This window comes from Indicator indicator, chromosome 1, assembly GCF_027791375.1.
Source record: "Indicator indicator isolate 239-I01 chromosome 1, UM_Iind_1.1, whole genome shotgun sequence".
NCBI classification, from domain to species: Eukaryota; Metazoa; Chordata; class Aves; order Piciformes; family Indicatoridae; genus Indicator; species Indicator indicator.
In genome coordinates this window covers 17,398,471-17,507,079 of record NC_072010.1, presented here as the reverse complement: position 1 = coordinate 17,507,079, position 108,609 = coordinate 17,398,471, and the positions used below count along the sequence as shown (strand labels likewise).

Here is a 108,609-nt window from a genome sequence, read left to right as displayed (position 1 = left end):
GAGTCAGACGGTTAAGAGGGACATTTGCTCACTTTCTAGCTGTTCAGGGATGCAATATGACAGAAAGGACAGGACTTGAGAGATTCCCTGAAAATGAAGCAGCTTGTAGAGGGGCTCCCAGCAGGGTCTGTTAGCTCAGTGGTCTGAAAGAGACAGAAGGAATTCCCTGCAGGTTTGCAGATTCCTGGAATATTTTAAAGACTGAGCTCACAGCCTAGCTGTCCAAGAGAGATGATCAGGGAAGTGGTGTGGAATTCTTCTTACGGGGTTTTGGGAATGGTAGAATTTACCTTCATATGTGGAAGGAAAATTACTTTTAAAGTAGGAAAGACAGTCCTTGCTCCTGATGGGTCACTTGTCTCCAGTAATTGAGATGCTTTGTTCCTTGGTGTTAAGGGATCATGAACAGCCACTGTCCAACAGCAACTGATCAAGTTTAGCCAAGACAAATTCAGGGTCCAGTTCCTGTGACAGAACAACCATGCACATTGGCCCAGGCAAAGAACTGATTGGCTAGGTTGCATTTCTGCAGACAAGAAGGTGGGCTCCTGGTTAACAGAAAATTGAATATATATCAGCCTTGGGATGCAGCCCAGAGAGTTTGTGAAACCTCTGTCCTTGGAGATTTGGAAAAATCAGGCAAAGACTTGAGCTACTTGGTTGGGCTTTGAAATTTGTTCCACTTTGAGTGTAGTTGGACTGTGTGACCTCCTGAGGTCCCTTCCAACCCAAATTGTTCTGTGTCTCTTGATTCTGTGACCACAGCCAACATCCCAATTTTAAATTTTTTTCCCCCCCTGATCCTTATTATCAAATCACTTACCTGTGTGGTTTCCTCACTGCTCACTCTGAGCCTCTATTTCACAGGATCACAGAATGTTAGGAATTGGAAGGCACCTCTGGAGATCATCGAGTCCAACCCCCCTGCCACAGCAGGACCATATAACCATACAATCTAGTGTAGGTCACACAGGAGTGCATCCAGATCGGTCTTGAAGGTCTCCAGAGAGGGAGATTGCACAACCTGTCTGGGGAACCCATAACCTCTCTGAAGAGCCTCTACTTCCATTGTTTCAGACTGATGCTCTTACAGTGTCTTTGCTGCCAGCATGACCACGCCAGCTGTTGGCTGCAGCAGGGAGGGGACAGTGAAGGGAGCAGCAGAATGGGGCCGCTTCCTGCTGTTCTCGGTCTGATTCCCTGCATAAGCTCTTCCCTGCCACAGAGGACAGGTGCCAGCACTCTGGCACAGGACCAAGGTTTCAAGGGGATTGTTCTGAAGTCAAGGCAGAGAGATACATCATGAAGCAGTGGGAAGGAAGTGGTGACATCTTCCCTGCTTCTCTCCCTGCTAGTCACCTGTTGTCATATCCCAAGCCTCTGCTACAGATGGGTGGCACATATCATGCAAAAGAGCACAATCTACTGCAATTTCATCCTGCCCCTCGTCTTTGCACTTTTCTCATGTGAAAAGATATCCGGACTTAAAAAACATAGAAAGAGATGGCCACTTCTAATATTACTAGATGCATTTTTCTCTGAAATGAGTTCACGTGGACAAAGCCAGCAACTTCTGGTTTTACCAGATCTTTCTAATTTCTTACGGGTGTTAATACCCGTGGGAACCCTTGGTGCAGTGAATGTTACCCATACTTTGTCTAAGTGCTTGGGGTTGGCCAACCCCACAGCTGGACCTGTGTTCCTCCTGGGCCGAGGACACTAATTTGTGGTAGGGTCCTAAGCAAACCCTCCACTGGCCCTAAAATAGCCAAGCCACAAAGCAGCACACAGCCACCATGCACAGGAGGTGGATTAGCTTCCTGGGAGTGCAGGATCTCCTTCAGCCAGGCAGATGCCACAGTAACCCTAGCATGAAATCAGGTAGGTAGGCTTGAGATCCAGTCTGGCACTGCCTCTGCCCAAACTGCCATCCAAAGTGGGCTGCTAGACCCCTTCTGGCTGATACAACTCTTGGAAGGGGAATACAGCTTAAAATCCCAGAGAGAGAGAGGGTGAGAGTGATATGTCCCATGTATCATTACATTAGATGTCTGTCTCCCAAGCACAGTCAATACACCATGTGAATTTTGCCCTTTGATGTCTCTGTAGGAAGTGTGGGCTTTTGCCATAGGCCACCAGGGTCGTGCTGTGTCTGAGGGTAGTGGTTTGGGGGATGTGGTAGTTCAGATAGCAGAGCTATAGACTCGGCAAACATTTCTTGTTCTTCATCTATACATTGAATTATGTGAGAAGCAGGAGGAAGAATGCAGTCCATTTTCTTGGCAACAGATCCTTTCACTGCTATAGCACGTTTTCAGAATTTAGGGCAGAGTGCTCTGAAGTGTCCTCTGGCAAGAAAGGTTTGTGTGGTTTTCTGCTCCATGGAAGCACATGTTACTGTGCAGACAGAACCAGCCTGCTGCAGTGGACAAACATCTTTCTCATTCTCTGTCCTGATCCGAGCCTGAATTGTGTTCAAAGTCAGGTTGGATGAAGCTTTTGAGCAACCTGATCTAGTGAAAGATGTCTGTGCCCATGGCAAGGGATTGGACAAAGATGATTTTTGAAGATCCTTTCCAACCCCAACCTTTCTATGATTACAGAATCTCCCATTATGACTTAATTGCTTCTTTTGCTCCTGGGGGAACTCCAGTATTCCTGTTCCACTGCAGGAAAGCTGGGACAAAGTTGCCTTCTTTCAGTTTCATCCCATTTGTCTGAGTCTGGTCTATGTACTGGCTGATGGCCATCAGTTACTGCCTCCTTTAAACAGGAACAGTGGTGCTGTTTTGTGTAAAGAGTGTAATGGTTTATCACAAGGGCTAAACCCCCTGCTCCCTCCACACAAAAGTGAGGGGAAGAGTGACACACAAATCTCAGGGCTGAGATAAAGTTATAAGAGTTTAATGTAACATAAGGTATCATAAGCACAACGTGTAGTTACCTTAGCTAATAATGTAATTAATCTAATAATACAATGCATGATTACCTTAGCTTAGCCTATTTGCAGAAGAAGCACAGTGAAATACACAGGGAAGAAAACAGCATAAAACAGAACACCAAAACCAGCAGCTACCTGACTCCCACTCTTTCCACCACCATGTCTGTAGAAAAGAGAGCACACCCAAGAAGCTGGAATCCAGAAGCAACAACTGGAACAGGAAGCCTCTCATGTTACAACCTGAACTTCAAGCCCATAATACTTTGCTCCAGTTAGTATTTTCATTTTTGAAGCTGGCATGACTGCATCATGGTATGAGCAATAGCAGCAGGTTCAATTCAATCCATGACAAGTAGTAAAGCCACCAGCACAATGGCTGAGTGTACAACCAGTTTATAAAAAGAAAGAGGACACAGTCTCAAGCTGTGGAGGGGGAAGTTTAGGCTTGGTCTTAGAAGTTCTCCACGGAACTGCCCAGGGAGGTGGTGGGGTCGACATCCATGGAGGTGTTTAAGAAAAGACTGGATGAGGCACTTAGTGCCATGGTCTATTCAGTTAGTTAGGGTTGGGTGATTGGTTGGAGGTCTCTTCCAGCCAGGGTGATTCTGTGAAATTAGAATCTGTATGGCGTCTTGCTCCCCAGACCTCTCCCCACACCTTCCCTGTTATTACCAGAACAAATAAGGAGACAGCAAAGAACTCAGCATTTACCTTGTCTAATACAGACAAATGTTTTGCCAGCTAAGGTAGAAACAAACTTTCAGTGGGTGTTTGTGTGCATATCTTTTTCTTGAATCAGTAGAGGAAAAGCCCCAGCATCTCTTGCCAGCTGTGTTTACAAAATGCTACATCAGAAGTTACTGCCACATCTGGACGCTGTCAAGTGAACTAGATTTAGCACTTTGCATTGCAGCAGTTCCTCAAGTCTCAGGGCAGTGTATTCAAAAAGAAAGTAGAGCTCAGCTATCTGCTTAGGTTTTGACTTAGATGTGTGGCTGTACATCTTTTTCTAAATACTTCAGTATTTTAGAAAGCTGCTTGCTTTCTAAATCCACTAATCACCACTGAGAAGATGTTTAGTTTTTTAAAGATGTCTTTGAATAGAGACTGAAAGGATAAGGAACGAGCAAAGGTTCTACTAGTCTGACTTAGTTTTAGTTTCTGAAATGCAGTAGAGGATTGTGTTGCTGTGACTTGAGGGTGAAGGAGGAAAATGAACATCATTTTATGCCATATTATTCTTCTGCCCTTTGCACACCCCTTTATTTGTTCTTTAAGTGCTATTTTAATCAAACAATGACAAGGTTGCTACAAAGCCACGATCCTCAAATGTCACTCTCTTATGGGCTGGAAAAATGAGTAAGTAGTTTGTTGCAGGCAATACCGTACTTTGCTTTTCCTCCCTGTCCATCCTGACTGCACTGATGATGGGGATTTGTGCCTGCAAAATGGTCTGCATCATCTCGTGGCCAGCCTCTTCTGCCTGTAAAGCCACAGCCGGAGGGAGTTAAATTGTACAGATTAGCAAGAGTTTTGATAATGCAAATGTGCAGCCTACCCCTCTGAACTCTCCCACGTCCTTGCCCTGCAGAAGTTGATAGGACAGCCAAGGATTTTCCTCTTCTGCTGAAACTGGACTATTTATATTGGTAGGTTTTCTGTCAATATCAGAATACTTCAGCATAGCTTCAGTGCAGGCCAGAGATCTGTGCCACTTAGCACAAAAAGGCTACATCTCTCTGCCAGTGACATGTCTTGATACTGTTCAGAACATGGACTAAGAGCATGTCCACCACCGGCACTTCTCTGCATTGCCTGGGCAGCTGGGCAAGGAGAAATCATGGTCCTTCTGGTCAGGAAAGAAGGGATTGTTTTTCAGCAGCTGGGCTATGATAGCTGATGTAGCAGTATCCCTTACAGCTGACCCTCCTCTCACAGGCAGGCTTTTTGCTGCTTGACACAGTAAGCTTGTAAAGATCAGATGTTGGTTGATCTGCTATCTACAGGGAGCAGAATCACAGAATGGTAGGAGTCAGAAGGGACCTCCGGAGATCATGTAGTCTGACCGCCCCTGCTAAAGCAGGTTTACCTCAAACACGTTGCACAGGATCACATCCAGATGGGTTTTGAGTACCTTCAGAGAAGGAGAGTCCACAACCTCCTTGGTCAACCTGCAGGACCATAAAAATGAGGACCAGAGCAGGCAGCAGGCAAGCAGGGCACTGCAGTCAGACACTGTCTGGACAGACTGCAGCCTCAGCTTCTGCTACACTTCAGCAGTGTTGGGATCCTGTCACTGGGGCCTAGGAGGCCACTGAGAATCCATATTGTGGGCCTGTGCTGGTGACTTAGAGCGCCCTGACCACACTAGAGTTGGTGCAGTGGAACACTCCCCCCAGTTCATCTGGGTTGTTCCCATTTTGTGATGATTGTGCTGATGCTCAGCCTGTTCAGCACCATGGTGGAAGCCAGGCAGCCTTGGGCAGGTGAGTACATCACACTGCACTGTAGTGCCATGTGGGTGGTGTAATGTGGCATGGTGTAGTGTGATGTGGCATAGCTGCTAGTGTTTGCTGTCGAGAGAGGCAGGCTGGAGGCGCAGGAGGGGACAGGTGGTCTTGGCCCTCATAGCAAACTGAGACCCTTGTGCCATGCCCAACAGACTGCCCTGGGTGTGCTGGGTGTGCTCCCAGGAGTTGCTGTGAGCCATGAGAGGTCCAGAATCCAGGCTCAAGAGCTCCAGGTCTCTTAGCCTTTCCTGGTAAGAGAGATGCTCCAGTCCCCTAGTATTGATAGCCCTGAAGAAAGGGCTAGACCCTTAAGACCCTAGAGAAAGCATAGAAGGTGGAGAAAAGAGTGGCACTGGTTGATAGATCCTTCAGAAAAAAACATACTTTGGAACAGGAACCAGTGGAGAAATTGTTTGACATTCTGTTTGTAGTAACGTTCCTGTGCTGAGAAAATACTTGAGAGAATCCTCTCTTGAACATGTAAATCACCTAGTGATTTACATTACATCAATTACATCAACCTGATGGTTATATTAAGAACTGAGAAGTGTCTTAACAAAGATAAGGCCATTGTAAGGGATCCACCTGATGTGTCAGCTCTGCCCACACGTGCCTACTTTTCCACAAGATGAACATTCCAGTCCATATAAATGCAAATACAGATGTGCTTCATATGTACAAGGAAGTGTAAAGTGTGCATCATGCTACTGGCTTTTAACTGAGAGAGTTGATGTTTATCACATCCTTGTTGATACTGGATATCAGGAAACTAACACTTCAGTCTTTTAGAAGTACAAGGCAGTGTAGGAAGTCATGAAGTTACATACTAAGAGATGTAAAAGGAGAGAAATAATAAGAACAGGTTTTAGGAAAGAGCTCGGTGAACAGAAACTACAACTTAACACCATCAGAGCATGCCAGCAAAGACTGGAGACTCAGAGTGGTCAGTTAAATGGCATAATACCAGGGAGAACAATTAAAGTAAAAGGACTTTAAAAATAGGCTAGAAAAACAGCCACCAGTCTGAGTGATAGCAAGCTGCTAATATGCATATGGGATGAAGAGAACTTCTGAAATCGGTACAGAAACTCTGCTGTGTAGGTAAGGTCTCTGCCGAGCAAAGCTCAGACAGGCTCCATATACAGTGAATGGTAAAGGGCATGTTTTGGGAACCATGTGCCAGAAATTAATGTCATACAGCTGTCACTGCATACAGCAGAGTATGAGAGTATGTGATATGATTTATGATCAAATTTATAAGCTGGAAATCTGATAAAATATGAATACGATTTATTAAATATAAAAAATTATTTTTCCAAGCTAATTTGATCCAGGTTCGTTTGCCTGGTCCAGTGATAGGTTGGTTACACATGATAGGACATTAATGAACAATGGAATAACAGTCTAGGAAAAACAGAAACTTGGAATACAGAGGAACAAACTGGAAACTCTTATAATGCGAAAACAAATAGCTATGCCGCCTCGGGAGGCAGGACAGACCCTCCCAGCCTCGCTGTGGAGTTAAACCACAGAGAAACAGTCTGTGAACTCCAGAAACAACCAAATAAATTAGCTTTAGTTACTCACAGTATCACAGTATATCAGAGGTTGGAAGGGACCTCAAGAGATCATCAGGTCCAACCCCCCTGCCAGAGCAGGATCACCTAGGATAGTCTGCACAGGAATGCATCCAGGTGTGTTTAGAAAGTCTCTAGAGAAGGAGACTCCACAACCCTCCTGGGCAGCCTGTTCCAGGGCTCACAAATTGCTGAGCTTCTCGTCACCAAAACTTTGCCAAATGAAGAGATGCATGGAGCTGTAACTTGTAGTCCAAAGGGCAGGGATAATCCAAAAACAAATCCCAAATTGGAGGAAGTGAGAGAGAGAGAGAGAGAGCGAGAGAGCATGCTGCTGTGGTGTGGCTCGGAACCCAACACGCTGCTGCTAGGACAATAGCAGATAATCACCCTGAAGACAGGCACGAAGTGGTGCTTGTCGCCGTCTTCAATCCCGCTAACGAACACGGTGTGGGCTTTCGAATCACCCCCTATAAATTCCCCTTTTGAAAATTGAACGGCCCAACAGCAGATTACCTTTTCAAACATCGCCAATCAGTTCAAAGTGCTGTATGGTGGGCAAACTGTACACGCCTTCTCGACTAGCCTCTGACACCTGCAGTTGTCTGTGTGAAACGTGAGGCACGGGGTCCAGCTTCCACCCCCCCCCACCAGAAAGCCTCAATGGCACCTGCCTCCTCGACCTCTAACCTGGACCGCTGCAACAGGGAGGGAGGAGAAAGGCAGTGGCCAAACAGTTTAGCTGGTTCACTAATGCCTCTTCCAGGACAGCATGGAAAATACTGGGTGGATGGGAAGCCATCCCAAACACTTATGAGAGATTTAGAATGATAACGTTTTTCGTACAAGATTTTCAGATTTTCCAGAATTTAGAATTCCAGTTCAGATATGCTATACCTGTAAATGTCACAGAAAGTTTCCATTCACAAAAGGAAAACCCTGAAGATTTGTCTAGAAATACTAAAGATGAATCGTTACTGTCTCCAGTGAGCTTTGTTTTGGGTATTCTTCTTGCTGCTACAATTAAGCATTTCCTGTCATTATCACATTCTGTGTCACTGAGGTTTTCTATAATTTGTTGGGGAAAGAAGAGGGAAAGACATTTCCTTCTTCATTGCAAACCTTTTGTGTGTGTATTAATGTGCTTTATATGAAGTGATTACACTGACAACAGCAGCATTTGGACCCTCATTTATTATGCAAATAACTTGCCCTGCATTAACTAATGTGAGTTCTCCTGGGGCAGAATCAGAATTGCATGGCTTTGTCCAAACTGCTCTGAAAGGCCACTCCTGACATCTCAAATGGCCACAAATAAATAATTTTCCTTTCTCACCTGCGTCCCCACCAGACATTTGCTTCAGAGATGCTCGTTGAATGCAGACAGCTTGTTCCTGTGACTGATGGTGCTCTCATTCACAAGATAGATTACAGATCTCTAGACTGAGCCACCTCCTTTCTGGGCTGAAATTATGAGAAAATAAAAGTCTAGTTTTGAACTGTGAAATAAGGATCTTGCCCCATGTTTACCCCAATTCACCAGATTATCCAGCCTGTTTGTGGGTAGTATTGAATGTATGGTCATAACAGACTAGATGATTACTAAGCTTTAGTAAAAGATTAATATAATTTCTGTACAGGTCTTCTAAGATCCAGTTCTCTTACTTCCATCTAGTTGCATAAATTATAGTAATTGCTGTGCTAAGCAAACATAACAATCTGAGCTAACATAACTAGGGATAAGCATCATAAATAAAGTCATGGGCTACAAAGAAAGTTAAGACCACTCACAAATATAACTTGGCTTTTATTTGTTCAAATAAGAGGAGGGTTAAGGTTGCTGTATTGCTTCCATGCTTCTGCATTTGCAGCAAGCCATTCCTGGGGTATAAATACTTTACAGTGATTTTAAGCTAATTTAAAGGTACCCATGTTTAAATTAGTCTCACCTGTGACTGTCATAATTTTAAATATCTGATATTGTGTGAGGTGACTCTCAAAACCAGATATTTTTCCTGTCAACCATAGCTGTGGCTTTGAAGAGCTGAGGTAACACAAGGAGAAAGCTAGAGACAATCCAGTGGAATTTCTTATCCTGTCTATTTCTTCTTCCATTTGATTCCAGTAAATACAATGGTCTAAGCATTTTTTCAGGACTTTATCTAAACTCTCCTGGGTATTGATGGAGAATTGCCTCTCTGACTTCTGTGAGCTCTGGATCTGGCTCTGAATAAGGTGGCTTAGCCAGCAGGGCTGGACACACCAGTAATGTGAGAGGGGACTGGAGATGCTTGTAGGTCATCCTGACCTCACCATAGGCAGCCCTTCCATACAGGCAGCTTTGTGGAGGCATATGTAGGCACTAGCTGGATCAGGGACACAGAACCATCTCTCTGACATGAGAGTTGACTCTGCCCCTTAAGCATGGTATGCCTATGCTTTGCAATTACAAAACAACAACCCCAACGACAACTGTATTTTTTCCTTTTGATTTTACAAAAGCAAAGGCAAAAAATTCCCAATTCATAGGCAAATAAGATAAAGACATGTGTCATGGCAGTATTAGTAATTTAATACCTCCTTTCAATGCATAAACACTCTGTGTTATCACTCTAACACGATGGCAAACTTACCTTTGTTGTAAACCCACTGCCCTTTATCTAAAAAATAAAATCAAGCATCTGTCACAACAATTGATTACATTGATGCATTTAGGATTTGCTATACCTTTGTCTTCGATTCTTACTGAAATGTAAATAAAAGAAAAAGTACTAAATTGAAGCATACAGTATAATAATTTAGTGTAAAATATGTATTTTTGTAAATGGTTTTGTGCTTCTTCATGTAATACCTTGTTCAGAATCTAGACAAAATTGTGAAAAATAGTAATCAAGAATCAAGAAGGTTGGAAGAGACCTCAAGGATCATCGAGTCCAACCTGTCACCCTACACCTCATGCCTATCTAAACCATGGCACCAAGTGCCACGTCCAATCCCCTCTTGAACACCTCCAGGGATGGTGACTCCACCACCTCCCTGGGCAGCACATTCCAATGGCCAACCACTCTCTCTGTGAAGAACTTTCTCCTCACCTCCAGCTTAAACCTCCCCTGGCGCAGCTTGAGACTGTGTCCTCTTGTTCTGGTGCTGGTTGCCTGGGAGAAGAGACCAAACCCCTCCTGGCTACAACCTCCCTTCAGTTAGTTGTAGACAGCAGTGAGGTCTCCCTAAGACCTAGAAAGAGTTTAGAAATTCTTAGCATTACAAATACCTCTCTCTGTGGCTGAGCCATCCTGTTTCCTCAGCTAGTTCATCTTTGATGCCTTGTGCAGAGCAGAAGCTGGAGAAGCACATTTGTCATCACATTCAACTGCTTAAGCACACGTCAGTACTTAATGTCAGGTTCTCATACCCTTGGATGAGTTCAAAGTATAAACTTTCAACTGAGCAATTGCTAAACTATTCATCTCACGGAGGCAGAGTCCCTTACACTGTGCTGCAGCTCTCTTCAATCATTCAAGTTGCAATCTGACAATAACTAAAGCTCTGTTATGGAACAATTACAGTGGATCTTGCACTCCTGCTATTAGAAGGCAAATCTTGCCTTCAGTTTTCCATTTCCAAAGCTCCCCAGCTTTTCACACAGCTTTATTCTTCTAGTTAAAGATGGGGAGGATGAGAAAAGGCTGGCCTTTTTTTTTTTTTCTTCCCTTGCCTCTTGCTTAGCTTCCAAAAGTGATTTGCACAGTTTGTTCTATCTAAATCCAGCAACACAAATCTGCTGATTTCATTTACCTTTCTCTTCCTTTCTGTGTCATTGTGAGCTGAAATTCCCCCCACACCGATAACAACCAGGCTAGCTCAGTCTGGAAGCGAATGAAAGCTGTATTTACAAGCAAAATCTACAATCTTTGACAAAATGCAATGAATATGTACAAATATACAAAATTCACAACATTTACAAATATATACAATCAATAGAAAAGCACAACCAAGCTCCCTTTGCTTCCCCCCAAAGGGTACCTTTCCCAAGGAGCCTCTCTCCCAGGGGTCTCCTCCCCCTAGACCCTCCTGGCAGAAAGCAGTTAGTTGAAAGCACAGAGGCTGTTAATTTAGCTTGCCAAGGTCAGGGTGTTATCTTCAGCCAGAAGAGAAGAAGCAGCAGCAGCCAGACAGCCCAGCAAGTTGCCCTGACTGTGCCTACTTTGTTTTGAGTAGTAGTTCTTAAACATTTCTCTCTCTCCAATGGAAGTGTTTAGAACAATCATTATTTTCTTTCTTACATCCAATAGTGACTTATTTACACTCTTTAGCTTTCTCTGCTTGAACTTTGCGAAGAAAAATTAAAAAGTTTCAAACCATCACACTTTCCAAATCAATTTTCTGGATGTAACATCCCTTTCTGAAGGCTTATTTATGTGTGCTGTTGATCTTTGAACCTTCATTAATGTACATATTTCCTGTCTCTAGCCTCATGGCCTCTAAACTCTCACCCACATCAGATTTCCTGATATACCAATATTGAAATAATCCCTTGACTCACAAACAATGCCATGACTCAATCCCTTGAAAATCCTAATATATTTCCCATCCAAATTACTCTCCTCAGATTATGTGCTCCTCACTGCAGGACAATCTTTTGCATTTTTACCTTTTTTTTTCACTTTTAGCTATCTCCTCTTACAGCTCTTTTTAAAACACATGCTGGCTATTCTGAGGAGGGATTCCTGTGAAGGAATTATGTGCAATGTGAACCCTTGAGCCTCAAAGAATAGGCTGTCTCATAATCAGGTCTGTACTTCATCAGATGATGGACTACTTACAAGCCTCAACACTGGCCAAACACCACTCTTTTTGGATGAGTCTTTGAACCCGCTTTCTGCTTTAGGTATCCACAGAGGAGCAAGCAATACCAAAGGCCTGAATTTCATGGAGCTAAAAGCAATTACTCTTAGACTTCAATGATTAAGTCTATATGAGAGCAGTTTGTAGTCCCTGAAGCAATTTTTGGTTCTCTGTAGGCATCTCAGGCTGGGAAATTTTGACATAAAGCCCTTTAGGTAAACAGCTTATCTGGTAACCAGCCTGATGATGTTTTTAATTTACTGTAGAAAACAGTTTCTGTTTCTAACGTAACCCTTTCCTTGAAGGGTTATGCCTTTCAAGAAAGCATGGCTTCTTTGAGGAATGCTTCCTATCTCATTTTTTAAATTGCTACTGCAATGATTTCTGCTGTGCGCTCCCTTCACTTCTCACTCTCCTCTTTCTACATCCTGTATTCTGATAAAGAACCAGAGGATGTTTTATTTAGAGTTCATCACTGCCTCTCACCAGGCCACCAGAATGAGTGGATATATTTAATCTGGCCCAACTGTTTGGTTCCTTGTCTGCCTTCAAATTGCTTCCTCTCAAATTGCCTTGAAGTTAAATTACTGCAAGGATACTGGAAACTAGCATCCATATTCAAAGCATAAGAAATATTTTTGAGTCCTCAAACCAGTGTAATTTTTTTTTTTCATTTCTGAGAAATTAATTAGATTCTTCTCCAGTATCAGTGCTTTCTACTCTGGCCTTCATGAACTGGGCTTTGCAGAGAGAACCTCAGAGAGAACATTAAAAGGCATCTAGTTTTGGTAGGTGGTTTGGTTTAAGAACCTTCTACAGCACTGGCAAGGGAAGGCTATCACCTTGCAGCTCTTAACACTCTGTGTGGGCCTAAAAGCAGTGCCTGTTACAAGCCTCCATTGGTGAAGGCCAGAGTAAGCCTGGTTTCCCTGTGAGAGTCCTATCTGCTAAGTGCAGCCAGTACTTCTGGAGATACCTAAGACTGGAGAGGGATGCAGGAATCCTGCCTCTGGGATCTACTATACCAGTTTCCCAGGTATGGAGACCAGAAGAAAACTCTTACAGAACTTTCCCCTTTTCTTCCTCACAATGTAATATCGTCTCCTTATCTAGATTAATTTAAGCCTCCAACAAAGAAATAATGTTTATAAAGAAGTCAGAGCATTGCACTCTATTAAATTAAAATTAAATGGAAGGAGACTGAACTCCGTACTAAGATTTCTGTAGCCCGTATCACCTTATTCTGTACTGCAAACAGGTTTAGTGAAGGTGGTGATTTACTGTGCCATTCCTCACATGGATGGTTCTTGTAACAGTATATAGGAGGAACATATCTGAACATAGGCTTGATTTTTTTTTTTTTATATTTTTTCCAGAAAAAGTTCTCCAACCTTTCTTTCTAGGGTAATTCCATGTACCAGCATAGGTTGGGACTGATCTGTTGGAAAGCAACTTAGGCGAAAGGGACCTGGGAGGTTCTGGTGGATGGAAGAATGACCATGAGTCAACAATGTACCCTTGTGGCCGAGAAGGCCAGTGGCATCCTGGGTGTATTAAAAGGTGTATGGTTAACAGGTTGAGAGAGCTTCTCCTCTCCCTCTACTCAGCCCTGGGGAGGCCACATCTGGAATACTGTGTCCACTTCTGGCCCTTCAGTTCAAGGACAGGGAACTGCTCAAAAGAGACCAGTGCAGAGCCACAAAGATGATGAAGGGAGTGGAACATCTGTCTTATGAGGAAAGGCTGAGGGAGCTGGGTCTCTTTAGCTTAGAGAAGAGAAGACTGAGAGGTGGCCTCATTAATGTTTACAAATATGTGAAGGGCAAGTGTCAGAAGGATGGAGCCAGGCTATTCTAAGTGATGTCCAGTGATAGGACAAGGGGCAATGGGTGCAAGCTAGAGCATAGGAGGTTCCACATGAACATAAGGAAAAAATATTTTACTGTGAGGGTGACAGAACACTGGAACAGGCTGCCCAGTGAGGTTGTGGAGTCTTCTTCCCTGGAGACTTTCAAGACCTGCCTCAATGCATTCCTGTGTGACCTACTCTAGGTGCTCTGGCAGGGGGCTTGGACTGGATGATCTTTCAAGGTCCTTTCCAATCACTAATATTCTGTGATTCTGTGAATGTTATTAAGAATACATTTTTTTAAAAAAGCATCTTGTGTGCTTTTCTTGGGTCTTAGGCTGTATGTGGAGAGATGTAAACCAGAAGGTAATCTGTAGTGAAACACATTCACAACAATTACTTTTTAATGAAACAATTCTGATTATGAAGCATTTTATCTGTGTGCTTTAAATTAGAGGAATTACAGTAATTAATCTGTCTCTTTCTTTTGATACTTCACAGATTAAGTAAAACAAAATTCTGCAATCTATGGCACTGTTCTTGTTCTCTCTTATTTCTGTTGTAAAACCTGAAAGACACAGAGCCAGCTTGCAAGACACAGTCAACACCAGGATCCCTAGTAGGTGTGCTGTCAGATGGCCAGAGTTCTTGCCTCATCTTTGCTCTTCCCAAATAATCCTCTCAAATGAATCAATTCACTCAGGCAGGCCAACATGCCAGATAGTTGCCCGGGGGGAATAGGAAGGAGTAAATACAGGGGCAGAAACCACTTCTCATCCACCTATCCTGTCTAATATGTACTTAATTTTATAAGGCATAAAGGCCTTATTATAAGGCATCATTCCTGTGTAACCAATCCCTTTCTGGATCCACCCATCTGGGCAGGATATCCTGCAGGGTTGTATGTATCGGTGCCTGTGTCAGCAGCATCCTAGGATGCTTCTGACAGGCAGAGTGAGAGCTTGAAACTACATTGTGGAGAAATACTGAGTGGACTCCTAGGACAGTAGAGGCCAAAGAATGCACTTAAAAAAAACATAAATCCAAGCTCCTCTGACTGTATGGTCTCTTTTCTGACTTGGTGCTATCCAACACCATGCCGTATGCTTGAAGTTATCTGTGCTTGAATCTGCCTCTGTATTTGCAGTAATAGCAGCCTGGAGGGCTGTTTGTGCTTGAAAACGAGGTGAGCAGTGAGACAAACTGATGGTGTTACACTCCTCAGAGGATTTGCTGTCAAGAATAGTGAGAATATGGTGGCTTGGGATATCAGGCACATTACTCAGTATTTGCACTATTTCTGGGTCAAGAGCTGAGACAAGAATTGGATGCGAAATTACACTTTCCTCTTTACACGGAGCTATCAAATAAAGAAAAATGAAAAACAATTCCAGAAATTGTGGGGCAAAAATTGGAGAGAAGTAAATTGTTCAAGTTACTGCCAAAAGAGACAATTATGGACACTCTCTGTGGCAGTTAGATTCTCCTTAGAATTATCATTACAGTGCTGTAGTGCCTTGGAGTCCTTTCCATGGAGCAAGACCTCGTGCTCTCAATGATTCTTTTCTGTGAGCACTCCTCCTTTCATTAGAGAAAGACATGCTCTCATCCCTGTGTGGTTTTTGGTTTTCTATTGTGATTCACGTGGAAGAGACTGCTTGGATACTCCCTATCAGGAGTCCAGCTACAAGTGTTGAAGCAGCTTCCTATAGTTTGCTGGGTACTGCCATGCTGCATTGATCTGAGAAACAGCACTGCAGGACGAAAGGGCAAAAAGAGCCCCAGGGCCTCTGGAGCAGCCAAAGCTGGTGATTTCCGTGCACAGAGGGTCTGCAGTATCATCTACAGTATCAGTTTTTTGGTATTGCTGCTCTTGTAACTAATGGACTGATACAACTGTCTGTGGGTCTAGGCTACAAATGGGCTTCTATAATGACTTACTTTTAAAACAGAAAAATATGCCTTAATCTCACTTTAAAACCAAAACCAACCCATTGCACTGCATTGAAGCTCTGTTTGAGTTTTTATTGCATTGGTCTGATGCAAAAGGACTGATAAACTAAAGGCCCAGAATTTCACTTCCTGCCCCAGCCAAGTAATCTGAGTCAGTAATTATGTCTCATTTTGAAAGTAACTGATTTGAAGCTCCATGATGTGTGCACTTCTGGACCTTTCCAAGTTGAGCAGGCACCAGAAAATACTTTCTCTCAAAGAAATGATTTCTGAAAAGGTGGGTTTCCAGACTCAGTAAATCAAGGACAAGGTGATATCACTGATGAGAGCTTCCTGCCTGTTTTCAGCTTCTGAAAGGGGGGAAAGAAAAGGCATGTAGAATTCCCACAAGAAATTAAGTGAACGAGTTATCATTTCACATATGTAACAGATTCTTCACAAAACTTGTAGCAGCAGTAATTGCCTGGAGAATTTCTGAGATGAATGATTCTCTTGATTGCTGTCATGAAGCTGGGCTTTCTAAACGCCATCTTCCTGGTCTAGTCAGCTATAGCTGAAGCGATCACTTGTTTTCAAAGTGGCTGAGCAAATTAAGAAAATAACCATGGCTCAGGGGCAACCAACACACAATTTGCTATTGATTACGGAACAATGGATGAATCATTCTTCTATCTGCCACAGCGTCCTTGTTTGTTTTCATTGCACTTTGAGCTCTCCTTTCCAAGGTGGGCTGTCAGCATTCTCAATGTCACAGGGGCTCTTTTGTTGCTGCCAGGAGCACTCTTTTTGATGGACAGCAGAAAGTTGTCTGTTTTTTCAATTCAGGTGCTCACTGCACAATTCAGGCATGAGCAACTAATAACCCAGGCATTGCTATTGCATTGATTTTTGGGCAACGTGTTCTGTCATTATACGGCACTGAGTTTAGACACAGTTGCTTTAATTTTCTCCTGAGGAAACATAATTAAATTTCTCTGAAGGAAATAAGCTTCCCCTGGAACTGCGTCATTGGTGTGGGAGTTGGGGGGTTTTGTTTGTTTGTTTGTTTTTGGTTCCTTTTTTTCTCTCTGCAATTTCTCCAAGGACTGACATTTTATTTCTGAGACAAGTCATCTCAGTCTAAGTAAGCTCTTGGAGTTGAATGTAAATGATTATTCAGCAGAAACAATGGCAACTGAAAAACAGGTGGTTTAAAAAATGAACAGAATGAGAATTAACTGAAACTAAGTACGTTTTTACTTGAGTGTACCCCCTCTCTGTCCTCTTCTCAGAAATATTGTGCTTCTTTAATACAAAGACTTCAAAACGTGTTATTAGAATTGAAGTAAGAAATTCTCCAGTGGCACTGTGGAAAAAACATTTAATATTCTCAAAGTAAAGAACCTCTTTTCCCTAGTGAAACATTGCCTTTCATGTAAAGAGAACTGCACAGGATCACATTGAGTGGCTAAACTTTCATTTTTGTCTGCTTCCTCTGAGAAAATCCTTTTCTTGGATGAGGAGAGGAAATAAAATTAAATTATGTCACCCTTCCCCTAACTGCTGACTTCAAAATTAAACTCAACTCTCAAAACTCCAATAGCAGAATGATCATATTTATAAAATAGCCTTCCAGTTGTTATTGTTCTTCAGATTTTGAGATTCTAGAGTATATTATATCATGGCTTCTCTCCTAAAAACAGGGGTACTGGAAATGTGGTTTTAAATGAAAATGTAAAGTACCACCTTATTAGTGATGTAGAGAGTTACAGATACCAAGAAGAACATCAAATGCTGCAAAAGCTCATATCCTGCTTTGGGTTCTCTTCTCTGTCTGTAACTTCCTGCTGCAGAAAACACATTCCCTGTTCTCATTCTGGTACTGGCGGAAGAAATTTTCCACCGCTGTTGCTATCCACGCTCTACCACTGTTGCCAGGCTTTCTGCTCTCTCTCTTCCAAATACTTCCTAAAGTGACTTATTCAGAACTAGTAAGTCAGCTCAAAGAATCACAGAATCACAGAATAGTAGGGGTTGGAAGGGACTTCTGGAGACCATCTAGTCCAAGCCCCCAGCTAAAGCAGGTTCTTCTAGATCAGGAATGTGTCCAGGGGGGTTTCAAAATTCTCCAGAGAAGACGACTCCACAGCTTCTCTGAAAAGCCTGCTCCAGTGTTCTGTCACCCTCAAAGTAAAGAAGTTTTCACTTACGTTTAAATGAAACCTCCTGTATTCTAGTTTGTGCCCATTGCCCCTTGTCCTATCACTGGGTGCCACTGAAAAGAGTCCTGCCCCATCCTCATGCTACCCGCACTTTAGGTGTTTACAAATATTGAAAAGACCCTTCTCAGTCTTCTGTTCTCTGGGCTAAGGAGCCCCAGGTCTTTCAGCTTCTTCTCCTAAGACAGATGCACATGGACTATCAATTTGCTGTTTAATAGATTTAATATAAATCTATTAGGCCAATATGCCTGGTTGTGTGCTGAGTGAATTAGGAAGCACAACCTGAGACGTTCTGGCTGCCTGGAGCAAGTGACAACACTGAGTCTAAGAAGCAAGTTTGCTGCTGAGAAGAGCACATCACAATCAGAAAAGAGGCTTTCTTTACTTGGTCAAACACCCTCTTTTCTTGCTTCTATCTCAACCAGTGTACTTTGCTGCAAATAGCTGAGGACTGAGGCAGTCCTGCTGGAAAATCTTTTAGATCCATCTGTTTGCTTTCTAAATGGCTCCCTGAAGGAGGTTCACATGCTGCTTTTGTAAACAGTGCCTAAGAAGCTAGTGGCTATCTACAACAGGTTCGTCTTCATATCTTAAGGGTCATAGCATAAATTGAACAAAAATGCAAATATGATTTATATATTTAATACCACCATGGAGAGGGTGATTAAATTACCATTATCACTTTGAAAACATACTGTCCCATGCAAATAGCTAACAAACTACCCAACCACTTTGCTCAGACCTTTACTTAAGTTGTGTTATTATGTAGCAACTGCGAATGGTTAGCATCAGACACACAAGTAATGCTCTGATCTCATCTCAAAGAAATTGAGACAAAAGTCTGTCTCAAATCTGATTTGAGATAGCCAGCATGGCTTTACTAAAAGTGAGTCCTGTGTGACCAATCTAGTGGCCTTCTACAATTGAGTGACTGCATCAGTGAACAAGGGAAGGGAAGCAACAGATGTCATCTGTCTGGACTTGTGAAAGGCATTTGACACAGTTCCCCACAATATCTTTCTCTTTGGGTTGGAGAGAGAGGGATTCAATAGGTGGACTGTTCAGTGGATAAGGAATTAGACAGATGCTTGCATCCAGAGGGTAGTGGTCAATGGCTCGATGTCCAGATGGAGATAGGTGACAAGTGGTGCCCCTCAGGGGTCTATACTGTAACCAGTGTTATTTAATATCTTCATTGATGATATAGACAGTGAGATCAAATGCACCCTCAGTGAGTTTGCAGATGACACCAAGCTGAGTGGTGCGGTTGATATGCCAGAGACACAGGATGTGACCTAGAGTGACCTGCACAAGTTGGAGAGGTGTACCCAGGTGAACTTCATGAGGTTTAGCAAGGCCAAGTGCAACGTCCTCCACCTGGATCAGAACAATCTGCATTATCAACACAGGATAGGGGATGACGTGATAGAGAGCCATCCTATGGAAAGGGACTTGGAGATGCCAATGGAAAAAAAGCTGGTCATGAGCCAGTGATGTGCACTTGCAGCCCAGGCTGATCACATCCTAGGCTGCATCAAAAGAAGCATGGCCAGCCGATCAAGAGAGGTGATTCTGCCACTCTGCTCTGGAGTATTGTGTCTAGCTCTGGGGCCCTCAGCATGAGAAAGAAATAGACCTGATGGAGTGGGTCTAGAGGAGGGCCACGAAAGTGGTCAGAGGAGTGGACCACCTCTCCTACAAGCACAGGCTGAGAGAGTTGGATCTGTTCAGCCTGGAGAAGTCTCTGGGGAAGCCTTATAATAGCCTTCAAATACCTGAAGGAGACCTATAGAAAAGCTGGGGAAGAACTGTTTACAAGGAGGACATGTAGCGCTAAGACAAGAAGCAACGGTTTTAAACTAGAGAAGAGTAGCTTTAGGGTGGACACGAGGAAGTTCTTTGCTATGAGGGTGGTGGAACACTGGAACACCAGTTGCCCAGGGATGTGGTTGAGGCCCCATCTCTGGAGACATTAAAAATCAGGCTTGATGGGGGCTCTGAGCAACCTGATCGAGTTGGGAATGTCCCTGCTCACTGCGGAGAGCTTCGACTACATGACCTCTAGAGGTCCGTTCCAATAAGTGCATTTTACAAAGCAGTGTCGGAGGCGCCCGCCCCGGCCCCGGCCCCGGCCCCGCCCGTTGTTGCCAGGGACGCCGTTTACGACAGTGCCCCTTCCTCGCCGTACGGCAGAGCTGCTGCGCGCTGTCTGCGCAGTTTTGGTTTCCGGGTGAAAGCGGCGATGGCGTCCGGGTTTGAGAGCGAGCGGAGCTTGGCGGCGCGCAAGGAGCAGCGGCAGCGGGAGCGGGAGGCGCTGCTGGCGCAGGTGGGGCTCGGCTCGGCTCGGCTCGGCCCAGTCCAGTCCAGCCTTTCTCTGGGGACCATTTAGCCCCTTCTCGGCTGGAGGCCAGGTGCCGGAGCAGTCTTGTCTTTGGCAGGATCTGTGCTCTTCTGAGGGCAGCCCTAGCCGCGGCCTCCTGCTCACAGGCCCGACAAGCGGCAGTTAGAGGAGGGGTCGCCTTGGGGAGAGCCCCGAGGGAAGTCGAGCTGCCGTACCAGCAGTGTCAGAAAGCAACCGGGAACTTAGATTTGAGTGACAGCCACCTGAGCTCGTGCGTTTTGCCACTTGTAGCGGTATTGATTCGTTTGATATTTCACTTACTGTGTGTTTCTGTGCTTACACCTTTGGAAAGAGCTAGTCTTCGTTATGCTTCCTCTTCAGATATTTGTGTACATTGATAAGACGACACTACCTTCACTTCCTGGCCTTCTTTAGGCTAAACAGTCCCAGCACTCAGCCTTTTTTAAACGACACATAAAAGGCAACTCCTCTTCCTTGTCACTGGCATCCCCAACACAAGAAGGATGGGGAACTATTGGAGCAGGTCCTGAGGGGAGCTGCAAAGATGATCAGAAGTCTGGAGCATCTCTCGCATGAGGACAGGGTGGGAGGATTGGGGTTGTTCAGACTGGTGAAGTGAAGGATCTGGGTAGACTTTACTGGAGCCTTTCAGTATTTGAAGGGGGCCTGCAAGAAAGCTGGAGAAGGACTTTGTTAAAAACATGTAGTAGTAGGACAATGAGTAATGGCTTCAAACTGGAAGAAGCTAGATTTAGATTGGACATTAGGAAGAAATTTTTCCCCATATGTGTTGTGAGACACTGGAGTGAGTTGCCCAGAGAAGCTGTGGAGGGTCTAACCCTGGAAGTATTCAAAGCCCGATTGGATGGGGCCTTGAGCAATAGCAGAGGGGTTAGAAGTAGATAGTCTTTAAGGTCCCTTCCAACCCAAACCATTCTGTGGTTCTGTGTTTCTATGATCATGCAGGAAGGCAATTCTGATTTTCTGTGTATAACAGTTGGCTCAGAGTTGACTTTTTACCATGCAAGACTAACAGCTGGGGAGTAAATAGCTCTAGAAAGATGCTGCATTATTGCTCAGACAACAACTAATCAAGTGTTTGAAGTTACTGAGAAAGGATCAAAGAACAAATAAGTGGTTACATAGGCATCTTACTGATTTCTGTATAATATCAAATAGGGTGTCCAATCCGGGTCCCTGCATCACAAGGAGAACTGAATAGTCTTGAAGAAAGGTGTTGGAGATGATCTTGGTACCATCTGTCCAAGGGTTTGACATGCAAAAAATGTAGGCTGAAAAAAGTTATTATGAGAGAGATCTATAAAATCATAAGTGATACAGAGCAGGGAATAGAGAATTTCTATCTACTGTTTATTTCGATGCAACAACTAGATCCTATTAAGTGATTTGCAGGTAGCCAGCTTGGAGCAGACAAAAGAAATGAACTCTCAGGAGATGCACAGAGAACTTGTAGGGCCTTTAGTATAGCACGTTGCAAATACTGACACTTCCAGACAAGGATACCCTAAAGGTAAAAATTTACTTTGAAAGTTATTGACTGAAAAACTGCTGAACCTCAAATTGCTGGAGGATACAAGTCTATTTTGAAGATGTCTCACTTTGGGCTTAACCCTATATCTACTTTTGTCAGATTCCCTGGTCTTTATTGTACATTTTTCAGTTGGGATTCTAGATTAGAGTCTTGATTTTGAGACTTACAGGGTGCTGAGAAATTTGATACAGGGAAGCAAGAATGAGTATAATTGGTGAAATACTAGGCACTGTTTTTTACAAGTCTGCTTTTTTGTGGAGTGTAGGAAGAGGTCTTGAGACAATGACATTGTTTTCTAACATATTTAATCATTAGAGGTGCTTGGTCTCTGTGTGGCCATTGAGAAACTTTTGCAGTATGACTGTTGTGTGAAGTGGGGCGTAAATTTAGTAAGAGATTAATCCCTTTGCCTTCTAGCCAAGTCCTCAGAGACCAGAGGGGCTAGGTGTGCTTGGACTTACCTCTTCATAGGGGTGATTGTAATAGGTCTGACACCAGACACACTAACAGTCCAGTTTTGCTGTAGGTTTGGTTCCCTTCACAGGGAGAGGTTGGGTGCACAAATAACCATCACAATTTCCCATGATTATAGGTCCCACACTAGGTGTACAAACAGCCCTGTTTGATGTAGGTCCAGCTGCATTTCAGCAGTCAGATGCACAAATAACATGGTTTATTTACATGTGCAATACAGATTCTTTACAATTGCTGGTGATAGGAACTTAACTGCAGAAATCACTGTACAGCTTTAAGAAAATACATGCAGTAGCACAGAGGTTGCAGCTTACCAAAAGAGAAACCCATCTGGGCAGGACAAGGATAAAGCCTGTCGATGTGTCTCTAGGGCTTTGTTGTTGAATTTTTTCCACATGTTGGGTTCCAAGAAGGGCTATTATTTATACCTGGTTTTCTGCTGTGTAAAGTGTGGGGGTGGGACTGTAGCCATATCACCAAGTGGGCTTTTTGTTGCACAAACGTTTCTTGATGGGCTTTTCAGACTTGATGTCTTCTGCTGGGAAAAATCAACTTTGGAAGGTGGGGGTTGAGGGGGTGGGGGATGGTGGGGGGGTGGTGGTGAGGGGAGAAGTTGTGTCCTGGAATAGGTAACTGCTGTGATGCACAAGACAAAAGGAATGCCAGGGCCACACCTGGCCCCAACCACCATTTCTTTTTTTTGATCCTGTCACAAACGTGGACAGCTGGACCTCCACTACGTTGCAATGTATGTTTTAGACATGGATGCTAATCAGCAGTTATGCTTTCCTATTTCATGGAATCATAAAGGTTGGAAAAAACCTTTGAGTCCAACCGTAACTGAACTGTCATGACCACTAAACCATATCCTGAAGCACAACATCTACACGTTTCTTGAACACCTCCAGGGATGGTGACTCCACTGCCTCTCTGGGCAGCCTCACCACTCTTTCAGTCAAGAAATTTTTCCTAATATCCAATCTAAACCTTCCCTGGCACATCTTAAACCCATTTCCTCTTGTCCTGTTGTTAATTACTTGGGAAAAGTGACCAACACTGGCCTTACTACAGCCTTTGAGGTAGTTGTAGGGAGCAGTAAGATCTCCCCTTAGCCTTCTCTTTCTTCAGACTAAAGAACCCCAGTTCCCTCATTGGCTCCTTATATAACATGCCCTCCAATCCCCTCTCCAGCCTTGCTGTTCTCTGGACATGCTGCAAGACCTCAATATCTTTCTTGTACTGTGGCATGCAGAACTGAATGCAGTGCTCAAGCTGTGGCTTCACCAGGGCCAAGTACAGTGGCATGATCACTTCCCTACTCCTGCTGGAATTTCCAATATTTGTACTTCCAACCATGACTTTTCATCTCCTTACTGAAAGGGCAAAGGGCACATTCTAAAGTCTGTTATTTTTCCAAGGTGTAATCTTTTGACTTCTGAGCAGCCTAAAGCTAAGTCAGACTCATAACTTTCAGGGATTCTCTTGAGTGGATAGGGTAGCACTGAAATGTACAGTAATGATCAGATATTTATCATTGCTGTTGCTTGTGGAATTACTGTCTTCATCATCATGTGTATGTCCTTGGACTATTTGTTTTCCTTGCAGTAAGATCTAAAAGGAGTAGACGTGTTGAAGGTTAGTAGTTCCCCTGCTACCTTTTCTGTACCACAATTTTAGACTATGCTAGCAAAAGAGTATAATAAGCATTTTATCCTAGTTAAGTTGATGTGGGTCAAGGGTAAAGGGAGTTCTTAAGCTCTGATTCTTGATAGTTAGGACAGTGTGAAGAGTCAAGAGAATTTTCTCTATCTCCTTGGAAGTAATCCTCCCCAAATCACTCTTGCAGATTCCATATCCATAATCATCAGGAGATTAAATATATAGTACATTTTGGAACAGTTATAGAAATAGATTTCCTTAGTGCCTTTTAAAGCAAGCAGCAGAATTGCTTCTAGTTGATTTTTGGTAACATTACTTTATTGTTTCCTTTTTGGTGGTTATGAACTTCCACTTCTTTTGAAGAAATATCACCCCACTAGTTGAGATTTCTTTTAAATTTTGGAAATGTATGCTTTTATTTGTGTAGTCTGTTTTCCCAGCTGCATTGGTAAAACCTAGCAGCTGGTAATGTTTATGATAATGCTTGGTAATCAAATAATTAAGTGTTGACAAGCAAATTGATATTATACTCCAGAAATAGCATGGTGTTTTGATAAGTGAGACAGTTCATGACGCTACTGTTTTAGTTCGCAAGTTTAGAAAGAGAAAATAATCTGACAGATGTTTTGTAAGTGCAGGGATGTGTACTTTTTCCAGACATGAGCACATTTTTTTTGTTTGTTAAAAACTAGCAATAATTCAATTTTGAATTATTCTTGTATCCTGTGCTATGACACAATATTTCTGTACTTCATGGTTGCTCTTCTGTTAACTTGGTTGTTTTTTTTCTGTATGTGAAATTGGAGTCTTTCATTCTTTGGTCTCTGAGGGTGATGTGATTTGACCATTCCTTGTGCAGAAAATCGAGTCATTTAATTCTTATGGATTACTGAGAGATGACAAGTTTCTCTTGATTATTATTTTTTAACGTTTTTTATAAGACGAGAGTAGGTAAATAAGACTTCACTCAGACAAACATGCTATATATACAAACAATGTAAATAAAATTGCACCTTTAAATGAGTTCATTGCACAAACAAGAAATTATGTGTTTAGTTTTACTTATTTAGGTTTCTGAAAAAAAATTGAGATGTGCAAGTCGTTATCTTTAGAAACATTGTTTGATGCTTTTGACTTAGACTCTAGCTTTATTTTTGTTTTGGATTTTTTAGATCTAAAATCTAAAAAAAAACCACTATGCAACAGTATAGCTGAAGTCATTCTATCTGAGGTCTAAACAAGCTGGGAAATCAGCAGGTTTTCCTGGTGAAGTTCAATCAGGTATTTCCTCATAAAAGTCTAACCATTAGGTTCTTGCAGTGATTAGTATTTGCCAAGGTCATGAACTGCTTTGACAGTATTTTGCACTTCATTTTTCAGTGGAAAATTACAGAAATTTCTCCTTAGAAATTAATAGCAAAACATTTCCCTTTTGGGGCTATAGAGCTGTTAGTTGTTGGAAGTTGCTTCTGTGCTGTAATACTAAGTATCTTCTTTTTGTTCTTTTCTTTTTAAATCCTTTATGAAGTGTTACATCCCAGACTCTGTGGAAGGAAATAAGCTTGTCAGTAGCTTTTCACAACAGAATTTCAGTCTTTTAACAGAGAGTGACTCTGTTTTTTGTATGTGATGCGTAGAGAGCAGTCCTGATGTGAAGGACTTAGGGGTTCTGGTTGATGAGAACCTCAACATGAGCCAGCAGGTCAAGAGACATGATTCTTCCCCTACACAATAAGGACAAGAAACTGTAGAGCAGGTCCAGAGAAGGGCTACAAAGATGATCAGAGGGCTGGAGCACCTCTCCCAGGAAGACAAGCTGGAAAGGTTGGGGTTGTTCAGACCGATGAAAAGAAGGATCTTATGAGGTCTTATAGCAGCCTTCCAGTATTTGAAGGAGGCCTACAGAATGGCTGGAGAAGGACTTTTTACTAAGACATATAGGATGAGGGGTAGTGGTTTCAAACTGGAAGTAACTAGATTTAGATTAGACATTAGGAAGAAATTCTTCCCCCTAATTGTGCTGAAGCACTGGAAAAGGTTGCCCAGAGAAGTTGTGGAGGATCCAACCCTGGAAGCGTTCAAAGCCAGGTTGGATGGTGCCTTGTGCAGCCTGGTCTAGTAGATGTGCCTACCCATGGCATGGAGGTTGGTATTAGATTATCTTTTAGGTCCTTTCCAACCCAAATCGTTTTATGTTTCTATGATAACACATTTTTGCAAGCAATATATTTGATTTAACAGACAGGTCACTTTAGGAGTGGAGTGATGAAGACAGGTATCTTCTTTGTTCTATTCTGTATGTTATTCCTCTAGATCTTGCTCTCTCACAGGAGTAGAGATGTGCTAACATGAAGTATCTGCCTACAAGCTTCCTAGCAGTAGTAGCTAGCAGCTGTTTATCTGTTGTGTCTGCAGCTGTACCAGCAGAAATAGTTACTGCCTCCCAGATGTTTCTGACGGAAGATTGGCATTTCCTGCAGTCTGCTCTTTAAGTTGTGTGTGTGGCTGTTCCATAATGAGTTTTGAACATAAGAAGCTTAAATGGTGGTCATTTCAGTGACATGTCTTCTATGCATTTTGGCAGGTGAAAATAATGGCATTGACATTTCCAGCTGGCATGGCACTATCTGGAGGAGGTGGAGGTATTCTGACTCTGTTGTGATTTGGCAAGTTGCAGTGGAAGCTTGTGTTTCCACTGCTGTTCTTCTTGGGAAGGCTTTGTGGATGTAACAATAATCATAATGTTGAGGGCAGAAAAGTAGTTTAAGCATTTGCAAAAGTGTGTTATTCAGATAGAGAATTGGGATAAAAGGATCAGGAGAAATGTACAGAGGAGAGGTATGGTGGGAATGTAGTCCTGCCTTTCAGTGGCGGGTAGCCATTGGAGTAGCTTAGTTCTCTGTGCTGGGTAATTTTTCATGCAGTATTGATCTGGTCGTGTGCTGTAGAGTTTCTTCTGATTGCTTGTTGGAGATAAAGGGATTTTTTTCTTCTTTTCGATGGAGAAGTTGACTACTGAGTGGTGGTGATTATCATTTGAAGAGCTAGAGGTTGACCAGAGTTAAAAATGGGAAATTGCATGGCCTCTGTAGTGGTATGCACAGTTGTGGGGTTTTTTTTGTTTTATTTTGTTTTTCTCTTCTTCTGGCCTTGGAATGGAAAATAGAGTTGGCCTCAGGAAAGTGTTAGTCACGGTTTTTGTGAGCTAGGGAGTAAATGTTTTAGGCTGTCTCCCTAGATGACATCCCTCCATCCTTCTGGACATATTTGAGAAACTGTCATCTAATGACCTCCATTTGTTGTGTGACCTAGACCTTGGCCATTGGCAGTTTCTTTGACCTTTTCTGCTTCTTTCCGGGGTGGCATGGTACAGATTTTACAGCTTTTGGTGTTTGTGTCTGCAGTCTTATTACAGGCTGTTTGGAGCAAATTTTAATCCTCATTTAGCTGATGCTGTTGACAGCAACCACACAGGCTGGCCTTAATGACCTGTCTAATGAAAACTAGAAGGCACTTTCTCTGAACTTGATTTCTTTCCTCATTCAGATGGGGCTGTGAAATGCAAAACCCGTTATCCTGCTTGTGCTGAAGAATACAAAGTTTGGCTCTCTTCACCTTAGCAAACATTGCTAACATAGTGCTGGGGAGTAGTTATTGTTTTTTATAGCACCTTACCACCAGGACTTTCAGGGTGCTTTTTCAGCATTATACTTCACCTTGTGCTTGTTGCAAAGGAGACTATGAGCAACTTCACTTAGGGTTTTGCCAACGTATGTAATGTAGCATTAATGCTTGCCCTTCCTGGCAGGTTGTGCTTGCAGTGATCCTCTGTGTTCACGTGTAGTGTGCACAGTCATTTGTATAATTGATGCATTACTTTGAAATTGCTGTTTGAGAAATGTAGCATTCTGTATTTATGAAGAAAAATTTATTTCTTTGGTGGCCTAAAATGTACCTAATGGTAAGTATTTGTAAAGGGGAAGGGATAAATTGTTGGATACTTTTTGTGGTATCATGAAATATTAGTGAATCTTAATGTGAATGAAATGCTTGAACTCCTCTGGGTTGAGATGTGAAACTATTACAGTTGGCCTTCATAGCATTGAACGATAAGTCTGACAGGGGATTTAACTGGTTTTTCTTTCTTTTCTATATTTTATAAGGTAGTAGTAAGTCTTGCATCATTATAAGTAGAAAGGTAATGTTTGAAGCTAATACAGTAGACAGATTTTCTTTTCTCCTTCAACTTATGTATGTGTGCTTCTCTGGAGACTTTCAAAACCAACCTGGATGCGTTCCTGTGTGGACTGCCCTATGTGATCCTGCTCTAGCAGGGGGGTTGGACCTGATGATCTCTTGAGGTCCCTTTCAATCTCTGATATACTGTGATACCTTTCACTAAGACTAAAAATTAATATTGTAATTTGATGGTAGAAGGAGCTAGATAGTTTTTAGGGTTAGAACAGATCTGGGGATAATGCTGCTATAGTCTTAAGTTAAAATGATCATTTAGGAGAAAATACAACTTCTTTCATGTTTTAAATCTCTAGGCAGCTTTCTCTTTATTTTACATACAGATATTGTTAAGAATCTTCTATATTTTATATCTTTGTCTAAGAAGAAACAAACTTCCACCTGATGCTTTTGTGTCTGTCTCTCTCTTTTTAACAGTCTGGTGGTATTGCCACTACAGATTGATCTTGCTCAGTCTTGTTTCATTTAGTATTCAGGAGACAATAGTCTGCAGTTCAGTGATGATTTCCAGTCATTCTGTGTTCTGAATATGTATTTGTATATTTCAGCCAAAATGATGACCACCTCTTTTGTTCAAAACATGTATCTCAATTACCTAAATACTTGCCTGTGTTTTTTATGTTTATTCTTAGATCTAGTAAAAAGTATAAAGGCTAATTTTGCACTCTGCATGAAATGAAATTAACACTATAAATAATGCACATTTGTAATGTTAGTAATGTGAAGAAAATAGTAATTTTATTAAATGCACTGGTTACTATAGAGAAGTGTAAGAGACTAAATCTTTGTAGATAGGCAAAGAGCATATTAAATGAAGATATGTTGACAAACTGATCTTGATTTGCCTTTATTTCAGTTGTTTATAGATTTATATTCCCAAGAACTGCGGAAGGGGTGGGAGGTATTTCTCAACCGAAAGTGAAATGGAGTATGCAGAAAGCCTGTCGTTTTCCTAGTCTAAATATTGGCAACAAGTTTTTTGTTTACTTGTTGAGCAAATAAATTTGGAGTATGTTTTTTATTGTGTTTTTCCCATCTAGGACTCTATTCGAGCTCCCTTTTTCTCCAGTGTTTCATCTGTGTCCAGTTATGAACTTCACTTTTGTGAAAGTGTGGCTTCTAAACAGTTTTGGAATTGTGTAGCTGAGGTTATTACCCTTCACTTGTCCATGAAAGTGGAATACTTAATTACCTTATTTTAGTCAGATTATTTTAATTCTAAGACAGAAGGGCCATCATCATCTATGTGGATCTAAAAATACAATTAGTGATTTTTACATGAACTTTTCAAGGGTGTTGTTCCAGATCGCTAGATGTCTTAGGCTGGCCAGGGTTAGCCAGGGAGCTGTCTGGATCATAGAGAGGTAGCAGGAAACACATCTGCATTTTTTGGAGCCCTGGGTAGTAATTCAAAAGTATTTTTATTGTATTTGTATTGCAGACCTGAAAAAGGATAGGTTCGTAACTGCAGTTCTCAACACTGTGTTTGGTTGTGTCAGTGTGGCTTACAAAGACCTGTCTGTCACTAAATGATACTGAACTCCACCTGGTTATTTTTCTTCTCTGTTCATCTTAGGCCAAAATTAGTTATGAAAAAGAGCAGAAGCACAAGCTGTTGAAGCATCTTCGGGGTGAAGATACATGGATGCTTGCTGACGTGAACGAACGTGTGGAACAACTGGAAAAGGTGACAAAAGTGTAAATTACAGAACTGTGTTATTAGCTTTACAGCGTGTTCATCTGAACAGAAGGGTTTGAGGGCTTTAAGATGATCTTTAAAATCCTCTTGATTTCTGAATTCTTTATGCTTTGGTACTAGCTTTTTAAAAGTGGAAATAATCTTTTACTCACAAGAAGGAAAATTTCTATCATTCAGTTGTAGCTTTACTTTCTGCCAAATGCTGAAGAGGAAATGCTGCCAGAGGAGAGTAGTGCCGTGGGAAGAAATCTGCATAGATACTTCATCAAAGCACAAATGTGTATTGATGCAGTGATTCCCAAGGAAGATTTCACTGAAATAAATGCAGTGTAGAAGATGTTCTATGTATAGCTGTGCCTTCATTCTGGTGAAAAAGATTGAGAGGAGGAGGAAAAGTCAATTATGGATGTGAGGCATGCCCTCCCCATTCCAACCCCAGTAGAATGGTAGAAGTAAAACATAGCTATGTCCAGCTATGTATGTTTTACCTTTTTCATTATGGTTTGGTAACTAGGTTGTGATTGCTTTTCTTGTATGTGGGTGATTTGGTTTATTCATTTAGAAACATTTACTTACAGGAACATTCTGTGCAGAAAAAAAAGAAAAAGGATAAGCATTCAAAAAAAGCTAAGAAAGAAAAGAAGAAGAGTAAGAAACAAAAACCTGAAAAGAGGGATGACTTACTTGATAGTTCTTCAGTAAGTAAGAAACTGTCTTTGGTTACACATCATTAGCAAAATCAAGACTTGTTCTTAACATTTTCTGTTGGGGAAAACTACGACAGTTTGTTTTTTTAATATACCAAGTATTTAATCAATTGAAAAGATGCTGTTATGTGAATGCTTTTGAATTGAATTCACTTATTAGAATCTAAGGCATTTATAGTTTGTTAGTCAGGAAATACAGAGGACAACCAGGAGATCGGGGTCAGTCAGCAAGGGTTGGTGAAGGGCACGTCCTGCCTGACCAACCTGATGTCCTTCTATGACAGGATGACCCAACTATTGGATGAGGGAAAAGCTGTCTACCTAGGGATATTGTCTACCTAGACTTTCAAAAAGCCTTTTACACCATTTCCTACAGAATTCTTGTGGACAAACTGACTGCTTGTGGCTAGGAGGTGCACACACTCTGCTGGATAAAGCACTGGCTGGGCAAGCGGGCCCAGAGAGTGGTGATCAATGGAGTTAAATCCAACTGGGGACCAGTCACAACTGGTGTTCCTCAGGGCTCAGTGTTGGGACCACTTCTGTTTAACATCTCTGTTGAGGACCTTGAAGAAGACATAGAGTGTGTCATCAGTAAGTTTGCAGATGACACCAAGTCAGGTGGGAGTGTTGATCTGCACGAGGAGAGGGAGGCTCTGTAGAGGGACTTGGATAGATTGGATTGATGGGCCAATGTTAATGGGATGAGCTTCAACAAGGCCAAATGCCAGGTCCTGCACTTGGATCACAACAACCCCAAGCAACGCTGCAGGCTTGGGGAAGTGTGGCTGGAAAGTTGTCTTGCAGAAAGGGACCTGGGGGTTCTAATCGACAAGAAACTGAAGACGAGCAAGCAGTGTGCCCAGGTGGTCAAGAAAGCCAATGGCATCCTGGCTTGTATTAGAAATGCTGTTTCCAGCAGGAGTAGGGAGATGATTGTACACTTGTACTCAGCTCTGGTGAAGCCACACCTTGAGTATTGTGTTCAGTTTTGGGACCTCAATACAAGAGAGATACTGAGGTGCTGGAGCCAGTAGAGAGGAGGGCAACAAAGCTGATGAAGGGCCTGGAGAATGAAGAGTGACTGAAGGAGCTGGGGCTGTTTAGTTTGGAAAAGAGGAGGCTGAGGGGAGACCTCATTGCTCTCTACAACGACCTTTCAGGCTGGCGCTGGTCTCTTCTCCCAGGTAATTAGTGATAGGACAAGATCAAATGACCTCAAGCTCCGACTGGATAGGTTGACACTGGACATTAGGAAATTTTTTTCACAGGAAGAGTGGTCAGGCATTGGAATGAACTGCCCGGGAAGGTGGTTGAGTCGCCAGTCATGGAGGTGTTTAAGGGTTGTTTGGATGTGTTGCTTGTGGATATGGTTTAGGGGTAAACCCTGTAGAGTAGGGTTATCAGTTGGCATTGGTGATCCTGAGGGTCTTTTCCAACCTGAATGTTTCTGTGATTTCTGTGGAAAAAAAAAAACAAACCACACCCTTATTCTAGGATTGAATGGAAACATTCCTAGGTTTCCTGTAGTTAGTATATGGTAGAATGATGTGTCTAAAAGTGCAAATACTTGGCTTTCATTTTGAACAGGAGTTACTGCTGCCATTTTCCAGGGATGTTCAATCATGGAAACTCTCAACAACATGAGAGGTGTCTGTGGGTCTGAAGGAAGGCTCAAATCTCTCCATTTGAATCTATAAATGGATGCCTTCACATTGAGGGGCGCTCTGGCAAAACAGTACAGAGACAGAATTAGAAATCTGACTGCTGCTTTCTGGCTGCATTCTGTAGAACATCCTCCCAGCAAGTCAGGTAGATTTTTTTTTTTTTTTTCTCTTCAGCGAGTTTCTTTTATTGAATGAAGGAACCTCACACTGTGAGCGTGGTGACATTTATTTTCCAGGAGCTGGTATCAGAGGTGAACTATGTGAGAAGTAATGTAAGGCACACATCCCACATTTCCCATGAGAGTCATCAAATCACATCCATGAGTCCTAGGATACAGTCCTGGCTGATACTTTTTTACACCTTTGCAAAATAAACCTGACAGATTCATCTAAATACCAAAGAAACTGTTCAATGGAGTCCTATTTGCGTCAAGTGCAAAATCTCAGTACACTGTTTACAAGTGCAAATGTGGCAACATGGGTAACAGGAGGAGAGAGCATGTACAGTGCTTGATACTGTACTGTGGTATTGATTTTATTTTTTTTAATGTAAAACACCCTTAGTTACGAATTTAGATTTTTATTTTGTTTTTTTTTTGTAATTGCATAAAAACAACTGTTAGTTTTATTTTGAAATTTTTAACTTTAGTCTTGTTTACATACAGTGATGTGCTCATGAAGTGTGGTGGAATGTTTTGATCATGAAGGAACAATCTCCTCTGGGAATATCAATATTCCATTTTTATTATCAGTATTTTAAAATAATAGCATTATATTAGAGATGCTAATCAAGATCAACTTTGGTTATCAATATACTTGGTAAGAATAGCAACATATGTATGTTAAAGAGTTATTTACATAAAACTTCATTTTCAGGATTCTTCAGTTGAATGGGTTGAATCAAATGTGTCACAGTCAGATAACACAGAAAAGGCTTGGAAGGTCAGCAAGCAATCAGATGCTGTGGAAGAACCTTCCCTGCAGGTGAGCAGTCTGATAGTCGCTCCAGAAATGGATTCAGCATGACCAAATGTGAAGTGTGCTTAGATTTCTTGACAGCTCTTTTGCAATGTATTGAACAAACCCTATTTTACAGACAAAGAAATATAAATCCTTATATCTGTGTTGATAATTTATACTGCAAAACCATTTTTAAAAGCATTTCTTGTATAATATGTGCTCGTCTGTTTTTGGTCTGAGAGTGTGCTTTTGAAAGGAATGTCATGGTCATTCCTACTTTCTGTATTTTGGCTCACATTGTGAAGAGGTCTTGGAGTATATAAATCTATTGCTTGGTAAATTAAACTACATTAGATGATAGGTTCTCAAAGTGCACCTTAGGTCCTCCATGGGACCAGTCTAAAAAAAACCTGAGTCAAGCCCCCCCAAAATTCCCCAAACCACAGATTCAAAGCCTGTATAGAGAAGTCAGAACTAGGCTCCTTCTGGTGGTCCCCAGTGACAGAACCAGAGGCAGCGAGCACAAACCAAAATACAGGAGCTTGACCATCAGAAAATGGTGTTTTACTGTGGGCATGACCAGGCACTGGCACAGGTTACCCAGAGGATATATTTACAAGCTGTCCAGATGTGGTCCTGAGCAACTTGAGCAGGGTGGTTGGACCAGATGACCTCCAGAGGTCCTATGCACATCCAGTTCTGTTGATCTATGCTGCTTGCTAATGTTGGCATAGATACTATTGAATCACTTGAAGACAGATTATTGTCAATTCCTCCTCTTCCTTAGAGGAGATCCAAGAAGTGGAACGTTGCATTTCATCTGTGAAACTCACTGGTGTGTTGTCTAATACAGTTTTTAAATAACTGGAAGTGTGAGATGTAAGCATCCATCTGGATTGACAAGTCAGGCTCAAGCTCTGCTGAAGATATGAAGACTTTTCTTCCAGGACATGTTTCAGAATGAGAGTAATCTTGTTATTTTGGTTGTGATGCTACCCCTAGGAGTGTTCCAGATGTTTGTTTTGTAGTGTGTACATCTGCCTTTTTTTTAGGCTTCAGGTTGTGTGTGTATAAAGGTAGTAGGTATGTCTAGTTTTTTTCTATGTTACTTTTCTTTAGAGAGTAGTCCTTATTTTTAAAATGTCCTCAATTGGGCTTAGGCTTTGTAAATGCAATTTTCTACCTGCTATTGTGGACACAGTTCACAGAGCCTAGATGTGTAACTGTTAAATTTGAGGGTGCAGTTGGTGCCTAGATATCCAGGATTTGAGCTGTGCTCTGTTATGATTGCAGATGTTCTATACACTGAGAGGTCACAAAGTCAGAATTAGCAAGAGGAAAAGGAAGTAGTCCAGCTGTACAGTGTTCATTTAAGTACCTAATAAGCAGTCTGTAGAGTTTGCATATTTATTTGTCTTAAATGCATTGTGAAGATGTGCCTCAAATTACAGAAAGACATGAAATTGGTTTGTGTAAGTGAATTTTTAAAAATTGAAAGATGGAAGTTCTTAAAATAATATTTACTTTTTATTATAGTATTTAATATGCATTCATAAAGCCTGTACTGTTCATTTTAAGTAACATTTGTCAGCTGTGCTAGTTGGATTTGTACCTAAGCCATGTTTTTGTTGGAAATATGAATGACAGTTCTTTGTCTTTATTTTAAAGAGAGAAGAATGGATGAATTTAGACTTCATGTTATTGAAAACCACATCAGCAGCAGCTGTCAAAGGTGAGAGAAACAAAGAAAAAACACTGGAGCGCCAGAAAGCTCAAGAACTTGAGCAGGTAGGAGAAACTAATGTATTTTTTTTTTCTGCATGTTACTAAATTCTGTGTGATGAATGAACCAATGAATTGGCTCTTATACATCTCTTTGTATAGTTTTAAAATGAATGCCTGATTTATTGTGTGATAGTGATTTTAAATTTAATTGATCAGGTATTTATTCTGCTTGGGATGGGAAAGTCCCATACAATAAGCTTATCTTGTGGAGAAAAGATCTGAAACTATCTTCTAGGTAGGGAGAAAGCCAGTTTTATTAATGCTGTGTTCTGTAGTATTTGAAGGGTTTTGGAAATACTTGCTCAATAACAATGACAGACTGTTGGTGGCCTTCTTTCCAGTGGGTTGTGTATGGAAGGGGCACCATTGGTTTGTATGATAAAAGCTTACCTAAATTATTGTGTTAAAGCCTGGGGTGCTGAGGCTTGTGTGTTTCTGATGAGAGAATTCTGAGATGTTGCTGTGCCTTTCATGCCAGTTTTGCACAGGCACTTACGTGGTCAGAATCTGGCTGGGGAAGGGGTTTCTTCTAATAAGTTAGTTCTGTTTGCACACAGTGGCTGGCTGCTTTGTTTGTTCATTCAGCTCCTTAAATGCAGCATAAGCTGATCTGAAAACATAGTTGTCTTCATGTCTCACAATAGGCCATTCGTTGCTTTTGTTGCTGTTTGGTTTTCCAGGTAGTTGTGTTGTGGCTAGGAAAGAAATCGACCTGGAATGCTGTTCATATGTAGAATGCAGCTTTTTGCTGAATATTTTTTTTTGTGCTGTTGAAGGACTGTGAAGGTCTTAAATCCTTAGTGTCAGAATATATTATATGGTTAATGACAGTTTATATGTATTCTTGACTTTTACAGATTGTCCAACTCAAGCATTTACTTTCCATGCAGGTTTATGCTTTTGTGTTTTCTTCATCAGAATGTCTGTCCTTTTTTTTTTATATCCAAAACAATGCATACAGTAGATACATCCAGCATGCCATTGGTGGCGATGAGTTGATGCTATAACAGAAAAATTAAAAATTCAGTCAGTGCTGGGATGCCTGATCAACCCTTCTCTCCAGTGGACTTCCTTGCCTGCTTCCAGAGAAGTCAGTTGACAGAATCACAATAAGTGATCTAGTTTGAGGGTGAAAAGCAGTAACTGAAGTAGAACTCAGAGCCCCTGTAACAGCAGTGCTTCAGACACAGAAGAGTGTTCCTGTTACACTAGTAATGCAGTCAAACAGTAAAACTCCTCTTGTCTAAGAAGGGTTTGAGACCCTTTGACTGAGGATGGGGAGTCATGCTGTGGTGGTTTAAAACTGTCTTTTTAATTTGTCTTCTCAAAGTTCAAGCAGAGAATGCTTATTTCTACTTGTCTTTAGATAGCGCAAGTTACAGGTAGGCTGTTCTACTGCTTGATAAGTCTCTCAAAATTTATCAGATATTCTGGAAACCACAAGCCCTATGCTATGCACACATTAAAATAATTTCTGTTTTAGGCCATGCTGTCTGAGAGAGAACTCAATCCGTATTGGAAAGATGGTGGTACAGGTTTGCCACCAGAGAAGGATGAAGCAACTTCCATTAAGAAAGGTAAACAGCAACTTTTAATAATAATCTTAGATTTCTGCCTCCAGGCTCTGGTCTCTGTGTTGCTAACAAGTTGCTGGTAATGTTGATGTAAAGAGGGTATCAATAACATGTAATACAGTAATATTTGGATGAAAATTTGATAATGAATATCAGGTTAATATCATAGTCTGTTGGTTTGTAGAACTTATTTTCACTGGTTTTTAATCTTGAGCGGTTTGACCTTCTACAGAAACTCTCCATTTTGAACTAATTAAGGGAAAGCATGATTTAACCAAGACAAGATAAATTATTGTCATCTCATTTGGTTCCTTTCATTCCATTACACAAATTACAGTTTTAAAATATTCAACCACAGAAGTCTGAGTCACATAAAAATGAAGTACATTACAGATGCAGTTTGTGAAAAATATTATTTCTGTAACCTTTTAATTTCTTTCTGTACCCCAGGGTTATCTAACAGCCATCAAGAGCAGTTAGATAAAGTTTTCATAATGTCATGAAGCGTTTATTTTGTCATAAGAAGGGTTGTTGTGTTCTGTCAACAGGGAACAGTAGGGTCCCTGGCTTTTCTGTTTGGGAGCCTTTCCCTGTGGACAGTCTGTCCTGCAAACCATTAGCCTCATGCTTCTCTTCTAGGAGTCACAGAGATCTGTGATCTCTAAGAGGTGACAGGCATCAGTGAGTATGTGTCCTGAATGTTAAGAACTCTGTTAGCTTCTCAAGTGGAAAGCAATGGTCACTCATTAATTTTCTAAGGAGGAGAATGGACTTTTTTGTATGTAAAGGATATGCCAAAGAATAGGCACAGAAAATGGAAACAATACGAAGATTCTTTAATTTCATAAAACCACCCCCACAACTTCTCATATGGCACTCCTGTCTTGGAAACTATTTGTTTCTGTTTTACGATAAAATGAAGGAACTTAAATTAAATCAGTGGTGTTACAGGAACATTAACTTATAAAAACATGTAATTGTGTTACTGTGGTCTTTCAAAAAAATTTTTTGGCACGTCTTCGCTTTTTAAACTAAGTTTGAGTTTAAGTAAAGGTTTAAGGTCACATACAGAATAAAGTTAAATAAGAATAACTACTGACATAAAAAAACTACAACCTCTCATTATATTCTACTTTAGTTACAGTGGTAGAAGATGCTGGATTAAGCTGGTTACGAAAATCATACCAAAGGATGAAGGAGCAGGCTGAGAGAGAGAAACGAGATTTTGAGGAAATTGTGGCTGAGAGATATGGGGTAAAGATTATCAATTACTTTTTTTTTCATACTAATAAATGCTTGGAAATGGTTACTTTCATGGTAAAGACACAAATACTTAATAAGTAGTGTAAGACATAATGAAATCAAGAAGAAACATCCTCTGAAGCATTTCTCAAGTGATCAAGAGTTTAGTTACCTAGCCTTTTATATATTGTTTTTTTCTTTTTTCTCAAATATTTTTTTTTATATGGGATCCTTTAACACATTTAAAACAACTTATCTTCTACATCAGGAGGTTCAAATGATCCCAGTACCTGAGTGCTTCCAAAATTATGCTGTATACCAGAAAATATATTCTGTTCTCTTGCATGTAACAGATAATGATGATTGTTGGGAAGAATAATAACAACGCTAAGGTAATTTGGAGAGCTTCTGGATGCTTGTGATCTACTCAGTCCCAATATATTGAGAAAGCTGCTTGCTTCTGAAGGTTTTAAAAATCTTCAGGATTTATTTTTAATAAAACAGTCTGCCATAACAGTATTAACTCTGTAAGGCCTCGCTCTCTACATATGATGTTGTCTTTAGAAGCATTGATCAAAGGTCTAGGGTGTTAAATCTTTGCCACAATGTTACATTTGGGGTTTCTGTGTTTTTTATTTTATATTTATTTTTTATTTTTATTAAGACTAGTTTGGTTGTGGAAATGCTAAATAAGTTGATATGACTGTTGTCTTTAGATTGAATTATAGTCACTCCTGAGAGATGAAACCAACATGGTCAGCAGTGGTAGAATTATTCAATGATTATAAAGAACATTACTTTAAGTATCTTTCTCAAGAAAGTGGAGCTCAAACAGCATGAACCACACTGGCTGCTGAAGGTACAAGATAGTGATTGAAAGAGATCCCTGCCTGATTTGCTTCAGTGTTTAATATTTTGAGAGAAGTAGGGAAAAAAAATAATTGGTGGCTTTTATTTCAGTTCAAAAGAGAGAAGGGCAGTCCACATTTTCATAATTGCCTAGCGGATGAAGTATTTGTCCAGTAATCCGGAGACAGGGATTCAAAGCCTGTTTCAGGCTAAGGATTTTGAACCCACTCTCCTGTGTTAAGAGGTTAACTAGACTGTAAAATATTATAATGGGAACATCCATTGATTCTGTAGAAGCTGAGCATCTGGTGAGCATAAATGCAAAATTAACGAGTAAGAAAGAGGAAGCCTTTCTCCTTAGCTCATGCCCCTAATCTCCAGGTAGCCAGGAAGAAACAAATTCTGAGGCTTTAGCGTTTTTATCTTCTTGGGATGAAAGTTAGAAATCATTCAAGAGAAAGTATCAGAAAGCCTTCCCAACAGAGCATCTAGCAGACAGGGCTGTAAGGGACGTTTCTAGTACTCGTCTTTCTTTTTGCTCCATGGCTTATGCCTTGCCCTCTGCACAGTGACTCGTTTTCACAGAATAATGCCTTTCTTGTAATACTTTGTAGGGAGCTTTACAATACTGCATGATCTTAAAAGCATCATAACTTTTTGTTGTTGCTGTTAAATTCTTTCCTACAGTCAGTGGAGATATTTCAGTCACGATTAGAAGAGGCTGAAAAAGTTGCATCCAGAAACAAAGATTACGATAGAATGGGAAGATGGAAGAAAAGTGACTATTCCAAAGGCGAGAAAGAGAAGACAGAACAGCATATGAGAAAGGAGACAAGAGATGAAGATGATAGGAAAATGTGTTGGGGCAGTACTGGAGAGAAGTATGGCAAGAAATGGGCACAAGAAGACAAAGGTTATAAAAAAGATATGTCAAGAGAAGACCAAGAACGTGGACACAGTAGCACAGACTCAGTAGCGAGAGACTACATCTCCAAAGCAGAAAAACACTCTGATCTAAAACGAAGCTGGGAAAAAAGTTCATCTCTAAGCAACATGAAACACAAATTTCTGAAACCCTCTGATGATGATTTATCATCTTACAGTGCATCTAGAGACTACAAGTCGCAACAGTCCTCTTCCAAAGAGCCAGCTCACAGTTCTTTGAGCAGTCGTTTCCAAAAACCTAGTGAGGATACTGCACTGTGGACCAAAACACACACAGAGGATGTCCATGAGAAATTAATGTCTGATCAAAAGTCATCAGGTAGTAGGGAACAAACTGATGACAGTAGTTGGGAGAGAACTTCAAGTGATGAAAAAGAGAAGTCACCGCAGGAGTACCTGAGTGGTATACCTGGGAAGAAACAAAAGTTAACTGACAGTGCACCGTCACTTTCTAGGTATTTTGCAAACATCTTTGCTTGTCTTTTATTTCCTGTATTTTTCATGGCAAATTATGTTGGAAACTCTATGTTCTTTGTGACAGTAGTAGATCAGATCTCCTTAATTAGGAGGAGGCTAGCCTCCCAACCTAGGGGTGGCTAAAATGGTCTGCTGTAGAAGTAATGAACAGCCCATACTTGCCCTATCTCCTCAGCATATTCGAGAATTGTTAATGATAGATTATCTTCTGCTTCATTATAAACGTTCATTCACACTGCTGTAAAACTGGCCTCTTGGTAAAAACCCTGCAGAACAGTATCTTAACTGAATTTATAAAAGACAAGCTCGAAATATTCGAAAATGCTGACTAAAAACTCAGCTAATTGATACAGCAGGGATAGGTTTGCCACCAATGAGGTGAACTCATGCTAAAGTAGTAGCATATGAAAAACAGTGGAAGGTATTGATTAGAAAAGTGAATTTTCTTTGAAAAGGAGGCAAAACTAAATAGGAGAGGGAACACAAACATGTTTGGAATTTCAGTTTGCTTGACTTGCTTTAGTAAAAGCCAACACAGAGTAGTAAGGAAAAGTCAGTGAGTTGTAGACAAGTGAGCTTTTGCTCTCCTCAAGGCCACCTGTATTACCAGCATACTGGTTCTTCAAGTGATATGAGTAGTGTGGTTATTACTGTGAATGCTTTCCTTCAGATCTTCCCAATAAGAGGTAGGCATGTGCAGAAGTATTTTTGAGTCAAGATGGTGTTATTTAATTGCTTGGGGAAATTGGACAAGTAAATACTCTTGGCCATAGGATGTAAGAAAGATGATTTTAGTTGGAAACAGCATTTGATGAATATGATGAAGTGTAAGTCCTTCTTTCTTATGTCAGTTATTTGCAGAAAATCTTATAGCAGGGTTGTGAATTTAATGCTTAATTGTTGGATTCTTGCAACAATACATTAAAGTATTTATTTTATTTATAACTATTCCTTCATGTAGTATTTGCAGATACCTCTCTGTGTATTTGTAAAAAGTAGTTGCTCATTAAATGAGTACTGCATGACTAGCCAGAAACGGGGAGCTTAGTTATACAATTCTTTGCATTGTATAGGTTGGGTATGTTTTCCAGGTTTTACATGCTATATTTTCCACTTTATTAGGGGCCTATGAAATTTACATTTCCTTTGATAGCAGGAAGATAGATTGTATGACGTTCACTTAATCTAATTTATTATTTATTTACTTGTTAATTTTTAAAGCATGAGTTTGAATACACATCAAGGCAGGCATAGTTCCCATTCTGGCATGAATAGTTTGTATGCACTATTGGGAAGTCACAGTCGTAAGTGTTTGTCATGTCTTGTTTTATTGTTTATTTTAGTATTTGCCTAGGCATTACTTTTTTGGGAAATGAGAAATATATCTTTATAGCTGTTTTGGTTACTCTGAAAGAAAGGTCTTGTAGCGTTAAGCCTCTGATCTATGAGACATAGTAGACTTTTGAATTTAGTGATCCTCTTTGTTTTTCTATACATTGCCCAAATAGATATTGCTCTGAAGTGCTTGAGGTTCTTACCACTTAAACAGACTCTGTAAACTTAGATGACTTCGCTCAGGTACAAGGTCTGCACAATCCACAGTTGTTTTCTGCCTGCCTTGGGTAGTACATAGGTTTCCGTAAGGAAACACAAGTATTCCTGTAAGGAGGAATGCTGAGTGAGCTGGGAGAGTGGATCTGTGTGCAGTTCAAAGACTCCATGACAGTGAAAATGCACACTCAGAATTACATGTAGAAAAACCCCTCCAGGAAGCTTTTTCATGCACAAAAAGGTGTGATTATGCATAGTTGGGGTCTTTTCCTTCGTTTTAAATACCATATGTTTTAAACCCCCCCACAAATTTCACTGATTAGCACAAATCATCTGTGTAAATGGCATAAAATCCTTTAGTATGTCTACCTTCATTTTCAGTTTTGTTTCCACAGTGTGGTGTCAGGTCATACAAATAGAGCATTTTGTTTAGTTGTCTGCTTTTTGTGTGTATTTTTTTTTTGTGGGTTTGTAGTTTTTTGGTTTGGTTTGGTTTGGGTTTTTTGTTTCTGTGGATGGGGGAAGGTGTGGAGCTGGATGTTGCTTTGCATGTTTACCTCAGCAAGCAGGTAAGCATATATCCAGCTGCTTGCTCATTCTCCCTCCTGCAGAGGGAATCAGAAGAGCAAAAGGGGAAGAAAATCCTGTATCAATAAAGATAGTTTAAGAAGTGAAGAGACAAAAATAGGTGATACAAACACAGTCACTCACCACCTCCTATGAGCAGACTGATGCTCAACCAGTGTTTGAGCAGCAGCTACTTTGGAAGGGCTGCACTGCCCATTTTTTATTGCTGTGATGTTATACTGCATGGAATAGCCTTCTGGCCCATTTGGATCAGCTGTTTTGGCCGTGCCCCTCCCAGCCTTTTGCCCACTGTAGCCATCTTGCTTGGGGTACACAAGGAGAACCAGAGAAACACTTGAAGCTGTGTAAGCAGTGTTGAAAAACAGCCAGAACACTGGTGTGTTATCAGTGCTGTCACCAGTTACGTCCAAAGCATGGCACCATACAGGCTGCTATATGGAGAGCGTGAACTCCATCCCAGACAGACCTAGCAGAGCATGTAACTATTGAGTAGAAGTTTAACAATACCATTGTCTCATTTTTATACAAAAAGAAGCAGCTACTCCCTTACTTTTCTTTTTGTGTTAAATAACGGTGATTCACTTTTTATTGCAAGTACAAAAGCTGCACCTTTAGCTTTTGATTACCACATGAATTAAGTGCAATGCTAATTGTAACTGGACAAAGTTGCAAATTTGGGGAAATTGAATTGTGTACGGAAGCAGTTTGCTTATTCAAGCTCAAAGAATTCAATTATTGTGATAGAAAAGATAATTCTTTTCTTTTCCTCTCAGAAAAGAACTAAGCATAGAAACTATTTACCTGGTGCTTTCTTTTGCATGTGTTTTCTGTTTTAGTGCTGTTAAACCCAATTGTGCATCTTCTTTGATATTTTAATTATATTTCTTAGCCAATATGATTACTGAGATGATTTATTAGTGAAGTGGTGATTATTTAGGCCTGGAAAACCATGTAGCCTCTGCCTATTGACTTATTTCTCAGTTCTTTTAAGCTTCTGTGTATATGATCTGTCTTACTGTTTTCTTCACTAGGGAGTTATAGAATTTTGTAGGAAATTTTGGCTTTTGGAACATTTCAGGTTTGAATATGTGTGGTAGTTATCTGTTGGGAATAATTTATGAGCTGCTGCTTTCTTTTTCTTCCTAAAATTTCAAGTCTTGGAATACATGTACTCCCTCAGTGGTGCTGTCAGTCACAGAAAATAAATCTGCATTGATGTGGAGGCTTGGATTAATAGGTGTTGCTAGTTCAGTTCCTCATCTCTTATGCTGGCAGTGTACCTTTAAAGTTTTATGCCTTATAAAGCACCGAGTTTCTTCAGCCTATAAATCAAAGTGCTCTGAACAGTTATGACATAGGGTAATTAAAAGTGCTGATTGGATGTCCAAGGAATCTCCCGAGGGGACAAGTCCATCCAGCTAGCGTTTGCTGAAAATCACAGTAATGTGGCTGGTTCAGAGTTTAAATCGACACAAGATAAAAAGCAAATCAAAACAATGTCTCTAGTGTCAAAAAGTTCAGACAACGATTCAAGCTCTGGCACTGCTTAAAAAAACATATAATATGAAGAAATAAATATGTCTTCCTCCCTTTACTGGAGTAGTCTGCCTTACTTTGAAAAATACAGGTTAAGGAGAAGTGAGAACTTAATCTTTGAGGGTTCTGTTTCTGGTGAATTTAATGTGAATGTTACTGCTGAGTTTTGGGGCTTTGGACTGGGCATCTCTGTGATGGTTTGAAACTGTCTTTTTAATTTTTCCTTGCAAAGTTCAGAACAGAGAAAGTGAAAGAATGTAAATAAGTCACTATTGGGTGTAAGAAAGCAAAATAACGATTGTTCTAAACACTTCCATTGGATAGATAGAAATGTTTAAGAACTATTACCCAAAACAAAGTAGGCACTCTGCACATTCTGCGTTCGGCAGTGGGGGCAGTTGCTGGGCTGTCTGGCTGCTGTTTCTTCTTCTCTTCTGGCTGAAGATAACACACTGACCTTGGCAGCTAAGTTAACAACTTTCTGCTTAACTAACTGTGCTTCTCTGTCCAGGGGGGTCTGGGGGGGGAAGCTCCTGGGAGAGGGAGGCCCCTTTGGGAGGGTCCCCTTGGGGGGAAGCAAAGGGAGATCGATTGTGCTTTTTTTCTGTTGATTGTATATATTTGTGAATGTTGTGAATTTTGTATATTTGTACATATTCATTGCATTTCATTGTAGATTTTAGACTTTGCTTGTAAATACAGCTTTTCATTTGCTTCCAGACTGAGCTAGCCTGGTTATTGTTGGTGGGGGGGGAATTTCAGCTCACACCAACACACTTTTTATTTTTGGCGCCCAACGTGGGGCTCGATAGTTGTTTGATTTATTTCTGCTCAGATTAGGAAGCAAAATGAAGCTGTTTTGGATTTTGAGTAATTTTATTTCCTCTGTTATCAGTGTGATTGTCTACAGATGGGCTGTTTCCTGCATGATAGACAAGATTGTGAGATATGTGGCATATAAGTCATTTCTTTGGGTTAAGAACAAGTTACTGAATGTTGGTGAATTCTGTTATGGTCTTATTGGGCTAAGAAGCTATGGTAACTCAACTATGGATCTGCTAGCAGACACATATGAGTTTGTTACTCCTCTTACAACTACAGAGGGTCTTTGTAACCAGTGGTACCCTAGATATCTTGTACTAGCCTTAATCTTAATTTTGTTGCTTCTTGGAATAATCATATGGCTACTGATAGCACTGTATCAAGAAAGACATAAGGCTACTTGCTCTTCCAACTCTGCTGTGAATGTGAAAACCAAGCCAGTAAATTTGGTGGCCACTGTAACCAGAAAGCGTAAAGGAGATGCAGATGCTGCAGGAGATGGTGCAGATGGAGATGAGGGTCCTTCTACTCAGGGTCCCTCTGTTAAGAAAGATCCTTCTGATGAGGAAGAGAGGGTTAGCCTTAAAACTCTGGTAGACCTCTTGAGACCCCACATGGATGATGGAGATGTAGGTCAGGATGTAGACCCTGGTAGATTAGCAACTGCTGGTAGTGCCTCTGAACTCAAAGAAATTCAACGGAGGATTAAAATAGGATTATGGGGACAGCGACCTCAGGATGATGATGATGATGATGAGGATGAGGATGACATACAGTCAGCTAATGCACCCAGACAGGAAATTAGACATGTGAGGAAGGATTACATCAGAGGAGATAATGAGCCAGTCCTGTCTTGGCTAGCCAGGTGTTTTGATATGGGTGCCCCAGCATTGGTGGTAGGCGACAAGTCGGCCTCTCAGTTGGGGATGCTCTCAAAGGATACAGGCATAGACAGGCACCTAGGCAAGTGCATTGGTAAAGTTTCTCTGTGGGCACGCCTCTTATTGGCAGTCTCGCTGAGGTACCCCAGCAGAGATGATTTACCATGGAACCCTAAGCCTTGGACCACAATAGCTGAGGGAATCAGGCGTCTGAGAGAGTTTGCTGTGAGAGAAGTAATGTATGGAGATCATAAGACTCTGAATCCTGATGAAATTCCTGTTGGAACAGGCCTTGCCAAAAAGCTCATTAAGCTTGCTCCTCCTAATTATGCCACTATTCTGGCAAGCAGGATTGTGGCAAGAAATTATGGTGGAGCACCTCCTACTGTTGGCCATTTCACTGACCAAATGAGGCAGCTGGAGGATAGTCTTGCACGTACTTCTTTGGTTTCAGCCATTGAAACTCTGTCTGGAAAGATGGAGAATTGCATGAAAGAGCTGAAGGAGGAACTTAAAACCTCCATATCCAACTTGATGAAGGGGGATGATTCTAATTCCTCTTCCTCCAGATGGATACAAGTTTCAGCTGTCAGAAACAGACGTGCTCCAAGAAGGCCATTCCAGAATAGGTCAAACCAAAACAGACAGCAGAGGCAATCACGTGGCAGTATCTGGATAACTCTGCGTGATCAGTTTGGTGAGAACATGAACAGATGGGATGGTCAACCAACTTCTGATCTTTTCAAGAGGTTACGGGAGCTGCAGAGGGGCAGATCCCGAGGTAGCAATACCAAGAGGGTAGCTGTCGCTTCCTCAGTTTCCCAGAACAACTCTGATAGCTCCAACAGTGATCCTAATTCTGGTGCTGGACGTTGTGCCAGCTGTACATGTGGATGTAATCCCCACCATTAGGGGTGCCCTGCCTTCCGCCAGGGGGAGGTAAGGGATAATGGAGATAACAGAATCTATTGGGATGTGTACATCCAGTGGCCTGGCACTTCAAAATTTCAGAAGTACAGGGCCTTGGTTGACACAGGAGCTCAGTGCACCATAATACCATCAAATTATCAAGGGGGAGAATCTATAACTATTCAGGGAGTCACTGGTGGGTCTCAAGAGTTGTTTAAGATAGAGGTTGATATAAGTTTAACTGGGATGCAGTGGAAGAAACATACTATTGTAACAGGTCCTAATGCACCTTGTATTTTGGGAATTGACTTTCTGAGAGAAGGGCGTTTTAAAGACCCTAAGGGTTACAAATGGGCTTTTGGAATAGCAACTGTAGAAATTGATGGAGGAAAATTGAAGTTGTCCATTAGACCTGAGCTTTCAGATGAATCTGCAGTTGTGGGACAACATGAGATAGAGGATGTAAAGCTGCCGGTTGCTTCTCAAACTGTGCATCACAGACAATACAGAACCAACCGTGACTCTTTGGTGCCCATTCAAAACTTGATTCGTCAGTTGGAGAGTCAGAAGGTCATCAGCAAAACTCATTCACCTTTCAACAGTCCAATCTGGCCTGTGAGAAAGCAGAATGGAGAGTGGCGTCTGACAGTTGATTTCCGTGCCTTGAATGAAGTAACTCCACCCATGAGTGCAGCTGTACCAGACATGATGGAACTCCAATATGAGCTGGAATCCAAGCAGGCCAAATGGTATGCTACCATAGACATTGCTAATGCTTTCTTCTCTATTCCCATAGCGGAGGAATGCAGGCCTCAGTTTGCTTTCACCTGGAGAGGCATTCAGTACACATTCAATCGTTTGCCCCAGGGGTGGATTCACAGTTCAACCATCTGCCATGCAGTGATCCATGATGCTTTGGAGAAAGGTGGAGCTCCAGAACACATTCAGTTCATCGATGACATCATCGTCTGGGGTGAGACTGCTGAAGAAGTCTTTGAGAAAGGTAACAAAATCATTGACATTCTCTTGCAAGCTGGTTTCGCTATCAAGCGAGACAAGGTGAAAGGACCTGCCAGAGAAATCCAGTTTCTGGGAGTGCGGTGGCAAGATGGTCGCCGTCACATCCCAATGGATGTGATAAACAGAGTCTCCACCATGGCAAATCCCATCAACAAGAAAGAAACTCTGCGCTTCCTAGGCATAGTGGGATTTTGGAGACTGCACATTCCTGGATACAGTCAGATTGTGAAACCTCTCTATGATGTGACTCGAAAGAGAAACAGTTTCCAATGGGGTCCTGAGCAACAAGCAGCCTTTGACCAGATCAAGCGAGAGGTAGTCCAAGCGATGGGTCTGGGACCTGTCCGAACTGGTCCAGACATTAAGAACATTCTGTACACGGCCGCGAGTGACAATGGTCCAACCTGGTGCTTATGGCAAAGAGCTCCAGGGGAGACACGAGGACGTCCTCTTGGTTTCTGGGGTCGTGGCTACAGAGGCTCAGAGGCAAACTACACTCCAACAGAGAAAGAGATTTTAGCTGCTTATGAAGGAGTGAAAGCTGCTTCTGAAGTGATCGGAACTGAGTCACAACTTCTTCTAGCTCCTAGATTGCCAGTTCTGAATTGGATGTTCAAAGGCAAAGGTTCTTCACCACATCATGCAACAGATGCTACCTGGTCTAAGTGGATGGCTCTGATAACACAGAGAGCTCGAATGGGAAATCTCGAAAGGCCTGGTTTGGTGGAGGTGATCACAAACTGGCCAGAAGGCACAAGCTGTGCTAAACCTCCAGAGGAGAGAGTAGCTTGTGCTGAGGAAGCTCCTCCTTACAGTGATCTGTCTGATGATGAAAAGAGATATGCTTTGTTCACAGACGGTTCCTGTCGTCTTGTTGGGAACAAGCGGAGATGGAAATCTGCAGTGTGGAGTCCAACGCGCAGAGTTGCAGAAGCGAGAGATGGAGAAGGAGAATCCAGTCAATTTGCAGAGGTAAAAGCTGTCCAGCTAGCTCTTAACATAGCTGAACGTGAGAGATGGCCAAAGCTTTATCTCTACACCGACTCGTGGATGGTAGCCAATGCCTTGTGGGGTTGGCTGAAAGACTGGAAGAAGAATGGCTGGCAGAGGAAGGGAAAGCCTATCTGGGCTGCAGATCTGTGGCAAGACATTGCTGCTCGCATTGAGAGAATCCCAGTGAAAGTGAGACACATCGATGCTCACATTCCTAAGAGCAAAGCTACTGAGGAACAACAACACAACCATCAGGCAGATCTAGCTGCAAGAGTTTCCCAGGTGGACACAAACTCTGATCCTGATCCTGATCTTGACTGGAAACACCGAGGTGAGCTGTTCTTAGCTCGGTGGGCCCATGACTCATCAGGACATCAAGGCAGAGATGCAACCTACCGATGGGCTCGTGACAGATCCATTGACATTTCCATGGATGCTATCACACAAGTCATCCATGACTGTGACATTTGTGCTGCTATTAAGCAGGCAAAGCGGATCAAGCCCTTGTGGTACGGTGACCGATGGTCCAAGTACAAGTATGGTGAAGCCTGGCAGATTGACTACATCACTCTACCTCGTTCTCGATCTGGTAAGCAGTATGTGCTGACTATGGTAGAGGCAAGCACTGGATGGCTGGAAACTTATCCAGTTCCTCATGCAACTGCACGTAACACCATTCTTGGCCTGGAGAGACAAATCCTGTGGAGACACGGAACTCCAGAGAGGATTGAGTCGGACAATGGAACTCATTTCAAGAACAATCTTGTAAAAAACTGGGCCAAAGAGCACGGCATCGAGTGGATATTCCACATTCCCTACTATGCACCAGCTGCAGGGAAGATCGAACGCTACAACGGTTTGCTGAAAACCACTCTCAAAGCCATGGGGGGTGGATCTTTGAAAAACTGGGAGAAACATTTAGCACAAGCAACCTGGTTGGTGAATAGTAGAGGTTCAGTGAATCGAGCTGGACCTGCCCAATCAGATTTGTTGCGAAAGGAAGAAGGTGATAGAATTCCTGTTATCAGAGAAAAGAATCTGTTAGGCAAAACTGTTTGGGTATTTTCTCCTTCAGGAGAGGCCAAACCTGTCCGAGGGGTGGTTTCTGCTGAAGGTCCTGGTCACACCTATTGGGTGATGCAAGAAAATGGTGAAATTCAGTGTATTCCACAAAGAAATCTAACTTTGGCTGAAAGAGGTTAAATTCAGAGTGTTGCGCAGATACAGCATCGCGCCCAAGAGGAGAGTTCATGAGATCTACGGTGCACGAACCCTGAGAGCCCTGAGTCACCTGAGAGTCCCTGTTCCTTCCTTCGCTCCATCTGCGAGGAAACAAGCTGTTTGCTGTTTTTCCTGTGATTTGACTCTTTTGAATCATCTACATCTGAGATAGCCGGAATGGACTATGGTCTTTATTCACCTATTGTTGTAGATATTATTTTAGATTAGATAAAGGATAGTAGCAGCCAATGGAATTGTTTAGAAGGGGTGGACTGTGATGGTTTGAAACTGTCTTTTTAATTTTTCCTTGCAAAGTTCAGAACAGAGAAAGTGAAAGAATGTAAATAAGTCACTATTGGGTGTAAGAAAGCAAAATAACGATTGTTCTAAACACTTCCATTGGATAGATAGAAATGTTTAAGAACTATTACCCAAAACAAAGTAGGCACTCTGCACATTCTGCGTTCGGCAGTGGGGGCAGTTGCTGGGCTGTCTGGCTGCTGTTTCTTCTTCTCTTCTGGCTGAAGATAACACACACTGACCTTGGCAGCTAAGTTAACAACTTTCTGCTTAACTAACTGTGCTTCTCTGTCCAGGGGGGTCTGGGGGGGAAGCTCCTGGGAGAGGGAGGCCCCTTTGGGAGGGTCCCCTTGGGGGGAAGCAAAGGGAGATCGGTTGTGCTTTTCTGTTGATTGTATACATTTGTGAATGTTGTGAATTTTGTATATTTGTACATATTCATTGCATTTCATTGTAGATTTTAGACTTTGCTTGTAAATACAGCTTTTCATTTGCTTCCAGACTGAGCTAGCCTGGTTATTGTTGGTGGGGGGGGAATTTCAGCTCACACCGACACAATCTCCAAAGCAGAAAAAAAAAACTTTGGTCATTTCTTCAGGGCTGAGGAGATCTGGCAGTTAAAGGTGACACCATCTTTGCGCAGGTGGCACCTGAGCAAAGCCTTCGACACTGTCCTGTACCACATCCTGGTCTCCAAACTGGTGATACGTGGGTTTGATGGGTGGACCACGAGATGGATAAAGAACTGGCTTGATGGCTGCACCCAAAGAGTGGCTGTCAGTGGCTCCATGTCCCAGTGGAGGCCAGTGACAAGCAGAGTCTGTAAGGGCTCAGTCCTGGGACCAGTCTTGTTCAACATCTTTGTTGGTGACATGGACAGTGGCATTGAGTGCACCCTCAGCAAGTTTGCTGATGACACCAAGCTGTGTGGTGCAGCAGACATGCTGGAGGGAAGGGATGCCATCCAGAGGGACCTGGACAGGCTGGAGAGGTGGGCACAAGCCAACCTCATGAGGTTCAACAAGACCAAGTGCAGGTTGAGGCAATCCTAAGCACAAATCCAGGCTGGGCAGTGACTGGCTGGAAAGCAGCCCTGAGGAGAGGGACTTGGGGGTGCTGGTGGACGAGAAGCTCAACATGAGCTGTCAATGTGTACTTGCAGCCCAGAAAGCCAACCAGATCCTGGGCTGCATCAAGAGCAGTGTGGCCAGCAGGTCAAGGGAGGTGATTCTCCCCCTCTACTCAGTTCTGGTGAGACCCCACCTGGAGTACTGCGTCCAGTTCTGGAGCCCCTATTCCAACAGGAATATGGACATGCTGGAACGTGTCCAGAGAAGGGGCACCAGGATGATCAGAGGGCTGGAGCACCTCTCCTGTGAGGACAGACTGAAAGAGTTGGGATGTTTAGTGTGGAGAAGAGAAGGCTCCGAGGTGACCTTCTTGTGGCCTTCCAGTATCTGAAGGAGGCCTACAAGAAAGCTGGGGAGGGACTTTTTAGGATATCAGGTAGTGACAGGACTAGGGGGAATGGAATCAAGCTGGAAGTGGGGAGATTCAGGCTGGACGTGAGGAAGAAGTTCTTCCCCATGAGAGTGGTGAGAGCCTGGAATGGGTTGTCCAGGGAGGTGGTTGAGGCCCCATGCCTGGAGGTGTTTAAGGCCAGGCTGGATGAGGCTCTGGCCAGCCTGATGTAGTGTGAGGTGTCCCTGGCGATGGCAGGGGGGTTGGAACTAGATGATCCTCGTGGTCCCTTCCAACCCTGACTGATTCTATGATTCTATGATCTTCAAAGTTCTCCCTCAAATCTTACAAACTTTAACCGTATTGAGTATTGAGGGAATTGTCCCTCCCTCTTTTATTCCCTCTGCTCCCCACCCCTACTCCCAAGCCCCCATATTCTTATATCTCTTTAGTGTTAGATATTTTACTTTTAGGGTTAGTTGGTTTTAGTCTTTCCTAAGGTTAGAGAAAAAGACCCTCAAACTTGTCATAATTTTTGGAGACCTTATTATCGTAAGAACTCATACACTGACCTTTTAATACTAAAGTTAAGGTATAATGCTGTTTATTACTAGCTGTAGCTTCTCTAGGAGACTTCATATTTTAAAAATGATGCCAGTTAATTTTCCATGGAAACTTCACCGTATCAGCCATAACATCTTTAGAAGAAGAGAATGTACTGTGCACACACAAAGAATTTTCAAGAGATTGAAAACCATTTGGTATACAGGATCTTTGCTTAAGCTGTGAAGTAAAAACATGGCCAAAGCCTGAAAGGAGAATTACAAAATGGCTTAAATTGCTCTTTCTGCTCCTATTTTCCTTGTGTTTTGTCTGCTTATACCTGCTACTGGCTCTTGACTGGTGTTTCATGCAGAGAAAATGGTCGCAGATAGCACTTTCATTTAATTGTTCTCCAAAGTAGAAGGAGACACACCTTATAAAAAGTTTATTCAGGCTTTTTTGTTTGAGTACTTGGCAGCTGCTGCAAAGGCATTTTCATGTTATGTTGTTACCAATTTTTCGACAGTGTGAGCACATGTACTGGGATAGTAGGCATATAATGCTTAATTATTCAGGTGATTACTACGTTGTGTTTTCTGTGGGTTTAGTGCTGCTGGTGTTTTACAGGTACACATCAAAAGATGAGCCACCTCGGATCCTTAATGAAGAGGAGATGAACAGACTGGGCGCAAGGATTGTGAAAGCAGAACTCATGGGAGATACAGTAATGTCTTTGAAAAATTCTTATGTGTCCTGGTTTCAGATGGGATAGAGTTAATTTTCTTCCTAGTAGATACTTTACAAGTGCTTACTCTGAGTAGCTGCTCTTAAGGAAGCATTGCTGAAATTTTTTGAAGGATATATTAAAAACCTATTTTTTAGAGGTTAATGCTGTCACTATGAGACATTGTATTTTTTTTTTTTTTAAATGATTACCTACCATGACAGGATTTGCCCCAATATTTGCATAATTAAGAAGTAATAGATAAGACATGTTACAACTGTAAGTGCAAAATTAGTATGTTTTGAGAGCCATTGATTCTTTGATTTGTGGGAAGTTTTAGGATGTTTGGTTTATCAATTTATTGCTGGATTAGGACACAGTGTTGGTCTTTGTCAAGCCCACTGTCGCAATGTAAATTTTGTTAGGAGGAAATGTTCATATTGTAAGTACTTTCTTTGCAAACCGTTTTAATATTAATTCTTTTCATACAAACATTAGACAGAGATGTATGTAGCTTTGCAAAATTTCAGCAAATGCCTGTTTTCTAGATATCCTGTCCATTCCAAATCTTACTAGCTTCAAAAGTGAATTAAAAGTAACCTCAAGTAGTATGTTTTCTAACAAGATACCATGAATATTAATGATTTAAATAGATGCTTCCATGTTTTAATCTGTATCTTTTCTTGCTAACATGCAAAAAAATACACTAGTGAGAAAAAAAATATTTAGGAATCCAACTATAGGTTTGTGAGGGAGTGGTGTTAGCGACTTAAGTTAGTATTTTAAGACATTTTCTTACAGGGCAAAATGACTGAAGCTCAATCTGTATACTTGGTGCTATGAAGTTTTCCAAAAATTCTCTTGGAGAGTAGCAAAAATTTTAAACTTTTTTTGTTGTTTCATTTCCCAACTGCTCAGATTCAAAAGGTTTGGACACAAACGTGTTTTTTCTTAATGTGATGGTAACCAAATAAAAGTAATTTGAATGAAAAAATACAGGTATTTCTTTGGGGAGAGTATGATTACTTTATTACTCTGTGTTTTGTTTTGACTAAAACATGTAGCATAAGCCACAATTACAATTTTACTGTTGATTTTATGTGGATGTTTTTCTACATATGCACGCTGAATTAGCCTAGTTAAACAACAAACTCCCACAGTATAAATAATAAAATAATGAGTCTTTGCCTTGCTGCTCTCTAAATATTTTTTCATGGACTTTCTCTGATCAGATTGAAAATGCAGCTTGTTTAAACAAGTTCTTCACATACCAGAACAGATGGTTATGTGACACCATGTCCTGGTGGCTGAAGCTTAAGGTTGACCATGTGGGACAAATGAATTTTGAATCTGTTTTTGTTGCTGACTTGCTGCTTGGTGTTGGCCAGATGACTTAATTTAGGGTGGCAAATATAGGACATGATTGTTGGAGTCCAATCAATGAAACTGATGAAGTATTCAGAGTATTCCTTATAGGTTAATAGGTTGCCACCTGGCAAATCCTAGGAAACAAAGATAAAGCTAGTATTTATTTAACAGACAGATGGATGAGAAAGCAGGATCATCAAAACCAATTTGTGCAAAGCTGTAAGCAATTCTCATTTTCCACCTCTTGTATGTTTTAATACCCAGAGTACAGTCTTAAGTGCCTAGGTTGGATATGTAGCATAGAGATATGTGAAACTGCGTAGCAGAAATGTCTATTTCCCTAGACCCATTGCATATATATGTGTATATATATATAAAATATATAAAATAAATGAAGGGATTCACAACATAAGATGGAAAGGTTGTACACTTGATGTGTTCAGTCTTCCTTAGCTTTCTATACATAAACCAGTGTCTATGCTTAGCTACACAAATAATTTATTAGTATAACTAAGTAATGTGTAAGCATAATTTTTCTGGTGTTTTTATTACAATATATTTTTTTATCCTTTCAGTGCCTCTGTTCTGAATTGTGTGAATTACATTCATGTGTTTTCCTTAGTCTTTTATGTCATTAGAGTTTAAAAAACTTAAAAAAGTTGAAGAAATAGAAAGGTTAATTCTGATGTAAAGGTCTCTAGGAGTTTTAAATGTTTAAACTAATAGAATACTACCACTTTCTTTGAAGGAGTTAGCTTCAAAACTTCAAGAAGAACTTGAGAATGCTCGTAAGTTGAGAGACACTCAAGGGCAGACTGCAGCAAAGCCTGGAAAAGAGGTAAGGGGAAATACTCCTCTTTTCTTTGTGCTAACACAATGGTACAGACAGGTAGCAGCTGAATTACAGAGAACACGAAATGTACTTACGAAAATTATGAGGTGTGACTTTGGTGAGTTACTGTTCAAATTGAATTTTGTGGAAAACAAAACTTTCTTGACTGTACTTTTGCAGCTTCCATAGGATATATATATTTTTTTATTGGTAATATTTTCTCAGCAATTAAATATATCTTCCGTTAAAAATAAGACTGATATGTGTTGTGTTATTGACTGTGCTGTTAGGTAACTCTGATGTCTGAAATAGCTGGCACTTCAAATGTTGCTCTTTTGAAGGGGTGATATTCAGCAAAAGGAGAGTAATCTTCTTCCATACCAACTTTGATATAGCTACAAGGCAACAGGGTCAAAACCTTTGTTAGTGAGCTCTGTCCTCCTGATAATGATGATGAGACTTAGGCAAAAACTAAAGTTCTTTCTCAATTTGACCTCAATTCCACAGTGAAAATCCAGTTGCCAGTCAGCTGAGTTTGGAAAGCTACTAATATTTTTTGAAAAGGCTTCATCTCAGACATCATAGATTGACTTGTGTTTCTTCAGACACACTTGAATTGGAAACTAATGTGTGGCCTCTTGCTGACTACATTGTGACAACAATATTAAAGTTTCAGACCTTGAATTTGCAAGAATTTTGGATTACAGAAGCTCTGTGTAGGTAGACTTCATTGAAGTGTGATTCTTAGGCATGTTTTTAATTTATATGTAAGAAACCAGAATTAAATATATTGCAGTTGTGTGATTAAGTTGTGTAATTGTGGGTAAAGGGACTGGCCACTTTGCAGGAATATATGAATGTTGTCAGAGTATGTAGGGATGCAACAAGGCAGGCTAAGGCCTTCTTGGAATTAAATCTGGCAAGGGATGTCAAGGAAAACAGGAAGGGCTTCTTCAAGTACCTCCGTAGCAAAAGGAAGACTAGAGAAAATGTGGACCCATTGTGGAATGAGGTGTGTGCCCCAGTGATGGAGGATGCAGTGACAGCAGAGTTACTGAATGCCTTCTTTGCTTCAGTCTTCACTGCTCAGACCAGCCCTCAGGAGTTGCAGTCCATGGAGGTAAGAGAGGAAGTCTGGAGGACTATCCCTTGCTCAAGGAGGATTGAGTTTAGAGATCACATAGGCAAAGTGGACACCCACAAATCCATGGGCCCCAATGGGGTGCACCCACAAGTGCTGAGGGAGCTGGGTGGTATTACTGCTAAGCCAGTCCATCAGTTTTGGAAAACAGGAGAGGTGTCTGAGGACTGGGTGAAAGCCATTGTCAATACAGTTTTCAAGAAGGGCAGGAAGGGGGACCACAAAATTACAGGCCCATCAGCCTCACCTTATTCCCTGGAAATGTGATGGAACAGCTCATTCTGGATGTCATCTCTAAGCATGTAGAGGAAAAGAAGGATATCAGGAATAGTGAGCATGGATTCATGAAGGGGAAATCATATGAACAAATCTGATAGCCTTATGATGTTGAGGCTAGCTGAGTAGATGAGGGGAGAGCAGTGGATATTGTCTACTTCAGCAAAGCTTTTTATGCTGTCTCCTGTAACATCCCTTAAGAAAGTTTAGGAAGTGTTGGTTAGATGAGTGGACAGTGAGGTAGACTGAGAACTGGCTGAGTGACAGAGCACAGAGGGTTGTGATCAGTGATGCAGAGTCCAGTTGGAGGCCCGTAGCTAGCAGTGTCCCCAGGGGTCAGTACTTGGTCCAGTCTTGTTCAGTATCTTCATCAATCATTTGGATGAAGGAACAGAGTGTACCCTCAGCAAGTTTGCTGGTGATACAAAGCTGGGAGGACTGGCTGGTACACTGGAAACCTGTGCTGCCATTCAGTGAGAGCTGGACTGGTTAGAGAATTGGGTGGAAGGCAACCTAATGAAGTTTGGCAAGGGCAGGTGTAAAGTCCTGCACCTAGGGAGGAATAACCCCATGTACCAGTACAGGATAGGGGTTGACCTACTGGAAAGCAGCTCTGTGGAGAAGAAACTGGAAGCCCTGATGGATAACAGGTTCACCATGAGCCAGTGGTGTGCTCTTGTGGCCAAGAAGGCCAAAGGTAGCTTGGGGTGCATTAAAAAGCATACGGCCAGCAGGTTGAGGGAGGTTCTCTTCCCTCTCTACTCTGCCTTAGTTGAGGCCACACCTGCAGTATTGTGTCCAGTTCTGGGCTCCTCAGTTCAAGAGAGACAAGGAAATACTGAGAGAGTCCAGAGGAGGACTACAAAGATGATTAGGGGAATGAAGCATCTCATTTACAAGAGGCTGAGAGACCTGGGGTTGTTTAGCCTGGAGAACAGAAGACTTAAGAGGGAATCTTATCAATGCTTGTAAATATCTAAAGGTCAGAAGGATGGGGCCAGTCTCTTTTCAGCGGTGCCCTATGATGAAACAAGGGGCAGTGGGCACAAACTAGAACACAGGAAGTTCCACCTAAAAATAAGGAAAAACTTCTTTACTTTGAGGGTGACAAAACACTGGAGCAGGCTACCCCAGAGAGGTTATGGAGTCTCCTTCTCTGGAGACTTTCAAAAGCTGCCAGACACATTTCTGTGCCACTTGCACCAGGCAGACTTACTTTAGCAGGGGCTTTGAAGTAGATGATCCCCAGAGGTCCCTTCCAACTCCTACCATTCTGTGATTACACAGGAGAAAAATAACTCAGATTTTAAAAATGGAAAGTAGAGAGCATGCTATGGGTGGTCCTTAGAAATATTGGTAATGACCTGTTCATTAAAAACTGAATCACAAATAACAATTTTGGATAGCTTTAATTTTACCATAGTCTGATTTTAACTTTCAGTTGAAAGACTTTTAAAATTAACAGCATGTAGTCATTACAAAAGTATCAACTGTAAATATGTGAATTTTCAGAGAGAAAAAATAATTTAGAAAACCAAGTGAGACATGTTTAGAATGAGGTCTCTTGATCCAGATCCTCACTGATCTTAGAAATGTGATTTTGAAGTACAGTTTTCAAATACTGATGTTTAGTGTTGAAAAACCGTGCATTTCTCAGCTGATGTATTTCACCAAACATACAGATCCTTGTAAGACCATTTTGTTACTAGTTTTTGTTTTGATCAAAGTCATTCACAGTTTTAAGACATGCTGTTTATGATGCATTTAGATATTACAAGTAAGGGATTTCCATCCATACCAAAAAGCATAAATGTATGCATATTTCTGAACTTAGAGTAGCAAGAAAACTATAAAAGATACAGAAGCAGAAGAGAAGTTTATAGCTGTGTCCTGAGTAAGCCCACTTGGATAATTGTATAGCAAAAAATTACTTTGAGGAAGAGCAGGGGTGTTTTAGTTGTTGGGTTTTTTTTTCCCCTTTGTTCTTGGTAATTAGTGTGTTTTCAATTAAATGAAGCGAGCAGCCACAAATAATGTTAAAGGTTTTCTGTATGAAGGTATTCTGGACTAAAATTCAGTACAGGTTAAAGAATGCTTAGATTCTCTTGATACTGAAAAAAACCTTTTTTCAGCAGTATTGAAGTGTTTTTTGTTTGTTTGGTTGGGTTTTTTTGGGTTTTTTTTTGAATGCACTACCAGCCTCCATTCTGCCTAACATTTGATTTGTTTTCAACTGCTAGCCTTATGTGTGTCCAAAGTGCAGAAAAGATTTTTTTTTTCAGTTGAGTTGCTCCTAAATTATTTGTGGCTTTGGAATAGCTTTATAAATGGAATTATTTTGCTTGAATTAGGATGTGAATTTTTCAGTAAAAATTTTGTGTTGTTTTGAAGAAGCTAGTGTTTATCTACATTCCTTTTGAAGAAGCCATATGAGTATCTGTTATCTTCCTTTGTTGGTAGAAAAATACTAGGGAATTTTGTTCAGGGATATTGGTTCACTGTAGTTGTTTATTTTTTTTCTCATTATTTTATTTTTGCCACATAATTTCTGCATCATCTCTTTTTTTTTTTTTTTTTTTTAATTTCTCTCCTGTAGCTGTTTGGGTTTTTTTTCTTTCCTTTTTTCAAAAATAAAGTATCTATAAATAAATAAATATATACTCACACACATATGAAACCTAAATAGAGGATAAGTGTTTTTAGTAGTCTCTGAACTAATGTGCTATTATAAATATTTTTGCTAGTTAGTTGTGGTAGGAGAGCTTAGAAGCAGGGCTATTTTTCAGGCTTAGTGCCTGAATATGCAGTTAAGAAGCTACAAGTTTTCAGCTCTTCAGTAAGCAGAAGGACTGTGAAAGGACACCACCATGTATTTGTATGCCATAAGCTGAGAAAGCTCCTCAGAAACTTCAGCATTTAGAAAATAACTTCAATGTGTTCATGGTTTACCATGGTACAGTTTGCATTTCTGTTACCTGAAAGTGCTGCACAATAATTTGGAGAGGGTTTTTTGATGGTACAGAATTTGGAAGGTAAAATGTAAATGAGCGAGAGGGAAGGGACCTACAGTGATCATCTAGTCCAAATTGAAAAGGCAGATTGAAAACAAGTGGAAGAAGCATGATTCTTCACAGAATGGCTGCTCTAGGATATTGTGGATGCTGAGAGCTTAAGTAGATTCAAGAAGAGACTTGACAAGTTCATGAAAAATAACCTTCTTGAGGACTGTAGATGAATGATGTCTGGCTCTTAATTGCTGAAGCACAAATACTTGAAGGCATTCAGTTTTGGCTGGTGCTGAAGAAGACATGTTGAACTTTAGGTTGACACAGTATAACTGCTTTTATGTTTTACTCTATATGTGGAAAATGCTCTTTATGATCATTCTAAACAATTTATGATGTGCATTATTTGTGTGCTCTGCTTTTTCAGGTTTTCTCAGGGTTTTTTTTTTCAGTTTTTTTTTCCCATGCTTTCTTCTTTATGGTCCCTGCATAAGAATTATAGTCAAATCTGCTAAATGAAAAAACAGCTTCCTTTTGTGTTGCTGCAAACTGACTTAATTGTGTTTATTTTTTAATCTGGAAGTGTACTGATGTGATACAAAATTAGCTGGACTTGCTTAATGGTGGTGGATGAATGAAGTGTAAGGGGATGCATCTTTTAAAAAACTGTTTTCAATTCCAAATAGAATATATGGCCTTTAAGAAAAAATACTTCTCAGCCTTAAACCTGCTGCTATGTTCCATAGCACTTAATCAGTATGCAGGAAGAAACAAGTAGTCTCTGCTGGGCAATTGCTAGAGACAGTTCTTAATAATGATAAATTGTGTTTAAAATACAAAATCAATGCAACATTGATCAAAAGGTGGAAGGAAAATAACATGGTAGAGAATATACTATCATACAGTATTTAAAACATGAGAGTGAAGCTCTGAAAAAGAGAAACAAATACAGGCTTTTATGCCCTACATTTGGGAAACTGTATGGAAAACACAAATGATTTATGCATAGCTTATCTTAATTTGAATGACTGAACTTTCTGTGTTAAGTCCATCAGCTTCAGTCTGCTATGATTCTTTTAATGAATGAAGTGTAAGGAGTAAAGCAGTGATTGAGATGGGTACAGTTTTATGTATACACACATAATGTATGTAAATATACACATATGTTCCACAAGAGATATGTGTAGTCCTCAAAACAGAACAAAAAACTTCAGAAGTTTTTCTAATTAAGGGTGTGAAATGCTTCTGTGGAGCGTTCTGGGCATCTGTAGAGCAATAGTCTTCAATGTTGGGAGACACTGTATTTCACTTTGTAATAGGCATCTGACTGACATGATGCTGCTTTAAAGGAGAATAGTTTTTCTAGGCTACCTGTTGCATCTGTAAAAGTAGCACTCTCCATTCCATTGCTTGTGCTTCTCAGGTGGAGAAAATTTAGATTGCACGGAGAGTTCATTTAGCTAGTTTTAGTTAGGGCTTGTCTTCTCTGCTGAAAACTTCCATAATATTAAGTTTCCTGTATTTTGAATACTTTGGCTTTTTAAAAAAAATATTTAATTATTCTTTCTGAGTGTAAATTATAAGGATGATTTGGTTTCCAAAGCAGCCTCTTAGAAACTACAGTTTGATACGTTGAAAGTCTGATGTTTAATTTGTATCCATGAGATGCATTAGAGCCCAGACTGAGAGAGAATTCTGGGCAACCTAGCTCAATATAAGTGAATTTATTTTTGTCTTCTTTTTGAAGAATTATCACACCATTTTTCAGAAAGGAAACTGAGTACAGCATCTTGACTTATGCCTCAAATCCTATTTATGATAAAGTACCATCCATTGCATGCCATTGTGTCTAGTTCTGCATTAAGAAAGACAGGATGAAAACGGCTGCATCTAGAGAAATTACTTGCAGCACAGTTACCTTGAGACAAGTAAACTGTGTGACATCAGGAGTAGCTGAGACAAATCAGTTGTGGGGAAAAAAAATGAAATAATATTCTCTTGGTTCCAGTAATGATAATAGGGAAAATTGAGAACGTTTTCTTATTCATATTTTCAAGATTAGCCTTTTCAAAAGTAGCTTGAAAACTACAGCGATTTCTTGGGAAAAGAACCAGTTATGTAGAAGTAAAGTTGTGTGTTTTTATGTGTGTGTATGTAGATATGTGTTTGTATATGTAAAAAAATATCTATTTATCCATACTTTGGTGCAGGAATTGAAATAAAGAAGAAAAATAGTCAGTACTAAAACTAACAGAAAACACCTACCCCAAATCACCCTCAAAACTGGCATTCAAAATTGTTAGTGTGCCAACATGTTTAATTTTAGGTTTGGAAATAGACTATAACCACATATTTTTCTGTGATAAAAATGTTTGCTTGTCACAATTTACCTGTAATATGTTTTAGTAATACATAGTTGAGTGACATTTTATTGTGACATACCCAATGCAGAACTTTAAATACAGTTGTAGTAATGCTTTTAGAGTTACTGTACATAAAGAATCATTAAAAAAATTTGGAAAACTGCTTCTCAGAAAAGGAGAAGCTGAGACACTTGTCTAAAAGCTCGAATGCTGGGGATTAATGATCCTTGCTAAATGCGCAATAAAAATCTGTGATTTCATTTCGAATTTCAGACGGTGGTGAGATACAGCAGCAGATGGCTCTTGGCCTATTTACTTTCAGATGTTTTCAGCTCATCATAATTTCTAATTCCTGGTGTTCTATCACGCTTGAATTGTGTCTGCAGGATGGCTCTGCCATTCTTTCTTCAGTAAAAGTTGTGGTTTTCATATTTATTTGACGAGCTCTAACTGGAAGAGGGAGTAATGAAGTGGACATACTTTAGCAGAACAAAAATATCATTAGTGCATACTTTTAAAAAAGAATAGGTATATACAGTTTCTGGTGAGTGTATTTCGTGAACACTCTTGGTGATGTCCGTAAGAAGACGACACAGATAACTATAAGACAAAAATATATTGATACGAAGTGGCGCAGCTTCCTGAATGTAATTTTTTAGGATTTTTTCCAATTAAAAAGTACTGGAGAAATTGTATCAGTAACTAAATGATGTGAAATCATACTGACTTCGGTGTATGTAACAAGTCTAAAGGGCAGAGCAGATAAAACTTTTAAGAGTTCAAACTCATAATACAAAAGCTTTAGAGTAAGCTTTGACACTGGAAGCAAAAGCTGACTGCCGGTGCCATTCAGCTCTTGTAGTTGACGGTGTAATTTTTTTCTAGCTGTTTTCTCCTAATACTATGTTGAATTTCTGCATATTTTTTACTGTCTGTGTCTACCCTTTCACTGTGTTTCCTCAGAATAAATTTGGTGTTTTATTAAAGATTTGACACCTCCTCAACCCCAAGAGAAAGGATACTTCCAATCCAAAATGGGATGTTAGAACCTCACTAATGTTTCTTTTGGTCCTTCTGCAGCCTTGGTAAATACACAATATTAAACCTTTTTGGACTTAAAATTATTTACACCTAAAGCCATTTATAAAAGGGTGAGCCATAAGTTAATATCTCTTGTGTGTTTAATTAATGAAACACAATGATTGTGATCAAAATGAGATTTCGAAAGGAGAATTTGATCAACTAATGACTGTTGGCACCACCCAGTCTTTAGTGTAATTACATGTTAGGTCTCTTTAGCCATTGCTACTAACATAAACCAGAAATATTTTATAGCAATAGGCTGTTTAAGAGGAGCAATTAAACTATGCACCCATCTTGCTAAAATAAATGAAGACATTTGGATTTGGGCCAGCACATCTGGGTAATGAGACACTTTCAGCTAGCAGCATGGCTTGCAAAGTTGCACGTGTGAGATTTTACAGAGGTTCTTCTCAGGTGCTGCACTGACAACCGTGGAGAGTGAGACTGGTGTCTGGAATGAAACTGCAGCTACCAATGTCAGTGTTAGCCTTGTCATTCTATTCTGCTTGTCTAGGTTAGAAGAGGTTATGGGCTCCTTGGTTTTGCAAGTATTTTGTTTTCTTCCCAAAATAACAGAAGTGCATCAATGGAAGCTTAAAAGGATGCAGAACTGAGTCTTTGTTCTGCAACATCTAGTAGTCCACGTTCTTTCTCTGTTTTTTTTAAGACCATTTTCTACATATACTCCTTTAATAATTTTTCAGATTGGACTACTACTCTGTCTAACAAAAATGCATTATTAAGTTCCCTCATATGCCTAAATTACTGTTTTTTGATTGGCTTAGTCTGTTGCTTTCAGTTTGTAAAATTGCCTTTTATGATACTACACTCTTTGAAAATGCCTCATGTGCTAGAGCTAAGGTAAAGCTCTTTTCTAAATAATGAATGTTGAGGCCTGAACATTTTTGAAACTTGCAATATTTTCACTTGGAGATTTTTATTTACTTGCTATGAAATTTTTATATTCATTTAAGTAAAAGCTATTTTTATTTGTATATGCCAAACTTCTGCTTAGCACCTGCTCAACTGTATATCACATTTCTGTCTTTTGATAAGATAAACTAGAAGTCTGTGGACTTAAGAACCAACATACTGCAGGAGTTTTCTTTTTGATGATCTGAGTACATATGTTTTGTATCAGATGTTCTTGCTATAGAAACAAGCCATGTAGTCCTTACTCTTCAAAACTTTTCTTGCATCCCATACCTACAGTGGCTCATTGATGATATGGTTAAGTGACTAATCATTTCAAAGTATAGCTAACAATTTAAAATGCCAAATTGTCTCTTTACACCTTTTAAAAGGTTGTATTTGCAGGGCTATGTGGCTTCCTGAGATCCAATAATTTGTTGAGTCTTAATTGCTTTAGTTTTTGCCTTTACAAGACACATCACTGGACATGTTACAAGCCGCTGTAAGTTACATATTTCTAGTTCAAATCTTACTTTCGCAGGCTGGCAGTATGACTTTTACTGAATGTGATTTGAGATTTGTGCACTTATCCATTCCACTCCATGATACATATTTCTGATTGCCCGATGTCAGAGATGCTCTAAGAAAATAAGTGCTGAAAGCAAATAGGAAGATTTTTGAATGCAGGGATGATTGGAGGCATTCAATATAAACAGGAGATGAATAAGAAGGTTGGATTACTTATTCTGAGTGATTAACAGTTTAGCTAAAATACTACTTTTCAGAATATAAGAACAAAGAATAGTTGAGTTTAAAGAGCAATATATTTTATATCAACAAGATGAAATTAAGTTTTTTACATAATATGTTATTGACCTGTGTCACTTACCGAAGGAAAGAAAGGACAGAGACCAAACAATTAGTGGTTATCTAAGTACCTAATAATTAATCTTTTTATTTAAGAGCTGTGGTTTGGAGTTTTTGTTTGTTTGTGTTCTTTGTTTTGGTGTTTTTTTTTAGTCTCATGCTTTGTACATAGATTTAGGGCTACCTGTTGAAATACTGTTAGATCTTCCAGTTCATTTCTGTGCTAGTCTGCATTAGATTTTCTGATGCTCCTCACTGTTAAGTACAAGGTCCCGATTATGGTAGACCAACTTTCTGATCTTGTAAAACCTATTTTTTAATCCCATTTTGTGTTAGTTTAGTACTTTTGAAGGTTGCATTAGCGATGGCTTACTACTCTATTTAGTGAGTACTGAATCTTTCTTGAATTACTAGATTCTTAACCTAGGCAGAAGTTTGCTCCCATTTCCTTTTCTTGTGCTGCTATTTTTATTTATTTATCTCTTTTTTTTTTTTCTGTGATAAGAAACTGTGGCACCAGAGGTGTATCTCATGCGGCAGTGGCAGGGGGCACCCAGCCTAAACTGCCACAGAAACCGAAATCAAAGATGCAAGTTTTGTACAGTGGACTGCTGGTACAGACCTCTGATCATTTTATTTCACCTTGCTGGGAGATCTATGCTTTAGTGTTGGTATGGGGAATAGTCTACCTACTGATTTTCTAAACATTACCTCTAAGCTGACAGTTCCCTTATTCACAACAAATGACTGAAGCATGTCTCAGGTGCTTTGAAAGCTGTGTTGCTGTGGGGACTCCAGGCAGTAACTGCACTGACTCTTCAATGATGAGATGTGCCTTTACACCCATCTCTGAAAGAGGTAGACTGCTTCTTCTAAATGGAATTGACCTATCCTTCTGGTAACTATGGTGGTGATGGGTAAACACTGGTGATAGGTAAACTGTGTTGATGATGGGAGAAGAAAAAGTATTGGAAGAGATTGGGAGGCAGTGAATGGCTGCATCTAGCACTCTGTGAGAAATACTAGATGTCTTCTAGATGCTTACTTTGTATGATAAGGATAGGCTTTTCCAGAATGCAAAGCATGTCCATTGGAAGGAAACAAGTTGTGTGCATAGTCCTGTATCTAATTTGCCCATACCTTGCATTTGAAGGTAGATATTTGTTCCTTGCTGAAGACTTGCTGAGCTTTGTTATTCCTTCATTATACTGTGATTGTACTACTTTAGTGTAGCTCTCAGTGAACATTTGCAGATAGTTCTCAACTCAAGCAGCATGCAGCTTTTTGTTAACTTAGTAATTACAAAAAAGTTTGATTTCCCTAGCTCAAGTTTCTCCCTGTCCCACAGCATACCAATAATATTTTATTCTCTTTAACACTGAAAACCAGTTCCAACTGAGTAGATCCTACCTCAGATACTCAGCTTTGCTGACTCCCTTTGTTCACCTACTCCAGTGTCTATTCCTCAAATTGAGATGTGCACCTGGTGGCTGAAATTTTTCATTTCCCCCTGCTGGCTTATGGAACAGACGTCATCTCTGGAGAGCTCAAAAAATATTTTTTCAGAACTTTATTTTATTTATTTATGCATTTAATTTAAAGCATTTATCTTTCAAACCCAGACTTGTCTGCTTTGTTCAAGTGGGTGTTAATCACTGTACAGTGATTTGTATGTTTGGTGAGAACAACTGTGTACTTTGCATATTTATTTGGCCTGAAGTAAAATGCATGTTCCCTAACTAATGGCAACAAGCAATTCCCCTCTCATTCTGTAAATGCACACTATCTTTTTGTTCCTTTCAGCCTATAAAGTATATTACTTTTGTAGCAGTTGTCACAAAACTCAGGGATGGTGTCTGTCTTCCCCAGTTTCAAATTTAACATTTAATAATATGTATTATGTATTGCCACCCTCTGTTGTTTTTGTGCTGGGCCAATTTAGGTGATACAATGCATATTGAAGGATGTAGATATTATATGTTGGAATTCTTTTTTGGGAGCTCTAAGGAAAATCAGCTCTTCATGGCAGCTTTCTTCTACTGATATTTCAATTTCTAAAGTTAATTCTGTTTTTAAAAGAAAAAAAAGAGTTGTTCAGTAGGAAAATCTTAGAATGCAAATGATTAATTTATTATTCAAATGTTACCTTCTCATACTACTATAAGCATTTGAGCATCTTATTTTTTTCTAGCAGAAAGCTTTTGGCTTCTGATGCTGCTTTAGAAGCAGCTTTAGTATGTATTGTTAGTGATATCCTCCTCAAAATCATCTTTGGTCTTGTTTTTTAACACAATTAACATTCTGTATTTATGCTATGTTTTTAATTCAGTTCTATTCAGACAGGATTTTGATTCTGAAAGATGTCTTTACTTCTAATAACATCTTTAATTTTCTGAATAATCATGCCTGGCATATTTGATCCATTGGATTCATCTCTAGACCATAGCATGCTTTTACTTTTAGTCTGTAACATTACTTCACATTAGTCTTAATGCTGTCCATAATTATCCTTTTATCTGCTGCTTTAATTTGTCTTTGATGGACTGCTCTTTTTTTTTTCCCCTTTGTATTCTGAAGCTAAATATTACTGTCATACTGTCTTTCCTTTTCTCTGGAACATTAAATGTAAATATGTTGTGGTCAGTCTCATGTGCCTTGTATCAGGACTCTGGAGTCTTCGAAATTAGGGAAAAAAAACAAACACAAAAGAAACAACTTCACAAAACCCACAAAAACTTGCCAGCTGTATATATTGTATCTAAATGTTTATCTTCTGCATCATTTCATGTTGCATGAATGAAAGCCTGCTGAAATCGCTCATTGGAACTTAATTACTGAGTTTCCCTCCCATGCCAATTCATTCCGTGGTTCAGATACAGAAGATACTCCTCTACAGCCTGTATGTTACTGTGCTGGCATGCAGAAATGAGAAGAAAAAAGTTTAACTGTTGTTAAACACACAAATGCACATAAAGTCTGTTTTTTTTGACATGTAGAACACTTGTGAATTCCATTCATTTGGGGAAAATAACAGGCTGCTCAACAATGTCATCCTTTTTGAAATGTCTGTATTTAGAAAAATTTAGTGAAGACACTTAAATCTTGGAATGAGTATTTTTAAAAGGAATTAGATGCTTGTACGTTGACATAAGAGTCTGAGGTTTACTGTGCCATGCAGTTGCTGCAGAATTTCTCTTATGATGCCTATTGTTTTTAGTGATTTATCTTTTTGAAAAATTATGTATACAATGTGGTGAAATTTAAATGTGGGAATGGATAAGTTGTAGCCATTCCTTGTGAAAAATTTCCATCCGTTCTCTTGTCTCAGCAACAGATGTGGGGATGGAGTGAATAATTAGTGTTTCTGAAGGGTCCAGTTTATGTGAAATCCTCAGCCAGGAATATCTTTCCCTTCATATCATTTAACTCCTGCTACTTGCTGCCGCTTCTACATGTGGATTTGATTAGTTCTGTTGGGAGAGCTGCATTGGCATTTGTATCCCATTTACAAGTGTGTTGTGCATCCTGCTGCTCTTTGCTCATGTTGTATTCTTTCTCCAGCCTGTTGCCCTTTGTTCATTCTAATGCTGATTTTTATTTTTAGACTTTTGGTAGTTGTTGTGTTTTCATATTAATAGTGATAACTAGATCTTGCACCTGTCTGAACAACAGAGTGATGACATGAAAACACAGTCCTTCCCTCTGGTTGTCTCTGTCTCCAGTCAGGTTTTGTGGCAAGTGTGGGATGAAGGTACAAGGCCTTTTTTCACTTACTGTGATGAATCACGTTTTCTCCCTCTCACAATAGAGAGAAAACAGCCGAAGCACATACCTGGCTGATACTGGAAGTAATATTTTCAGAGAATATATATACACAATACTACTTCACACAGAATCAACCAGTTTGGAAGAGACCTCCAAGATCAGTCCAACTGATCACCCAACCCTAACTAATCAAGTAGACCGTGGCACTAAGTGCCTCATCCAGTCTTTTCTTAAACACTTCCAAGAACGTTGACCCCACCACCTCCCTGTGCAGCCCATTCCAATAGCCAATCACTCTTTCTGTGAAGAACTTCTTTCTGAGATCAAGGCTAAACTTCCCCCTGCACAGCTTGAGACTGTGTCCTCTTGTTCTGTTGCTGGTTGCCTGGAAGAAGAGACCAACCCCCACCTGGCTACAACCTCCCTTCAGGTAGTTGTAGACAGCAATAAGGTCTCCCCTGAGCCTCCTCTTCTCCAGGCTAAACAACCCCAGCTCCCTCAGCCACTCCTTACAGGGCTTGTACTCCAGACCCCTCACCAGCTTTGTTGCCCTTCTCTGGACACATTCCAGCATCTCAACATCTTTCTTGAATTGAGGGACCTAGAACTGGATACGGTAGTCAAGGTGTAGCCTAACCAGTGCTGAGTACAGGGCCACACTATTCTTGATACAGGCCAGGATGCCATTGGCCTTTTTGGCCACCTGGACACACTGCTGGCTCATGTTCAGCCTACGGTCAACCAGTACCCCAGGTCCCTTTCTGCCTGGCCGCTCTCCAGCCACTCTGTCCTGAGCCTGCATGGGATTGTTGTGGCCAATGTGTAGAACCTGGCGCTTAGATTTATTACACCCAGATCAGTGTTGGACATCTTGGCTTGCTTTGCAAAATGAAATTTGCCTTTGGTGGTATAGAAGAGAAGTTGCTTACCTAGGCAGCCTTTTGGTCCATAACTTCTAATTTCATTTTACTTTTCTTGGAAAAATAAAATCATGCTAGTGTACTTCAATATCCACAGAATTTTCAGACTTTTTTGGGGTTTCTGGGACAAGCTTTCTTTAGGCAAGGACAGCAGATGTAAAGCAGATGTCAGTTGTTTGGTGAAAAATAGCTTCAGATTGAGATTAATAAAGTTATTCATAAGATTTGACAAAGTCTGTCCTAATATCACCAAATTTAGTGATGTTCCCATTATTTGCTCTCATTTAATCAACTAATTTACCTAAACATCTTTGTAGTGTAATGAAGGAGTTTTGGGGCTTTCTTATTTTATTTTTTTGGGGTTTTGTAATTCTTAATCTTTTTTGAAAGTTAAGTGCCAATTTTTCTGGTAAAGAGTTTCTTTTTTATTTTCTTTTTTTATTTCTATATGGATATGTCTTTATTTAAGTGTGAGAATGCCCCTATAAAGTAGAAGTATACTATTGTCTGTGTTTTGGAAGGATCTGAACAGATGTCCATCAGCTGAAAAGGTAGTAACTTCCATCCCAAATGAGCAGGTAGTTGGTAGGAGCAGATGAAGGTCTGAGGGGGGCTGAGCACATAAAGGGAGTAGTATGGAACAGCACTTAGCACTCCTGTGCTTCACTTTAGGCAGGTGGCAACAATAGTGCAACTGTAAGTACCTAAAAATTGGGATTGCAATAGCTGAGGTGTAATGAAGTATTTAAGCAGTCATTTGGGAAATGGATATATTCATTCTACTCCCTGGTATTTTGTCTGAGGACTGGAATCCTAAATTCTGTGTGGATAGAGTCCTCAATGGCTGTTCCTCACTTCTGCTATACAGCTATTCCAGGCCTCGTCCTCCTCTCTTTGTTTGGTGGAAGATATGTTTGTAATCTTCCTGAGCTGCACTGAAGTTAAATCAGTGAATGATACTCCTCTAGAATATTTTTACAGAAGGATATATTTTTCTGAATTACATCTGTGGCCACAGCCTCTTTTAATGAGTTCAAGAATTTTAGTGAGCACTGGATCTAAATAAGTCAACTAGGGATAAATCTTGGGAATAAGGGTGCTTAGTCCAGGTGTTCTGATTGGGTTTTGATATGGAATAGATATTTAGAAATCCGTTTGGCAAAATGGGAGCAGTTTTGGGCATGCATAACTCCACTGAGAAAAACAAGGTAATTTTACTTCTAGGTAATTCCTTGAGGCAGGTGGGGTTGAAGCTTTATGAGAACGAACCAAGAATACAAACTTGTTTCTTTTTTTGAATGGATTTGTTAACTCTCCACTTAAGTAGCTGAATATCAGTTTAATGTTCTGTTCTTTTTGAATATGGAAAAGACAGCCTTGTGTAATGTTTGTTTTTAATTATAATAAATCTGTTACTTAATCTTTTGGATTTTTAACACTTAGATTTAATCCATTTAGTGTGGATTAAATGTTTCTTTTAGCTTTGTTTGTATCATCTGTTTTAAACTTCTTAAAATCTGACACAGGCTTCAAGCCGTCAGGAAGAAGAACAAGTGGTCCTTGTCAGAACAGATCATAGTGGAAGGGCATGGCCTGTGGCTGCACCAACTGAACCACAGGAGCCAAAAGGAGGACGGAGAAAGCGACAGATGGTAAGTTTTACAAATGTGAGTGTTAAAGTGTTATTCTGGAATTGTTTTGTAGTCTTACTTTCATGATGCTGTAATGTCTGGTCAGAATGTCAAAAGGTAGTTAAGAAGTTCCTTTCATAAGATGATTGAAATTAAGTTTTACAGTATGTATTTATTAGGCATATATTGTTGATTTTCAGACTGTTTCCCTAGGGATCACTTTAGGGCTTTAGGACACATTCAAGGAGAAGTAAGTTTTTCAAGTAATCATCGTCTACTAGCCCATTAATTTATATTACATAAAGTTATGCAAATAATAAAGATTAGCAGAGGTGAGTATTTCCAAAATAAGAAAGATTTGCCTGAGAAAGACAGGTCTCAGGGGCTAATTTTCTTCAGATCAGAAATACTGCTACTGCTGATAAAGGAAACCATGACCTAATCTTTGTAACAGTGCTTTGGGGAACAGTGGACGTGGAAGCCTGGTTTTCTTTGTGGGATGGTTGCTTGCAATGCTAAACAAGCTAATACTTGGATCTTCTAAGGATAAGAGGAGATGACAGTACCTCATATTTCAAGTAGTATTGTCCTTGATTAATAGGACAGATCAGTTTGGAGGAGTAAAAGGCACAAGAGGATGAGGAATTGGTTGTCATCCTCCTGTTGATTCCATTTTGGAAAATGCCATCTTACTTTGTTAGTGACCATTCCCTGTGCGCCTTCAAGATTTAGTTTATTCCTGCCCTAGAAGAAAATCTCTTCTCTTGTGCACTCTAAGATCACAACATTTCTCACCAGAGGTTCCACATTTGTGCAAGTTTTCAGTACTGTGTTTCAATAGTGTCTGTAAGTTTGCATTTCAAAAGCTTCTGTAAGTAATGAAGATCACTTTTTGCAATATCTGTTTTTGTAAGCTGTTTAACTATTTCAGTGAATTATTATACATCTTTCCTGAGTAGTAATGTTGTAGCTTTGATAGCTTAATGATACAAAAGATACAATGATTGTGGGAAGAGGCTATATTTTCATTTAAATGCAGTTGAAGAAAGGGGAAGATGTTCTTTTCCTTAGGTCAAATGAAGCAGCAAGCCTAATTGTTTCAGATGTGCCTAGCTAGGCTTATGATTCTTTAAACTTGTTGAAATAATTAGAAACTGTGTTTCATAGCTGATCTTTCTCACCTAGTTAATATTTATTTTTAATATCTTTGTTTCCAGATTCCTACTCATACAGACAAAGAAAGAGTAAGGTATTTTCAGGATGATGATAGTATGGACCTGAAGGACTTGGTCAAAAATGAGAAAATGAGAACAGCAGAGGATCAAAGCTCGCTGTTTATGCGTATGGCGTCAAAGGTAAGCTGTTGTGTATATGGCTTTTTAATTAAGCATATTATGATTAGAAATATCAGGGAGGACATTAGGCCTCAGTGCTCTAGGTATGGTTTTTTTTGGTTTAGAACAGTCTTAATAATCAAGTCTGTTGTAAGTTGGTCCTGGTAGATATTTCAAATTCCTGGAAACCTGTGTGCATGCAGGAAATGTGTTGCATTCAGTTCCTTCACAGAGGTGAATGTGCTGTTCCTCTGCCTGTAGAATTCAACACTTTGAGTGTGTTGAACATTAATACATTAGTAGCTTACTTATGTGCGACAAAGGAGGTTTTCCCCAGATTAGTGATGAATAAAAGCAGTGTTTTATTAGTGTTTAGAATGTCTTTTCCATCTAGACTGAACCTTGGAGTCTGGTTAAATAAATGTCTTGTTGCCAGTATTTGATTTCCTTCTTTACCTTCCCTTCCAAAAAAACCCCAAAACTTTGCTTCAGAACCTGTGTAATAGTACAAACTGTTAACTATAATTAACTTGCATATCTGGCATGTCAATATTTACCAGTAAATGAAAATGTAAGGACACAATAAAACTTTGTAGTTTATGCATCATAAGTGTAACAGAGCTGTGGTTGCCATTTTCTGGTCTTGTATTGTCTTTCCTCCACTAAGTATTTTTGTTAGAAGAGGTAACATTTGTGAGAAATGGTGGTTAGAGCGTGTGTGTCTATAGTAAAACATAAGTGGAATGGAATCATAAAAAAGTCTTTAACTCAAATCTGGTCATTGAAGGTGAGTTCATAAATCATTATTAACACGACTTTCTGAAATTCTTACTAATGTGCTGAATTTATCCTGTGTTTAGTCTGATGTCTTTATGAGACTGCTTCCAGTGAACAATTTACAGGATTGGTTTTTGAGCTCTGATTCTTTTCAGAGATGTCAAAATAAAATGAGGCTAATTTGGGCTAACTGAGTCCGGTAATAGCAAATGTTTGCAGTGTCCCCGTGAAAACAGTGGAAAGTGCTCTCAGGAAGAGAAGCTGTTTTAATTTGTTGTTGGGTTTTTTGTTGTGGTTTTTTTTTTTTTTTTAATGGATTTTTCCAAACTCAAATGAAAGGCTATTTGGACTTTTCTGAGAAAAGTGCATTTATACAGTAATGTACTTGGCTTGCCCCTGAAATTTCTGAACTTCATGAGGAGTATTTGTTCATTCACATATTTATTGATTCCTAATTTCTTTACTTCAAACTGTAAATAATGTTGGACACTTAAAGCATGCTCAGTTTTCCTTGGTTTAGTTTTTGCATTTTTGACATTGTATTAAGTAATTTATTAATGCAAGGAGGACTAGCAAACCTGAATGGAGATCAAATATTTGTGTTTAATTTATATTTTTTCCCCTCTGTTCTATTTTTTCCTATTCAGTTTTGAAATGCTGTGAATTTCTCAAGTTCTGGTTACTGAGAAGCTGTAGGAAAGATTCCCTCAGCCCAGTGTTCTGTGTCCAACACTGGCTGCTTAGGAAAAAGGTTACCCTTCCAATGGTGCAGCCTTTATGTACTTTCCTGGCTTTAAGCAATCTGGAAGTCTTTTATGGATACCTCCTTACTTGGTGTTTCTTTTTGCTTTTGGTCTATGGAAAGCTACATTAAGTGGGGATTGGAATAAGTATCCTGTTACTTTCTTCCCATGGCTTCTCATCTCCCATTCTATCATCTCTGTACCTATTGCTAAAACACGTGAGCTGTAGTTATTGAATTGGAAGAACATGGAAAACCCAGTTCTGTATGCATAGCATCTTTGGTTAGCATTCTTATACCTGTATCCAATTTCTCAAGATTTTGTTTACTTGCACTGTAAAGATTTCTGGGACAATGGTCAATTTGATCTATTTAGGAATGGTGAAGAAAAGGCCCGGCTTGGTATGTAGCTGCTCTAAAAATAAAGATTCTGTACAACTGAGGATGAACTTTACCATATGAATGCATGAGTTCAGTTGCCAGAGGAAAATACAATACAGTATTTAACTTCTCTAAAGAGGCAATTATGATAAATGTGTAGTTCATTTAGTGGGAGTTTAAAATGAGTAAAGAGAAAATGCTTGCACTTCAAAAATTTGAACGCAGAAGATTTTACCTCAACATGAGGAGAAACTTCTTTACAGTGAGGGTGACAGAGCACTGGAACAGGCTGCCCAGGAGGGTTGTGGAGTCTCCTTCTCTGGAGACTTTCAAAACCCACTTGGATGCATTCCTGTGTGAACCTACCCTAAGTGATCCTGCTCTGGCAGGGGGATTGGACCTGATGATCTCTTGAGGTCCCTTCCAACCTCTGATACACTGTGATACTGTGTGATATGAGGGACTCTAGCACTCAGTGCTAGTTGCGCATGCATGCCACTGGTGAAAACATTGTAAGGGAGTGAGTGCCCTCCCAAATGGTATAAAACTTGACTTAATTTGTTTTATTAAAAAAAAAATCCCACAGTGAATGAACAGATAAATCAAGAGATTCTGGATGTTAAAAGAAAAATGAAATCCAGAACCCAACTCTTATTTTAAAAGCATTTAGCATGTCCAAGTAAGGAGACTGGAAAAGAAAGTGAGCTTAGCAGGCTTAAAAGTACTCTTTGATAAGAAAGACTGAAAAATTGTCTTCAGGGAATTACTTTAAGTAATTATTTTGAGTTTGCTAAAAGCATGAAACCAGGAGTTGAAACTCATTGAAAACTAGAAGCCTGCAGGAATGTAGTGTTGAAAAAACCTGATCAAGGTAGAATTAGAACATTTAGGAAAGATAAGTGCATGCAAGAAGAGCTTTGCATTAATATTGCATATAAATGAGGTCAAAGTGATTGTTTTACATGAACCATTATTTAGAGGGAGCAAGTGAAAAACTGTCTCATGTTACCAGTATCAGTAAAATTAATTTTAGCTCAAATTTATAGAAACCCAATCTTTTAAAAAGAAACTTGAATTTCAAATGTGAGGTAACAAATGACAAAACCATTTGGCTAGGAGGTGTATTTTTGTATTATAATGACATTATAATGAGCAGAGTTAACTAAGGTTCATGGTTCCCTTAGCAACACCAGGTCATCAATCCCTTTTGGCAGCAGTTATGATTCCTCTTTCCGAAGGAATAATCAGGGACTGTGGGGCCATCCATCATACTTGACAGGTATGGATGGTTGGTACCAGATAGGCCTCTTCCCATGGGACCTGCACGTGCAATCCATGGAGACTGCATTCCATTGTACAGGCTCCGTAACAAAATCAGTAACTTGCTATGGAACAGGCCACTGCAAACTCATTGCCTGAAATCAGTCCAGGTCTTGAGGTACGAAGGTCCCGATTCATGGTGACGATGATGAGACAGATACTGCTCTTCAGACCACTCCTTACAAATGGTGATCTTTAAAATGGAAACAGAGAAAGGAATAAATGTGGGATTTTTTGTTTGTTTTATTATAAAAGAGGTTACTAGCAGATCCATCAGGGGTCTCCTCTGTTCAACACATACATAAAGCATCTGAGGAGGGGATACTTCATGACCTGACAATTTGTTCTCATTACATAGTGAGTCAGGACTGTCAAAAATAGAGATCGCTGTAAATTGTGGAATCTCAAAACACAAAGCTGGGGTTTTTCCAACGTTGTGAAATTTGCATCTGAGCTGATTATTAAGATACACTTGAGAGTGTCTCTGGAGAGAGATACAGATTTTAGTGGTGTCAGTCATGTGTCCTATTTGGAATGCTGTCTGAAAGACGTGGTTATAAAAGGAATTAAGATGTCTAGCTCAGACAAAGGATATTATGCTTTAGGCCTCTTAACTAGGGAGAAAGGGATTGCACCATAGGTATTGAGGCAATAAATTCAGCTGAAGGTGAGAGCTGATGAATGCAAAATGATGATAATTGTGAAGTTGAGTGAAACCATAACTGTGCATATACCCACAAACATCATACCACTGCTGCTTTAATTGGAAAGAGAAACAGAATTTTGGAATTTGAAAAAAAATAGAATTTAGGAACAATTGAAAACATATAAGGCTACTGTAGCATACCCATAGTGCACCATAGATTGGAATCATGGAATCAATTTGGTTGGTCCTTTAAGATCATTGAATCCAACCATTATCTAACTCTACCAAGTCTGATGCTAAACCGTGTCCCTTAGCATTAGATGCTACCCAAGCTTATAAAGCATAAACTGTGGTCAGAGCCACAGAACAGTGGTAATTGAAGAAAACCTTAAGAAACAGATTCTTCAACCCTGGGGAGAAAAGGCAAGTTGGTAGACCAGAACACACAATTAGTATAAAATGGTAATAGAAAACAACTATATTTGCTTCTCATAATGAGAGGTGGTTGCAGAGCAGTGAATAAGTGTTTTGGTTTGTTGGTTTTTGTTGGTTTTTTTTTTTTTTCAGCGAAGAAGGAAATTGTAGAATTTGTGCTCTAGATGCTGTGGAGGCCTTAATTGAGAGTGGGAGGAAAAAGTTTAATTGGTAAATATTAAATAGGGAAACTTTGGTTGGTTTGGGCTCAGGATTTTTGGAGTGAAATGCTGAGAGCTGCAAGTGTGTAGCAGAAGTGTCAGTTCTATGTGCTTTATGTTTTTCCCCCATAGATTTTAGTCATTGCTGGAGGTGGATTTGCAACATTAAATGATCACACCGGGGTAGAGCAAGCAGTATATTTTGTTCTAAAAGCTTCTTTTTGAATGTTGCAAGAATCCTTTGTATTTTGTGGCTTAGGCAACTACTTTGTTTTGCTGTGGGAAGGCTCTAAAGCTCCTATTGGCTTCAGTTACGCTAGGTACAGTGTTTCTGCATCACGTTATTTTAGGGAAGGTATAGGCTGGATATTAGGAGAGTGTTCTTCAAAGAGAGAGCGATTGCCCATTGGAATGGTCTGCCCAGGGAGGTGGTGGAGTCTCCATCACTGGAGATGTTCAAGAGAAGACTGGATGAGGCACTTAGTGCCATGGTCTAGTTGATTGCTTAGGGCTGGGTGATAGGTTGGACTGGATGATCTTGGAGGTCTCTTCCAACCTGGTTGATTCTGTGATTCTATGTTTTTATTAGAATGCATTTCTTGAATTCTTGATTAATCTTTTAAGATTGAACCATATTATTTACATACTAGCTAAGTGTGCTGGAGCATGACCTTAAATTAGATGTTTTTGTCAGTTACTGTTGCAATATATTTGGGTTGTCCAAGTTTTAATTTGGGGTACCAAAGTCCTCCGTTCCCATGCTATGTCATATTTAGGTTTTGAAGGTATTTTTTGTTTTGTTTTCATAAAAAGAGGCATCACAGAGGCCAGTTCTTCTCTGTTAAAACCTGACATGCTTTTGTTAGTTTCTTTTCAAGTGATTATCAGTTCTTGTCACCTGTTCTTCCCCAGATGGTGATTGTTTCTTGATCCTAAATTAAGAAACTGGCTCCTATGCGTGCTGAGTTTTTCCATATCTTTCCATGTCTGTTCACAGCATTACAGGATCACTGTTAGTGCTGAAGTGTTGTCAGCAGTCTGAAAAAGTTGGACATGATCACAGATATGCAAAATGGTTTCTTTATGTACTTGATAAACCTATGCTATGTAGAGTATCTACATTATGATCTGGACCTCGGTGAGACAATCTTCTAAAATTTTGCATCTCTCCTAAGTGGGTTCAGCAAGGCAGTTTATGCCCAGGAAGGAGTCTAGCAACCAAACCTCTTTTGTCAGTTTTAGTTTGATAATAGTACACAAATTTGACACGTACAAATTACTTTCTCTTTGTGCCTTCATTTTAGAAGTGGAAAAAGTATCCTCAGAAACAAATCTATCATCCTTCAGGAGAGCAGTGGGAGGAAACTGCTGAAAGTCTGTAAATAATATCCTACCTAGAATGGGAGAAGGAACATCCTATTCCTTAAATTCTTTTGAATAATTTCATTCATCTAATCAGCCTGAACAGCTTTTCTTGAGTTATTGTTGTGATTTCCTAGGCATGGCTGCTGGTCTGAAAGGTTATCCACTGTAAATATGGCAGTTGCTTCTGAAGAATGAAACACAGGGCATATTTTTACCACAACCTTCCTGTAAGGATCTCTACTGCACAACTGCATCTCATTACAGTAGTGTTTTTGCTTCCGTAAGTTCTAATGTTAATGTAATTTGCAGGAAATCTGATGTTTGATTGATGACTCATTCTTAGGTTCTCTTGGTTGCCTCTTTGAGCCAAATGGAAAAACAAACAAACAAATTTGTTTGAATTACCAAAAATATTAAAAAAAAAATCTCTTGAATTTGTTAGCTATCTCAAAATTACTGGCTGTGCAGAAAAGTAAAATTAAAGTTAGACTACAAACTATTGCTGTCACAACATAGCCAAATATGCCTGGGTTGGTTTTTTTTTTTTGTGGTTGGTTTGTTTTTTTTTTTTTTTTATTAAGTTTTGATTTGTTTAGTGTTTCTATATTTATTATTAGTATTCTATATTATTATTATTATGTATTATTATTATATATTATTATTATTCTACATTCTTATTCTATATTATTACTATTATTATATTTTTCCATATCATCTCTATCTTGTTGAGTCCAGTGAATGTTCGTTTTCTTGCAACAGGAGGGCTGCCCACTCCTTCTAATTCTGGTTATGCAGTATGATCACCTTTATAGCCACCTTAAATCCAGCATGAATTTACCAGTGTGAACAGAGGAGCCTAAACCCTCCTGTCTTCATTTTCTCAGTCTTGTGCGTCATGTTTTCTCCCACTCCCATAATGTGCTGGACCAGCCAGCAGTGCATTCCCCATGCAGTTGTGGCTCTGGTCAACTGTGGTTACTGCTAAGCATATAGACTACAACATTATTTCCCCCAGGATTTTGTTATCAGTTTCCCTTACTATGCCAAAAAGAAAATTCCAGCCATATGGCTATTGAGGACAGAGGAAATAGCCACTGCTCTCATGAATGGGAAAGAACTGAAAAAGAGCAGCATATTTTCTAGCTTTTTCGCAGCTGAATGCTCTGCTCCACGTGAATATTATTGTCCCAATATTTAGTGGTTTTGAGGTATTTCAAATGGTATATAGAGTAGTTGTTATCAATCTCTCATGATAGTGACATAATTGCAATTTTGTAAAGGGTGATGGAGATACTGAAATAGATATAATTCATAAAAGGGGTTCCTTTTTTACATGGAACTTAGAAGAAATGTGGGTACAGAGATCCAAAATCTCTGTCCATGAAACCTGTCTAGTCTTGTTGGCAAATGAAGGTCTACATGACTTTATCTCATCCTTCATTCCCACCCAGGTCCACACACTAAACAAGAGTTTTAAGTTGTTTTTCCACCTGTAAAGTTTTCCTTTTCTCAAGATCACCATGAGATCAGATGAATGGAACATGCCATCTCCTTGCTACTCAATTGTCTGTTGATCCTGTTTTAAATTGGAGTTTGCTTTTCATTGAAATCTATCATTCCCCTCTTGCCATTGTTATTTTTCTAAGCATTTTATTTAAAATTCTCTACAGTAATCCATAACATGAATTGAAACAGTGAAAAAATGGAGCACTTTATTAGTAATGCTGACCTTTACTTGGAGATTTCCTAAAGAGGTATGCTGATACTACAGATTTTTTACAAAGGGAATGTGCATGTTGCATTTCCTTGGTTCTGAAGTCTGTAAAATGGAAAATTACTTTCAGCTTTATAATTTTCACTTACTGTATAAACCTACCTGTTGCATGTCTTTGTATTTCCATCACCATAAACCAAACTGATAGTCTAGAAACATTGTAAAAGCCAAGGGAAAAAGAAGCAGAATGTTGCTGCTGCCACTATTATAACCCTTTTTCACTTCTTTCTTTTCATGGTGAAGCCATTGTAGCACAGTATTTAATAGACATGATGACACTAATAAATCTATGATGCACTGTTTCTTTTCACTTTTACTTTACATGTACATGGTTTGCTGTAAAGAATATGAAAATCCAAAAGAAAACAATTTCAAACACCTTGTCCTGTGTCACACTGTTTCAGTTCAATGCACTAAACTTTCAGTGTATATTGTGTGGAGACAGAAAAAGAAAGAAATTAACAGTAAGGACAGATAGATTAGGAAGGAAAACCTGCAGTCCGTATTAAATGGCTTCATGAGCATTTGGCTTTCTTCACGAATTGTGTTAAAACTACAAGATATGCTGCTGCTGAAGACTCGTGCAGGAGAACCCTTTCTAGACATTAAAATTATGGTGAGAGGTAACTAAAGTTAAATGCTAATCACTCTTTTAATAGCAGAATTCTATGCCTGGAGGTATATTTTTTTTTGCTTAGATTTATTTCATTGACTTGCATATAAAGTTTTATCTGTCCTAATAGCCACTTATAGCAAAATCTACAGTTTTTATTTCAAGTAACTGAAACAAGAAGTTACCCTAACCATTGAGCATTGCTCTGCTGGTTTTTTTATTGCTTGACTTCTGCTGCTTAAAGGTAACCCTGAGCTACCTTGCTCATCAACATGATTCATACTTTCCTGTCAGTGTCATAGGCATTAAAAGCACTCTGTGTGTTGGTATGCTAAACTCCTTTGATACTATGTCTCTGACATATTATTTATGTCACTGGAATGATAGGTTTGGGAAATACCTCTATCCTGAATTATATGTTGAATTAAACCTACAAATCCAGGTATCTGTGGTTGTAGGGAGTTTGGACTTGTAAAAAAATTAATGTGATAAAAATATGCCTTCATTTGGCTTGAGTAAATGTTATTTGATTTCAGAGAGGTTGAGGTGATTTTGCTGTAAACAGTAAGTGCTAAATGCTGAGTAAATTTAAATGTGATCAGATATGACACTCAGATTTATATTCTAAAATAATAGTTTATTCTTCCTTATTGAAGCTTCCCAAAATATATTATGAATACAACATTCCACAAATATTAACTCTGTTATTTAAAGTTAAAGACGTCAGTGTTGCCATGACAATTTAAAACCAAACTGATAGGTTTTGTACAATCTATAGACTTTTTTTCACGTCTTTTTCCAAGCAGATGCACTTTCATTAGCTTATATGGAAGTAACTTTAACTGATTGCGTTAGCAAGAAAGCAAGAAAAGAAGTTCAATACTTGCATACAAAATAGAATGAGGATGTAAGCAGAAAAGCATACATACAAAAATGCTGGAAGTAACCCACACTAGAAAGATGCAGGCATATTTTGTTACCGTGCTAATTGTATTTAATGGAATTTCCTGTTTCATCCTTAAATCTCAGAAGAAATTTGAAGAGGGGGGAAAAAAAAGTACTTGGAGTATCATAAAAGAAAAATCCCTGATGATTAAGAATTCTGCCTCTTGAGGTTTTCTTTCAGTATCACAATGATATTAAATTCTTACCCAGAACTTGCTTTCCAAATAGCAAGGACTAGCAGCAGAGACAACCCACAGCACACTTCAGCTGGAGTGTATAGGCAGCCAGCAGTGTATGAGACTGCAGGGTTTTAATGCAGCAATAAGAAAAATACAATCAGTTTAAAATTAAGCTATGAGATACAATTCCCAGTTATCTTGAACATACATTGTCAGAAAAATATGACTGACCCAGGAGTATACCTTGCTCAGACCTACCAGGTTTACTTTAGGAGATAGCCCTGTGCCAAGGTGCCTGATGGTTTCAGTAATGTAAAAAATGTAAAAAAACATAAATTATTTTATGAAAATAATGTGCTACAATGAAATTATTCATGTAATATGTTGATATTACTTGTGCTAATTACAATGTTAGAAATTTAATCAGCAAACACAACATTGCAATTTTTCCCTCTCTCAAATCCTTCCCATTTTAGTGTAGTCAGATGCTGATCTTCTGCTGAATTCCTGTGCTGAATGGTTAGAGATCTCCCTCCTTGTGTTTTGGCCACATTTGCAGTGTATTAGAGCTGTCCAAATGAGAGCCCAAAGGATGAATTTTATAAGCTCCTGAAAGAAATTTGGATGCATTCCCTGACTGCTGTTTAAATGTTTGTGTATTACATGCCTTTCTTGGACAAGGCAAGCAAAATTGTGATGCTCTCTCTTTTGGTTGAACCAAAACTGCATCCTGGTTGTGGAGAACGGATTCCTTGTCAGATGGATGGCAGAAATTTCAGTTATACGATTAACACTATGAGGTGTAGGAGGCTATGTCATTTTGCCTGGTGCTTAAGGCCACCTGTGTGTTAACTGGTGCTTGCCAAAAGAGAAAGAAAAGTTGGAAAACAAACGCTGCATATGGAGGAAGAAAGTGGCAGATGAGCTCAGAACAAAAAAAAAAAAAGTGAAATGGGAGAGAGAAGACAAGGGACTGTGGAGATGATTTGTCTTATGAGCACATCAGTTTGTCAGGTCTTCATTTTGGCCAGTGTCTGGTAGAAACAAGGACTTAAGGCGCTTTGCCTTTATAGATGTCTGTTAATTTCAGCAGTTCAATGATGCTTTGTAGGACATCCTGACTTAAAAGTGATATATCTGTGTGACTTCCTGCTTCTTTGTGACCTGTGAAGCACCTGAAATACACTGAGGACCATCCTAAGCAATATCAAGCGTCTTGAGGGAACTCAATACAGAACTTCTAGAGTACACTGACTTTGATGATCGACAGGTGTGATGCTGCTTCAGCTGATGCAGATCAGCAGCTTTCTGGCAACTCTAATACAGGAGTGTAGTTCCTCCTTTGGGTTTTTGCTAGCTCTGTCTTTTGTGTGGAAGAAGATATGTATGAAAGAAATCAGTTTTTAAATGATTACTTGCTTTCCTTCTGGTATTTTGGAGAACATTTTCCTCTTGCTCTTTCAATTCCCTTGAATGTTTTTTGAAAGATTTTTATTATGGCTGAGTAATTGACAGAATGCACTCGGCACCTTATTATAAACATAAGAGTATAAATTGTTTTAAAGAGAATTTCCCTTTTCCTCCTGCATAACTTTTCAAAAAGACCAACATTTAGAGTAACAGTTGAAGAGTACTTCTGAGTCTGCCATAGTAGCAGCTGTGTTCTATTTTATTTCACTTCTGACACATTGATGCTTGGCATTTTTTAGGATTTGAGGTATAATCACATTTAAGGAATTGTGCCTTAAAAATATTTTAAATTTCATTTTCATTGCTACTGGCAGGGATTGTGTTAGTGATGTTCACTGCTGCTATTCTAATGTTGCAGAATAAATGTCATTAGTGGGTGTTTGTTTGTTTTTAGGGCAGAAAACATTGCTGAATGGATTTTTCCACTTACATTCATATCATTTCAGTAGGAGTGCACAGTTCTTGCTGGTTGATATTTTTGCCTGGTTTTAGGTTTCTGTACTTCCTGAACTGTTGTGAGGTATGTTGGAAGAACACTGAAATGGGGCATTTGCAAAGAAATTCTTAATCCTATCATGGCTATTGTTTTTAGAGTTGAAAATATATCCCCTTTTAACACTCTTTAAATTCATCTAAAGGATAGGATAAAGCATGGCAAGAAACAAAAATTCAAGGGCAGAGTGACCATTTGTAACTTGGTTTCTGTGTCAGAACTGCAGTATACTGGCATTGTGCATTGATGTGCTAGATTTATGACTTGAATAAAGGTCTCAAACTCTTTAAAGCTATGAAAAAGGGGGGAAAAAGGATTTGTTTTTCCACTTTGTCCTTGTCTGGTTTTCTTCAGCAAGAGAGGGTATAGTGCTTGGAGAGCACCCAATTGAACATGAATTATTAGTGACTAGGTTTTTTTAATTGCATGAGAAAGTTGAAATGTTTAAAATAATTTTCTATTGAACTCATTTTAAGCACTTATTTAATGTCTTTGAAGCTGGGGTATTGGATTCTTGAACCCTCTTGCATTCCTTATTATCTTTTGTTAGTATTGCAATTGGATCTATAATTTGCTCGTACTTGCTGGTAGAGACACTATGGTAGATGTAAACTGGAAATGATCTGTGAATACTTCTTTAAAATACCTCTTTAAAATATTTAAAATACCCCTTTAATACGGCTTCTCTGCTCCAAATGCTGCATTGCTGCCGACCTTTTCTTGTTCCTTTACTTCTCGAAAGTAATTTTACATTTAGTCTTCCTTCCCCAGGGTGCTTCATCTAATTCTGTTAACCAACATAGATCTTAAACCAGAAGTGCAATGTTGTTTGGCTCCCGTGGCCTCTAGTGGTATGAAGAGCTCTTCTCTGTATCTTTTTGTTTCCATGAAAAATGTGAAAATTTTTAAAACTCTCCACTGACTTACTCTAGCCTGATTCACATACCTTGAGTGGGATCCAGGCTGCACTGGGAGCTTACATTGAATAGGTGATAAATGCACATGATTCCACTCATATATATATATATATATATCTATATATAGATATATATAGATATAGATATAGATATAGATATATAGATATAGCCTGCTTAGTAATATTAGAAGTCAAGGTGTTATTTAATCTTTTCCACTGTTTTCCTTTACTTTGAGGGCTTTAGAGTCCTGAAATACCACTGTTGGACTTCCAGGAAGCACAAGGAGAATTCTCTGGTGAAACTGAGAAATCTTAATCACCATTGTTTAGGGTGACGCAACTTTTGCTGAGGGCTGATTGGGTGAGGTGCTTTTTTGATTTTATTTATTTAGAAGACTTTTAAATTGCAATTGTAGCTTCTTTTTTTTTCCTTTTTAACCCTCCTGAATTGTGATTCTTTTCATTGATTCCACTCATGGTCATGTATTGGATTATATTGCTTCTGACCTTCTCTTATGACTCATCAAATGATGACTATTTTTTTTTTCATATTGCCTCAAATGTGATGCAAAAAAGTACATTTCCTGAAGAACAGCAGTGTAATTTCTTTTTAGTCTTACTGAATGTGGTGTTTTGACCAGACAAAATATGGAATTTACCCCAGAGAGTAAATTATCCCACTATGCAGAATTTGGAAGTAAAATGAAATTATTTCAAAAATGAAACTAAACATAAAAGCATAATAGATAATAAACATATACAAAAATATATTTACATATAAAACTAGGCAATAGCCCAGCTAACACCCCCTGTATAGAAAGAGCTCACATCCCCCTGGACACAAAAGCCCAGAGGGCTGCTGCTAGCTAACAAGTTATCTCCCTCTCATTCCAGCCAGTGTTCTTACCCCTAACCCAAACAGAAATAATCAGACCAAGCAAGCAATGTCAGAAAACAGAGACAGAGGGAAAGAAGCAAGCTAGAGAAAGAGAAACACACTGTGTTTTTCAGATTATTTAGGAATTTTGCAGGCTGATAGAATAGGATAAACATGTCTCTTACAATTGCGTTCAGTCCCTTGAAGAGCCCATCCCTCAGACTCTCTTGAATTCTCTGGAGAAACCTATTTACAATGAAGACATTAGTCTTAACCTGTAACACTGAATTACCACTTAAAATATAGTAATCTGTTAGTTATGTGTGTATGAGGAGAAATGAGATCTGGTCTTTAAACAGCACTTTATAAAAGTTTACTGCATTGTCTTTTGAGTCCCAGATGTCTCTTAGTATGAAGTACTTTATCCACTGTTGAAAAAAGACCTCTAGCCTGCTTAATAAGATGAATATTTATTTGATCACAAGAAGATCTGTAGAGTATTTTTAAAGTGCTGTGAAAAGTAGTATTGCTTAAAAGAGGTCATGCATAACAAACTAGGAGTTTCCATGACTCCTGAGTGCAAGCGTTACAAAATCTTAATGGGTTTTCTGTGCTGCACGTGATACTCCTGATAGCCAAGGTGTTTGGATTTCCACTCTTCTTTTTCTTTGCCAGCTGTCTTGTTTCATGTGTATTTGCACTCTCATGTCAGACTTTTTTATTGAAAATAAAACAAAGGAAACAATAAACCTTTACTTCTGGTAATAAAGTGGGGTCATTCTTCAGGTAGTGCTTATTGGAGTTTCTGCTGCTGAAAGTTCTAATTTTAGCTTTCTTATGCTTATGTGACAGAAGAACAGACTTGGTTTTTGACAGTCCAACAACTAAGTATTTTCTAAAGCTCAGGAGTTTCCTGTTTATTTTCAAGTACAGAATTACACCATTGCAGTAAAGCAGAACAAGAATGGAGTTGATCTCTTGAATTGTTGATTTTAGTCTGCAGTCGCTTCCAGTAGGAAATGTGCATAAGCAATTAAATGTATTGTAGCTAAAAAAATTAATATTAAGGAGGCTGTTCCTCAGTTGCTTGGTAATGGAAATACTGAGCATGTTCAAAATAAGCTATTGGTGTGTATTAGTGAATTGCTGTATTCAGGAAAAACAACAGCTGTTATCTATAGGAAAACTAATTATCTAACCTATAAAATGAAGTTGGTTTTGTTTTTTTTATTTTGTTGTTTTTTGTTTGTTTGTGTTGGTGGTTTTTTGTTTGCCTTTTTTGTTGGTTTTTTTTGTTATATAATTATATATATATTAAAAATTACCTACACAAACTACATCAGGGATATTTGGGAGGCTTTATTTGGAAACTGTGCTTCAGTTATGATGCCTTCAGCATTCGTCCTTTGCTAGGGCTACCTCAATCAGTATTCTAAAACACATTGGGATGTGCTGTGAAGACAATTCTACCATTTCATTATCAATTCTTGGAGAAAAACTACTTTATACATAAATCTGCCACGACTCTGAAGGACCAGCACTTCCAGTATGAAGAAATCTGTGTAGTGCACTGTTTGGGGTTTTTTTGTTTGGTTGGTTGATTTTTTTGTTTGTTTGGTTGATTTTTTTGTTTTGTTTGGTTTGGGGTTTTGTTTTTCCTTCTTATCATTTTGAGAGGGAGATTAAAATTACAATCAAATAAGGCATAAAAGTATTGCAGCACTGGGATTTCATTTAAAGAGAAAAACTTAAAAGTTGTTTTGAAAACTTTAAACTTTATCCCTTTGCTTTAGCTATGTGTTGCATGTTTAGGGTGTTAATGGCGTGTGATCTTAACGTCATATGGAGCAGCCAACACAGAAAGTGAAAAAATACTTTCCTAAGTCCTTAAAAAAGTTAATCTTCACAAGATGATATGGGATTTGCTTGTCAGCAAAGTAAAATAATATAGTACTATATATACATTAAAAAAGTGTTCTCCAAGATACAAAACATACTGAAATCTACTGTCATTTAGGTTTGAGTCCCATTGCCCCACGCTCTCTCTTGCTTTCCATTCCATTCATTATCTCTTGCTGTAAGCCCACCTTCTTAGTCCTCCCTCACCTTGAGTCACCTTAATTTCCTCCAGTTTCTATTTACAGACTCCATCCCTTCTAAATATTGTCTATGTAAGACATATCAAGTTTCTGTGGGTTTCCACTATGGAGATCCTGTAAGATATTGCTGACCTTCAAGCATGTTTTCATAACAAATGTAATATTTTCAGAGTTTCCTTTTAACTAAAATAAAATGGCTAAAATATAGCAATTAATGAACAAACAAAAAAACCAGAAGATCAGCCTCGTTCCTGGTGATGTGCTCGTTGTGTTTGTTATCCTTATCTAGCAATAGTTGCTCTCGAAGGCTGCGTATAAAGAAAAAGGCACTTCACAAAATGGCTTTGTACTGTTCACTCAGAATAACTGTTGGCATGTTTTCACAGAGTATAAATATGAGGTGCAGAGTCATGGTGTAGTTATTTCACAAGAGATGTATTAAAGGGTAGTTATAGTTGTAATAGGAGAGTAGTAGTAGGAGGAGTGAAATAAAATATCAGATAATATATGATTTCAAAAATTGTGTGTCCATTTAAAGCGGAAGTTATGTCAATAATAGTGAATTACCTAGCCCTTCAGTTGGATTATAGTAATATGCTTTTCTCACTGCTCTCACACATCTGTATTTTCATACCTATGCTGTCTACAATTGTGTGTAACTGCTCTCAGGAGATGTACCCGATGATTCTATGTGCTTCAGATGTCCTATGGAAAGTACCAAAATGCTGCTTGTATAATTTGTGCTTTTCTTAATAATAAAGGATCCTACAAAGAGCTAAGTATTCTTATTTATATATACATGCAATTGTTCTGTGTATCTCTTTCAGCTCATGGAAAAAACTGACAGAGAGTACTACACTCTGGACGACATGTTTGTTTCCAAAGCAGCTAAAGGAGCACGCAGTGGGGAAGAGGAAGAAATACAAAGAAGAAGAGCAATACGTGAGCACCAGCAGCTCGCTGCACGTATGGAAAAGTGCCCGTACTGCTTTGATAGCAGTGAACTTTCTAAACATCTTATTATTGCAATTGGCACCAAGGTAAGAAAACAGCAATTTAGCACAAATGTAAGAATAAAATAAATCAAGGAAAGCAATGTTGATGTTAGATTGCCCAAGATTAAGGACAAAATTGCATCTATGAAATTATTTGTTGTTCTGCATCTTATTTTCCTTGCCCTTCCAATTTCTTTCACAAATATATCAAGGCTGAGGGAGAAAAAGATATAAATCTACCATGAATTTTAAAGCAAATCTTTGATATCAGAACTTCACATTTGTGGATTTGTGGGAGACAGAAGCAATAATGAAAGATCTGAATGCAGAGATTAGACTGTAGGTGGATTTGTGGAAGACTAAGTTTCCTCCAGTGCAGTGATTTAAACTAGTAAAGATCTGTATCTCAACGATAGAAAAGAAAATTAAGTGGAGAATTCCATTTTAAAGCCTAAAATCCTTTAAAATAGAAGTTTGCTTCAGGGAACCTTCCTGTTGCTGTTAATGCTTTTTAAAAGTTGCATAAATATTTGGAATTATCTGAAAAAATGCTTCAATACAGGATTTGTGATTCTTTCTCCAGACTTTTAATTTATTATTGATGTTTTTCATTTGAAAACTTTTTATAGACCAATGGATTAACTGCTTAGGTATCTATTACAGTACATTGCATTTATTCTTTTCAGTATACAGGTTAGATATATATATATATGCATGCAGATGTATATGTGTGTGTACATATATAGTCTGTGTATATATATGTGTTTATATATCTAACAATATATATACATATATATATATCTGAATGCATTAGATATATAAAATATTTTATTAAAATGCATACAGATAGATACCTAGAGTAAAAAAAAGTAATGTACTAAACAGCATCACAGAATGGTGAGGGTTGGAAGGGACCTCTAGAGACCATCTAGTCCAACCCTGCTGCTAAAGCAGATACACCTAGATCAAGTTGCACAGGAACAAGTCCTGATGGTTTTTGAGACTTCAGAGAAGGTGTCATGGTAGGGCCATGACATGGTCCAGTACAAACCCAGACAGGCCTTAGGAGGTCTAGACAGGGTCCCTTTCTCTCCACAACCTCTCTGGAGTGCTCTGTCACTCTCAAAGTAGTATATCTTTATGTTTAGGTGGGACTTTCTGTGTTCTAGTTTGTGCCCATTGCCCTTTGCCCTATCAGTTGGCATCATTGAAAAGAGTCTGGCCCCATCCTCTTGACCCCCACCCTTTAGAAATTTGTAGGCATTCATAAGAGCCCTTTGGTCTTCTCCAGGCTAAACAGTTCCTTATCTTATCCTCGTAAGAGAGATGCTCCCATACCCCTGTCATTTTCATAGCCTTCTGTTGGATTCTCTTCAGTTGTTCCCTGTCCCTCTTGAACTGGGGGGCCTAGAACTGGACATAGTACTCCAGATGTGGCCTCACTAAGGTAGAGTAGAGGGGTAGGAGGACCTCCTTTGACCTGCTGGCCATTTCATAATGAATGATTAGGGTATAAGACTGATAATACTGCCTTGTTAGTGGTTGATTCTGTGATTCTGTGAATTATTCCATGAATACTACTAGTTCATTTGAGGTACTGATGGGTAATGGGACCTCTTTGAAAACATTAATACATTGCTGTAGTTAGACTATAATGGCTTCTATTGGTTTGAATTTAGCAATCTATTTCTTAACCTTAGCAATGGGAAGGTTTTTAATGCTAGTAAAATGGGCATTTCAGTGTTTGATTGGTTTTATAGGTATACTTGTCTCTGCCAAGCAACCAGTCCCTAACTGAAGGTCATTGCCTGATAGCCCCTCTACAGCATCATACTGCAGCCACTCTTTTGGATGAAGACATCTGGGAAGAAATCCAGGTTAGCTGAGAAACCGTCTCATATTCTAACAGTTTTGTAAAATACTGTTATTTTCAATAATAATATACTTGTCGTAAGTACCTATTTTCATAATTTCAAGCCTGGCAGCTCATTTTTGGTTCTCCTAAAATGCAGAACATTCTTGCATTGTGGATGAAAATTAGTGGTCAAATATTGAAAAATGGAGATGCAGGGTAAACACAGAAGAAAAGTCCCAATTTATAAGCACTAGAAAAATTGCCTGGAATGCTGCAGAACCTCTTTTGTCTGAGGTCTTTGAAAGCAGGTTAGAGAAACATCTATCAGGGATAACATAGGTACAGTTGATTCCTCACAAAAAGTGGACTAACTGGCTTCACAGTTAGAATTTTCATTGGGTGTGACAAGGAGAAGAAAAGACTTGTCAGGGTGAATGATCACTTATAATGAAACAAAAGCTGAAGATACATTATTTACATATCTTCAAGTTGTTTAAGCTGATGTGGGTTTTGGGTGGATGTCAATTGGGAGAGAAGTGTCTCTCTCTCCAAATCAGCAAGGTCCCTGTTAGAATGCAATTTCCTACTGATTTGAAAAGAATTACTAAATAAAGTACCAAGAATAATGGGTCATGCTTTTGAACTCTCTTATAAAGACATTTTGAAGGTTTTGAGTTCTGTTTTCTTTAGAAAATCAGAGGAGGAATATTACAGCCTTCTGCCTAAGAGGTTGACAGTGATTGTCAATCCCTACCCCTACCATCAGAACTATAAGAAGGGGAAAACAACTTGCAACCTTTTACATAAAAATATTGGAAACTATTTGAGACTAGAGAAAGTCTTGCTTGCAGTTGCTGAGATTTAAAACCGGGTTAGTTCGTGAGTTTTAAATGGTTTAAGTGAGCATTTGTCTTGCCTCAAGTCTGGCAGATGGATTCTCTGACTTTCCAAATCTGCTGCTCACATTGATCCTCATGGCTGATGTAATTTTTATACTGTACTTCCCAGAAAAAAATTTGCTCCCCTCAAGCAGGAAGGGAAATAATTTCTTTTGTGTATGAGAGAAATGCTTAAGAAACATGGATAAGAAGAAAGTAAGTGCAACAAATGGGATCAGGAGGAACAACAGAGCATGGGAAAAGTGATAAATATGTTTATTCGGTATCTTCTATTTATTCTAGCCTCTTTTAACTAAATAGATGATAATTCTTCTAAATTTGTATGAGAAGGAAAATAGGATAAAGATAAGCAAATCCAGTTCCTGTGTTGTGATAGACTTGACTGTGGTAGAAAATACAACTAGTTCATAAAGCTATTATCCATTGATCCTGTGAATATATTCATAGACAGTTTAAATATTTCTTTTTTAAAAGAAAGATGAGGCAATGTTAATATTTTCCTTAAAGGTCAAGCATGCCTTGTGGAAATGTTACTGGGTTTGTTTTTTTTGTTTTTCTTCTTTAGCAATGTAATTGGAAGCAGTAGTGAAAGAATAATGGTATCTATAGTCAATACAAGACATTACTTTTTTAGAAGCTGCAAGCTTGGGACCTACTATTAAAGCCATGTTCTTTCATGGAGCATTATGGTTATGAAGTTCAAGATTGTCTTAATTTTAACTGTAAAAATTCATGTTATTTATTAAACAAAGTTTATAGTGTTAATTACAATGTGAATTTCACAGTAGTTTTCTAGATTTCCTAAGTTTGTAGCATAGGAAAATACATATTAAATTGAATAATACAAAATTTTCCATGTACAATTGCTCCTGTGATCCATTTTATTATGAGATTTTGAGTATATTGTTGCTGAAATAATATAAAATATTATTTTTAAAGGTTTGAAAAGTTAATTCAGGTTATACTTTTTTTTCTGCCCCCCTTTTAAATAGAGGTTCCGAAATGCATTGGTGAAAATGTTTGAAGCTAAAGACTTGGACTGTGTGTTCCTAGAAACAAACATGAGTATGAAGAAACGGTATCACATGGTGTATGAATGCATTCCTCTTCCAAAAGAAGTAGGAGATATGGCTCCAATCTACTTCAAGGTACACAAAAATGGGTTTTGTTAGATCATTTGAATGTATTTATTGTAATTCATCTATTTCTGGAAAACATTCTTGATATTGAGGTAGTGTTTTTTGAAAAGATGCATTCTTTGATGATATTCCTTGATCTGAAAATAAGCCCTGTGAGGAAATTCTGCTTTTCAGGAAGTCAGTGGAAGAGCTTTATTGTCACTATACAGTTGTCTCAAGTCTGACTGCACTGACAAATACTGGAAGAAGACAAGAGAATTGTAGGTTCATGAAATGCTGTAAAGATTACAATATTTCTTACTTGCCTGTAGAAGAATTAAAAACCCCATAGATGTGCCTTGCCAAGCATAAAATAAGAAAATAATGACAACTGTTTTAAGAAATAACAATATATAATGTTTCATCCCCATTTTATTTTAGTAAGCCCAAGGTCTTAGACCTCTGATGAACATTAGACAGCAAGATAGATATTTCTCTATACCTTTCTTGGTCTCTTTCCCCTAACCCTGTAAGTAAAGGCTCATTGGAAGCTTTTCCTTGGAACTTTTGCCTTTCAGCTTTCAGCTTTCAGGATTACTGGATCATTATTTGCTTTTTATACATAAATTATCATTTTTAATCTTTGGAACTTTTTTGTTTGTTTGTTTTCTGGAAATAATGTGATTGGCTTTTGATGAAGTGGAGCAATCAGTCTGATGAACAGCAATACAGTAACTTTTACCATATTGAAACCAAATTAACCACCTGGTTGATGTCACTGCTGTGCTTCAGGTGCTGGTAGAACTTGTGTTTTGTCTAAATATTAAAGGAAAGGTAAAGAGCAAGATTTAATGCAATGTCATCTGCATAAAATTTTTTTCAAAAGTTTCCATGATTAAAATACAAAGAAACTAAATGGTAAGCACAACATACTATCCTCTCTTCCATACCATGGAGGATACAGAGACAGTTTTAAAGGTTTTAAAGCAGAATCAGCTTTCTAAGCTGTGTTCTCCCTCTAAGTGTTTAAGAAAGGGGGGAAATAAAAAAGCTAATACAGCATAATGAGCTTATTAAAAAGAGATTGTGACCATTTAGGTTAAATTTATTAGAGATGATTTGTGTCAGGCAGAAGTTAATTTTTGTTTTTTTTAAAACAGAGGAACAAAATTAAATGATTTTTATGATAATATACTGTGCCTTTATAAAGCGAATTGTGGAAATCAGGAAGGTTACTGAAAATAAAGTTACTTTGTCAGTAAATAAATGCAGTGCAAGTTAGTTCTTTGCTTGTTGTATGAAGGACTATTTTCACATTTAGATAAAATGATTTTACAGAAAGCTATAATGGAATCTGATGAAGAGTGGTCTGTGAACAAGAAGTTAATTGATCTTTCTTCAAAAGATATTCGGAAATCTGTAAGTAATGAACACTGAATGTCTCGGCAAATTCTTCTTATCTTTTTCTGATATTAACTATTTCAAAGAGAGAAGAAAGGGGACATAATTAGGTTAGTGCATCAGGAGATGGCATAGGAATTAGGAGAATTCAGAGTCTGAGTGAACTCCTAACTGACATTAAGGAAAAGATTCCAATTTGTTTCAGCAATTGGTAGAGTGAGCTGCAAGCATTGGTTGAGAACAAAGCTGGAACTTTCAGAACATGAACCAGCATCATTTTCTTGATTAACTGTAAGAATTAAGGTAGATCAAAGATTTGCAAATTACTTTGCTGGAGAAAATGTGATGTGTCTTTTTCATTGACCTAGAACAGTCTTTTGTGTTGCTAATTTTATGAAGCAAAAATATAAATAGCATTGTAAAGTCTTTTTTTTTCTGAAACAAAGCAACAGTGTTCTGTCTCCTGGATACTAAACCAAAACATCTTTGTATATACAAATCTTAAAGGAAATTGCTGAAACTATTAGGTTCAAAGATTGTTCCATCTGTTTAATAATAAAGTGAAAGATGTGTGGTTTATAGACTTTACCACAAGTAGGTTGCTACTATGTAACAATAATACTTGCTTTCTGAAAGTATTTTGTAGTAAATAGAGCAGCTCTGCACTATTAAGATCCTAGCTTAGTAAAAAAAGGAGATGGGTTTTAATAATGAAACATAAAGCCTGATATGACAAAGGAAGAGATTAAATGAAAGTGAGTAAGGGATTCGGTGGCTGCATAGTAGGAGAGGTTTTGTATATTGTGATGACTCTTGAATTAAACCAGCAGTAGCAAATGTAGGAAAAAGACAAAATTTATTCTGCCATGTAAGCCAAAATGTCATAGAAATGTAATGGTAGTCAGTTGTGGGTCACCTTATTCAAAGTGGTGAGGCTTTACCTGGAAAATTTGGATGTGGTTTTGGGTGCAGTATTTTGAGAGGGTTACAGAAGGGGAGAGCATAGGTTAGAAAACTTAACTGACAAAACTAGTTTAGAGGTTGTGCAGTCTATGAAAGAAAAGAGAGAAATGGGATTTGATGGTAGTTTTCTGCAGGTAGGAGATAGTTTTAAAGAAGGTAATATTTAGTTGTTTGCTAGCACTATTGGGTGCTGACAAGAATTCAGTTCATTTGAAGCAAGGACCTTAGGGAAGACTTTAAACATAAGATGGGTTTTGGCAGCAAACAAAACAGTCATGTTTTGCATATCTTCTGTTCATTGCTGTTTCAGAACAGGGAAAGTCGACATCTGACACAAATAAATTTTCCTGACACATGGTAGGGCATCAGAACACTTGATTTGTTTAAATATCTTCTTAGCCATACATTTTGGGACTATTATGTGGCCATTTGAAGGTACTCCTGTTTTCAGATTAAGTCACGAATCTTCTTTTAAATCAATACAATGCATCTGAGTGTAAATCATTGCACAGTCGTGTGATTTTTAACATTATTTTAGGATTAAAGAAATGCCTTGTAGTCTTCAGGAAGATATGAGAGTATAGTTTAGAGACAGAGATGAGTTTTGGGAAGTTGGAGAATTACATTAGGAGGTAGTATGCCTGGATGGAATGTCAGACATGGCAGAGGCATAATATAACAAGTAGATTGTGGGTAGAAGTTGAGACTGTGGTGTCCAGAGGAAGAGCATAAGCATGCAGTCCTTGCACAGCAGCAAGACCTTCTCTGTTTCTCCCTCTGCTTCCTGCTGCAAGGGAGCTGGGTGTGGACAGTGGGCTGAGAGGACACAGGCAGGAGAACAAAAGCCGAAACAATGACATTTTACCAACACTGGTTTAGTCACCAGTCCAAAACTTGGCACAATATGGGCTGTTGTGACAAAAAAATCCTTAACTGTTACCCACTGACCCATTCTTTCCTTATTTAATGTTTTGGTTTGTGGTTGTTTCTCTTTTGTTTTTGTTGTTTTGTTTTTTTTTTTCTTTAAGTTTGTTTAAAATGCTTTATGGTCCTTGCTATGCTACATTGCCCCTCTGTATTAAGTCTTAATTATTTCTAGAATGAATTTTCGAACAATATATGGAACATGCCTTCTGAAAATATCACCATTATTTGGACTGTAGCAGAGGAAATGCTTATGAATTTGAAGCTTTGTAAATCTTATCTGTACAGGAAAATTCTCAACACTTAAAAGAGTGGAAAATAAGTTTTTGCAGTGAAATATCAGAAATCACTTGCAATACAGTAGTAATACTGTAGCAATAAATGACATCTCTGTCAGACTGAAGGGTCTTTGCTTGTGGCAGGGTAATTAATATCTCCTCTGTAGGCTAGCTGAACTATTAAACTCTCAGGAAGGCATTTGCTTAGTGTGTGTGCTGCTGCCTAGTCTCCCCCAGTCTCTTACCTGGTGCTGCAGCAGTTCTGGAGGTTCTACCATCCGGTAATCATCTTCTCAGTTTTCATTATCTTTTTATCTAGCTGTAAGGGTGTTCACCTTATGTGTTTGTTTCACTGTTTCTGTTGCAGTTTTCCACTACGTATACTTGGTTTGAGAGATGGCTTAAAATAAATGTGATACTATCTACTGTAAAATCACTTTGAAATTCATTAAGATGTGGAGAAGTTAACTAAATGACTACATTATGCTAAACATTTGAAAATGTGGGTTTGCGTGTATAGGTTCCTAAAGGATTACCATACTTTTCTGTGGACTTTGGCCTTCAAGGAGGATTTGCTCATGTCATTGAAGATCAACACAAGTTTCCTCATTACTTTGGAAAGGTATTGTCATGTAGAAGATTAATTTACCATTTTGTAAAATTGAAATTATTAAAACAGATGCTGCCAGAACAGTCATTTAGATGTACCTTATCCCAACTTACTAGCAGTGAACAGTCATTTTGATACACCTTATCCCAGTTTATTAGCTGTCATTCCTTAGTTAGTTGTTGTAACTCGACTTGTTGAATAAAGGCATATTTGATTTCTTCACTGGTTGATACTCAGAATGTGATCCTAGATCCATGTTTCTTTTGAATGAATAGGAACTCTAAATATTTGACATATAATATACTATAATTAATATAATATAGTATAATACCATAGTATTACATGATATTATATATAGTGTAATGTAGTATAGTATATATGTACATATATATATATGTAGTATATATAGTATATATACTATGGGGTAATATAGTATAATATAATGGAAAATACTTGCATCTATTTAAGAGTTTTCATGGCTATAGTATTCTCATGTAAATGCACTGACTCCTGTTTGAATAACTTAGGGTATATAAACACAGATTCACAGATGACTCCTAGTAAAACACTTCTGTGGTTAAATTACTCCATGTACTATAGAGAGTATAGTATATACAGGAAAAGCTGCAATGAAGTCTCCCCTTATTATGTCACATCAATCATTTATTCAAAGACTTAGTATTGCAAAAATATTAAGTGACTGTGGACAATCACAACTTCAAAAGGAGTTAATAGCCAAGTGGGCAGATTTCTTTTTTCTCAACTTTTCTTAGTCACAAATGTTAGGGTATTTTTGCAGTTTATGCAGTGGATTGCTATGTGGTACCTAAACATGTTGCTGAGGCAACCATCTAGCAACTACAGTTATAACAGTGACAAATAATCACATAATTTGAAAATATGTTTCTTTATCCTATGGTAAAGTAGTGTTAAGTTAATAGACTTTTTTACATTTGTCATGGTCTATCTTTCTTCTACTTGCAAAGGAAATTATTGGTGGCATGCTTGACTTGGAACCACGGCTCTGGAGAAAAGGAGTCAAACAGAACTTTGAGGATCAGAGAAAGAAGGTGTTGCAGTTTGCACAGTGGTGGAAACCATATGACTTTACAAAAAACAAGGAATGAGTACATCCCGGAAGTCAAGGACTGTATAAGCCATAAATTATGTTAAGAATAACCCTAGTTTGTTATGTATTGCTAATAAATGTTAAAATCAAGAATAGTGTTTAACTGCTGATTACCTGGTTTTGTTTTGGGTACTATGGGTCACATGAGCTCATAACCCTGACAAGTGGAAGTGTATGGTGCTTTTAGTTTTTCATTTTTTAGGTGAGCCTAAATAATGCTATCCACCTGGCCACTGGAGTTCTTCAAAATGTAGCTTCTGCTTTTGGACTTTTTTAATAATCTGTGAGGCAACTGGCTTTATTTATTTATTTTTTAGTACTGTATTTGGCATCAAGCCAGTGCTTAATTATCTTGGTGGCTTTTTGTAGGAAATGGTGTACATTTTAAGAACATCTTGATTAATACAAATCCATCGTTGCAGAAGAAAGCTATACAAAAAGTAATTTGGGGGTTTTGAGTTCTGTTCTCTTAAGTTGTGGTCATTCCAGTAACACAAACATCCATACAGGATGTGATTGAGAAACCTGCTGCTGCCCCCTGCACAAGAATTAATGCAATGTTTTTGTACTTCCATTTGGGATGAAGTAGTATCTTTCAAGCTGACCTGTTGCACGAAGGGTATCGAGACAGTCCACAGGTGGTGGCAAACGACAACTTGAATGGTAACAATTACATTTGACAATAAAAAACAAAGAGAGGAGAGTGGAAGAAGTTTAAGGGAAAACACTCTCCAATGGCTAACAAAGAGGAAAGTCATCACAGAGGTTTGCCCAGGTGACTCTTCTCCCCAAGCATCTCCTCAAGTGTGGCAGGTGGTCTGCCATAACGCTTTTCTGATAATAACTATATAGTTTTCATCAAGACCTGCTCAAATTCCCTGCTGGTTGCTCCTGCTTTTGATGCTGTTAGTGATGATTGGAGCACGCTCTGATGAGAAGCGAGAGTTGCACATTAATTGATTTATTAAGCTTTGTGCATGGTTGTCACTGGAAAATGCCTGCCTGCTGTTTAAAGGACTGGTGCCTACTGTGTTATTCATTAGATCTGGGGTTTTTGCTTTTGTGTAGAAGTTACAAAATGGGGTTAGGAAGGTGTGAGGTGGGAAAAAGGATGATTCTTCCATCAGTTTCAATCACTTTCCATGGGACACTAGGGCTTCACAGATGCAGAACTGGAGGAACAGGACAAGGACAGAAGGACATGGATGAAAACATTGTGACAGTGTCCTTCCAGTGCATAAGGGAAAGAGTGCAGACTTGCCAACAAAAGATTGCACTGCTGCAAGGAAAGGCACCAAATGGGAAGTGGAAGGCCCTTAGCGTAGGAGAAGTTAAGGCACTGTGTATCTCAGTGTGCTTCCTGTTCTTTTCCTGATGAACTGTTGCCCTGTACAGCCCTGTTAAATCTGTGAGCTGCTCGAATTCAGAAATGGTTCACTTGATGTTACAAGGTTGAATAAGTGTAGAGGTGAACTATTTTCTGTAGAATCCTTGTACATGTGTCACTGCAAGAGAAATAACTTCAAAATGAGCCCTCATGATAATTTTAGTGATTTTAATGTGTGACTTACACAATTTTTTACTGGTAAGCTATGCATAAAAGGGCCAGTTCTGCTGTTATCCAGCAAGTTTGGATCTTCCTTAGGCTACTGGAAAAGATTACAGAGTGTATAGAGCATGAAATTGTAGTTGCTTAGAATGTGATAATTCTGACGCAAATTTAAGTACAGTGCAGACTTTTGTGAGAGCATGACTGAAAACTGCCTTCTATGAAAGCCTGTGTTGCTTGCAGTTGCACCTGATCTCCTGAAGGATAGCTGGGAAGCAGCAGTGATAGTCTTTTAAGGCAAAGGAAAAGTCTTTATCCAATGCTGTGCTCAAGAGGCAATTTTTCTAAATGATACCACTTCTCACAAAATTTGTTCCTAAAGGGAAGTGCTCCATTTCACAGAGGATATCAAACTTGTGTGTAGAAAAGTCTTTCTCTCTGCCTCACAGTCTGTGTATATTTTATTATTCCAATTTCAGCAAAGCTACTGGCATTCTTTGGACCAGAAAGAACTCTGAAATATGGAGTAAGGATAACAATTTCGAGCTAGTGATACAGTAAAGTGTGTCCTACCCTATTAGAAGTTATCAGAATAGGAAACTCCTTGCCACATACACTGAAAATAGAATCTTGTAATTGGTCACAGACCAGACCTTCATATCTCCAAGTTCCTCTTCATAAGTATCTTTAAATATTAATGAAGCCATGAAAGTGAACGCACCTTGTAAGGGTGCTTATGTGGAAGGCATGGTATGCTTAGACTTCAGTCCTTACTCTAATAAATATTAAAATATTTTAAATATAGCTCCTTCATCCAGAAGAATACCCAATACCTAAATTCTTTGGCACTAAGAGGGGGAAAATGTAAATTCAGATATCTTTAGGGAGAACAGAGATTGAGATCTGGATTTCTTACACTGCTATAAATGTGCTCGTACATACTTTTTGGTGTAACCAAGGAGCAAAAGAGGTTTCTCTCTTCACGTGAATCTACGTGTGTGATTTAGCAGGTGTTAGAACATATCCATGTCCTGTCCTGTCAGAAAGGAAGATCCTTACACATAGTATGTGCTGCTACTCTTCCACTGGCATTTTCCCAATAGAGAAGTGAGGGAAAAGTAGCACACGAAAACTCAGGATTGAGACAAATAGAAAAATGAGTTTACTGATCCAAAATCAGATAAACATGGTACAAAATGCATAACGACTGTAGCCTGTCTGCAGAAAAAGCATGGCACAAAGCAGCAGCAAGTGAGCCAAAAGCCCAAGCCAGAAAAGTACTCCGCCATCCCTCCTTGTCCTGTCACCATCCCAGCGGAAAAGACAACACCCAAAGAACCCAGAAGCAGCAACCGGAACAGGAAGCCTCCCATGTTGCAATCTGAACTTCAAGCCCATAATACTTTGGTCCAGTTAGCACTTTCACTTTTTGAAGCTAACGTGACTATGGCGTGGTATGAATAACAACAGCAGGTTCAACTCAATCCGTAACACCTTGCTATCAAGTCAGCAGTACTCAAAGTACTCCCCTCCTTTGTATTTCCTTGCTATGCTGAGGGAATTGTCCTCTCACCTGCATTCCAGGCTTTTCAGTGGTTTCCAGGAGGATGTGCTTGCACTAGTGCAATTAGTGCTGCTCTAGCCCTGGTTGAAATCTGAGCAGGAACTCAAACTCCAGAACCTCTTATTCGATTATATCACAGTATCACAGTTATATCAGAGTTGGAAGGGACCTCCAGAGATCATCACGTCCAACCCCCCTGCCAGAGCAGGATCGCTTAGGGTAGTCCACACAGGAACGCATCCAGATGGGTTTTGAAAGTCTCCAGAGAAGGAGACTATGTTCTCTAGAGAGAAGCAGGATGGGTGCTATAGTTGAGCAGACATTGTCTCTGTCCTTATTACCTTTAAGATTCCCAGGATAGGTCTGTCTTGGGGAAAATGAGCTAAACAGGATCATCATAGCTACAAAACAAAGTACAAAAGCTGCCATGCTATTAGTATTCTTATTCCTAACCAGTGCTTGTTTGATGTCAGAGTGGTTGGTTGATCTCAGGGTAGTTGTCTGATGTCATACATTGATGTAAGCTGAGGTAATGTAAAATGAGGTTAATTTAAGCTGCAGTAAATTCAGCAAAAATGGAAAGCAAGGCTTTCTGCTGTTATTGGTGTTCTTCCAAACAGGTAGTTCTCACTCGTCTATTCCACTCTATTTACTTCTCTCTCCTCCTTTTGTAGTGGAGCTTTTTTGGTTGGTTTGTTTGGGGTTTTTTGGTGGTGTGTTGGGTTGGGGTTTTTTTATTTGTTTGGATTTGCGTGTGTGTGCTTTGTTTTTGTTATCATTGTTTTGATTTGGTTGGTTGGTTTTGGTAGGGCAAATTGACTACTTTCTTTACTATTGGCAAATAGTGAGAGGACCACCACCCAGGAGAAATTTTGAGAGACAGCTGAAGTTATATACCATGAGTACTTTGCAGTGATTTCCAAACAGGTTGGTTGAATTTCAGACTGTGTACTGCTGGCTGATCCTGAGAGCTCTGGAGAAAGCGTTAAGCTGTAATTACAACACAGATTTGGGATTTTAAAAGCTCTGAACGACTTATTCTGCTTTTGAAGGCAGAGAGTGGACAGAGAATTTGGCTATGATCTCTTTTTACAAACAGCACATGCTTCTCAAGAGGTTTCTGTGAAACAGCTATCTGCTTTTCCTGACGTGTAGTCTGTTGTGGGAAGCTTTTGGGCTATTTTCAGAGTTAAAATATGTTGGCTAGTTTCAGAAAGGAAACCAATTATGTGGAATTCACCTGACATCTGAGTAGTTCTTGTCTCTATATAGCTGCCTGGAAGATTGTGTGGATAAATAGCATTCCGTATTTCCTACTGAACATGAAACTGCTTAAAATCTTAGTTTAAAGCTGAAAAAAAGTGTGAAGCCCTTTAAGGAAATCTTAATCCTCAGGACTTTCATCTTCACAATTCTTTGCAAACAGCTTCATGTCTGAAGGCTTTGACCAACAGCTGCAAAACTGCTGTCCCTTTGAACCAAATGAATTTGCTCCCATGCCTCCGTACATCCCATGCTCTAACCCAGAACCTGGGCTTTTTGTTGCTGAGAAGGTACTCTCGGATCCCAGCTGCTTGTGTGCCCCTGAGATCCTCTTTACTTCAATTCCTGTTCACCTCCTTGAAGGGCTCCTTGTCCATGAGTACTGTTTTAAACCACTTAGAACTGTGCAGTCTTATATTTAGCTTCTGTGCAAAGCTTCCAAATCAAATCTTGGTGGGAACTGCTGTCTGTGATAATTTTGTTGTCTTCCTCTCCTAATGAAAAACAAGTTCAGTCTTGCAGTTAAACGGTGTGCTTGTCTTCCTTAGTACATTTTTGTACAAATCAAACAGGAATACTGGTAAATGAGAACAGTAATATCATTCTGGCATATTAAATAATTAACTTTAAAAAGGTCAATGAGTACCTATCTAACAAAACAGCCATGCTAGAAAGCCTGGATTGTCTTTTAATGATGGGAAGTGAGGCCATGCAAGTGAGTTGTGAGGACCTCATTGCCAGGCAAGGTTATGGAACAGGTCATCTTGAGTGAAATCATACAGAACCTACAGGATGGCCAAAGGATCAGGCCCAGCCAGCATGGACTCAGGAGGGGCAGGTCCTGCCTGACCAACCTGATCTGTTTTCATGATCAGGTTACCGCCTGGTGAACGCAGGGCAGGCTGTGGATGTAGTCTACTTGGACTTCAGCAAAGCCTTTGACACTGTCTGCCACAAGAAGCTCCTGGCAAAGCTGGCAGCTCGTGGTTTGGACAGATTCACTCTGAAGTGGGTCAAGAACTGGCTGGAGGGCCAGGCCCAGAGAGTGGTGGTGAATGGTGCCACATCCAGTTGGCGGCCAGTCACTAGTGGTGTCCCCCAGGGATCAGTGCTGGGTCCCATGCTATTCCATATCTTTATTGATGATGTGGACGAGGGAATTGAGTCCATCATCAGTAAGTTTGCAGATGACACCAAGTTAGGAGCAGGTGTTGGTCTGTTGGAGTGTAGAAGGGCCCTGCAGAGGGACCTTGGCAAGCTGGACGGGCAGGCAGAGGCCAATGGGATGAAATTTAACAAGGCTAAGTGCAGGATTCTACACTTTGGCCACAACAACCCCAAGCAGCACTACAGGCTGGGGACAGAGTGGCTGGAGAGCAGCCAGGCAGAAAGGGACCTGGGAGTGCTGGTTGATAGTAGGCTGAACATGAGCCAGCAGTGTGCCCAGGTGGCCAGGAGAGCCAATGGCATCCTGGCCTGTATCAGGAATAGTGTAGCCATCAGGACAAGGGAGGTTATTCTGCCCCTGTACTCAGCACTGGTCAGGCCACACCTTGAGTACTGTGTCCAGTTCTGGGCTCCTCAATTCAAGAGAGATGTTGAGGTTCTGGAATGTATCCAGAGAAGGGCAATGAAGCTGGTGAGGGGCCTGGAACACAAACCCTCTGAGGAGAGGCTGAGGGAGCTGGGGTTTAGCCTGGAGAAGAGGAGGCTCAGGGGTGACCTCATTGCTGTCTACAACTACCTGAAGGGAGGTTGTAGCCAGGTGGGGGTTGGTCTCTTCTCCCAGGCAACCAGCAGCAGCAGAACGAGAGGACACAATCTCAAGTTGTGCCAGGGGAGGTATAGGCTGGATATTAGGAGGAACTTCTTCACAGAGAGAGTGATTGCCCATTGGAATGGGCTGCCCAGGGAGGTGGTGGAGTCAACATCACTGGAGACATTCAAGAGAAGACTGGATGAGGCACTTAGTGCCATGGTCTAGTTGATTGCTTAGGGCTGGGTGATAGGTTGGACTGGATGATCTTGGAGGTCTCTTCCAACCTGGTTGATTCTATGACTCCACCATTTTCCTGCTCTTGATTCACAGAACAGTTTCACAGCATTCGTAGGAAGCAAGTTTGCTATAATGCTCACTTCTCCCATTTGACTTCAGGGCTCTTTATCTTGTTTTCTGTGAACTGCTGTGATTTAAACATTAATACTTATTTTTAAGGCAGTGAGATGTGAAAATACACGATGATGATGATACAGGTTTCTTCTAAATTAGAACAGGCTAGTTCGTGAAGTGTTTGGCCAGGTGGTTGCAGAATCCTGGCTCTATTTGCATTAGAGACCATATGTCAGTTGCAGCATTGCCTTCCCACTGGTACCTGCAACCTTAGTCTGCAAGAGCTCAACATGGAGAAGCACAAAATGCAGAAATGGAATGAAGTTAGTATGGGACACACTTGTATTTCAGGACTATGAAAAATACTTTTTTTTTTTTCCCTTGAAGAAAGCTCAGAAGAGCTGGAAGCAACTTGCTGAAAGATGAGCAAAACTTGTCCATGTTGGAAACGTGGCCTGTTATAACCCAGACAGATAAGGATGACAGCAGCTGCAGCTTCCTTTGTTTTCTTAGTATATGCTATGCTAACATATGAATGTGTGTGATATGTCTTCTCCAGCCAGTGGCCTCCAGTACCCTGCTCTAGGCTCCACAGCTCTGGGATCTGGAGGTTTTGAGAACAGGCTGAAGAGCATTTTCTGGAAGTGGCACAGGTGGAGTCACTCTGTCTTCACACAGAATCACACAGAATTGTCAGGGTTGGAAGGGACCCCACGGATCATCTAGTTCCGACTCCCCTGCCATAGGCAGGGACACCCTCCACTAGATCAGGTTGCCCAGAGCCACATCCAGCCTGGCCTTAAATACCTTCAGGGATGGGGCTTCCACTACCTCTCTGGGCAACCTGTTCCAGTATCTCACCACCCTTACAGTGAAGAACTTCTTCCTGATGTCTAATCTAAATCTCCCCTCCTCTAGCTTGGATCCATTCCCCCTAGTCCTATCACTACCCAACAGCCTAATAAGTCCTTCACCAGCTTTCTGGTAGGCTCCCTTCAGATATTGGAAGGCCACAATAAGGTCTTCTCAGAGCCTTCTCTTCTCCAAACTGAAGAATCCCAATTCTCATAGCCTGTTCTCATAGGAGAGATGCTCCAGCCTCTCCTCTTGGAGTAGTGGAGTTCACTAATTCATCCTCAGAGTCCATCATTGTGCATGGCCTGTGTTTTCTAGGGAATTTGTGTATGTTCTTTGCTTGACAGTTCAGTTTGTTTATCACAGGAGCATAAGATTAGGAAAGGGATGTTTTTGTCACCTATTCGAGGGTACTGATAAACAAGCCTTGGTCTTACATGTCACTTACACAGATTTGTAAATCCAAACAAAAAGTGATTAGCAGAGATCCTAAAGAGCTATAAACAATTACAGTTTCACAGGAAACAAGCAAGAGAAAATAAAAGTGGGGGTTTGTTTGTTTTCCAGTAGCAGAACTGATGCTTCTTGGGAATAGAGTATGACTCATGATACCGAGAGGCAAGAAGTCAGGCAACAGCTAGCCATGAATGTGGGAGCCAAAAGCATCTGTAAAGGCTTCCAGTGCCATTTACAGTTGCGGAACATCTCATCTCTTCTTGTCACCTTGCTCTGGTGTTGCACAGGAAAGTGAAGAAATTGGTTTTACACCATAGGAGGCCAAATTTGGAATGATTGCTTTGGTGAAAAAAATTGTCAGCAACCTTAAATATCCAGCAACGAATTTCTTTTAACGGGAAAACTCTTGTTTAAGGTCCCCTGCGTGAAAGGCCATACCATTGGGAAGTATTTTGTCAATAACAATAGTTTTCTGTAAAACTGCTGCTGTTAAAAGAAGTCTTCATTTCTTGGTTGCTCATAGAGCTCTTTTGGTTTTGTAATCAGATGATTCCTCATTTTTGTCATTACCAGTCCTGTGGTGTTTTGCACATATGGCTGCATTATTTAGGGCAATAAAATGACGATGTTTCATTTTCTTAAATTAGCTTCCGCACGTCATTTGAGCAACACAGGCTTCTTTTTACAACTTCTGCTTAACGTGGTTCATGCTCACAGGAGATTTCTGGCTCTGCACTTTTCAGCGCCCTGTTGTTTTTTTTTCCCTGTGACATGTTGCCTGCAGTATGTCTGCTAATTTGAGGGTGCCAGCAAAAATGCTTCTCCTGTGTGGTATCATGCTGAGCATCTCTGTGTATGAATTCTTCTTGTTTAAGAAGACTGGTGCTGCCTGATCCTTGGAGGTCAGTGGACCCCTGTGTTCTTCCCTTTACTAACAGGTGGAGGTCTTGGGGCCAGGGTCTGTTTATTGAAGATGGGAGTGTGTGATCACTGATCATCTCCCTCTTCTGAAGGAAGAATGTAATACAAGGTCTTGAGGAATAATCTAAAGGTGATCACTTTCACCTTCTCAGGGAGTGTGTTCCACATCTGGATTATTTTATTAAGGATATTTACTAATAAACTTCTAGTGTGGTGACACAGTATCCAATTATTTTTTTGCACTGAATTCCCACTTGTTTAATGACAGACAGCAGGACCTTTTAAAACTGCAGGCCTGGAAATTTTGTGTGAAAATTGTTATTTTAGTTTAGCCTTTAACAGCATGTCTGAACACCAACCTGAATCCCCAAATAACATCACAGTACAGGCCAATAATTTGGCTTGCTGAGTCACTAGGTCAGTTTGACAGCACACCCAGCAGAAAATTTCAATTCCTTTAAATTCTTTGATTTAGCAATTTAATTAGTTCAAAGTTTTATTTTGTTTGGAGGCATTGAGGTCTGACTCCCCTACTGATTCATAGTCCCTACTGATAGTCAGTGGTGGGATTCATTCTCCCTCCATCCCTTTGAAACTGGAGAGATCTCTTTTGTGGTAAAGGTGATTAACTGTCATCCTTCTGGCAAAATCCTTCTCACTGCTGTGCTGGGGTGCAGATCCCTGGCCTCCTTATATGTTTCTCACATACAACAAAGACATTATGATTTAGAATTTGTGAATATCGTATTGCTATTAGCATGCAGCACACCAAATCTACTGTTACACTGGGTATTGCACACTGATGTAACTAGGCCACCCATGTCCTAAGGAGTTCAGGCTCTAGCAGAAAAAAATACTTGGAGTAGTGGAACATTGGTGTTTTCACTCTTGTTTTGCTAATGAGCAACAATCCACAGAAAGATGAGAACTTGTGGAGGTCTGCACATCCATGCAGTCCCTCTGGCTTAGATGTGGTCAGTGCAGGGCAGCATTTAATAGGAGGGATGATAATCCATTTCTAAATTCTGGAAAGGAAAATTACTGGTGATCTATGTGAGGCCATAATGGGAATATACAGAGATAAAATCAGATGGGCTAAGATGTGAAGTGGATCTAGTGACTAGTGAAAGTGTAATTTTCACTATCCTTGTGGTAATCTGTGCAGCAGAAAGATTGTTTTGAAGTGCACAAACCCTGCTTTCTGTGCAGGGTAGTTTCGTACCCTTTCGTGGCCAGGAAGCCTTTTTTAGTCCCAAATTCCCTAAGGTAGATAAACCACATTGCTGCAGGAAGCAAAATACTCAGATTGTGAAGGTAATCTGTGTCCCCTCTCTATAGTTAAGTAATCCATATCTGTTTCCAAAAGGATGTTCTCTTCCAAATAAGAGTGTTTTAATGATTTTTTTCCCCTTCTGCAGTTTTCTATCACTGCTGAAAAAAACTAAAAAATCTCACCTGTGCCAGTTTATGCTTCATAGCTACCATAGGTAGACAGGAGTCCTACAGTACTTTCTTGTCACCTTTGACAAGCTTTGTAGTACCTCAGAAAAATGGCTCTTGAGTATTCAAAACACAAACCCAAAAACCGAGCTGCAGTTCTGTATCTGCATCTTCAAAGATCCTTCTTCCTTCTGATGTGAAAAGCCCTCTGAGAGGAGAAATTGTTTCAGTACTGGAACAATTTATGTATTCTTTCTAAGGCAGTCCTCAATAAGAGGTAGTGAAGGCCTGAATACCTCAGTAATTTTGTGTTTCTTCCCAACTAAGTCATGGAACCGCTTGAAACTTGGTATCTGCACTGCCCCTATGGGGAAAGAAAATTCTTTCAAATGTCCTGATATGCAGTTGTGGATTGTAGATACATCTCAACCCTTCTGTCTCAAGTCCAGTTTTTGCATTGTATAATTTACCTTTCCTCCTGAGAAGCATCTGAAGACATTACCCATGCTGACACATAAACATCAACCATCGTATAACCTTCAGAACTTGCTTGGGAATGAGTTCTGTAGTTTCACCAAGAAATGTATCAAGAAGTGTAGGCTTTTACTAATCAATGGTGAGATGCAAGAAGCAGATATCTCACCTTAAATTTAGGGGGCTGATTCAGCACTTGTATAAGAAGGTGTCTAAACTCCTGTTACAGTCAGTGCAACAAGTGGAGTCGAGAGAATGATTCAGCCTGCTGAGTGTGGGTGGTGTTTTTGGGATGAGTCAGTAAACTCCACGTCCTGACTGGCTCTCCATGGGTTGCAATAGGAACTTGCATTTGCCTCACATGTAGACACTTGCATTGTTGCACCTCTGATCCAGGAAGGCTGCATTGTGGCTTATATTTCTATGCAGAAAATTATTGTCATTA

General features: G+C 39.6%; 1 protein-coding gene across 1 annotated transcript; it reads left to right on the top strand.

Annotated features, from left to right (window-relative positions):
* The first annotated feature begins 20,118 nt into the window (after positions 1-20,118).
* On the top strand, positions 20,119-97,530 carry CWF19L2 (CWF19 like cell cycle control factor 2). The gene is made up of 18 exons (XM_054384371.1): positions 20,119-20,202; positions 29,754-29,864; positions 30,455-30,574; positions 33,127-33,234; positions 34,879-34,998; positions 36,479-36,572; positions 37,708-37,823; positions 39,348-40,060; positions 52,535-52,631; positions 54,748-54,837; positions 70,690-70,815; positions 72,012-72,149; positions 88,188-88,400; positions 90,116-90,232; positions 92,102-92,257; positions 93,566-93,646; positions 96,314-96,415; positions 97,390-97,530. The coding sequence occupies exons 1-18, from the start codon at positions 20,119-20,121 to the stop codon at positions 97,528-97,530; spliced, it is 2,727 nt and encodes a 908-aa protein (XP_054240346.1).
* Positions 97,531-108,609: the final 11,079 nt, after the last annotated feature.

Bases quoted from the DNA above. Each gene is read 5' to 3' on its own strand.
- CWF19L2 (XM_054384371.1), top strand. From the start codon at position 20,119: ATGGCGTCCGGGTTTGAGAGCGAGCGGAGCTTGGCGGCGCGCAAGGAG. The intron at 20,203-29,753 runs GTGGGGCTCGGC...TGTTCATCTTAG, and splicing joins GGGAGGCGCTGCTGGCGCAG to GCCAAAATTAGTTATGAAAA. The intron at 33,235-34,878 runs GTGAGCAGTCTG...TTTATTTTAAAG, and splicing joins TGGAAGAACCTTCCCTGCAG to AGAGAAGAATGGATGAATTT.